The sequence below is a fragment of the Hippocampus bargibanti genome, linkage group LG07, assembly GCF_051943395.1.
Source record: "Hippocampus bargibanti isolate YZ-2025 linkage group LG07, ASM5194339v1, whole genome shotgun sequence".
In the NCBI taxonomy this organism is placed as follows: Eukaryota; Metazoa; Chordata; class Actinopteri; order Syngnathiformes; family Syngnathidae; genus Hippocampus; species Hippocampus bargibanti.
In genome coordinates this window covers 7,847,926-7,992,104 of record NC_142740.1, presented here as the reverse complement: position 1 = coordinate 7,992,104, position 144,179 = coordinate 7,847,926, and the positions used below count along the sequence as shown (strand labels likewise).

General features: G+C 45.9%; 2 protein-coding genes across 3 annotated transcripts; one reads left to right on the top strand and one right to left on the bottom strand.

Annotated features, from left to right (window-relative positions):
• The first annotated feature begins 66,934 nt into the window (after nucleotides 1-66,934).
• Nucleotides 66,935-131,925, top strand: meltf (melanotransferrin). 2 transcript variants are annotated; one of them, XM_089001173.1, is made up of 16 exons: nucleotides 66,935-67,040; nucleotides 71,144-71,298; nucleotides 71,784-71,883; nucleotides 75,561-75,722; nucleotides 76,002-76,158; nucleotides 85,213-85,280; nucleotides 85,385-85,569; nucleotides 106,586-106,748; nucleotides 122,762-122,907; nucleotides 123,005-123,101; nucleotides 123,170-123,364; nucleotides 123,495-123,648; nucleotides 123,991-124,058; nucleotides 124,140-124,327; nucleotides 128,453-128,645; nucleotides 128,744-131,925. In XM_089001173.1, exons 1-16 carry the CDS (start codon nucleotides 66,989-66,991, stop codon nucleotides 128,803-128,805), a joined length of 2,145 nt encoding a protein of 714 aa, XP_088857299.1. In that variant the 5' UTR covers nucleotides 66,935-66,988; the 3' UTR covers nucleotides 128,806-131,925. The 2 variants fall into 2 exon arrangements, with proteins under 2 accessions (XP_088857299.1, XP_088857298.1); XM_089001172.1 differs by having other exon boundaries at nucleotides 75,537-75,722.
• A 1,576-nt stretch (nucleotides 131,926-133,501) lies between these two features.
• Nucleotides 133,502-135,038, bottom strand: ncbp2as2 (NCBP2 antisense 2 (head to head)). The gene is made up of 2 exons (XM_089001174.1): nucleotides 134,887-135,038; nucleotides 133,502-134,780 (listed from the first exon to the last, which is right to left on the bottom strand). The coding sequence occupies exon 2, from the start codon at nucleotides 134,669-134,671 to the stop codon at nucleotides 134,366-134,368; it is 306 nt and encodes a 101-aa protein (XP_088857300.1). The 5' UTR covers nucleotides 134,672-134,780; nucleotides 134,887-135,038; the 3' UTR covers nucleotides 133,502-134,365.
• Between the last annotated feature and the right edge of the window lie 9,141 nt (nucleotides 135,039-144,179).

Below are 144,179 nucleotides of genomic sequence, written 5' to 3'. Positions count from 1 at the left end.
GACGTAGGTTATTGAAATCATTGGGGTCTGAACCAAGTTTTTTCAGGATTGGCGTTACAGCTGCGGTTTTGAGAGGGACAGGAACAATTCCAGTGGACAGTGAGGAGTGAATAATAGCTGAAATAAGAGGGAGGAGAGCGGGTAGACAAGATTTGATGAGGACAGTAGGGATGGGGTCAAGTTGACAGGTGGAATTCTTGGACTTGGTGATGAGGTCAGAAAGTAAGGAGGGATGAGGGAGTTCAAAAGACGACAGCAGTTGATAGGGAGTAGGGAGGTAGGGGAAGGGGGGATACAGAGGAGCCAAGGTGCTGGTGGATCTTGTTGATCTTTTCAGTGAAAAACAGAAGTAGTGCGTTGCAGGTGTCTGAGGAGTGAAAGTGTGGGGGAGAGAGATAGGGGGTTGAATGATTTTGTTGTATAGGGAAAACAGAGTCCGTGGATTCCCACTGTTAGCATCAATCAGTCCAGAATAGTATTCTGATTTTGCACGTGTGATAGAGTCCTTATAGTGGGTGAGGTGAGCTGTGTACATGTCCTGGTGGGTGGTGAGGCCGGTCTTTCTGTAGAGTCTTTCCAGCTGCCGAGTTTTCGCCTTGGTGGAGCGGAGTTGGGCGGTGAACCAAGGGGCGGATCGAGTGAATTGGACTGACCGGGATTTTACAGGAGCAAGGGTGTTGAGCATGTTTGCAAGGTCCGTGTTGTATTGGGAAACAAGTTCATCAGGGGGGGAGTTGTAGTCCGGATTGAGGTTGGCAGCCATTGCAGTGAGGGTGACAGTGTCAATGTGTTGGATGTTCCGATAAGTGATGATGCGCGGTGGCTTGGGGAGAGAGAGTGTGATGGGAACGTTAAATGAGACGAGGAAATGGTCCGTTACAGGCAGTTCGTTTGCTGTGCAGTTGGCGGGGGTAAAACCACAGCAGCATATTAAGTCCAGGGTATGCCCTTTTATATGCGTGGGGAAATCAGAGAATTGGTGGAAGCCAAAACTCTCCAATGAGGAAATAAAGTCTTTGGTGAGGGGATGGGTGGAATTGTCAATGTGTATGTTGAAGTCCCCAAGGATAATAATATTTGGTGACAGAGTGGAGAGGTGTGTGAGGACCGCTGAGAAGTCTTTTAAAAAGTCACAATGTGGTTTAGGGGGACGATATACAGTGGCTATAACTGTGGGAGATGGACCAGAAATTTGACACGCAAGGCATTCAAATGAGAGAGTTTCCGGGACTGGTACTTGAGTGACTTTCCAGATCTCGTGGTAAAATATTGCGAGACCGCCTCCACGGCCCGAGAGGCGGGGTTTTGAGAGGTAAACAAACCCAGGTGGCGTCGTGTCGTTCAACTCGGAAAAGTCCCCCGCCGTTTGCCAGGTCTCATTCAAGCAGAAGAAGTCCAGCTTACGGTCACTAAGGATGTCTTGGATAAGACAACCCTTACCCGTAAGCGAGCGGATGTTCAGGAGGCCGAAGGTGACGCTGGTGGTCTCATTTTGAGGGGCATTGGCCGACCTAGCCAGGCCGGCCAACACATGGTGTTGCACAGAGCGGCTGTAACCTCTGCGTGGCCGGCGGAAAGATGACCACAGAGAGGTGATATCCTTGGAGTCGTCGAGGTGAAAGTCTCGACGTGATCCGCGGTGGATATACCTCCGGGAAGGGCGGCGAGCGATTTCCGGGAATCGGAAAATCGCCTGTGGCACGCTCGTCCACCGGGAGCGGAGTTCAAGCAGCTCTGACGCCCAATACTGCAGCCGTCCAACGGGTCGTTGGAGGAGCGACATGATAGCAACCAGCAACGTCCAGAGACAGGCAGCGTCCAGGTTAGCCCTCAACAGCGGGTACAGGTGGGTGGAGATGGTACGTGTTCTCGTCCGTGTTCTCGTCCGTGTTCTCGTTCGTGGTCCGGATAGATGACCGGAATCACGAGACGATCCGACAGCCAAAGCGGATTGGAATTCGCCCATAAGTTCCACTGGTGACTGTCGAGTATTTCCAGTGGTTACAGGAATCGTAAAAACCAAAAAGAAGCCAAAATGTTTGCGGGCGAACAGCGGCCTTATGCACCTATGCACACAGTTTTGATAAAAATAAAATAAACACTGTACTTCAGTGTTTATAAAGTAAAGTGACTCTACATTATATACACCATCTAAACTGTAGAAAATTAATTCATATACTACTAAGTGTTTGAACATTTCTTAGCGATATGCAGAGGGACAGCAATGTGGTCTCACTGCAGAGCAAGCCAGCACAGTTAGCACAGTTAGCATAGTCATTGCGCAATCCATGGTGAGGCTCAGCCGGCTCCTGCCTCACCGCTCGTCTCAACTTAGTATTTGAACGGTAAATGTGAAAATTCTGCGATTTTGAAAAAAAAAATAAAAAATGGTAAAATTTAATGGAAAAGATCTTTAAAGTACAAATCACTAAATAAATATAACTGTTTAATTGAGTGGTCCTCTGCCTCCCCCAACCTGAGAGTAGGGACCTGTGTCTGGACATTAGGGATATATATATATATATATATATATATATATATATATATATATATATATATATATATATATATATATATATATATATATATATATATATATATATATATATATATATATATATATATATATATATATATATATATATATATATATATATATATATTGGGCCAATACTACCAGTAAGACTTGGACTCTTGGATAAGAAGTGAAACGTCCGACACCTTCAAAAAGTACAGATGACGGCTGAAGAAACCTTCTCATCGATGGACCACTCCTGTACAACTGAGAGCTTACACAGACGAACTGTTTAATTTATTTTTCCATTTGATATTACCATGATGACAGATGAGGCACGAAAGAGAAACATCAAACTCTTTAGCCTCACCTGCCTCCCCTGACTGCACGTCACTGGCTACAATCATTGTATTTGGCCTCTATCAAATGGCCTGTCTTGGAAGAGACTGTTATGAAGAAGATTTTGCTTCCGGAAAATAATCAAACAATACTACGGCACCTCAACAAATTTACATCCATAGCTGTTTTTGACTGTTTGTGTTGCAATTTCTTGATATTTGTCTGACATTTGTGCTATTTGTTTAGAAGATAATCCAAACAACTTTGCAAGTGCACAGACCTGCATGTTACTTAAAGGACAACCGACACCTCCGGACAAGTTCCGTCCATAATTTGTAAAATCACTTCAAATGAGTTCTACTGAGCGCATTTTAAAAAGATTCCACCGCATATAGCTTGCGCTGAATATTCATGAAGTCTTGTTTTGGAGTTGATGATGATGCCGTAAGTTAGGTCACATTCGGAACGCCCCTGACAGAGAAAGCGACACACTGCATTTTGGGTACTTATTTTTCATCTGAAAACGCCGTGTTGATCGCGAAATTAGAAGGAACACCACATAAATAACGCAATGGTGTGTCGCAGCCAATAGCGGTAACACGCATAAAGAAGGTGTAAGTTCACACAAATTCCCAGCGGACAAATCAGCCCATTTCCAACAGAATCAGAATCAGAATACCTTTATACCTTTATGCGCCATCTTGTGCATTTTCTGGGCGTTACATTGGAGTTCAGATCTTCATCGGTTTCAACACTTGCAGACGGTTCGAATTGATACGGAAGGACTTATTTAATTGTTTGCAAACATTTATGCTTTGCTCTTCAGAACTATTTGAATCATATTCATAACTGGATGAATAACAAGAAAGCATCTTCTCCGAATCTGAACTCTCTGAAGCCATTGTTTTGATTCTGGAGCAAGGCAGTTTGTGAAGGAGTATCCTAGCGTGATGTCACGAACACGGGGGCGGGACTTTCTGAATCTCCCCAGTTTCGAGCTCATTTTGTGGCAGTTTTGGGGCACTTCAAGTCATTTTTATTGGTGTTTTGAATGTGACTAAAAATATCAGCCAGCATGTTTTGGGTATTTCAGATGCTATAAAAGTTTTTTTTTCTGATGTCAGTGAGGAAAAAAAAATGGTGTCAGTTGTCCTTTAATGCTTTTGCTTTTTTCCTACTCCGTTTTTTCCAATAGGTGGACACCATTGCTGCAGATGAGAGTTTCTCCCAAGTAGATTTTGGCGGGAGGTTGATGAAGGTGAACACAGAAGTTCGAAGTTTTGGACCACTCTCCAAAGGAAAAGGCTTCCATTTGGCTTTCCAGGATCTTGGAGCCTGTATGTCACTCCTTGCCGTCAGAGTTTTCTACAAAAAAATGTCCAGGCATAGTTCAGAACCTTGCTTACTTCCCAGAGGTTTGGAATGTCCCAAGTTTTGGTAGCATAGTTTTGTGGACCGGACTTGTTAATTATTGATATGCACCTTTCCACAGACACTTACTGGAGCAGAATCCACATCACTTGTCATTGGCAGAGGATTTTGTATCTCCAATGCCGAGGAAAGAGATGTGCCCATAAAGCTTTACTGTAACGGTGATGGAGAGTGGATGGTACCCATTGGCAGTTGCAGCTGTAAGGCTGGCTATGAACCGGACGGTGACAACCTGTGCAGAGGTGAATCTTTGTTTTTCATTTTTTTGTAGCTCATGAAGTCCGAAATGTACTCATGAAAACAGAACAGGGAAAAAAAATGATTTGAAGCATGTACTTTAGATCACTGTGTCTTGGAGACTGAATTAAAGGACAACTGATGTCTCCGGACAAGTTGTGTCCATAATTTGTAAAATGCCTGCCATGCATGTTTTTGGAATGTGGGAGGAAACCGGAGGACCCGGGGAAAACCCACGAGGGTCCGGGGAGAACATGCAAACTCCACACAGGGCGGCCGGACCGGGACGCGAACCGGCGACCTCTGCACTGTGAAGCCGGTGTGCTAACCACTCGGCTACCGGGCCGCCCTGCTGATTTTTCTGCCCTAGGGCGGCCCGGTAGTCGAGTGGTTAGCACACTTGCTTCACAGTGCAGAGGTCGCCGGTTCGTGTCCCGGTCCGGCCTATCTGTGTGGAGCTTGCATGTTCTCCCCGGGCCCGCATGGGTTTTCTGGGTCCTCAGGTTTCCTCCCACACTCCAAAAACATGCATGGCAGGCAGATTGACGACTCTAAATTGTCCCTCGGACTCTAAATTGTCCCTTGTGTGCCGTGCGATTGGCAGGCAACCAATTCAGGGTGTCCCCCACCTCGTGCCCGAAGACAGCTGAGATAGGCGCTCTAGCACCCCCCGCGACCCTAATGAGGAATAAGTGGTACGGAAAATGGATGGATGTAATGCCTTGCTTAATTTACGGTAGATGTGCATGGCTAGATTTTGCTGCAGTTGTCTATTGTCATTGTGGTGCCCCTTTCATAAATCTCACGTACACTTTACAGTCACGGTTTAATGTAAATTTACGTTTTGTAGCGTCACATATGTTGTTAGCTTCTTTTGAATCTTTCTTCTGGGCTGAGGTTCTGTGCATCTATTTTGGAAAATTATATGCAATTGCACGACTTTATAACGCTTGCGAAAGTCCGGAAGAAAGAAGCAGGCTTCTGATTGGCTGCCGTGCCGAGTATGCAAATTTCACTGCAGGTAGCCTATGTCTGTGTGCTCGTCGACGGTACTCGTGTATTGTTTGCGCGTGAAGGCGAGGGCGTCAGTGAGGAGTTTGTTGAGCGCGCGGTCAGGACAGGATGATTTGGCGGAATTTAACACAAGGTAGGTATTATTGAGCTTGAATATTTCGTCGTGGAATAATATGTTTTGAATGTTGAAAGTGATTCAATTTTTCAACAAATGTTGATTTCTTTAACTTTGCCCCTTCAATGAAAACTTATTAAAAACAGACGCAATCTTGATGAATCACAGTGCATATGTTATTTTAATCTATTTCCATTTCCAAGTATCTGCGAAATAGTATGTAAACGCCATATTCCTTGAGACAAATTTATTAACTGATCAGGGATATTTTTCACATTTGAAAGACAGTTAATAAATTGGGTTCTTACTGTGCTATGAGGTTTGTACACACTACATTTAAAGGACAACCGGCACCATTTTTTGTTTTTGTTTCCCACTGACATTATAAAAACGTTTTATAGCATCTATAATACCCAAAACAGGCAGGCTGATATTTTTAGTTAAATGAAAAACACCAATAAAAATGACTTCAAAATGAATCCGGAAATGGCCAGTTTCAGAAGGTCCCACCCCCTTGTTCGTGACGTCACGCCAAGACGTCTTGCCTTGCTCGAGAATCAAAACAATGGCTTCAGATTCGGAGAAGATGTTTTCTTGTTACTCATCTAGTTATGAATATGATTGAAATAGTTCTGAAGAGGAAAGCATAAATGTTTGCAATTGATTCAAGGAGTCCTCCCATATCAATTCGAGCCGCCGATGACAGCAATGTAGCACCCAGAAAATGCAGAAGATTGCGCCCAAGCTCCGTTGGAAATGGGCTGCTTTGTCAGCTGGGAATTTGTGTCAGCGAATATCAAATTGTTGTCTTGGTGCAACACACAACGATTCACCATGACATTATTTATGTGTTTTCCTTCTAATTTCGCCATTAACACGGATCAACACGAAGTTTTCAGACCAAACAAAGTACCCAAAATGCATTGTGTGTCGCTTTCTCGGTCAGGGGCGGTCCAAACGTGACGTCACATGGGGATCGTCATCAACTCGAAAACAAGACTTCGTGAATATTCAGCGCAAGTCTTAGAACGTCAACTACAGCTATATGCTGTGGAATCTTTGTAAAATATGCTCAGTCAAAGTTATTTGAAGTGATTTTATTAATTATGGACATAACTTGTCCGGAGGCGTCGGTTGTCCTTTAATGCTTTAGGTTTAGTATTTCCGGCCCAAACACTACATTCAAATGCTCCTGGCCCGGCCCCTCTGTCAAATTTTAGAACCCAATGTGGCCCGCGAGTCAAAAAGTTTGCCCACCCCTGGTATAGAGTATAGACTATGTGGACTACCCTGTAAACAATTCTTTCCAATTTTCCATCTCTGATAATTTACAAAAACTTCGCTCAGGCATCAGACATTCATATGATAGCTTTACTTGTGTCACCAGTGCCCTTAGTTTCCTGATATAGGTATATTCCAAAATATTTTTTTCCAAGATGGCGCCTGACTAGGCAGCTGTCAGCAAGTGCTCTCATGAGCCTTGCTTTTTTGTTCTTTTTGTCTTGTTATTGTGTTTTCTTTTTTCATTTTATGTTGTTGTGCGTCGTGTGGAACGGATATGGATTGTTTTTCAGCATTTTTTGCCGCGACAATCATCAAGGAGAAGACTGTGCTGAGCGGTTGCGCCTTTCGGCTGCCATGTATATGCCGGTACTGTTTTTGAATGGGAGGAATGTCGGAGCCATTTGACTGTCATCGCTGGACAGCTCTCGGGCCAATGTGCTTTTTTGCGCCTGTAATGGGCAGCATCTTCACAGCCCCGCTTTGTTCAGCGGAAAGGTCGGTGCTGTTGGACAGTCTGCGGCTGGATGGATTCATGGCTTGAGAAGCCTGCGATAAGAAGAAAGGAGCGTCAGCGCTGAGCGCCGATGCGTATGTGGAACTGATGCGGCTTGGAATTGAAGCAGATTTATGTGGGACAGGAGATGTGAGACAATCTCTTTTCGTCAATGGATGCTTCAGCTTCGTGTTTGCTTTCAACATTTAGCTTGTAGTAGATGTGCAAATTCCACCATGACGTCCCTGATCCACTGCTGAAATGGATGTTTTGATCCTCTCCTCTTTCATCTCGAACTGCTTTATGTCATTACAGAGGGTACAGCAAGTCCTGAAAAATGAATGACTCTGTGTCTTTGTGTTGTCATACTATTATTATATTTTTTTGTTTTTCCCAAGATGGCGGCGCGTGAACACGCAGCGGCTCCCCTCTCCCGGCAAATTGGCGTTTTCATGTTATGATGTTTGTTAAAGTCATTATAAGTGCCTTGCATGCTGGGTCCGAGAGGACAGTAATTTCATCTGTGCTGTATGTCATGCATATTAGCATATTTGATAATAAAGCTGACTGACTTTGATAAAACAAAAGTAAGACAGAGACAAAACAAGCATTCAAAAAACCATCCACTCACACTCACAACGAGGGACAATGTAGAATCAGAGTCATATTTATTGCCAAGTATGTAGAACACACAAGGAATCTGTTTCCGACAGAACACGCTGCACCAGTATCATCATCAAAAAATTGCAAACAGGCACAATCCCGTTCTATTTGGGTTACTGTTTAAAGAGTTAATGGTTTGGGGGAAAAAGCTGTTTAAATGTCTGCTGGATTTGTTGCGCATGGATCGGTAGCGCCTGCCGGAGGAGAGTGGCTGGAAAAGGTGGTGGGCAGAGTTTGAAGCGTCCAGTCGGATTTTCCGCGCCCTTGTTTAGATTATTGCAGTGTGCAAGTCCTCGAGAGTGGGTAGGCCGGTGCCAATGATTTTTTTTCTGCCGTCCTAACTGTCCGTTGAAATCAGATTTTGTCATTTTTTGTCGCGGCCCCGAACCAAACGGTGATGGAAGAACACAGGATTGATTCGATGACAGCCGTGTAGAAATGTTGTAGCACCTCTTGTGGCAGGCCATCCTTCTTTAGCAGCTTCAGGAAGTACATCCTCTGTTGGGCCTTTATCAGTGAGTGTTCAATCAGCCTTTTTGGAATATGGGAGGAAACCGGAGGACCCAGAGAAAACCCATGTGGGGCCCGGGAGAAGATGCGAACTCCACACAGGGAGGCCGGACCGGACCTGCATTGTGAAGCCGACTACCGGGCCTCCCTTTATTTCAAAGATAACTTCTGTAATTATTTCTAATAAATAATATACACAATACTGTATTTGGTATTTAATCAGTCAAAGTCAAAAGTCAGCTTTATTGTCAAATATGCTAATATGTATGACATACAGCACACATGAAATTACTGTCCTCTCGGACCCAGCATGCAAGACACTTATTACTAATTACTTTAACAAACATAATAAACATGAAAAGGCCAATTTGCCGGGAGAGGGGAGCCGCTGCATGTCCAGGCGCCGCCATCTTGGGAAAAAAATAAAATAAAAAAATAACAAATATGACAACTCAAAGACACCCTTGCTGTACCCTCTTTGTGATGACACGAAGCAGTTCTAGTTGAAAGAGGAGAGGACAGTAATTTCATTTGTACGTCTACTACAAGCTAAATGTTGAAAGTAAACACGAAGCTGTAGCATCCATTGACGAAAAGACATTGTCTCACATCTCCTGTCCCACATAAATCCGCTTCAATTCCAAGCCGTGACAGTTCCACATACGCATCGGCGCTCTGCGCTGACGCTGCTTTCTTGTTATCGCGGGCTCCTCAAGCCATGCATCCATCCAACCGCAGACTGTCCAACAGCACTGACCTTTCCACTGAACAAAGCGGGGCTGTGAAGATGCTGCCCATTACAGGCGCAAAAAAGCACAATGGCCCCAGAGCTGTCCAACGATGGCAGTCAAATGGCTCCGACATTCCTCCCATTCAAAAACAGTACTGGCATATTCATGCTGCCGAAAGGCGCAACCGCTCAGCACAGTCTCCTCCTTGATGATTGTCATGGCCAAAAATGCTGAAAAACAATCTGTATCTGTATTAATAACACAAAACATGAAATGAAGAGTGACGTGAGACATTGTACATCAAAATATAGGTGTGTAAAGAAACTACATTAAATGTTGTATAATGTGATTACTAATTTCGATAAAAACATTGTGATTGTACACTTGTGAGACAATATGTATCAAGAAGAATTTTAAGGCTGGTACATAGACCAGAAAATGTGAGAATGTTCACAACCTCACACGCTGCAGTAATCATTTGTCATCATGCTGCACAATGCAATGTTTGCATTTGTAGGGGGTTAGAAACGATCTCTGTTATTGTATGTTAGTCGATCAGACTACCAAGTCAGGAGAGGGCGCTACGCGCCTGTGAATGGAACAGAGGAAGGCGATGTAGGCTCAGCTCACGCATGCACAGTTGTCATAAATGCCGTTGTGTGAAGCTGATTAACACGGTTGTCTCGTATCGTCGTTCACAGGTATTCAAAATAATAAGTGTTAGACATTCTCAAGATGTTAAAGTAATTGGGGACTTATTGGGCGGTGCTATATATGAAACCTTGTTTTGTGGCTTTGATGAATATTTTGCGGCTTTGATGAATTTGGGTTTTTTGGATGTCAATTGTAGTTCCCAGTACAACACACACGAGCGGGCAGACGCGCATAAGCATGTGCGAATGTGGAGGATATATACAATGTATAGATGTTGAATGTATAGATCTACACATGAATGTATTCTGATATTGAAATTGCTGAATTGATGTTTTGATGAGTAAATGGTCATAAATGCCGTTGTGTGAAGCTGATTAACACAGTTGTCTCGTGTCGTCTTTCCTCGTCGTTCACAGGTATTCAAAATAATAAGTGTTAGACATTCTCAAGATGTTAAAGTAATTGGGGACTTATTGGGCGATGCTATATATGATACCTTGTTTTGTGGCTTTGATGAATTTGGATTTTTGGATGTCAATTGTAGTTCCCAGTACAACACACACGAGCGGGCAGACGTGCATAAGCATGTGCGAATGTGGAAGATATATACAATGTATAGATGTTGAATGTATAGATCTACACATGAATGTATTCTGATATTGAAATTGCTGAATTGATGTTTTGATGAGTAAATGGTCATAAATGCCGTTGTGTGAAGCTGATTAACACGGTTGTCTTGTGTCGTCTTTCCTCGTCGTTCACAGTGCTACCTGCCTGTGACGCCTTTGGACCGACCCAGGTCATATATAGTGCACGAATGGAATAGACTGAAACTGGACAAGAGAATTTTATACAGACAGGCGGGGAAATGGAAACAGCTCGTTCTCCCTAGTAACCTGAAGTCGACGGTGCTTAAACACCTGCATGATGACATGGGTCATGTTGGAGCTGACAAGGTGATCAACCTTGCAAGGCAGAGGTTCTATTGGCCATTCATGCAGCACGAAATAGAAAAATACATAATTCGCCAGTGTTCCTGCATTAAACAGAAACGACCCACCATTCCGGAAAAAGCACCCATGAGCAACATCACTACTAGTGCCCCATTTGAGCTCATTTTTATTGATTATCTCCATCTGTAGCCAAGTAAAGGAGGCTATGAGTATATTCTTGTCATGGTAGACCACTTTACTCGTTTCGCACAAGCCTACCCGACTAAGAATATGTCAGGCAAGGTTGCTGCTGAGAAAATCTTTAGTGATTTTATTCCACGGTTCTCTTCTCCAGAGAGACTACATCATGATCAAGGTCGGGAGTTTGAAAACAGTCTATTCCAGCGGCTTCAACAGTTGTCTGGCATTGCGCATTCCCGAACCACCCCATATCATCCGCAGAGCAACCCTGTAGAACGTCGGAATAGAACATTGTTACAGATGCTACGCACTCTCCAAGAAGAAAGGAAAGCTGAGTGGAAAGACTATTTGCCTCATGTGGTTCATGCGTACAACTGTACAAGACATGAGTCCACTGGCTATTCACCGTTCTTCCTCCTCTATGGAAGGTCTCCCCGGTTGCCCATCGACTTAGTTTTTGGTCTGACAGCTGACAAAGAAGTAAAAAGCCGACAGGAATATGCACGTAAGTGGGCCTGTTGAATGCAAGATGCTTACAGAATTGCCTCCGAGAACAGTAAAAAGAGCTCTGAAAAAAGGAAGAAATACTATGACCGTGGTGTTAAAGGCATTGCACTCCAGCCAGGGGATCGTGTACTTGTCAGGAACCTATCTGAGAGGGGTGGACCTGGCAAGCTCCGGGCTTACTGGGAGGAAAAAGTCCACAGGGTCAGTGAAAGAGTGGGAGATGGACCAGTGTACAAGGTTCGGGCAGAAAACGGAGACAAAACTACCCGTGTGTTGCACCGTAATCTTCTAATGTCTGTCAATGATTTCCCAGTTGAAGAGCCAAATAAAAAGAAAAAACAGCTAGACAGACAGGCAAATAAACAGAAAAAACAGCTAGACAGACAGGCTTCTCGCAGGGAAGCAGTTGGGCAGGAGTCTGGATATTCAGATGAAGAGGAGGGATGTTCATACAATCTCCGACGGTTACCTGTGTATACAAGGAAGACAGGCAGTCATCAGGTGTCTCAACCTGAACCGCACAATTTAAGAGCTGTGGCATCAGAATTCCACCCCCAGACACAAACTACGGAACCAGAGGATTGGCAGCAGCTAGAGGAAGCGTTTCCATTGGTCGTACCAGCATCATTACCAACACCAACACCAGCTGACAGCCTGCCTGCTGAGGGAAGCCCGGAACAACTTGTAATGGATGATAATGAGGGTGATGCAGGAGCGCCGGCGGAGTTGGTGGAATCGGACACCGCGTCACAAAGTGGAATGGAATCGCTGCCACGAAGGGCTATTCGTACTCTAAGACCCAGAGAGATATTCACATATGAACACTTGGGTCATCCATCATACCAGGCCTGGAGACCTGGGGCAAATGTGTTGTATACTTGCATGCCTTACCCCACGACTCATTATCTAGTGCGACCTGAACACTATTGCTACCCTACCCCGACGGTATGGACTTGAATGCAGTTGCATTTGAATGTGATTGACACCACCCTACGGAGACCAGACAGATGACTGTGCTTCTACTGGTACTGGACTACTTGTTGGTATAGTCAAGATGTCAGGGGACATCTTTTAAAACAGGGGAGGGTGTAGGGGGTTAGAAACGACCTCTGTTATTGTATGTTAGTCGATTAGACTACCAAGTCAGGAGAGGGCGCTACGCGCCTGTGAATGGAACAGAGGAAGGCGATGTAGGCTCAGCTCACGCATGCGCAGTTGTCATAAATGCCGTTGTGTGAAGCTGATTAACACGGTTGTCTCGTGTCGTCTTTCCTCGTCGTTCACAGGTATTCAAAATAATAAGTGTTAGACATTCTCAATATGTTAAAGTAATTGGGGACTTATTGGGCGATGCTATATATGAAACCTTGTTTTGTGGCTTTGATTAATATTTTGTGGCTTTGATGAATTTGGATTTTTGGATGTCAATTGTAGTTCCCAGTACAAGACACACGAGCGGGCAGACGTGCATAAGGATGTGCGAATGTGGAGGATATATACAATGTATAGATGTTGAATGTATAGATCTACACATGAATGTATTCTGATATTGAAATTGCTGAATTGATGTTTTGATGAGTAAATGGTCATAAATGCCGTTGTGTGAAGCTGATTAACGACTGTGAACGACGAGGAAAGACGACACGAGACAACCGTTTGTCTCGTGTCGTCTTTCCTCGTCGTTCACAGTGCTACCTGCCTGTGACGCCTTTGGACCGACCCAGGTATCCCCTCAGCCTGAGGCTGGTTACACATTGCTTGCTACAAGCCACTAAGCCCCTTTCATAAGTCTCACGTACAGTTTACAGTAATGGTTTAATGTAAATTTACGTTTTGTAGCGTCACATATGTTGTTAGCTTCTTTTGAATCTTCTGGGCTGAGGTTGTGTGCATCTATTTTGGAAAATGATATGCAAATGCACGACCTTAGAACGCTTGCGAAAGTCCGGAAGAAAGAAGCAGGCTTCTTATTGGCTGCCGTGCCGAGTATGCAAATTTCAACTGCAGGTAGCCTATGTCTGTGTGCTCGGCGACGGTACACATGTATTGCTTGCGCGTGAAGGCGAGGGCGTCCGTGGAGTTAGTAGAGCGCGCGGTCAAGACAATCCATCCATGATTTTGCGGAATTTAACACAAGTAGGTACAGTAATGTCTCGTTATATCGATATTCAAGGCAGTCCGAAAAAATATCGATATAACCGGGACTATTGATATATCCGACCCTGTTTGCATGTAATTTTCTCCGTGCGTGCATAGAAATAGTATCGATATAACCGGGACTATCGATATATCCGATATCGATATAACGAGACTTTACTGTATTATTGATCTTGAATATTTCGTTGTGGAATAATTTGTTTAGAATGTTGAAAGTGATTCCATGTTTCAATAAATGTTGATTTCTTTAACTTTGCAGCTTCGATTGAAACCTATTAAAAACAGACGCAATCTTGATAAATCACAGTACATGTTATTTTAATCTATTTCCATTTCCACCTCCCAGTATCTGTGAAATAGTATGTAAATGCCATATATTGCATATTCATTGAGACAAATTTATTAACTGACCAGGGATATTTTTCACATTTGAAAGACAGTTAATAAATTGGGTTGTAGTGTTCTTACTGTGGGTTTGTACACACTACATTTAGAGAACAACCGGCACCATTTTTTTGTTTCCTACTGACATCAGAAAAACGTTTTATAGCATCTAAAATACCCAAAACACGCAGGCTGATATGTTTAGTCAAATGAAAGACACCAATAAAAATGACTTCAAAATGAATCCGGAAATGGCCATTCAGAAGGTCACACCCCCTTGTTCGTGACGTCACGCCAAGATGTCTTGCCTTGCTCGAGAATCAAAACAATGGCTTCAGATTCGGAGAAGATGCTTTCTTGTTACTCGTCCAGTTATGAATATGATTCATAACTGAAGAGGAAAGCATAAATGTTTGCAATAGATCCTCTTCAGTTTGCCTACCGGGCAAACAGGTCTGTGGAGGATGCAGTCAACATTGGACTGCATCACATCCTCGACCACCTTGACAACACAGGAACCTACGCAAGGATCCTGTTTGTGGACTACAGCTCTGCGTTCAATACCATCATCCCAGAACTCCTCATCCCCAAACTTCTCCAGCTTAGTGTGTCCCCCACGGTCTGCCAGTGGACCCTCAGCTTCCTGACAGGACGGACACAACAGGTTAGACTGGGAAATATATCATCCTCAACACGAACCACGAGCACTGGAGCCCCGCAGGGATGCGTCCTCTCTCCATTGCTCTTCTCTCTCTACACGAACGACTGCACCTCAACGCACCCAGCTGTCAAATTCATAAAGTTCGCAGGCGACACCACGGTCATCGGTCTCATCAAAGACGGCGACGAGTCTGCGTACCGACAACAAGTGGAGCAGCTAGAGCTCTGGTGCAGCCGTCACAACCTGGAGCTGAACACGCTCAAGACAGTTGAGATGATCGTGGACTTCAGGAAACATTCATCACCACAGCTACCCCTCACACTATCCAACTGCCTGGTGTCAACCGTTGAGACCTTCAAGTTCCTGGGAATCACAGTCTCCCAGGACATGAAGTGGGAGGTCAACACCAATTCTATCCTGAAAAAGGCCCAACAGAGAATGTACTTCCTGAGGCTGCTAAAGAAGCATGGCCTGCCCCAGGAGGTGCTGCAACATTTCTACACGGCTGTCATCGAATCCATCCTGTGTTCTTCCATCACCGTTTGGTTCGGGGCCGCCACAAAAATGGACAAAATCCGACTTCAACGGACAGTTAGGACGGCGGAAAAAATCATTGGCACCGCCCTACCCACTCTCGAGGACTTGCACACTGCAAGAATCCAAACTAGGGCGCGGAAAATCCTACTGGACCCTCCGCACCCTGCCCACCACCTTTTCCAGCTACTCCCCTCAGGCAGGCGCTACCGATCCATGCGCACCAAATCCAGCAGACATTTAAACAGCTTCTTCCCCCAAGCCATTAACTCTTTGAACTCTTTCAACAGTAGCCAAAATGGAACTGTATAGTGCCACTTAGCAGTTTTTGTTTTTTTGACAACGATACTAGTGCAGCGTGTTCTACCGGAAACAAATTCCTTGTGTGTTCTACATACTTGGCAATAAAGATGATTCTGATTCTGATTCTGATTCTGATTAAAGGAGTCCTCCCATATATATTCGATCCGTCAATGACAGCAATGTAGCACCCAGAAAATGCAGAAGATGGCGCCCAAGCTGCGTTGGAAATGGGCTGATTTGTCAGCTGGGAATTTGTGTCAGCGAATATCAAATACAGTAAAGTCTCGTTATTTCGATATTCAAGGGAGTCCGAAAAAATATCGATATAACCGGGACTATCGATATATCCGACCCTGTTTGCATGTAATTTTCTCCATGCGTGCATAGAAATAGTATCGATATAACCGGCACTATCGATATATCCGATATCGATATAACGAGACTTTACTGTAGTTGTCTTGGTGCAAAACGCAACGGTTCACCTTTGCGTTATGTGTTTTCCTTCTATCGTTGTACTAAATTCATCCTGTCTACTTGATAACTAATGTTAAGCAGATTCCTTACTTACAGACAGTGTATTGTAGGTGTTCAAATACCTGACATGTTTCGGCGACTACTTCCGCCTTCGTCAGAGTGTCACGGATGTTGCTGTGACGCGCCATTTTCAGCTGTCTGTAAGTAAGGAATCTGCTTAACATTAGTTATCAAGTAGACAGGATGAATTTAGTACAACGATTACGCGAAAGTTTTGGAGAGACATGTGTCAAGGAGTTTCGCCTCCTCGAAAAGCTGTCTAGGAAACGGGCTCGCTATCGAAACCACCTGAGATTCAACCTGCGCTGCCGGGACGAAGAAGTCGTTCCGGCCAGTCTGAGGATTAAAAACCCGATCCCAACCAGGAACGCGGAAAGAATCATCAAAAAGGTGCGGATGACTCTGATAAAAGAACGAATACAATGCACAGCAAACAAACTCAATAACATTAGCAGTGATCTACAGCGGCAAACGGAGCAATTCGAACTCCGGTTCCCCCTGGACAATTACACAAAAACAACGCTACACGGACAACTTCACAACATACACGAACAGGAATTCACCGCGACCAAAAAACGACACATCCGGAAATTAGACAAACTCATCACGCAAAAGAAAAAGGCCGAATCAAACACATTTCAGACAAACGACAAATGGATACATAACATGTCACGCCACAACCTCACACAAGCAGAACGCAGCATATTATCAAAAGGTCTCAACTACGCAGTCACCCCCAAAAAAATACCATACGACGATTTCATTCTCGCAACGGAATTAGCGTGTGAAAAAATACAGAACCCAGGACAAAAAGCAGCACTACGCAATGAAATAGCAGGCATTTTAAAAACGGCCAAACCACCACCCAGCAATATTACTAAAGAGGAAGCAAGAGCCATGATAACACTATCAAAAAACAAAGACATCACAATACTCCCCGCAGACAAAGGCAGAACAACAGTTATTATGGACACAGAAAAATACGAAAAACAGATGCAGCAGTTATTACAGGACGACGCCTATGAAATATTAAAGAAAGACCCAACAGAAGAAAAGAAAAACAAACTTAAAGCACTACTCAAACCCCTATTAAACGAAAATAAAATAAACAAAGAGTCGTACAACCACCTGGTACCTACAGCAAACATCATCCCCAGGATTTACGGCACGCCAAAAATACATAAACCCGATACACCCCTCCGCCCCATAGTAGACAGCATCGGATCAGTCACATACAACCTCTCTAAAGCACTATCGGAAATAATAAAACCGCTACTGGGACACACGGACCAACACTGCGAGAACTCAAAGCAACTCACCACAGAACTCGCCACCATAAAATTACAGAAAGACGAAATGTTCATATCACATGACGTCACCTCACTTTTCACAAAAACACCCACCAAAGCCACCATTCAGATAGTACAGGACAGACTCAAAACAGACAGGACACTCAAAAAACGCACAAATCTTACAGCACAAGACATAACCCAGCTACTTCAATTCATAGCCACATCCACATATTTCCAATACAGAAACACCATATACAGACAAAAAGAAGGGTTCGCCATGGGGGACCCACTCTCTGCCATCATGTGTGGATTCTTCATGGAGGACCTGGAACAGAAAGCACTTTCAACAGCCCCGGAAATATACAAACCAACACTATGGAAACGGTATGTGGACGACATCTTGGAAAAAATCAAAACAGGACATACGCAACAGCTTACGGAACACCTCAACTCCATAGACAACACAGGCAGTATCAAGTTCACCCATGAAGAAGAAACAAACCACTCCATCGCGTTCTTGGACTTGAACATACACCACACGGACAACGGGGACATCAAAATAAAAGTACACAGGAAACCTACACATACTGACCAATATCTCCTTTGGACATCTGAACACCCCACTATTCATAAGTTGTCAGTCGTCAGAACATTACATGAACGCACCACAATAATCACGGACCCGGAAGACAAAACACAGGAGGAAAAACATATACAACACGCACTGAAAAAATGCCAATATCCCCAGTGGGCAATAACTAAAGGGGCAGAGCAGGTTAAAAACAAAAACAACACAAGACAGGGAAGAAAGAAAAAGCAAACAAACAAACAAGAACACAGAGCAATGGTAACACTACCGTACATAAGAGGAATCACAGAACGCATACAAAGGGCACTGAGGAAACACAACATAAACACACCGGTCAAACCACACACAACTCTCCGTCAAATCTTGGTACACCCAAAGGACAAAATACTCCCGGAAAACAAATGTAACTCAATATATGAAATCCCATGCAAGTCATGCAATAAATCATACATCGGGGAGACAGGAAGGAGTTTCATTACAAGAAAAAAAGAGCACAAGAACGAGTGCGAGAAGGAGACGGCAACAATCCAAACAAGAGCAATAAAAGAACAAGCACAACAGGAGCACCATAAATCAGCCATCACGGACCACTGCAAAAGAGAGAACCACATCATGGACTGGGAGAAGGCCAGAGTCATCCGCACCGAAGACAACACACATCAGCGCTGGATCAGGGAGGCCATTGAAATCCAAAAGCGAGGACCAAGGACCATCAACAGGGATGAGGGAGCTTACATGCTCTCTACTACCTGGAGAAGCATCCTGGAGGGACGAGCGGACAGCGGGGGGCGTGGCTTGCCTGTCAGTTCTGACAGGTAGGTCACGCCCTCATAGCAACACCAGCTGAAAATGGCGCGTCACAGCAACATCCGTGACACTCTGACGAAGGTGGAAGTAGTCGCCGAAACATGTCAGGTATTTGAACACCTACAATACACTGTCTGTAAGTAAGGAATCTGCTTAACATTGTTTTCCTTCTAATTTCGCCATCAACACGGATCAACACGAAGTTTTCAGACCAAACAAAGTACCGCAAAATGCATTGTGTGTCGCTTTCTCGGTCAGGGGCGGTCCAAACGTGATGTCACATGGGGATCGTCATCAACTCGAAAACAAGACTTCATGAATATTCAGCGCGAGTCTTAAAACGTAAACTATAGCTATATGCTGTGGAATCTTTGTAAAATACGCTCAGTCGAAGTCATTTGAAGTGATTTTACAAATTATGGACATAACGACATCCGGAGGCGTCGGTTTTCCTTTAATGCTTTAGGTTTAGTATTTCCGGCCCAAACACTCCCTCCAAATGCTCCTCTCTCAAATTTTAGAACCCATTGCGGCCCGCAAGTCAAAAAGTTTGCCCACCCCTGGGTTATACCCTCGATCTCTTCTTTTTCTCTTATCCATTCACTTAGAGGTTCTATAAAAATGGCAAATAATAGTGGGGAAATGGGGCAGCCCCGTCGCATATGCCCATCTCCTGTGGTCTCCCCACCACATATGTCCCAGTCCCCCAACGCCTTGTTTATCATCTCAGGGGACTTCAATCACATTTCCCTGAAATTCTCCCTCCCAACATTCACACAGTATGTAACTTGTGCCACCAGAGACAATAACATATTGGACCTATTTTATTCAAACGCCAAGGATGCATACAAACCCTCCCCGCTCCCCCTCTCGGAAGAGCAGACCACAATATGGTTTATCTCCAGCCTGTGTACAAACCCCTTGTGCAGAGGCAACCAGCTGTGACCCGCACGATCAAAAGATGGTCCACAGAAGCTGAAGAAGCTCTGCGGGACTGTTTTGATTCAACCAGGTGGGAGCTCTTTACTGAGATTCATGGGGAAGACATTGACTCACTCACCAACACCATCACAGACTACATTAACTTTTGTGAACAAAACACCGTACCCACTAGGACTGTGCGGTGTTTTGCCAACAACAAACCATGGATTAATCCGGACATAAAAGTCCTCCTGAAGGAGAAGAAAAGGGCTTTTGTGTCGGGCAACAGAGAGGAACTGAAGGCCGTGCAGATCCAACTGAGGAGGAAGATCAGAGAGGGGAAGAAGGCCTACAGGATGAAAATGGAGGAGCAGCTGCAAGCCAGCAATGTCGCTGGTGTCTGGAAGGGCCTGAAAAACATCTCAGGCCACAAAAGCCCAGTGACATTGAACGAAAAAGACAAGGACTGGGCAGATGAACTCAACCGCTTTTTCAATCGGTTTGACAAGACGCCAGCCGCCCCCGGCCCACCGTCAACTTCACCTGTAGCTGCACCTGCACCAACTCTCACTGTGGCCTTACCCTCCCTGCCCCCTCTCACGACCAGCTTTCCACAACCAACATCTGCCCTCCCAACCGTTGCCACACCCTCAGCCGCCACTCTGCCTCCTGGTTCCTGCCTGTCTGTCACAACTGCGCAGGTGAGGAACCAACTGAGGAGGATGCAGGTGAGGAAGGCAGCAGGTCCGGATGACATCAGTTCCCGACTCCTCAAGACCTGCTCCGACCAGCTGTGTGACATTGTCCAGCACTTGTTCAACCTGAGCCTGAAGCTGGGCAGAGTTCCACAGCTGTGGAAAACGTCATGCCTGGTCCCAGTGCCCAAGATTGCCAACCCCAAAGAGCTCAACAGCTACAGACCGGTGGCGCTGACGTCTCACCTGATTAAGACGCTGGAGAGACTCGTCCTCGCCCACCTGCGACCGCTGGCAAGCTCATCGCTGGACCCGCTGCAGTTTGCCTACCAGCCCAGCATCGGTGTGGAGGATGCCATCATCTACCTCCTCCATACGGCGTTGCTGCACCTGGAGAATGCTGGGAGCACGGTGAGGATCACATTCTTCGATTTCTCCAGTGCCTTCAACACCATCCAGCCAAGACTACTGGGGGACAAGCTGCAGCATGCCGGAGTCGACCATCACCTCACATCCTGGATTACAGATTACCTCACAAACAGGCCACAGTACGTGAGGGTAAAGAACTGTGAGTCGGGCAGGCTTCTCTGCAGCACCGGAGCGCCGCAGGGAACAGTCCTGGCTCCATTCCTCTTCACCCTCTACACCTCGGACTTCAACTACAACACCCCAACCTGCCACCTTCAGAAGTTCTCTGACGACTCAGCTGTTGTCGGCCTCATTACAGAGGGAGACGATAGGGAGTACAGGGGACTGACAAAGGACTTTGTGGACTGGTGCCAGCAGAATCACCTTCAGATCAACACCGGCAAAACCAAGGAGCTGGTGGTGGATTTCTGCAGGAAACAATCGTCACCTGCACCATTGAACATCCAGGGTTCGGACATTGAGAGGGTGACCTCCTACAAGTACCTGGGTGTTACTCCCAACAATAAACTGGACTGGACAACAAACACGGATGCCCTAATCAAAAAGGGACAGAGTCGCCTCTTCCTCCTCAGGAAACTGAGGTCTTTTGGAGTTCAGGGGTCACTCCTAAAGACTTTCTATGACTCTGTGGTGGCATCAGCCATCCACTATGGCATTGTCTGCTAGTCAGGCAGCATCACCACCCGGGACAGAAAAAGACTGGAGCGCTTTGTCAAGCGGGCCAGTTCTGTCGTGGGCTGCTCGCTGGACTCTCTAGAGGAGGTGGGCAACAGACGGACGCTAGCTAAACTAAAAGCTATGACGGACAGCCCCTCCCACCCCCTCCTGCCCATCCTGACAGCTCTGGGTAGCTCCTTTAGCCAGAGACTATTACACCCGCGCTGCAAGAAGGAGAGGTACCGCCGCTCGTTCCTACCGACTGCTGTCAGGCTTCACAATTCCCAATGATCACATGTGAAAAAAAAACAAAAACTGGACACTTGTAAATATGGGTTGTTGCAATATATCTAAATGCATTTCTTGATTCTGCACTATGTACAGTCTTGTTTATAGAACGGTTTTTGCACATCTACATTTGCACAGTATACAGTTGACATTTTTATTTTGTTATGCTTAGAATATCTTGTTTTCTATCCTTTCACTCCCACCCCAACCCCATCCCTCTTCAATTGCTGCTGTGGACTGCAAATTTCCCCATTGCGGGACGAATAAAGGTATTCTGATTCTGATTCTGATTCTGATGATGCCCCAGGTGGTGCATAAACATTGATAAGAGTCACCACGGAGCCCTCAATTTTACCCACAACCATATTGTACCGCCCTTCCTTGTCTTTAATTTCTGTCTGCAACTCAAATATTACTTTTGTAGAAATAAAGCAGAAAACATTCTAGATCAGGGGTGGGCAAACTTTTTGACTCGCGGGCCGCATTGGGTTCTAAAATTTGACAGAGGGGCCGGGCCAGGAGCATTTGGAGGGAGTGTTTGGGCCGGAAATACTCTGAACAAGTTATGTCCATAATTTATAAAATCACTTCAAATGACTTCGACTGAGCGTATTTTACAAAGATGTGGAATCTTTGTAAAATACGCTCAGCATATAGCTATAGTTTACGTTTTAAGACTTGCGCTGAATATTCATGAAGTCTTGTTTTCGAGTTGATGACGATCCCATGTGACGTCACGTTTGGACCGCCCCTGACCGAGAAAGCGACACACAATGCATTTTGAGTACTTTGTTTGGTCTGAAAACTTCGTGTTGATCCGTGTTGATGGTGAAATTAGAAAGAAAACACATAAATAACGCGATGGTGAATCGTTGTGTTGCACCAAGACAACTATTTGATATTCGCTGACACAAATTCCCAGCTGACAAATCAGCCCATTTCCAACGGAGCTTGGGCGCAATCTTCTGCATTTTCTGGGTGCTACATTGCTGTCATTGACGGCTCGAATTGATATGGGAGGACTCCTTGAATCAATTGCAAACATTTATGCTTTCCTCTTTAGAACTATTTGAATCATATTCATAACTGGATGAGTAACAAGAAAACATCTTCTCCGAATCTGAAGCCATTGTTTTGATTCTCGATCAAAGGCAAGACGTCTTGGCGTGACGTCACGAACAGGGGGGTGGGACCTTCTGAAACTGACCATTTCCGGATTCATTTGAAGTCATTTTTATTTTTGTTTTTCATTTAACTAAAAATATCAGCCTGCCTGATTTGGGTATTTTAGATGCTATAAAACGTTTTTCTGATGTCAGTGGGAAACAAAAACAAAAAATGGTGCCGGTTGTCCTTTAAATGTAGTGTGTACAAACCTCATAGCACAGTAAGAACACTACAACCGAATTTATTAACTGTCTTTCAAATGTGAAAAATATCCCTGATCAGTTAATAAATTTGTCTCAAGGAATATGGCGTTTACATACTATTTCGCAGATACTTGGAGGAGGAAATGGAAATAGATTAAAATAACATGCACTGTGATTTATCAAGATTACGTCTGTTTTTAATAAGTTTCTATCGAAGGGGCAAAGTTAAAGAAATCAACATTTATTGAAAAATGGAATCACTTTCAAAATTCAAAACATATTATTACACAACGAAATTTCAAGCTCAATAATACCTACTTGTGTTAAATTCCGCCAAATCATCGATGGTTTGTCCTGACCGAGCGCTCAACAAACTCCTCACTGACGCCCTCGCCTACACGCACAAACAAAACACGTGTACCGTCGCCGACCTACCTGCAGTTGAAATTTGCATACTCGGCACGGCAGCCAATCAGAAGCCTGCTTCTTTCTTCCGGACTTTCGCAAGCGTTATAAAGTCGTGCAATTGCATGTCATTTTCCAAAATAGATGCACAGAACCTCAGACCAGAAGAAAGATTCAAAAGAAGCTAACAACATATGTGACGCTAAAAAAAACGTAAATTTACATTAAACCGTGACTGTAAAGTGTACGTGAGACTTATGAAAGGGGCTTAGTGGCTCGTAGGAAGGAATGCAAATGTTGTATTGTGCACCGCAATGACAATAGACTACTGCAGCAAAAGCTACAGCCTTGCACATTTACCGTAAATTAAGCAAGGTAGCATTTGTAGTAGGTGCATTCTTGTTTTAAAGAAAAAAACTTTATACTTTGTTACAATGTTTTTTTAATGTGATTAGTTGTGGCTTTGTGCTTCAAAAAATGGGACAGGCAACTTTTCAGTATCTGCCCTGTTGTTCGCTAACTTTTTGTCATGAGTTTTAGACACTGTTTGAACTATAATTTGGGCAAGTTCGGCGGGCCGGATTAAAAAGCCTAACGGGCCGTATGTGGCCCGCGGGCCGTAGTTTGCCCATGCCTGTTCTAGATCATTGTTACACAGCACTCAAAGGCGCATATACCGGTCTGTTGCGCATGCAGCATTGGGTCTTTCTGACCACTACTTAATCCACTTAATTCCCACATACAAACAGAAACTCAAATGTGTAAAACCGGTAGTCAAGACAGTTAAAACATGGACAGATGAAGCAAAGTTATCGCTACAAGAATGCTTAGACTGCACTGATTGGAGCGTCTTTGAAACTTCAACGGGCAAATTGGGTGATTACACAGACACTGTAACATCATACATCAGTTTCTGTGAGGACATGTGTATACCAACAAAGTCCTTCCGCTCATTCAACAACAACAAGCCATGGTTCACTCCCAAACTCAGGCAGCTTAGGAAAGAGAAAGAATCCGCATTTAAAAGCGGCAATCGAGCAGTTTACAAACTCGCCCGAAACAGGCTGACGAAGGAAATTAACATCGCAAAGAAAAGTTATGCGGAGAGGCTTAACAAACAGTTCTCCGCTAACGACTCTGCATCGGTGTGGAATGGCCTGAAAGCAATAACAAATTAGCGTTTACCATCCCTCCAAGCAGTGTACAACAATGGTATGGCTGATGACCTTAATACATACTTTTGCCGATTTGAAAAGGACACCCCCATTTCCCTGGTCTGCCCACCATTACCAGAAACTACCGTATCTCCGCCCTCTGCCCTACAGATCCACGAACTGGACGTTAGACGGCTCTTCAAGCAGCAGAAGATCAAGAAAGCTGCAGGACCTGACAGAGTGTCCCCCTCCTGCCTGAGAGTCTGCGCTGACCAGCTGGCTCCGGTCTTCACACAAATCTTCAACAGATCCCCGGAGCAGTGTGAAGTCCGAGCCTGCTTCAAACAGTCTACTATCATCCCAGTTCCAAAGAAACCAGCACCCTCGGGATTGAACAACTATAGACCTGTTGCTCTGACGTCTGTGGTCATGAAGTCCTTTGAACGCCTCGTGCTGAACCACCTAAAGAACATCACCGGACCTCTGCTAGATCCTCTTCAGTTTGCCTAACGGGCAAACAGGTCTGTGGAGGATGCAGTCAACATCGGACTGCACCAAATCCTCGACCACCTTGATAACACAGGAACCTACGCAAGGATCCTGTTTGTGGACTACAGCTCTGCGTTCAATACCATCATCCCAGAACTCCTCATCGCCAAACTTCTCCAGCTTGGTGTGTCCCCCACGATCTGCCAGTGGACCCTCAGCTTCCTGACAGGACGGACACAACAGGTCAGACTGGGAAATATATCATCCACAACACGAACCACGAGCACTGGAGCCCCGCAGGGATGCGTCCTCTCTCCATTGCTCTTCTCTCTCTACACGAACGACTGCACCTCAACGCACCCAGCTGTCAAATTCATAAAGTTCGCAGACGACACCACGGTCATCGGTCTCATCAAAGACGGCGACGAGTCTGCGTACCGACAACAAGTGGAGCAGCTGGAGCTCTGGTGCAGCCGTCACAACCTCGAGCTGAACACGCTGAAGACAGTTGAGATGATCGTGGACTTCAGGAAACATCCATCACCACAGCTACCCCTCACACTATCCAACTGCCTTGTGTCAACCGTTGAGACCTTCAAGTTCCTGGGAATCGCAGTCTCCCAGGACATGAAGTGGGAGGTCAACATCAACTCTATCCTGAAAAAGGCCCAATAGAGAATGTACTTCCTGAGGCTGCTAAAGAAGCATGGCCTGCCACAGGAGGTGCTGCAACATTTCTACACGGCTGTCATCGAATCCATCCTGTGTTCTTCCATCACCGTTTGGTTCGGGGCCGCCACAAAAATTGACAAAATCCGACTTCAACGGACAGTTAGGACGGCGGACAAAATCATTGGCACCGCCCTACCCACTCTCCAGGACTTGCACACTGCAAGAATCCAAACTAGGGCGCGGAAAATCCTACTGGACCCTCCGCACCCTGCCCACCACCTTTTCCAGCTACTCCCCTCAGGCAGGCGCTACCGATCCATGCGCACCAAATCCAGCAGACATTTAAACAGCTTCTTCCCCCAAGCCATTAACTCTTTGAACTCTTTCAACAGTAGCCAAAATGGAACTGTATAGTGCCACTTAGCAGTTTTTTGACGACAATACTAGTGCAGCGTGTTCTACCGGAAACAAATTCCTTGTGTGTTCTACATACTTGGCAATAAAGATGATTCTGATTCTGATAATGGTAGATATTCCTCTCCTGTGCCCCTTCGCATAGAAAGCAAAAAATACCTGTTTGAATCCCTGTCTTTTGAGCTTCAAATGTTTCAAGTCATTTAAGTGGGTTTCTTGTAAAAACATTATGTCTACTTTTTCTTTTGCCATTTTCCCAGAATTTTGTTTCTCTTGATTGGGTTTATGATACCTTTCACGTTGTATGAAGCGAACCTAAGTGGGGTTTTGTAACTCTCCATCACCTAATAGGAAACACTTATTGCTGAAGCAACCGCTTTTCCACTCTAACTTTAGTGTGTTAGCGAGAAAAACTACAATAATAAAACAAAATCTAAATAAAACAAACTTAACAGATTCAGCATATACCTCCAAATGAGGAATCTGCTATGGGGATTCATATATGACCCCAGCAGAGCCAGGATCTTCTGGTGGCTTGGAGGGAAAGCCTCCACTAACATTTCCTTATAGAGGGCGCTCCATTCGTTGACGCCCTTCCAAATACATTTGTCTCCAAGAGTCCAAACATCCTCGATCCACATAAGACATCCATGTATACATAGGTGTATGCACGAAGCAGGCATACATACTCATTGACTCATATGTTTTAAATTGTCGCAACCTAGTATCATTCCACGTGTAGCCACATACGTACACACACCTACATTCATACTCATGCATACACATACACAGTTCTATACTTCCAGGCACCCTCTCAAACTCATACAGTATATATCTACATAATCATACATACCCTCACATATAAACCTATCTATATACAGTAAAGTCTCGTTATATCGATATTCAAGGGAGTCCGAAAAAATATCGATATAACCGGGACTATCGATATAGCCGACCCTGTTTGCATGTAATTTTCTCTGTGCGTGCATAGAAATAGTATCGATATAACCGGGACTATCGATATATCTGATATCGATATAACGAGACTTTACTATATATATATATATATATATATATATATATATATATATAAACACGTTTCCTCTGCGTAGAATACCCTAATCTTTGCTGGGAAAGGAGTCTGGAATCGTATCCCTTTCTCTCGCAGCACCTTCCTAGCCTCTACGTATTCTCGTCGTTTCTTCAGGGTCTCTGGTGCATAGTCGTGGTCGGCCAAAACTCTCTTCTCTTTAAACAAAAAATCCTTTTGGTGCCAAATTTTACGCAGGATCTCCTCCTTAGTTTTGTTGCTGGCGAATTTTATGATTATTGACCTCGGCGGGGAGTCAGCGGGTGGTTTTCGGCCAAGTGCCCGATGCACCCGTTCAATCTTGAGATCGGTGTGAGGAGAAAGCTCAAGCTTTTCTCTCAAAAGGTAATCAACAAACTGCCATCGTTGTAAAGTTTGGTCTCAGCCCCCTCTTCGACACCATAAATTCTTATGTTGTCCCGTGTTGATCGTCCCTCTTGGTCAGTTATCTTATATTCCATTTTAGCCTGTAGCTTTAGCAGCTCCTTCGTCGCTTCTTCCAGTTCCAGCACTCTTTCCTCCGTCTCCGAGATCCTCATTTCGGTGACATCTATTCTGTTGTTTGCAGTCTTAATTTCGTCCTGGATTTCAGTGAGCGCATTGGCGTTTTCACGCCAGAACTCCATTAATTCTTGCAGGATCGTTGTTAAATTAGCTGCGGCTTCGTTCGGCCGGGGCTCACCACGTATGTGTCAGCCGTCGATGTCGCTCCCGGGGGGTTCCTCTCCATCGGATTGGATTGTTTCAATCCGCGGAGTTGACTTTTTAATTGCTTTGGGCATTTCTTTAATGCCTTAAAATACACTTTGCAGATTTGACAAAACATTAATAAAGTACGGTGTTACTCAAGTTGATCGAGGAGCTCTGCAGACGTGTTTCTTACTCCATGACCCGGAAGAATCAATCATAAATTTAACGTTCCTAAACCGAAAATTTCGTAAGGCAATGTGTCCGTAAACTGAGGCCCCACTGTATTCACTCTCTCTCCTGTGGACATCTCCAAACCATCTCAGTCTCGCCTCAGTCTGGCCAAAACCTCTAATATGAGTTGTCCCTCTGATCTGTTGTCCCTCTGTTATCCTACCCAGCCGGCTCACTCCCAAAGAAAACCTCAACATCTTCATTTCTGCTACCTCCAGCTCTACTTCCTGTCTTTTCTTCAGTGGCATTTTCTCCGATCCAAATATCATGGCTAGTCTCACCACCATTGTACACACCTTTCTTTTCATCCTAGCGGAAACTTTTCTATCACACATCACACCTGGCATTTTTCTCCAGCCGTTCCAGCCTGTCTGGACATGCTTCTTCACCTCTTTTCCACACTCTCCATTGCTCTGGAGTTGACCCCAAGTACTTAAAATCCTCCACCTCCACCCCTGGTAGAGGAGCCCTTCTACCTGTAACCTCACTCTTGTACTTGGGTGCCTCTCATTCACTCACATATATTTAATGTTGCTGCGACTGACCTTCATTCCTCTCCAGGGTGCCTTTCTAGTTTCTCCTCCACCTGTTCCCTTCTCTCGCTTGCACATGTTCTCCGTTCCATAATATATATATATATATATATATATTTTTTTTTTTTTATTAATTCAAACGGCATGCAAACATACAAAGCAACAGAACCAAACAAACAAACAAAACACAACAAAAGTAAACAAAACCATTAGTTTTGAATAGCTTGTGGAGCTTCTAAAAGTACATCTGAGGTGTGTGTGTCTCAGCAAATCTTTCTGCATACTTGATATTTTCCAAATAGTCGACAACATACATTAGGTGACATAATCGCGTATGAGACAGTACCTGATCGCACAGGAAATAGAAGTTCCTGACAGATAATCATTTTACAAGAAGAAAGAAGAGGAGAGAAGAACAAAATAGAAGAGAGAGAGAGCGGGGGAAGGGGGGTGCCAGGGGTTTTAACATTCCATCGAGTCTGCACAACATAGTGAAATTGACAAAAAAAAGAGAGGGGGGGGGACACCAGATGATTTCGGCAAGCACATCATCCTATGCCATATTTCATCAACAAATCATGTGTTTTGATAGCATTTGGGTCGGCAGATGGTTGAATTGTTTTCTGATATAGTTTCATTTCATTTTGAAATATTACAAATAGGGGTTTCCTCCCACAAAATTTAGATTTATGAATATGATGTTTGGCAAGAAAAACTAATAAATTAATAATAAAATATTTATCGTTGGTCTTGTTGTAATATCCAAACAGCATGTCTTTGTAATGAAATATGAACAGAGAAGTGACTTTACATTGAACGTATTTGACAAAGTGTTTCCAGAAGCGAGTAGTTTCGGGACAAGCCCAGAAGAGGTGAGTTGCAGTTTCAGGCTCAGCTTCACAAAATGTACATGATATATCCTGTAAGGACCGTATCTTATCTTAACAGGATAGCAACGGTGCAAAAGTTTGTATGTTATTTCTCTTTGTTTGTTTGTGATGAAAAATTTATATGGGAGGGTCCAAACCTTTTCCCATGGGATATTTGGGACATACGTTCTCCAGTGATGAACAACGTAGGGAACCGTCACAAAAGATTTTTGAAACAAATGTCGAATTGCACGGTTCCGATTTCGAGCAATTGATGAGAAACAGAGTTTCCCCAGGGCAGTTTCTGTCACTGGAATTGGCGGTGGTCTGTCGGGAGTAGCGGAGTGACCCTTGAACAGGCTTATGATACCACTTGGGATGGCATCCATAACGATGGCAAAGTCCTTAGGGGTCACAGGGATTTGATGCGTATTGAGAAACTCAGCATAGTTCATTAAAACATTGTTTGTGTCAAAAAGTTGCTTTACATAAATGATACCCCAGTCAATCCATCTCGACAAAATCAGTGATTTGTTTTTGTACAAAATATGACAGTTATTCCAGATCATACATGAATGCGGAGAGAAAGAATGGTTATACATTAGGCACCAGGCTAATAAAACTTGTTTATGAAATTTTGATAGGTTAACAGGCAATTTTTCAACCTTATAATTACATTTCAGCAAGAAAGACAGACCACCAAGTCGGGAAAACATGGATTTTGGAATGAAATTCCAGATTGCATCAGGGCTAAACAGATAATTACGCAGCCAGTTAATCTTAAACGTATAGTTTAGAGAAGTAAAGTCCAAAAAATCTAGGCCTCCCTCCTTTACCGTCCTAGATATGACTGAGTTTCTTATATAATGAGTTTTATTTTTCCATACAAAGTTATACATTATTTTGTCCATTGTCTTACATGTGCTTGGATCCACATTTAAAGCCATTGCAGGATATACAAACCGAGAGATTCCCTCACTTTTTGCTAGCAGTATTCTTCCGTTTAGTGATAGATCCCTTTGTAACCAGTGATTAAAGCGCTTCTTGGTTTTATCAATTATTGGATCGAGGTTCAAATGACAACGCTCTTCGTCGTCTTTGGCTATGACAACACCTAGGTACGTCACTTGATTTTTAACAGGTATGTTGTATAGCATAGATTCATTACATGATTTCACAGCTAACAACTCACATTTATTTATATTAAGCGAAAGACCTGACGCTTTGGAAAACTCTTTAACCAGAGATATGGCCCTTGGAATTTGCTCAGGATTTTTCAGGAAGAGTGTGGTGTCATCTGCCACCTGGCTAATCACAACCTGCCTGCCCGCTACTTCAATCCCTTGGACCTCGCTTTCAGTGACCAACAGTGATAAAATTTGTGCGGAAAGTAAGAATAAATAGGGAGAAATGGGACAACCTTGACGGATGCCACGGGAGACGTTGAAGCGAGGGGACGTACCATATTTAAGCAGTATTGAGGAGTTGCAGTTGGTGTACAGTGTCTTAACAGCCTGAGTAAAGTAGTTTCCAAAACCAAACTTATTAAGTGATTGAAAAATAAAACGGTGTTCCAAAGTGTCAAAGGCTTTGTAAAAATCGAGAAATAAAATAAAACTATTGTGGTTAATAAGTTCCTGATAATCAAGAATATCCAATACAAGACGAACATTATTGGCAATGTGTCTTTTACTCAAGAAGCCTGACTGTGTTTCACTAATTATATGCGGTAAGGATTTTCTAATTCGGTTTGCAAGAATGGAGGCCAAAATTTTATAGTCTGTATTTAATAGGCAGATAGGGCGCCAGTTTTCAAGAGATGATGTGTCTTTTTTTGGTTTTGGAATGAGAGATATAAGACCTTGAGAGAGTGAACAGGGGAGGGAGCCTTTTGAGATGCTTTCAGAAAAAACATTGAGCAGAAAAGGAGCCAAAGGTTCAGAGAAGGTTTTATACAATTCTGAAGTAAGCCCGTCGTTTCCAGGAGATTTATTCATCTTGAGCTGCTTAATTGCATCCTGCACTTCAATTAGATTAATTGGTTGATCACATCGTTTTTTTCTCATTAATGCTAATAGTTTTATTGGACGTAATGGACTCTAAAATTGACACTGGCTCTGCTTGCATATGGTTGGAAGTATATAGGTTACCATAGAATTTTGAGCAGAAAGAGGAGATTTTGTGGTAGTCTGAAACAATTTTGTTATCAATTTTTAATGTGTCAATGGTTTGCTTTTTAGATTTAGATTTTTCCAAGTTAAAAAAGTACGATGAGCATTTTTCCCCTTCTTCCAGCCAACGCCTCCTGGATCTGATGAATGCGCCCTCTGGTTTTCGTCTATATATATCATCAAGTTTATTTTGGTAGTCTGCTAACTTGGCGTGATCATCCTCAGATAGGGTTGCTGATTGACTGGAAAGAGACATTATTTGAGCACATAAATCATCCTCTTCCGCTCCTCTGTGTTTCGCTAAATTGCTGCTATATTTCCTCATATATTTACCAATTTCGTATTTTAGAAGTTCCCATTGGAGGCTGAAAGATTTTTGAAGAAGAGCTGTGTCCCAATGAGATTTTATTAACCTGTTTATATTTTCCTTTACTTCATCATGGGCTAACAAACTATTGTTCAGCTTCCAACATAAAGCCTTAGGAATATTCATAACTGGTGTCAAGGTTACCTTAAGTGTAATTATTTTATGATCAGACAGTGGTGCTGGGTGGTAGTCTACTTCAACGAGGTCCGCAGAGATTGTTTTAGATATCAACCAGTAATCCAGTCTAGACTGTTTTGAAAGGTCCTTAGAGTGCCAAGTATATGTTTTTAGAGAGGGAAACTTTTCTCTGAAAACATCATATAAGTTGTATTTCTCCGTGAAGGTGATGAGGTATAGATTAGAGACTGCTTGGCTTGGTGGTGGAAGTCGATCTAGTTTGTTATTCATAACTACATTAAAATCACCACCCAGAATTAAATAGGCAGTTGGATATTTGTTTAACCAGTACTCAACTTTTTTATCAATTTCTTCTAACAATAATATATTTTTAGGACGTGAATTGTACCCATATATATTAATCATGATAACATTTTTATCAGAGATTGCCAACATAAGTATGATATAGTGACCTTCTGGGTCACTGTCATGACCAATAATTTCCCCAGAGAAATGTTCTTTTAGAACTGTGACACCGGCTGCTTTTTCCGACCTGTGTGCTCCCCATAAATCTCTTCCCCATTGACTTTTCCAGAGACTGACGTCATTTGTTGTACTATGAGTTTATGAGAAAACAAGAAATCACACTTAAATTTTCTGAGAAACAAAAATACAGCTTTGCGTTTCAAGGAGTTCCTCAAACCCCTGGCATTTAAGGAGAGAAGGGAAAGGGACATAGGGATGAGAACAGTAGAAAATAGACAAGGAAAATAGAAGAAGTGAAAGATTAAGCTAGGAAAAGTAAAATATAAAAGAAATTACAATATTTTTTAACAAGAACTAAATATAGAAAACTCAAACAGCAATCCACGGGATCACTTCAAAAACAAAGTGCTCACACCAAAGATTTGGTGAAGCACAGTCTCTATTGAAAAAGAAATAGAGACTAAGGACTGCTGAATAACCAAAAGTAGTACATTTAAACATAATAAGCCCATAATGTATGATGTGTAACATAACGTGTAGAATATTAAATTTCTATTTCGAGAGCAACTGCTTTATTCATTATTTATTTATTATTCTTTTAATACTATTAGCTTAACAGCCTGGTAAATCAAAAATTATTTACAGGTATTGGAGAATACTTAGAGGTTAAGTCAGTCAGAACCTCCTAAATATCAGGGAGGGAAGATCTCAACCCCATCCACAAAGGCACGGCCTCCCACAAAATGGGCCTGCTTATGTTCCTTTCTGGCCTTGTCCACTTGGGGCCACAACAGACGCCTCCTCTCACGTACCTCTGGTGGGAAGTCAAGGGATAGCCGAAGACCTTTAGCCTGGAGGAAGGAGTTACCCGCTTTCGCTGCTGCCCAGATGGCTTCTTTGTGGATCCTGAAGGCAAACTGGATCATTATAGGGCGACTCCTGGAGCTGTCTGGGCGTCTCGGGCCGAGGCGATGGATGGTGTCCACCACACCAGGGATCTTGTCCTTGGCCTCAGGCAGCACACCCTGAAGCACTTGTATGGTCTCCTGGCGAATATTTTGCTGGTTGCTTTCTTCCAGTCCATGGAGGATAAGATTCCAACGTCGATGATAGGTCTCCCACTTGGAAATGCGGTTTATCATGTCTTTGTTTAAACTGTGTGGGTGAGACTCCAGTTTTCCCAATCTATCCTTTATTGCAACCGTCTCTGCGTGCATCTGGTCCAGAGAAACTTTCAAGCCATTTATTTGTTTTGTATTTTCTTTACTCTCTGTTTGTACTTTTGCAATAGTCACTGAGTTCATCTTAATCATAGCCTCTAGGGCATCAGCTCTTGTGTTCATTAGTTGCCGCAGAGACTCGAATTCAGCGAGCAGAATTGCCATGAGGTCTTGGGGAACTGGACCTCGGATATTGCGAGCTATTTTAGCTGCTGGTGAAGTAGGGGAGGAAACTGTCGTAGAGGTAGCCGCAGGAGAGAGTGGAAGCGGAGGGAACGAATCTCCCACCACATTCTCATTGGAAGCCGCAGTAGGTTCACCCCCCAGGTAATCGTGCATATTAGCAACAATCATGGCGTGACTTTCTTTTGGAGGACATACAGGAGGCAAAGAAACAGTATTGTCACTTTCACATCCTGTAGTAGCAGCATTAAGGGGTACAGGGCTGACGTTAGCTTTGGTGTTAGCATCGGTAGCCCTGCCTTTTCTCTTAGTCATTGTAGATTTTATCTGTTCACAGATCAAGCAGAGACGATTAAATGTTATCTTGCAGTTGCTCACATGTATTCAGGGCTCATTTGCTGTTCAGCAGTCCTAATGAAAGGAAGCACTCAAGAGTGCATGTCCTCCTCCGTCGCACGTTGCGCGCCGCACCCCTCCCGAAAGGTGCCTTCAAAGACACGATCTTGCTCTCCGTTCCATAATAATAACGGTGCGGTGATGTTCTGTGACATCATTGCTACTCCTTTATCATGGGGTGTAGCGGCAATTTGCATTCCTCTTGTTGATACTTCAGCAAGGCATGAAGATTTCTGACGTGTTCCATTCCTTTGCCATTAATGACAACAAAAACACAAGGCTGTCATTGTTGATCCAAAAAATGTTTGCTTTATTTTCTTGAACAAAAACCAACGCTCTTCAAAATGTGAAAGGTGTAGAGTTGAGATAAAAGTAAAAAAGTGAGTGAACACAACTTCGACACAGGCCTTTTATACTAACACAAAACACTATGTTCATAACATGATGTCAACGCGTGACATAACACGATCTGATCACGTTCATAAGATGTGGCTGATCACATGACTTAAGATAGTGACGACAAATGATCTGTCAGTTTGATCAAGTGACTTTAGACAATCTGATCAAGTGACTGCAGACGGCCTGATCAGGTGAATTCAGACGATCCCATCAGGTGAATTCAAATGATCCGATCAGGTTACTTACTGTCTTCCAAATGCTTGCTTAGGTCAACATGTCATGGCCTTTTTTTTTAAACAGGCTAAAGACAGGATGACTAATTGAGCTCACATACCTTAATATCGCTACTAAATTTACCTTAAAGTTCAACCGACATCTCCGGACAAGTTGTGTCCATAATTTGTAAAATTGCTTCAAATGACTTCTACTGAGCGTATTTTACAAAGATTCCACCGCATATAGCCAGATTTTACGTTTTAAGACTCGCGTTGAATATTCCGGAAGTCTTGTTTTTGATTTAAAACAGATGCTTTACTTACAGACAGCGTATTGAAGGCGGAAGTATACGCCGAAACATGTCAGGTATTTGAACACCTACAATACACTGTATACAAGTAAAGAATCTGTTTTAAATTAGATATCAAGTAGACAGGATGAACTTACTTCAACGAGTCTTGTTTTTGAGTTGTGACGAGTCCTCACCCTACGTCACTCAAGGAACGCTCCTGAGCGAGAAAGGACATACCTTGCATCACCTCAATGCATTTTGCGGTACTTTGTTTGGTCTGAAAACTTTGTGTTGATCCGTGTTGATGGCGAAATTAGAAGGAAAACACATAACGCAATGGTGAATGGTTGTGTGTTACACAGAGACAACTATTAGATATTCGCTGACAAAAATTCCAAAGTGAAGAATCAACCAATTTCCAACGGAGCTCTTGCGCCATCTTCTGCATTTTCTGTGACGCTACACATCAGCCCTGATCAATCAAAATGACCGGAAGACCTTCTTTAATTGATTGCAAACATTTATACTTTCCTCTACAGAACTATTTGAATCATATTCAGAACTGGATGTGTCACAAGAAAGCATATTCAAGACGTCTTGGCGTGATGTCACGAACTGGGGGCGGTACTTTCTGAAAATGCCCAATTTGCAGCTCAATTTTTTGCAGATTTTGGACACTTTAAGTCATTTTGATTGGTGTTTTGCATTTGAATAAAAATATCAGCCTGTGTGTTTGGGTCTTTTCGATGCTATAAAACGTTTTTCTGATGTCAGTTAGGAAACAAAAAAGGGATGTCGTTTGTCCTTTAAGTAAAACCGCAATAAAATAAAGCCTATTGCCCCTTTTCAAAATCTAGTTATACAATTGTGAACAATAACAAATATCTATTTTAACCAAAATTTCCTTATAGCTCTCACATGGCGAAATGCCCAGGTAGTCCACTCCCCAAACCAAAATAAAAAATGAACTGCCGTTCTTTTAAATTGAATTAGCTGTCGGATAGATGTGCAGATAGATGAACAAGCAGTAAAACTGGATGAGATATTTTCTTTTTCGAGTTCGAAAGGCCCCTCCATGAACCATGCGGTGGAGGGATTTGTGTGTCCCGATGATACTAGCAGCTATGTCTTCTAGGGCTTTATGCCCCTGGCAGGATCACCCATGGCAAATAGGTACTGGGTGAGGGACAGACATGTATGACTCAACAGACCCCTTATGATGAAAAACATTGATGGATCTGGTTTGCCCTTGCCTGTACGTAGGTCACCGGGGCCCCTCTCTGGAGCCAGGCCTGGAGATGGGGCTTGTTGGCGAGCGCCTGATGGCCTACACCCATGGGGCCCGGCCCGAAGAGGCAACATGGGTCACCCTTCTCAAGAGCTCACCACACACACACACACACACACACACGCACGCACGCACACGCACACACACACACACACACACACACACACACACACACACACACACACACACACACACACACACACACACACACACACACACACACACACACACTCCATCTCCATATTTTCACACCCACACATGTACCAATGCATAGTCTTAGACTGATCTGGGGATGGCGAACTCCCATTTTTTTAGGATGGAGTTTATGTTTTTTTCCAGCAGCCTGCTCCTTTCCAAAAGCTGACTTCATTTATGTTTAATGACATTTACAGTTTAAATCACTTGTAACATGTAGCATCATCTAATTTATTCTTGCTTGTTGTTTTTGTTGTTTCATATACAAATTACAGAAAACAAAGCGTAATGCATTCACCAACGATTTGTAAGGATATGACTGTCACTAAGGAGATGTATTTTGCACATCGTAGCTTTAAAGCAGTTTGTGTGGACAAATTGTTTCTTTTCCTATTGTGACTATCTTATTTAATGGCATCACTCCACTCTACAATTAAATAAGCTCTCTTTGACACTCTTTTCTCTGACATTCCTACATTTCCTCTCTTATCATACTACTCCCCTGCCAGACTGCCTCAAGTTTGAATATGAGCTAATGATTGATATATGTGACCTGGCCTGTTGGACTCAAAGCCCGATATACAAACGATTACTGCTTGGAAATGTAGCACACTTTGACACAGTATGATGATTAAATATGGACAGTATGATGATTAAATATAGTTTCACTGATTAAATATGGTTTAACTGACATTACATAGGTTACATACGTGACATATGTATTTACATACACATAGAAAGTGTCACACAAAAAAACGAAAAAATAAATAAATGTTGGGAGCAGATGTGTGTACGACAGATGAGCAGAAGCATATCCGAGCTGACTTTTGACTAGAATTGCAGTGATGTCCACCAGATTTCTATGGATTTTCTGCATTTCTTCCTAGTCGTTCTGCAGAATTTTATATGGACATCAGCATGCCAATATTAAACAACAGTTGATGCTGTTATGTTAAAACAATAAACCACCTGAAACAACATTCTCTGATTACCTTTTCAACTGTGGGCTACATGAGTTTGTGTTCCACTCGGCATGCATGCAGAGAATATCACGTTCGCACGAGGCAAAAGCAAACGACCTCGTCGGACAAAAAGGGACTGGATCCAAAGTACTCGGTGGAGACAGTTGATGATTCAAAAAAGATTTTACTGAGACACGTAGGGGAACACCAAACAGGACAGAGCAGTAAAAAAGAGCAGCCGGCCTGGCATATGGCTGTGGTGAGAAACTCACAACGGGAAATACACCGGCAACTACCGAGACAAACCGGGTGACTCTTATAGCCAGAAGACACATCAGTGAATAGGCAACAGGTGTGCGAGCCGGAGGGACAGGGGAGGGGACGGGCACGAAACTGTCGCCAATCCGAATGTGGCAGTGCCCCCCCCCCCCTCAACAGACGCCTCCTGGCGTGATGGGTCGAGGATCCAGGAACGGGGGACCCACTGACGTTCTTCCGGCCTGTAGCCCTCCCAGTTGACCAGATACTGCAAGCCCCTGCCCATGTGCCGTGAGTCCAATATCTCCCGCACAGTGTACACAGCGTCGCCGCCCACCTTAAGCGGAGAGGGGAGGAGGGGCGCCAGGGCTAGGGGGCTGGTTGCCATAGACTTGAGCAGGAAAGCATGGAACACCGGGTGGACCTTCATCGTGGGCGGCAGCCGGAGCCTGACCGGGACTGGCCTGAGGATGACCTCGATTGGGAAGGGACCCGCGAACCGCGGCCCCAATTTGGCCGACGTCCCGGCCAGCCGGAGATCCCTCATGGACAGCCACACAGCCACATGGGAATTGGTGATCATAGAGACCACCATTGTGCGTAAAAAAAGTAATAATACATCCAATGACTAAGAAAATAATTAAAAGCATGATCGCAACAGGTATGAACATTCTAATCAAGGCCGTATACCAAGGACCCCCAAAGAGCATGGCAAGGCTCCACGGATGATCAGGTCCTCGATCCTTGGCCATAGCATCTCTGAGATTCCTGATAACAGACAGAGCATAGCACAGGAGCCCCCTTGTGGGGCTGTCACAAGGTGTAAAACCATTCTATTTCGCAACACCATTTGCCTAATTGCTGCAATTTCGGTGTGCTGCATTTCATCAACTTTCAACTTGGCATTTACAAACATCTGAAGTCTCTAGTCAATAGTTTCAATTCGTAGCATGTTTCTATCCACTCCAAGTTGCGGAAAAAGAGCTAACATTATCTTACTGTTGGTGCTATGATATTTGAACGGATCTGGAACATCAGTGCCCCAGAAATAGTCATGGGGCTTAAACGATACTGTTCTCTTAACATGATGGTGTACTGGACGACTGGTGACGATTAAAGTATTGTGGGTCACCGTAACAGGTGCGCACAGACTAAAGGCTAGCGGGGGTATAAAATAATATACTTTCCAACCACATAACCACCAAAGATGTGACAATATAAGGAGTCCAAGATGGGGCCCGGGTAGGCAGCCGTCAGACAGTGCTCTCATGAGCCTTGCTTTTTTTGTTGTTTTCATCTGGTTTTTGTGTTTTCTATTGTCACTTTGTGTTGTGCGTTGTGTGGAATGGATACGGATTGTTTTTCAGCATTTTTGGCCACAACATTCATCAAGGAGGAGACTGTGCTGAGCAGTTGTGCCTTTTTGGCAGCATGAATATGCCAGTACTGTTTTTGAATGGGAGGAATGTCGATGCCATGTGACTATCATTGCTGGACAGCTCTGGGGCCGTTGTGCTTTTTTGCGCCTGTAATGGGCAGCATCTTCACAGCCCCGCTTTGCTCAGCGGAAAGGTCGGTGCTGTTGGACAGCCTGCGGCTGGATGGATTCATGGCTTGGGGAGCCCGCGATAAGAAGGGGCATCAGCGCGGAGCGCCGATTCGGATGTGGAACTGTCGCGGCTTGGAATTGAAGCGGATTTATGTGGGAGAGGAGATGTGAGACAATCTCTTTTTGTCAATGGATGCTACAGCTGCCTGTTTGCTTTCAACATTTAGCTTGTAGTTGACGTGCACATTCCACTATGATGTCCCTACTCCATTGGTGAAGAGACGCTTTGATCCTCTCCTCTTTCATCCGGAACTGCTTTGTGCAACAAAGAGGGTACAGAAAGTGCTTAAGAATGAATGACTCTCTGTGTCTTTGTGTTGTCATGTTGTTTGTTTGATTTTTTTTTCTTTTGACTTCAAGACGGCGCTGCAAGGGTGGCTGCCTTTCCAGCAGCTCCTGTATTAGTTTTTTTCTATTTTCATTCCTTTCATAACTTCGCTGCTGTGAAATGTAAATCTCCACTCCACTGCGAGACTAATAAAGGCAAATCCAAACCAATCCAATATAAACACCTATCCTCATCTATAAAACCCAAATTTTAACCTGTACTATACAAACTGTAATGCATAATTGGAATCGCAACCCGCGCTCGGTCATAACTTGGTTATCTGGTTCCAAAAGAGTGTCTAAGCCTGGAATTATATCTCCTTTCGAAGCATTACGAAGAACCAGAAAATGTTGATCAGGTCAATGCAAAGATATTAACAAGTATGCAGCTCTAGCCATTCTTTCTCCAAATATCTTCGAATGCACGCGTTGTTGTGCCACAGAATGAGGCATATAAGAACATACAAAACAATTATTTTTCTATTTTGCTTCGCAATGAGTGTAGCATAACGGTACCAAGTGTTTGATAAAAACGGATTCCAGTCATGTCTTTCTGCTGCTAACAGTTGATATAAGGTGTCTATGACACCATGGCTTTGGGCAGGCAGTGGTGTCAGCTGCCTCCACCCAGGCTGACAGTCTGATATGTGGTTTGTGGTGTCCAAGCGACATTACGACGGGTGATGCCAAAGATGACATGACGCATATAGTTACGGGGAAACCAATGTGATGTTCAGGAAGCCCTGGACAGACCCTCAAATCCGTGCTTCCTGCAACGTTGTGTATTATGGTAGCAAGCTGGATATCTGTCCTAGAGCCAGTTGGGGGATCCTTGAGCTTCTTCTTGAGCACAGCTGGCTCGATTCCGTTTTGTGTCGGGCTTTGTATGGACCACAATGGAAGCCCAGCCAGTGGTCCAAGTCTTCCCCAACTTTACACGAGCGTACCAAGCACCATGGAGATAATCACTTCCATTTTGTCGTGCTTTATTCACTAGGACGCCGAGGGGAAACTAAACTATTCCTGCAGCATGTAGAGGCAGGCATGCCACAGGATGGTCCATTTTGGGGCAGTTGTCTTATATATATAATTTTACCAAAAACAGACATTCTGGCCATGGTTTGCTTGTTGTTTCCATAGTTTTTTCTGAGTCTATTTTTGTACCATTAGTTTTTGTACCATTAGTTCTCTCAACAAACCTTTGTGGCTTTGTGGGTGATATGCAGAGTGATTCGTTAATGTAATAGTTAAAGGACACCCGACATCAGTTTTTTGTTTCCTAACTGACATGAGAAAAATGTTTGAAAGCATCTAAAATACCCAAAACACGCGGGCTGATATTTTTAGTAAAATGTAAAACACCAATAAAAATGACTTAAATTGTCCAAAATATGCAAAAAAATGAGCTGCGAATTGGGCATTTTCAAAATGTCCCGCCCCCAGTTCGTGACGTCACGCCAAGACGTCTTGCATTGCTCGAGAATCAAAACAATGTATTCAGATTCAGAGAATATGCTTTCTTGTTACTGTGATGTCACGAGAGGCTGTGTCCTGGAGGGCAAATACATCCCACTAAGATGGCTCCACCCAGAGAGAGTCTTGGCCCCACCTGGTGGAAGGCAGCAATTAAACCCACACACCTGCAGCTGATCAGGGCTTGATGAAAGCAGGGCTCTTAAGGCAGAGAGCCTCTGAGAGTGGAGCTTGGGGAAAGACAAGCTCGATTGCTGTGCTCTGTGGAGAAGTTGATTGCGCGTGGAACTCATTGCCAGTTGGGACCACACGACTGAACACTGGATTTGAACCTAGCTAAGGTGGCTAGGCTACATGACAGGACACCAAGAGGGGTGAGGCCTAGAGACTCTTGTAAAGAACTTTGTCTTCAGTTTTACCTCAGAAGAGACTTTATTTGGATTTAAGTAGCAGAAGAGACTTTATTTGGATTTAAGTATCAGAAGAGACTTTATTTTGATAAGTATTGGAAGAGACACTATTCAAACCTTTGTTGCTTGTGAATTCCCCTGGAACCCTTGATTAAAACCTTTTGTTTGTATCCAAACTTGTCGTCCATTGCACTTCTTGTCCCGTCCCGCTGAGAGCTAGCCTCTCATGATATCACATATGGTGGAGGATGCGGGCACTGGACAAGCGGTAGTAAGTGCATGGACATTGATGGTTTGTGTTATGTTTTTTTCTAAATTGAAAATATCCTCAATTACAAAAATGGAAGACATTTTGAAAACCCTGCTTGCAAGTCAGGAAGCCCAATATCAGACCAATTTGGCTCTCCTGGAGGAGCAAAGGAGAGCCAATGAACTGAAGGCAGAGGAATTGCTCTTGCAAAAACAAATGGCCGCCAAGAACATGCCCCGGGTGAAGGCGGGGGATTTTTTAGCCAAGATGGGGGGGGGGGACGGATGATGTTGAGGCGTACTTGCATACGTTTGAAGCAACCGCCACTCGAGAAAAGTGGCCCAAGCAGCAATGGGTGGGAGTGCTTGCACCCTTCCTGACAGGGGAATCGCTGAATGCTGTCCTGGACTTGACCGCAGACAGAGCAGAAGACTACGACTATTTAAAAGCTGAAATTCTCAGCAGACACAGGCTCACCAAGTTCGGACCTCTACCAAAAAGTGCTAGGGGACACCAGTATATTTTAGTAATGATGGATTATGCCACCCGGTTCCCAGAAGCTGTCCCCCTCAGAAAGGCTACCACAAAGCAGATCGCAAAGTAACTGTTTGCTCTCGCCAGCCGGGTAGGGATCCCAAAAGAGATACTGACCGACCAGGGAAGCCCCTTTATGTCCAAGGTCATGAAGGACCTGTGTGCCCTGCTCAAGGTCAAGCAGCTGAGAACCTCCATCTACCACCCACAGACAGATGGATTGGTAGAGCGATTCAACAAAACACTCAAGGCCATGATGAGGAAAGTTATCAAAGAAGATGGCCGAAACTGGGATCAACTACTCCCATACTTGCTGTTTGCCGTGAGGGAGGTACCAGAGTCTTCTACCGGTTTCTCACCCTTTGAGTTGTTGTACTCTTACAGGCCCCGGGGACTGCTGGATATCGCCAAAGAGGCTTGGGAAGAGCAGCCGTGCCGACAACGTACCCTCATCGAGCATGTGGGGGACATGCGGGAAAGGATGAAGGCCATTTATCCCATAGTGCGAGAACACATGGAAGCGGCCCAACAACAGCAGCAAGCCTCCTACAATAGACCTGCCCAGCCTCGAGAGTTCAAGCCAGGGGACCGAGTGCTGGTCTTGGTACCAACCGTGGAGTGCAAGTTCCTGGCATCCTGGCAGGGGCCCTTTGAGGTCATCGAACGCGTAGGGGAGGTAAACTACAAGGTGAGACAACCTGGTCAGAGGAAACCTGAGCCAATTCATCACGTTAACCTCCTAAAGAAATGGCATGCCAGAGAGGCGCTGTTTAGTTGCCTACACCCCAGCGAGGCGAAGAAACCGGCCAGAGAAGACGTCCAGACGGGTCCAAATTTGTCCCCACACCAACGCCAGATGACCCTCGAATTGGTTTAGCGTAACCAAGACGTCTTCTCCTCCATACCTGGACACACGGACGTGGTGCAACACGAGATACGCACCACACCTGGGAAAACGGTCCACCAACGTCCATACCGGGTGCCGGAGGCCCATAAGGCAGCTATTCAGGAGGAGATATGGAAGATGCTGGAACTTTGAATAATTGAGGAGTCCCAAAGTGCCTGGGCAAGTCCGATCGTGTTGGTTCCCAAGCCAGACGGGTCAATACGATTCTGCAATGACTATCGGAAGTTGAATGAGGTGTCTGAATTGGATGCGTACCCGATGCCTCGTGTTGATGATCTTATTGACTCCCTGGGACAGGCACGCTTCATCACCACTCTCGACCTCACAAAGGGTTATTGGCAGGTGCCCCTGACCCCGGCATCAAAGGAGAAGACAGCCTTCGCCACACCTGAGGGGCTCTACCAATACACCAGGCTCCCGTTTGGTCTCCATGGAGCACCCGCCACGTTTCAGCGCCTAATGGACCGGATTCTCACCCCCCACAAGAGGTATGCAGCAGCATACTTAGATGATGTCGTCATACAGAGTCCCGACTGGGAGAGTCACTTACCCAGAGTGCAAGCTGTGATTGACTCCCTCAGAAAAGCGGGTCTCACAGCAAACCCGAAAAAGTGCAGGTTGGCATTTGGCGACACCAACTACCTGGGCTACACTATAGGACGGGGGCTGGTGAAGCCTCAAGAAGCAAAACTACGGGCTATACAAGATTGGCCCCAACCCCTTACCAAGAAGCAGGTGAGGTCGTTCTTAGGCATGGCTGGCTACTATAGACGCTTTATCGCTGACTTTGCTACTACAGCAGCCCCCATGACAGAATTGACGACCAAAAAACACTCCCGATTGGTGAAATGGAGCCCAGAGGCCGAAATGGCCTTCGCCAATCTAAAACAGGCGCTATGTTCCAGTCCGATCCTGGTGGCACCAGACTTCAGCAAGGACTTCATGGTGCAAGCGGATGCATCGGAAGTTGGTTTGGGGCCTGTACTCTCGCAAGTACATGGAGGAGAGGAACATCCCATCCTGTACCTTAGCAGGAAGCTGTTGCCCAGGGAAAAGAATTATTCCACCGTGGAGAAGGTGTGCCTTGCCATTACCTGGGCGCTGGAGTCATTGCGCTTCTATCTCCTGGGAAGACGTTTCACAGTGGTCTCTGATCATGCTCCTCTCCAATGGATGGCCAGGAAATAGGAGACCAACAGCCGAGTAACCAGGTGGTTCTTGAGCCTGCAGGCCTTTAACTTCTCTGTTGTCCACAGGGCTGGCAAGCGCCAAGGCAATGCGGCCGAAGGGAGACCTTCCTGGCCAGTTTCGCATCCTTCACTCCGCCGAGGACGTCGGTCTCAAGGGGGGGGGGGTGTGATGTCACGAGAGGCTGTGTCCTGGAGGGCAAATACATCCCCCTAAGATGGCTCCACCCAGAGAGAGTCTTGGCCCCACCTGGTGGAAGGCAGCAATTTAACCCACACACATGCAGCTGATCAGGGCTTGATTGGAAAGCAGGGCTCTTAAGGCAGAGAGCCTCTGAGTGTGGAGCTTGGGGAAAGACAAGCTCGATTGCTGTGCTCTGTGGAGAAGTTGATTGATGCGTGGAACTCATTGCCAGTTGGGACCACACGACTGGACACTGGATTTGAACCTAGCTAAGGTGGATAGGCTACATGACGAGGACACCAAGAGGGGTGAGGCCTAGAGACTCTTGTAAAGAACTCCGTCTTCAGTTTTACCTCAGAAGAGACTTTATTTGGATTTAAGTAGCAGAAGAGACTTTATTTGGATTTAAGTATCAGAAGAGACTTTATTTTGATAAGTATTGGAAGAGACACTGTTCAAACCTTTGTTGCTTGTGAATTCCCCTGGAACCCTTGATTAAAACCTTTTGTTTGTATCCAAACCTGTCGTCCATTGCACTTCTTGTCCCGTCCCGCTGAGAGCTAGCCTCTCATGATATCACATTACGCATCCAGTTATGAATATTATTCAAATAGTTCTGAAGAGGAAAGTGTAAATGTTTGCCATCGATTAAAGAAGGTCTTCCGGTCATTTCAGTGATCAAGACTGATGTGTAGCGTCACAGAAAATGCAGAAGATGGCGACAGAGCTCCGTTGGAAATTGGTTGATTCTTGACCTTGGAATTTTTGTCAGCGAATATCTAATAGTTGTCTTGGTGCAACACACGATTCGCCATTGCGTTATTTATTTTTTCCTTCTAATTTCGCCATCAACATGGATCAACACGAAGTTTTCAGACCAAACAAAGTACCGCAAAATGCATTGAGGTGATGCAAGGTATTACCTTTCTCGCTCAGGGGCGTTCCTTCAGTGACGTAGGGCGAGGACTCGTCACCAATTCAAAAACAAGACTTCGGGAATATTCAGCGCTAGTCCTAAAAAGTTAAATATAGCTATATGCGGTGGAATCTTTGTAAAATACGCTCAGTAGAAGTCATTTAAAGCAATTTTACAAATTATGGACACAATTTGACGTTGGTTTAAGTGTTGGAAATTTGGGTTATTACATCATTAAAGAAATGTGGCCCATTATCACTCCAATTTACCCTCGGTATACCGTGTTCTGGAATAATATGTTTGCATAATGCTTTTGCCACTGTTATTGCATCTGCCTTTTTGGAGGGTACAATTTCTAACCATTTGGTAGCACTAAACAGTATTTAGAAAACCACTAGTGCTTAGTTCGATGAAATCCCTGTGGACCACTTCAAACGGATGTGAACCCTGTGGAAATGTTCCTCTTTTTGGTTGTATATTACCTTGTGGGTTGTGTTTACAGCATATTCAACAACTTCGACATTTTTTTTTTTTGCATATGACTTGAAACATTTGCTTGAATGGAATGTATTTCCTGCAATAAACACCATCCCTCCTGTTGATACATGTGACCTACAACTCAACCGAGCCACCATAGGGAACATGTTTCTCGGTAAACATGGCTCGTTGTCGATTTCATACAGCCCATCATCAAGCGTAGCACCATCGGCCAACAACACATATTTTTCGGATTTCGCGGCTAATTCTTGCATATCTTTTAAAACTTCTGGGACAACATTTCACGCGACTCTTGACTCATAAGATGGAAAGTGGTAAGAGCAGCCTTTTTGGCGGCTGCATATGCTCTAACGTTGCATAAGCTAATCCTGTCTTTAGCCTTCTTGTGGGCTACACAATCGCATACAGCCACGTTCTCTGGAAGGAGGATAGCTTTCAACAAACCTCTCAACAACTCACCATGTTCAACTGGTTTACCTGTCGATGTGGTCATTCCACTACGGTGCCACTTGGCGGCAAAGCAGTGAAGTGTCAACATACAGGTGGATGCTGTCAGGTAAGGGTGTGTTTTTCAAGTCCGGCGGTGGCTTGAGTTCTGGTTTATTCTGTCAATGCATGAATATGGTTCTCCGTCAACAGGTACGTACAAGTTTCGCCTGGTTAATGCTATTACATCTCTAAACTGTTATGTGTGGTTGTTCCACCAGGGTGGTCATGACAGACAAGTGTCGTGCTGGTGACAAGAAAGTCATTTTCGTCCTTATAATCAATAAGTCAACTGAATGTGGGACCATCAGTGTTGTGGAATAGAAAAGCACAAATTCAGCTGACAACTGAACAGCTAACACTGCAGCACACACCGCTCTAACACACGCTGGAAGGGCTGCAGCTACCGGATCAAGCCTTTTACAATAAAATGCAACTGGTCTCAGTTTTTGTCCATGTTTTTGTAGTAAGACGGAAGTCATGGATTTGTCTTTGCAGTCGACTGTTTGAACAATAGGCTTGTCAAAGTCAGGCAGGGCCAAAACACTTACAATATAATTCTGTTTTTGACTTTTAAAGTTTGGACAACAAAGTTTGGGAGAAATCATTTGCAACACATTGATCGTGTTGAATAATACTGTACAAAAATAGAGGTCAGAATGCATTTTTGGAGTAGGACATGTCCAAAGTACTCGGTGGCCCATCAGAATCATGAAACACTGGACATGATGTTATTCTGTCCGTTTGTGCCAATGGATGGTCCTCACATGAGATTTAGCCTTGATACCGGAAACAAATTCCTTGTGTGTTCTACATACTTGGCAATAAAGATGATTCTGATTCTGATTCCGATTCTGATGTTGAGAGTGGTGTGGGAGATGTGCCTCAGGGATGGGAAGGTTGTGAATTTGGGACACATTATCAGTAGTGCTCCAAAGAATCATTGGGTGTTTTGGCCTTTCATCACTAGACCCCCTCATCAATGGTGGCCAGCGACAGGTTGATCACGTGCGCGCTTGTTTCCCATGATCAATCAGATGTTGAGAAACTGGTAGGGGGGATGTCTTAGTTTGCTGATCTATGAGCCCAACGAGGGCCCTTCCTCTTCATCCAGATCCACTGGCTGCTTCTTTCTGCCACTTCTGAGAGTTATCTAACTGTGTGCCGTCTTTTCGCAGTCTGATGGTGGAGGAAGCCACAAACCCTCTGCATCCAACTTCCATGGGATAGACCTTGGCTTTCCATCCTCGCTGTTGCGCATCCACTGCTAGTTCTGTGTAGTGCAGCTTCTTGCGCTCATAGGCCTTTTCAAATGAGTTTTCCCACGGGACTGTGAGCTATGTTATGTAGACAGCCTTGAGTGAAGTGGACCAGAGCACCAAGTCTGGTCTTATGGTGGTGGCTGCAATCTCCGCTGGGAAAACCAATTGCTGGCCAATGTCAACCCGCCCTTGATAGCTGTCCAACCTCTCGTTTGGTAGGAGGATGATTGGGCTTTTTCTCTCGCTCTTGGATAAAAGTCACTGGAGCTGTGCTGGAAGTGGTGGCTCTCATGGGCAAGGAGTTGGTGGTATTTCTCTTGTTCTCAAGAACAACTGCCAAACCTTTCAGGACCTGTTTGTGCCTCCAGGTGTGAGGCTGGTCTTACAACCGGTCAGTATGTGTTTGAGAGTTCCTGGAGATGGACAGAGGTCACAGGTTGGATCTTCGCCATACCATTGATGGAGGTTTTTGGAGATGGGAGCACATCACTGATAGCTCTGATGATGAAGCTGATGTTACTTGCCTCCGTTTCCCAGAGATCCCTCCAGCTGCGCTTTCGCTTCTCCAGGCATTCCCATGTCATCCATTGTCCCTGCTTGTCAAGAGAGACAGCCTTCGCAGTTCTTTCAGCTTCCTCTTGGCGGCGCACCTCTTCCATCACCATTTTCCTTCTTTCCGATGTTGAGGCTTTAAGCCAAGATGGTTTGTTTGTAAGGCCAAAGCCCCCTCTTCCTAGCTGGACGTGTCCCACAATGTCGCTGTGCCTTAGGGCTGCTGTGGCCTGCTGCACTACGATGGGTGGCGTCCATTTCTGTCCCGTTGATAGGGGGGGGGGGGTACAGCTTGACTGATCTTCCGGTCTCTGGAGTCTGTAAAGGTCATTTGAAGTCTCACTTTAGAGCTCTCTTGTACTCTTCAGTGAGGCTTGTGATTGGAAGCTCAAGGACTCCTTTGCCATAGAGGCTGATGTTGGACAGACAGTGTGGAACACCAAGCCATCTTTTCACATATCTAGTGAAAGCTCGTTCCATCTTCTCCACAGTTGAGAGTGGGACCTCATAAACTGTGAGTGGGAAATCCAAAACTGCAGACACCAGAGCTTGAGCTTCCCTGACAGTGGAGTCTTGTTGATGATTTCCAGACTATTGGTGATGTCCTGCTTTAGTTGTTGCACTTGATCTGTGTCTCTTAGGCTTGCGTTGTGCCACCTGCCTAGGCTTTTGACTGGTTCCTCAGACACCAACGCAGAACTTCGGCTTGATTTTCATCCGGGCCCATTTGATGTTTTCCTGCAGTTTTCCAAATAGCCGCCTGGTGCAAGCTGCAGTAGTGGTCAAGGTCGTCATGTCATCCGTCTATGCCTGGATAGGTGAGAGGTGGATCCTATTCCTGGTTCGCTCACCCCCACCACCCACCTAGAGGCCCATCAAATTGTAAAAACTGCTCCATCTGACCTTCATTTCATCTATATACAGTATTTGGCGTCGTTTGGCTGAATGATTCTGTCACATCTCGTCGCCGTCCTGGGCGCACCCCGCCCCTCCTGTCACCTCCTCCGCTGCTCCCTGGAGACGGCCCCTCCCATCATCACGCACCTGGGTTCCCACAGCTGTTTGTCATTCCCTTGATTGTGCCTTCTGACTATATTTGCCGATCTCACAATACCGTCTCCGTCGGAGTATTCTGAAAGCCACCCTTGCCACTTCCGTGCCGTCATGTCTGCCGTCACCGATCTCTCTTACTTACCTCTTCCTGTTGTCATTGTTTCAGGCGTGTCTCAATAAAGACTTTTGTTCACGAGTATCTGTCTCGCCGTGTATTTTGCAGCAAGCGCGTGCGGCGCCTGGAGGAATCCCCCGAACCCATGCTGATAGGGGGAGGGAACGACCGCACTATCCCCGGGGCTCGTCGCACCGAAGGCCCCCAGCCTAAGACCTCAGGTCCACGCAAGTCCCCGTCGAAACAGCGACCACGGCGACCTCTGGAGGTCAAATCCACGACCCCCGTTACGCGGTTGGAGCTGGACAGCGAATTAATCGGCCCTTCCAGCTCCCAAACCGTGCTTGCCCTAGTGGACTCGGGGGCCGACGGGTGCATCATTGACCCCCAGCTGGCGGACTCGTTGGGCTGCCAGCTTCTTCCCCCTAAGGAGATCGTCGACCTGGACGGCAGACTGTTAGCCCAAGTCACCCACCTCACTGCCCCGCTGAAACTCCGGGTAGCGGGAAACCACGTTGAGCACCGCCAATTCCTAGTTATGCCCTCCCGGAATGCGCCGTTGGTATTGGGTCTCCCCTGGCTCAATACCCACGACCCGTCCATCTCCTGGGAGGGTCCCACCATTCAGGGCTGGAGCCCCTACTGCTACGCCAACTGCCTGCGGTCGGATACGGCAGGGCGAGACCCCTCCGCGGTGGCCCGCCCGAGGCCATCTACCTCAAGGGTGTGCCACAGTGCTACCACGACCTGCGGGAGGTGTTCAGCAACGACAACGCCCAATCCCTGCCGCTCCACCGACCGTATGACTGTGCTATTGACTTGCAGCCACGGGCTCCATTACCGGACTCCAGACTTTTCCACATCTCACAACCAGAACGGGAAGCCCTGAGCACTTACATAGACTCCTCCCTTGCGGCGGGACTCATCCGGCCGTCACGGTCTCCGCTGGGCGCAGGGTTCTTCTTTATTGACAAGAAGGACCCTGCGTCCGTGTGTCGGCTACCGGAGTCTGAACGACATCACCATCCGTAACAAATACCCCCTCCCCCTCATGGACTCAGCCTTCACGCCCCTTCAATCAGCAACCATTTTTTCCAAATAAGACCTCCGCAGTGCGTACCATTTGGTCCGCATCCGGGAGGGGGGTGAATGGAAAACTGCATTTAAAACACCGTTAGGACATTTTGAGTATCTGGTGATGCCGTTCGGACTCACGAACGCGCCCGCCGTTTTCCAAAATTTGATAAATGATGTGCTCAGGGACTTCCTCAACGTTTTTGTTTTTGTGTATTTAGATGACATTCTCATTTTCTCTCATTCTGCAGAAGAACACCGGCAACACGTCCGACGGGTCCTGGCGCAGCTCCTGCAAAACCAGCTCGACGTGAAGGCAGAGAAGTGCGAGTTCCATGTCCGCTCTCTGTCCTTCCTAGGGTTCATCGTGGAGCAGGGGCAGCTCAGGGCTGACCCCACTAAAACTGAAGCAGTGGTGGAAAGGCCGATCCCGAAGACGCGTAAACAGCTCCAGCGGTTTTTGGGGTTTGCCAACTTCTACCGCCGCTTCATTCGCGGGTATAGTAAGAAGGCACTCCCCCTCACTAACCTCACGTCCACCAAGATTCCCTTGAGGTGGACGCCAGACGCTGAGGGGGCATTCAACCGCCTCCGTCGAGCCTTCACCAATCCCCCCGTTCTGCGTCATCCCGACCCGGACCTCCCGTTCACGGTCGAGGTTGACGCATCTGAGTCCGAGTAGGGGCCGTCCTGTCCCAGCGCTCTCCCACTGACCAGAAGCTACGCCCATGCGCTTTCTTCTCCCGCCGGCTCAGCACCGCCAAGGCCAACTATGGTCGGCAACCGGGAACTGCTGGCGGATGTCCTGGCCCTGCAGGAATGGAGACACTGGCTTGAGGGAGCGAAACACCTCTTCACCGTCTACACGGACCATAAAAACGTGGCGGCCATCCGGTCTGCCAAGAGACTAAACTCACGACAGTCCGGATGGTCACTCTTCCTCACCCGTTTTTAACTTTTCTCTCACCCACTGCCCAGGGTCACAGAACACCAAGCCCGATGCCCTATCCCGTATCCATGAGCCGGCAGAAAGGGAGGAGACCACCACAAACATCCTGCCGGCCCAGCGCATCCTGGGTGCCCTGAGGTGGGAGGTTGAGAGGAAAGTTCAGCAAGCCCAGGGGACGACCCCCATCCCCAGGGGCTGTCCAAAGGGTCGCCTGTTCGCCCCCCCCCCCCTCTTCGCACGGAGGTGCTCATCTGGGGGCACACCTCCAAGATAGCCTGTCACCCGGGGTAAACAGGACAATCCAACTCATCGCCCAACGGTTCTGGTGGCTGGGGTTCAGGAGGGACATCACTCTCTTCGTGAAGGCCTGCCCGACCTGCGCCCATGGGAAAGCCTCCCACCAGCCGCCGGCAGGACTCCTCCAGCCTCTACCGGTGCCGTCCAGGCCCTGGTTCCACATCTCCGTCGACTTCGTGACAGGCCTCCCCCCTCCCGTGGCAAGATGGTCATCCTCACCGTAGTGGACCGATTCTCCAAGTCGGCCCACTTCGTCCCGTTAACCAGGTTGCCGTCCGCCATCAAGACGGCTCAACTCCTGGTTACCCACGTCGTCCGTCTCCACGGGATTCCGACGAACATCGTGTCGGACCGGGGACCGCAGTTTGTGTCCAAGGTATGGAAACGTTTCTGTCGGTCCCTAGGGGCGTTGGCGAGCCTGTCGTCTGGATACCATCCCCAGACCAACGAACAGACGGAGAGGAAGAACCAGGACCTGGAGGCGGCCCTCCTGTGCGTGTGCCTCCACAACCCGGCGTCGTGGGCCCTACACCTACCCTGGGTGGAGTACGCTCACAACTCCCTGGTCTCCGCAGCCACAGGTCGGTCCCCATTCATGTCCACCTGTGGCTATCAGCCGCCCTTGTTTCCCACCCAGGAGGGCCAGGTGGAGGTCCCGTCTATTGAACACCACCACAGACAGGCCCACCGAGTCTGGAAGGAGACCAGGGACGCCCTGCCACGCACCGCATCCCGGAACCAGCGGGTAGCGGACCGTCATCGGCGACAGGCACCCAGCTACCAGGTCGGGCAGGAAGTGTGGCTGTCCACGAGGGACCTTCGGCTGGCAGGGTCTTTAGCCAAGCTGGGCCCATGCTTCACGGGTCCCTTCCCCATCGAGGCCATCCTCAGCCCGGTCTCAGTGAGGCTCCGGCTGCCACCCACCATGAGGATCCACCCCGTATTCCACGTTTCCCTCCTCAAGCCAGTGGAAACCAGCTTCTTAGCCACCCACGTCCCCCCCCCCCCCCCCGGATGTTGGCCGACGGACCGGTCTACACCGTGCGGGAGATACTGGACTCCAGGCGCATGGGCAGAGGAGTGCAGTACCTGGTCGACTGGGAGGGCTATGGACCGGAGGAACGACAGTGGGTCCCACGTGCCTGGATCCTCGACCCGTCTCTCATCCGGGCGTTCCATGCGGCTCACCCTTCCAAACCTGGTGGGCCGCCAAGAGGCGTCCGTTGAGGGGGGGGCACTGTCACATCTCGTCGCCGTCCTGGCCGCGCCCCGCCCCTCCTGTCACCCCCTCCGCTGCTCCCTGGTGACGGCCCCTCCCATCATCACGCACCAGGGTTCCCACAGCTGTTTGTCATTCCCTTGATTGTGCCTTCTGACTATATTTGCCGATCGCACAATACCGTCTCCGTCGGAGTATTCTGAAAGCCACCCTTACCACTTCCGTGCCGTCAGGTCTGCCGTCACCGATCTCTCTCACTTACCTCTTCCTGCTGTCATTGTTTCATGCGTGTCTCAGTAAATACTTTTGTTCACGAGTATCTGTCTCGCCGTGTATTTTGGATCCAACCTCCCCGCTTTCCTTTCGTCACTCGAGCCCTGCCCTCAAGCCTCAAGTGACGTGACAGATTCTTTGCAATTTATCCATCACTTTTAATAAGACATAAAATATTTTTACATCCCTGACAAGCTGGATACGGATCTTGTACAGAATGTAAATAAAAATCAGCTTTAACAATTTTCTTACATGCTTAACTTCTCTGAAAAGGGTATGCGCCAAGGATCATCACAGCCCAATTCTGTTCCTTAACCGCATCAGAATTAATGAAGGCTCGTCTTGCTTTGAACTCACTCTAGGTCCGGGAGTTGGGAGACATCAGTTTATGGCAGACATAAGAAAACTACAGGCAACATAGCCCGTTAGGCTTTTTAATCCGGCCCTCCGAATTTATCCAAATTATAGTAAAAACAGTGTATGAAAGTTATGACAAAAAGTTAGCAGACAACAGGGCAGACAACTCTGAAAAGCTGACTGCCCCATTTTTCACAACTTGAAACACAACAAAGCAAGTTATCGCAAAAAAAAAACATTGTCGTAGAATGTAATGTTTATTTTTTAAATTAAGGCTGTACCTACTACAAATGCTACTTTGCTGAATTTACAGTAAATATCCATGGCTGTCATTTGTCGTCATGGTACACAATCCAATGTTTGCATTCACTGCAACAAGCCACTAAACGCTTTTCATAACTCTCTAGTACACTTTACAGTCAGGGTTTAATGTAAATTTACGTTTTGTAGCCTCACAAACTTTGTTAGCTTTTTTTGAATCTTTCTTTTGGGCTTCTGTGCATCTATTGTGGAAAATGATATGCAAATGCACGACCTTGTAACGCTTGGGAAAGTCCAGAAGAAAGAAGCAGGCTTCTGATTGGCTGCCGTGCCGAGTATGCAAATTTCAACTGCAGGTAGCCTATGTCTGTGTGCTGAGAAACGATACACGTGTACTCTTTGCGCGTGAGGGCGAGGGCGTCCGTGGCGAGTTTGTAGAGCGCGCGGTGAGGACAATACGTACATCCATCCGACAGTACATCCGACTTACATCCGATTTACAACCGGCGCGACTTACGACAACCCATATGTACGACCACCAGACCCTATTTTTTGTATTTTAATTCTTCGCCTGGCACAATGTGGTGTAGTAAACACAAAAGTTAATTTTGGGTTGCTATTGACTGCACATCTGTGAAAATATTCCATTCTTCCCATGTTTGCTGATGCAAGAAAATCACGGTCGATATAAACATAACAGGCGCGTGTTTCTACGTCGTCACACAGGACACCACACACCGTGCGAGCAGCCCGGTGGCCTGCCAGCCAGCATATCACTCTCGCACAGCAGTGTGATGGCACCGGAGGGGGGGGGGGGGGGGGATGTCCACCGGCCTAGGCGAGAGCTGAGGCGGGTTGGCGTCGACGGTGAGTGTCCCCCGGCATCGCGCCGGCAAGAATGCGGCGGTAAAAGACGGAGGCGAGAACGCGGCAGCGAGAACGCTGCGGCGAGAATGCGACGGCGAGAGCGCTGCCGCGAGAACACTGCGGCAGATCTACTGCCGGCGCAATGCCACCGACGCGTTCTAAGTCGGATGTTACCTGTATACATACAGTATAGGTAATGCTATAACTGTTAATGCTAACGTTAGCACGTTTTTAGCCTGAGCCCGCATGAACCTAATTTGAATATCTACAAGACCTTTCCGTTACCTAACATCGTCAATACATCTCATCAAAAGTTAAAAGCAAATTACATTTTGCGGTACTTTTTTTGGTATGAAAACGTCGTGTTTATCCGTGTTGAGGGTGAAATTAGAAGGAAAACACATCAATAACACGATGGTGAATTGTTGTGTGTTGCACCAAGACTACTATTGATATTCGTTGACACAAATTCCCAGCAGACAAATCAGCACATTTCCAACGGAACTTTGGCGCCATCATTTGCATTTTCTGGGACACTACATTACTTTCATTGACAGCTCGAATTAATATGGGAGGACTCCTTTAATTGATATCAAACATTTATGCTTTCCTCTTCAGAACTATTTGAATCATATTCATAACTGGATGAGTAACAAGAAAGCAGGGGGGGGGGCTATGGTTAGCGTGATGGTACTGGAGGTGTTGTTTTCAACTCTAACTGCCGGTGGTCTCCCCATCAGGAAGTCCAGCAGCCAGTTGCACAGGGAGGTGTTGATCCCCAGTTTGCTCTGTTTGTCGGTGAGCTGTTGGGGGATGATGGTGTAGAATGCTGAGCTGAAATCGATGAACAGCATTCTGAGTCTTGCTCTTTAGGTGAGTGAGGGCTGTGTCCCGAAAGTTCCGACTCGCCCGGAAACGATGGTGGAGACGGCAACCGTTGCCTCTCCAGCATATGATGGGTGGCGGCCTGAGGGGAACGGGACTCAGCCTGGGGTGGACGAAGACGCGGCATGGCTCGTCGTGGACGAAGACGCGGCACGGCTCGTCGTGGCCGTGAGTGCGCTCCCTCTCGCATGTTCACGCGACGACGCATGGCGCGGCGTGGACGTTGCACTGCCAGGCGCAGAGTGGCACCCCGGACGGCCGTATGGGAACAGATCTCGGCCGGACGCCGACGTCGGCGTGAACTGCCCGGCACCGGGGAAACGAGACCAGTCCTGAGCCGCTCCGGCATCCAGCGGTGAATGGGGTCTCAGACTGACGTTGACGCGGACGTTGCACGGCTCGTAGTGGATGCGATTCAATTCAACATGCACGACGACAGCGTGGCTGGACGTGGGCGTGCACTGCCAGACACCCAGCGTCACCCTGCACGGCCACCTGGAAGGAGGTCTCGGCCAGACGTTGACGTGGACGTTACGGCTCGACGAGTGACGCAATTCAAACTCAATGAGGCATGGGCTAACGTGAAAGTAGCATTGCCAGGCACAGGGTGGAAATGAGACGGGTCCGTTGTACCTGCGGGATCCGATGCTTGATCAGGTCATTCTGTCACGATGGCGGATGCGGATCCCAAAAAGCAGCAGGAGGGAGCAGGAGGTTGTTTGACAAATTGTCTTAAAATAAAGGTCAGCAGGAACAAAATGTAAAACATCATAATCATCTGAACAGAAAAAAGTATCAAAAGAAAACCAAGTGTAAAAGTCTGCCAAGGTTAAACAAACACATGCACAGCATACAATGCATGTAATTGCAGACAAAGCATGCAACAAACAATGACCCGACACCGGATGGTAGTGCTGGGAGTCCTTTTAAGTGTCACTAATTGTAACGACCAGCACCTGTGAGGCAGTGTCACGGTTTGCGAGGTGGTGATGGCGGGTGCGGATCCCAAGAAGCAGGCAGGAGTGAGTAGGAGGTTGTTTGACAAATTGTATTAAATTAAAGGTCAGCAGGAACAAAATGTGAAACATCAGAATGGAAAAAATACAAAGTAGCAAAAGAAGACCAAAAGTAAAAGTCCGCCAAGGTTAAACAAACACATGCACAGCATGCAGCCAACAAGCAGCAAACAATGAACCGACCCCGGATGGTCGTGCCGGGTGTCCTTTTAAGTGACAGTGATTATAACGACCAGCACCTGCGATGCTGATGGCAGGGCTGACGTCGCTACCCGTTGGTCGCCAATCTGATCGGGACGACCAGCACCTGTGCAGGTGCAGGCGGGGCCGACAGCGTCCCCCGTTGGTCGCCAACCAGATCATGACAGTACCCCCCCCCTTCAAGGGGCTGCTTCCAGAAGTCCCAACAGTCTCCCAAAAGGTCCACTCGCCAGGGAACGGTCGGTGGAGAGGGCAACCGTTGCCTCTCCAGCATACGACGGGCGGCGGCCTGATGGGAACGGGACTCGGCCTGGGGTGGACGAAGACAAGGCACGGATCGTCGTGGGCGTGAGTGCGATCCCTCTCGCACGTTCACGCGACGGTGCATGGCTCAACGTGGACGTCGAACTGCCAGGCGCAGAATGGCACCCCGTACGGCTGTATGGGACCAGGTCTCGGCCGGACACCGACGTGGGCGTGAACTGCCCGGCACCGGGGGAACGAGACCAGTCCAGAGCCGCTCCGGGATCCAGCGGTGAGTGGGGTCTCGGACTGACGTTGACGCGGACGTTGCACGGCTCGTCGTGGATGAGACTCAATTCGTCATGCACGACGACAGCGTGGCTGGACGTGGGCGTGCACTGCCAGTCACCCAGTGTCACCCTGGACGGCCACCTGGAAGGAGGTCTCGGCCGGACGTTTACGTGGACGTTGCGGCTCGTCGAGTGACGCAATTCAAACTCGCTAACGTGGACGTAGCATTGCCAGGCACAGGACGGAATGAACCGGTCAACCATCGGGTCCCGCAGGTACATCGGACCCATCTCATTTCCACCCTGTGCCTGGCAATGCCACGTCCACGTTAGCGCAAGCCTCGTCGAGTTGTTCAACACCAATTTCCACCATGGGGAAATGTAAGAATTGTTATATCGGAACGAAGTGGAGGACAACAAGAAGCAAATCTTTCATCGTGAAAGAGTTCGACGTGCCGCAGAATACTTAAGAATCAACGTAAGTAATGTAAACGTTGCAGTTTTTGTTTTCCATACATGTATTTAAGTGTGTTCTATTCAGATATCTTTATCGCTTGCAATAATCATTGTTTTTCATACAGTATGTACATGCTGGTGTTCGTGGTTTCTCTCGTGTGTATAGAGCAATGTTGAGTGCTACTCACAGTCACTAGAGCAAGAGTGTGTTATGAAAATAATAAATGAAGTTTTTATTTAATGCATAAGTTTATTTTTCACTTCGCTACAGTACAAAAGCATGCTAGATACGCAATCCATAAACTCAAGGAGAAAATTACATGCCATATCAAAGATCCTCCATTTATTGCCGGCTTTTAATGAAGTTTGGCGCAGGATCGGATATATCGATAGTCCGGTTATATCGATATGTTTTTCCGACTCCCGAGAATATAGATATAACGAGACTTTACTGTATATGTATGCATTTCAAGTCTGAACATTGTTTTTCAAAACTGGATTTAAAAAATATCTGCAAGTCTTTGGTTTAACACAATCAAATGTATGAAAGTGGTCACAATGTAAATAGCTCACTGCACCCATTTTTTTCAAATGAAATGGAGATGAGGCCTGTGTCTGAGATTAATGATCTGCATGATTTGTCTGCAAAACTGAGGTATAACCGAGGAATTGATTGTGCAAACCATGTCGCAGTCAAATGGTTTGTGCTAAATGGTAATAAGTACATAAGCGATAAATACATGATCATTACTAATATATTAAATGGTGAGGTGCCAGATTTTGGACTGATTAAGAACACATATCTTGTCAGTTCTCTGCTGTATTGTTTTGAATATCAAACATTGGAAACTATGACAAAGAGTTCATGGCATACAAAGTTGAAGTCCCACACCTTGCTCAGGCCACCGAGCAAGTGGATGTAGAAAAACTAGTTGATTTCACCTTATACTACACATTCTGGAACAAAGGCCAAACTTACATACTTGTCAAATATTATCTTGATATGTCATTGCATTTTACAGATGTTCCAATAACGTATGAGTTTGTTCTGTAATACAAGTTATGAGAGGTAACTTGGCATGTGTGCCATTATGTGGTATAATATCTGAATAAGTTGTATACAATATGCACAAAACGTGCATACTGTATTAAATACCCCATTTTGTTGAGGACAGTGTAATTAATCTTACTGTGATTGCTGTAGTTTGCAATAAAACAGTGAACTCAATTGCGTCATCATGTTCTTAATATTAGAGGATGCGAGAGATAGGGTGCTTAAAATGAGAAATATCATTGACCCAGCACCGTTATACACCTCATTATTGATCAAATACCTGTATACCTGTGTTGATTCTGGTTTTAGGCATTGAATTACTTAAAACAAGTAGAATTATGTTCATAACTAGCTCAAATATTTTGGTGAGATTATTGAGAATACATTTTCATGAAATAAGCCATAGATTCTTACAGATGTAATGCCAAATTAATTATGTAGATTTCTCCACTGCGAGACTAATAAAGGCAAATCCAATCCAAATAAGAAACATTGCCTTGTCAAACAAAGTATTTACAAGTATTTATTGCAGTGATTTAAAAAATGTTATTTTATTAAGATTAGATTTTTTTGGAGTGCATTTCCGACCTTTCTTAATGATGTACATTTTTTCTTGAAACGTCCGTCTTGAAATGGCTTTAACAGTAAATCTGCAGCTAAATCCATTACTTCTCCTCCTATAGCTATTGTGTACAAAATACAAAACCGACACGACAATGTACCTTCATAAGCATTCGCTGGACAGCTCTGGGGCCATTGTGCTTTTTTGCGCCTGTAATGGGCAGCATCTTCACAGCCCCGCTTTGTTCAGCGGAATGGTCGGTGCTGTTGGACAGTCTGCGGCTGGATGGGTGCATGGCTTGAGGAGCCCGCGATGAGAAGGAAGGAGCTTCAGCGAAGAGCGCCAATGCGTGTGTAGATCTGTCGCGGCTTGGAATTGAACTGGATTTATGTGGGACAGGAGATGTGAGACAATCTCCTTACGTCAATGGATCCCTTGCACGCTGGGTCCGAGAGGACAGTAATTTCATCTGTGCCATATGGCATGCATATTAGCATATTTGACAATAAAGCGGACTGACTTTTTTTTTACAGCTGTGTGTTTGCTTTCAACATTTAGCTTGTAGTAGACGTGCACATTCCACCATGACGTCTCTGATTCACTGCTGAAAAAGACGCTTTGATACTCTCCTCTTTCTCCTCTAGTGCTGAAGTGCTGAAGAATGGATGACTCTGTGTCTTTGTGTTGTCATATTATTTTTTTTTTCCAATATGGCGGCGCGTGAACACACAGCGGCTCCTCTCTCTCCCGGCAAATTGGCGTTTTCGTGTTTATTATGTCTGTCAAAGTCATTATAAGTGCCTTGCACGCTGGGTCCGAGAGGACAGTAATTTCATCAGTGCTGTATGTCATGCATATTAGCATATTTGACAATAAAGCTGACTTTGACTTCAGATACAGTGTGCTAGCCAGTATGTTCTTGTCATTGCGGCTATTGGAAGTGGAGGGGTTCGTATTTTTGTGTGTGTGGAATGCTCTATTTAAAGGATTGCCGAGGGAGAAGAGATGGACTTCATTTCAATACAGTTTTTTCTTCTTTTTTTTTTTCATCTCGTTTCATGAACTCCAAACACACCCTCTTCCAGTGACGCGACATCACATCATGCCCTCCTTCAAACAATCACACAAACAAGCCAAAACCATCATAAAATGAATATAACTCCGACTACTCCAACAATTTAACAAAAGCTTACATTTTCCACCCTCCCACCAGAGAAATGTCCTCATTTCTTTTTGTTCATTTAACCTTCCAAGTCAAGAAATGAACAACATTGCATGGTCCCTGTTCTGTGGTCGCTTCAGTGATCCACTGTGGAATTTTCTGCTGGTCCAGCAGTATCACTACCTGGGACAAAAAAACTGGAGTGTATGGTCTAGAGCAGGGGTCGGGAACCTTTTTGACTAAGAGAGCCATAAAAGTAAAATATTTAGAAATGTTTTTCAGCGAGAGCCACACGCACGCGCGCACGCGCATACAAATGCTCGCGTGCGCTCGCACACACGCGGACACTTTTCAACAAAATATCAGAATTCATTATTTAAAATAACTGTGATAGTACTCACCGTTAACATGAATGGTTTTCCGTTCCTTGTGTTTGGTAAAATTCCAGGAAAACGATCGGAATGAAATTCAATTTGCCGGTCCAGAGGCGAAGTTACTGCTAGCTAGCCTGCACACGGCTCATAAACTTCCACACTTGCTATCTGCAATATACTTCTCGCAGAAGTATGTTGATGCTAACGTTAACATGGGGCTTGTTAAAATGTCACTGACATTCGACTGTTTCATCGATGGTATTGTTTCATTGCAAATTAGAATCCGAACATTTTCTCTCCTCTAATGCTCCGGTGCATTCACGCTAAAGTGCACTAGTTGGGCTCATTTAAAGGGGCGTTTTGTTTCAATTTGACGGCCTCTATCATCCAATCAAAATGGCGCTTTCGGCCATTCTAGGTCAGTGTCATCCAATCAAAATTGCGCTTTCCGCCAACTGCAGCCCCAACGGGAAATGAACGGCGAAAAAAACGACAATATGTATTTAGTTTTATCGGCGAGCCATATGCAATCATCAAAAGAGCCATATATGGTTCGCGAACCATAGGTTCCCGACCCCTGACTCAGACAGTAATGCTTTCAGTGACTGGTTTGTGTTGGAGTCAAATAGGTTTCATCTATCTCATCTGGAGGAGCAGTCACCCCGGAAACATGTGAAGCAGCACAGCATGACTCTTTTAAAGCTACAGTGTCCAAAGATTAGGTTGAATAAAACTCACCAATGTGACCGACGTGCAGTCAGAGGTCTTTTTCTGTTGTGTTTAGAACACGAACGACATGAATTTACTTTTGTACTTTGCTGAGAGTATGGGCCACGACAATATCAGATGAAGGGTTGGGCATCAGGACTCCAACATCGTAGGTGGGTACTGGAGATGCGGCTGTCGGACCCGCAACAGATGCTGTTTCACTCAGAGCCGGAATGCAGACAGGTGTCATCACAGAGACGTTGCAGCAGGCCGCTACATTGTGGTCCTTTGGGAATCAAGAGAAATTTATGTCCCAGAGTATCAACTGGCCTTTGCTGACATCGAGGTGCTGGTGCAGGAAGTCCATCCTTAGATCACAGAATGATGAGCTCCTCTGATTACCTGGAAGTCGTGCTGCAACAGTTCTCTTCCTAAGCGGATATCTAGTGACAGAGTCCCCAAAGTGTCCAAGCATTGACCATTGGCAGAGTGGGCCAAAATGAAGGATATCTTCATAGGGCGCTTCTTCAGTGCTGGATGTGATGCTCTGAAATCTTCACTGAAGATGGAAACCGTGGACCCGGTGTCGAGGATGGCAGATACTTTAATGTCATTCACAATGGAAAGGATGTTGGGGGTCAATATTCTTCATATTGTCGTGATTATCAGGCTCCAAGTTGTTGGTTAGGGCCATTATTTCACGAGCTGAGGTCTGCGCTTCAAATCAGCTAGTGGGTGTTTCCCTGTTGCGTTGATCGGGAAGTGCCGGATTGCACTCACCTCTCAGGAGACTGGAAGTGAATATTGTGTCTTGCCGGTAGGTCGTTCACCCTTTCTCTCGGTGAAGGTGAATTGTATTGTTTTCTGTGCGGACGATCGGTCCGGGACTCCTAGTCATGGGACTAGGAGACTCCCCTTACGGTGTAAGCCCCTTACGGGAGTCCCCTTACGGTGTATTCTGTATATCTGGAGGATGATTGGATTGGATTGGATTGGATTTGCCTTTATTAGTCTCGCAGTGGAGAAATTTACATTCCACAGCAGCAAAGTTATGAAAGAAATGAAAGTAGAAAAGCAAAACACAGGAGCTGCTGGAAAGGCAGCCACTCTCGCGGTCAAAAGAACAAAAAAACTAAATAACAAATAACATGACAACACAAAGACACAAACAGACATTCATTCTTAAGCACTTTCTGTATCCTCTTTGTTACATAAAGCAGTTCCAGATGAAAGAGGAGAGGATCAAAGCGTCCCTTCACCAGTGGATCAGGGACATCATGGTGGAATGTGCACGTTGACTACAAGCTAAATGTTGAAAGCAAACACGCAGCTGTAGCATCCATTGTCGAGAAGAGATTGTCTCACATCTCCTGCCCCACATAAATCAGCTTCAATTCCATCCTGCGACAGTTCCATATACGCATCGGCGCTCTGCGCTGACACCCCTTCCTTCTTATCGCGGGCTCCTCAAGCCATGTATCCATCCAGCCGCAGACTGTCCAACAGCACCGACCTTCCACTGAACAAAGCGGGGCTGTGAAGATGCTGCCCATTACAGGCGCAAAAAAACACAATGGCCCCAGAGCTGTCCAGCGATGACAGTCGAATGGCACAGACATTCCTCCCTTTCAAAAACAGTACTGGCATATTCATGCTGCTGAAAAGGCGCAACCGCTCAGTACAGTCTCCTCCTTGATGAATGTCGTGGTCAAAAATGCTGAAAAACAATCAGTATCCGTTCCACACGACGCACAACAACACAAAGTGACAAAAGAAAACACAAAAACAAGACAAAAAAAGCAAGGCTGCCTACTCGGGTGTCTGAGATTGAATTCCGGACTTCTATCAGAGAATATGTTAGGTGAGTAGTGGTTCTGGACTGGTGTTGACCATGACGGTCAGATGGAGAATGGCGGCGTGCACCACAAAGGGGGTCACCAGATGTGGGAGAGAGAATGGCCCAGTGGTCAAAGCGCTGGCTGTGATGGGTGAACGTATCCTGTAGTTGCTGGTCACTCTCTCGGTTACTCACTGTAAGTGTCAGTCCAATTGCTTTCAGATTTGTGTCCGAAGCAGCATCAGAACATGTCATTACCACATGGTACAAAGTTTGCAAAAGTGGGTTTGAAGAATGTAGGTTTATTGCTACACGTGCTCTTTCACAGCGTCTAGCAATAACGAGGGCTTCATCAAGGTCTCCTGCTCCAATCTCATTGATCTTCACTTGCAAGGCAGAGTCCAAGCCAGCCACGAAGCGACAAAACCGCTGTCCTTCCTGTGCTGCATGGCCATAATAAGGGAAGGCTTTGATAATGAGGCGGGTGATGTCGGCACTGTACACTTCTAAACTTTCACCAGGCTTGCGGGGACGAGCATTAATATGCGTTTGGAAAAATGGCTTGAATTGGGTAGGACCAAGAACATCATCTTTTTGACAGCCTTGTAGTTTCCCTGGGGGAGAAAGGCTATCCCAGTAAAAAAATGCAGCCTCAGCTAACCTCATTGGTAAAATTGAAGCCAACACAGACGACAGTTCAGTGGTTGGTTTGTTATACATGGCTTGCATTGACACTTAAAAACGTCAAGACTAGTTAGTAAACAACACGGTCCATCTCCTTTAAAAACCTGTGGTAAATCAATATTGAGGCGTCCTAGTTGATTAACATTTTCAGTGGAATGAGCCATTTCAAAGGATTGATTAATGGAAGTCTCAGTATTGGACATGGTGCACTCAAATGATGGTCGTAATATTGTCCAAAAAGAAGTTTGGGAAAAATTCAAACTGCAGGAAATCTCAAAATCTCATCCAATTTAACAACTAGCAGCTGCTATACAGTAGAGCGCAAGAATCCACGTTGTTAGCAAAGTGACAATTATCAAGGAAAAAAAATCATTTCATAAAAATTGTCAAGAAGCTCCACAAAACATACCAGCACATCTGCCACTAATTGTAACTTGAGGGGTTATTTTTGTTGTTGTTTGTGAATGGCTTTCAAGGATTGCCGAGGAACAAGAGATGGACTTCGTTTCAATGCAGCTTTTAATTTTTATTCTTCCTGCCCTCCTCGATCTAATCAGACAAACAAGCCAAAACTATCATAAACTTAATACAACTCCGACAACCCCAACAATTTTGCAAATGCTTACACGATGATTGACTGGTGACTCAGCAATCATAGTTTGCAAAAACTATTACGTTACCCAGGCCTGCGAGCAGGTCCTGCTCGCCACCAACTCGAAATCTGATTGGTTAAAGCAATCGACATTAATTGAAGCAATAGTGTCATTGATACAATATTTAATGCGACAGAGCCCGCAGAACTGATTGTGAAGGCGTTCAGGTAGATTTCTGACCCAGGTAACAAATGATGTCTGAAATGTGATTGGTTAAATGGTTAAAACCTAAACACACATATGGAAGCAGCACAACAGGGAAAAAGCAATGAAAGGAAGTAGAGAGACCGTTTGGAATTATTTAATAAGAATTTATGAACAAAATATATTTAATCCGTCTTTGATTCAGATATTTTTAGACCAGCAGAGAAGGCCGTGCAGGCCCTGACGGCCTGCCACTGAAGGGAGGAAATCGGAGTACCAGGAGAAAAGTCAAGCAGGCACGCTGAAAAGAAGCAAACTCCACACAGGGAGGCTGGAGCCAGCATGTAACCCACAAACTGCATTTGTGGTGTCGATGCAGTAACAACTGCACTACCGGGATGCCCTTGTGAAGGTTAAAATATTTTTAAAAATAAATCTGCAAACTTGTTGCATTTAAGCTGTTATGACATACACTGAGCAGTGTGAGACATTCAGACATAGTGTGAGTGCACTAGCATTTTTAAATTTCATTCTTCTGCTAAATTTTCATCATAACTGAGTGAATCTGATGAGAATATGAAGGTACTTCACATTATTTCATAGTCTTATAAGTTTAAAAGAATTCAAGTGTTTCACTTTAACTGCTATGGTGTTGTGAGACAAAAAAAAACTAGTGAAAGCAATGTCCACGGTATTGATGCATTTTTTGCTGCATTTTCCCGTGCAGAGAGTGAGTCACTTATCCCTTTCCAGCAGGAACAGTCTTATACGTGTGTATGCGCCGCATGTTGACCTGAGTCAGAGGTGAGGACTGTAAAAGACTTCTCTGTTCACACTGCTCTGGAGCTTGGCTCTGTTGACACATTTCTTGCTGTTTTGAGCCTTTTGATTTCTCGTTCAGGCACATTGCAGGCAGGAAAATGAGTATTGATCATTAGGAGTTTTTATTCGGGCAACTTTCTATATTTCACTGGGATTGGAATTGAACATCCATCCCTCCCATCCATTTATTGTACCGCTTCTCTTCAATGGGTTGCAGGTAGGCTGGAAACTTTTCAAAGCTGAGGTCAAAAGGTGAGTTTTGTTACAAGATCTTTGCGATGTTTGACCCCGTGTGTAGTCAGCTTAAGACAGCAGGAATGAACCAGACCGAGTGAGATTTGCTGCCACTTAACACAGTAAAGTTGTGCAACATAATTGCTGAACATAGGCTCAGAACTTTGACCCGGTTTATAGTTACAGTATAAAACCAAGATAAAACTTTCATTTGGACTGAAGAGTCAGCAGAGAGGAGAAACGGAAGAAGAAGGTAATCATGGCCACATGGAGCACGACAGCGGGAGCCCTCCTGTTAATTCTTCATGCTGGTAAGAGAAATGTTTAGGTGCACTATAGATATATTCATGATGTAATTAAAATGTACGCATGCATAGTCATTACTTGATGGACAATAGCGTACTTTGGCAAAGCTAGACATTTATTCGTGTAGTGGCCAAAGGGTCTGCGCACACACCCACATACACACACCGTATTGTATCGTCATACTGGGAATCCTTCATTTATGAATGAAGACATTTTATGTTTGTATGTTGTGTTAACAAATCCATCAATCTTCTCCTTCTTTAAGCCAAACATGATGTTTTGAAAAAAACACAAGTTTTGAAATACAGTAAAGTCTCGTTATATCGATATTGGATATATCGATAGTCCCGGTCATATCGATACTATTTCTATGCACGCACGGAGAAAATTACATGCAAACAGGGTCGGATATATCGATAGTCCCGGTTATATCGATATTTTTTCGGACTCCCTTGAATATCGATATAACGAGACTTTACTGTATAATGAAAAATTATTTCACCTGAAGTACAAATGCGTTTATATTCATTTGAAAGTTAAGTTAAGCTTTATTGTAAAAAATGCTCAATGTCAACATACAGCGCATATTTTTTTCACACGTTCCTCTCTCAACCCCAATGGAAATATGCGGTGCATAGAAAATGATATATAGTAAACTATAGGCAAGCAAGTGTGATTGTTGTGGCTTAAAGCTGAGATAGTGAACATTTTAAATGCTATCGATGAAAAGGTTTCTTCAGCCGTCATCTGTACTTCTTTGACGGTGTCGGACGATTCACTTCTCATCCGAGAGGCTTCGACAGCTAACTAAAATTTTGCTGGTAGCTCTGGCCCATAACTATACCCCGACTGTCCAGAGGTGGCGGTGCCAGACCTCTGATAGGTCCCGGCTCTAAGGTTGGGGGGAGCAGAGGACTATTTCCTGAGGGTACACTGATTACTTCTATTGTCCTGGCTGATTATGGTCTATGTACTGCAGATTGAAGCCAACTAGTATTATCCCTGCAATGTTGATAAAGATTTTTTGAGAAGTTGTTTAGTCTCCCCAATGTATTGCTCTTTACAATCTTCATTTTTATAATGTATTGAATAAACTACATTACTATGTTTTTGCTCCGACCACCACAGGCACGACTGTCACCTTTACCTTCCAGGCTCTCTCCAGCTCCTCTCTGAGCCCTTGGTATTTCTCGATTTTCTCATGTTCCTTCTTTCTGATGTTCCCATCACTCGGGACCGCTACATCCACGACAACGGCTTTCCTTTCCCCTTTATCTATGACCACGATATCTGGTTGGTTGGCCATTACCATCTTGTCAGTCTGTATCTGGAAGTCCCACAGGATTTTTGCTCGGTCATTCTCCACCACCTTGGGGGGTGTTTCCCATTTTGACCTTGGGGTTTCCAGTCCATACTCCGCACAGATGTTTCGGTAGACTATGCCAGCCACCTGGTTATGGCGCTCCATGTAGGCTTTCCCTGCCAGCATCTTACACCCTGCAGTTATGCGTTGGATTGTCTCAGGTGCCTCTTTGCACAACCTACACCTTGGGTCTTGTCTGGTGTGGTATACCCCTGCCTCTATGGCTCTGGTGTTCAGGGCCTGCTCCTGGGCAGCCAGGATGAGTGCCTCTGTGCTGTCCTTTAGGCCAGCCCTCTCTAGCCACTGATAAGACTTCTTGAGATCAGCCACTTCTGCTATGGTTCGGTGGTACATCCCGTGTAGGGGCTTTTCCTCCCATGATTGTCCCTCTTCCATCACCTCATCCTCTGTTCCCCATTGTCTGAGACATTCTCTGAGTACATCATCCGTTGAAGCCTTCTCTTTGATGTATTCATGGAGCTTGGATGTTTCATCCTGGACAGTGGCTCTCACACTCACTAGTCCCCGGCCTCCTTCCTTACGGCTTGTGTACAGTCTCAGGGTGCTAGACTTGGGATGGAACCCACCGTGCATGGTGAGGAGTTTTCGGGTCTTAACATCCGTGGTCTGAATCTCTTCCTTTGGCCACCTTATTATTCCTGCAGGGTATCTGATCACTGGCAGCGCATAGCTGTTTAATGCCCGGGTCTTGTTCTTGCCATTGAGCTGGCTTCTGAGGACTTGCCTCACTCACTGGAGGTATTTGGTCGGAGCTGCTTTCCTTGTTGCTAGTTCGAGGTTGCCATTGGCCTGTGGTATACCGAGGTACTTGTAGCTGTTTTCAATGTCTGCTATTGTTCCTTCAGGGAGTGAGACCCCTTCAGTGTGGACTACCTTGCCCCTCTTAGTCACCATCCGACTACATTTCTCCAGTCCGAATGACATTCCGATATCACTGCTGTAGATCCCGGTTGTGTGGATCAGGGAGTCTATGTCCCTTTCGCTCTTAGCATACAGCTTTATGTCATCCATGTAGAGGAGGTGACTGATCGTAGCTCCATTTCTGAGGCGGTATCCATAGCCTGTCTTGGCGATTATCTGGCTGAGGGGGTTCAGTCCTATGCAGAACAGCAGTGGGGAGAGTGCATCACCTTGATATATGCCACATTTGATGGACACTTGCGTTAGTGGCTTGCCATTGGCTTCAAGTGTGGTTTTCCACACACACACACACACACACACACACACACATATATATATATATATATATATATATATATATATATATATATATATATATATATATATATATATATATATATATATATATATATATATATATATATAAATGTCGATATAACCGTACTGTCGATATGTCCGTCCTGCGCCGAACTGCATTAACAAAAGCCGCCAAAAGCCGCCAAAAGAGGGGTCCAAGCGCCATATATATATATGTATATATATGAGATGTGATTGCGAAATGTCTGACACGATGAGAAGCGAAATGTCCGACACCTTCAAAGAAGAACAGATGACGGCTGAAAAAACGATTGACCACTCCTGTATGACTGAGAGCTTACATGTATGTTTAAATTTAAAAGTTGAGGGAGTTAATTGTTCATGGGCAATAAACAGACATCTGGTGCTGAGGGAGGGGCAAGAGGCAGGCAGAACAGGGAAGAAGTTGTGTCTCCTGCCCACCTGCTGGAAGAAACTGTTCTTGTGCCAGCTGGTTCTCACATAGAAATATCACAGTGTAACAGCAACAGGTCAAAGAGGCTGTGAGATGAGTGGCTCGAGTCACCTGCTATCTGAGAGTCTTTAATGTACTACAGTAAAGTCTCGTTATATCGATATCGGATATATCGATAGTCCCGGTTATATCGATACTATTTCTATGCATGCACGGAGAAAATTACATGCAAACAGGGTTGGATATATCGATAGTCCCGGTTATATCGATATTTTTTCGGACTCCCTTGAATATCGATATAACGAGACTTTACTGTAGTTTGTACTTGTTGAGAAACTGTTTATAGAGCATCCAAGTTATCTGCTTTTTTTATTTGTTTGTTTCTTTTGTCTCCAAGTTTTTTTATGTGTGTTTAGCTAGCAGCCAATGATTAGCCAATTTATTCTCAAGTTATGTGTAACAAAACACTGTGGAAGACAGAAATTCACAAATGTCACACTACAAGACTGCAGACAAATGCACATAAAAACACATTTATGTTGTTGAGGTAATTCTGTTTAAAGATGTTCGTATAGCGAATTACCCCAACATATGTCATTCAACTAGGCTTTCTTTGATAACTTTCCTTATTAAATAGTCATACATCCCAGGAAAAGTGAATCTTCAGCATCCTAAAACAACAATAGTTACAAAAACACTACAGAACTCAAATGACAAAATTGTTTTGCTTGCTGTGAAATGCGAGAGATCGTAAAATACATTCAGGTGTTTTATTCTTTTGAGAAACCACTCATCAAATATATATTTACAGGTTGGTGTGCTCACAATTTTAGACTTCCATGTTGTTTCGCTTTCCTATTGTAAATAATTCAGAATTTCTATGCAACTAATGATGTTAAAGACTGAATAGTGGTAGTGTCATTTGATTACAAAAATGTTCTTCGTTTTCACTATAAAGATCACTTCTTATGATTTATTTTTAATGAAGCAAAGGAAATGATTCATGAGATTTAGTACACGTGAGTAAAACAGATGTATCTTTGTCTGCTCAGTGTGTGGTCAGACCAGCATCAGGTGGTGCACCATCTCGGACGCAGAGCAGAGAAAATGTGAGGCCATGTCCCAGGCTTTTGCCCAAGTCTCCATCCGGCCATCGCTCAGCTGCATTCGTGGAACCACAGTGGAGAACTGTGTAGAAAAGCTCCAGGTTGGAACCTGATTTATCGTCATATGCAAAGTTTTTAATACCCCACTTTTAAGCAATAACCGTCCTAAATTTATCTCTGATTTGGTTTTTGTATATCGCTTGCTATATCGCTGTTAAATAAATCCTTTTGGGGTTTGTGCCACAAAACATGTCAATAAATTTGGTAGTGTTTCAAAAGGGGGAAAAAATGAATGAAACCATTCATGCAAAAATACAAACTTCCATGAGGATTTTTTTTCTCCAGTGTAGGCAAGGAAAAAATAATGGCAATGGATGGCAACGCGCATAAGGGTCCATTTTTGTAGTTTTACGATCATTACCATCATTCAATGTAAAGAAAACAACATTCGAAGTGCTGTCACTCTCGTCATCACGTTCCCTGAAAAAGCTTGTTTTTCAACAACATACTTCAACCTCTATTGATTCGCTTGGTCTAGCTGTGTTGTGTTTGTCCTTGTATGTTTATTTGATGGTTTCTTCTGTAGAAAAAAGAAGCGGATGCTTTGTCCATGTTCGCCTCTGAAATCTACAACCTGGACAAGAGTGCCTCATTCAAGATAGCTGCAAGTGAATCAAAGGCTGATCGTAAGATTGTTTCTCTCCAGTGTTTGCTCCCTTCATGCGGTTGAATTGCTTCGTATCACAAGATCAAAGGGTAAAATAAGTCCCATTAAGTGCTGTCTTTATCTGTTGTGTACACTAGAATACATAATCTGTGTATTTTTTGTGCAGTTACATACAGTTCTCCTGTGAAACATTTTTTTACATGCAATACTTTGTTTTTCTTTTTAACCCCCCCCCCCCCATCCCTTTTCAATTTTCCTGCTGCCGATTGCAAATTTCTCCATTGTGGGGCTATTAAAGAGGCTTTCTTATTCTTCTTATTTCGTTTAATGTATGTTAAAAAAAACTGGTTCAACAAATGGTGACCAACCTCCATCCTTGAGTTATTAGATCACTTTCTTTACATTGATGGTGGCATATTTATCAATCATGTGTTAACCTTTGATTTGAAAAGGGGGAAATGGAACGCCAAGAGTATAGGACTGAGAGTAGGGACTTTAAATGTAGGAACGACAGGTAAAGGTAGAGAGTTGGTTGACATGATGAAGAAGAGGAAGGTAGACATATTGTGTGTCCAGGAGACAAGGTGGAAAGTGAGCAAGTTTAGAAGCTTAGGGTCAGGGTTCGAGTTGTTCTATATTGGTGTTGACAGAAAGAGAAATGGAGTTGGGGTTATCTTGAAAGAGGAGTTTGTTAGGAATGTCCTCGAAGTAAAACGAGTGTCAGAGAGAATGATGAGTCTGAAGCTAGGAATTGAAGTTGTGATGTTAAATGTGTTAGTGGGTATGCCCCACGAGTAGGATGTGAGTTGGAGGAGAAGGAGACATTTTGGTTTAGACTTAGATGAAGTCATACAAACATCCCTAAAAGTGAGAGTGTTGTTGGAGTTTAATTCCTGTTTCTCTTCTGGTTCGGAGTTCAACAGAATTTTATGATGAAATACAAGTGGGGACGATAGATGGTGAACAGAAAAGACTACTTTATTCTAGTAGAACAAAATGGAGAACATCTCTCGTCGGAGCGGGAAGCCAAGAGAACAAAACCCGCCTCCTCAAACTAGTTTAAACACCCAGCAGTTGATGACATCGTCTCAACTGAGCCTATCAGCAACGGACAAGTGTTGGGAGAACATTAGACTGAATGTTGATACTTGTTACACTCTGCATATGCAACGAGTTAACTAATAAGCTACATACATCCATATAGACTAAACTAAACATGCAAATAACATAGTATGTACTAAACTAAACACGATGTTTACGGATGTGTATAAATACACTCTATCAGTGTAATTGGTGGAGACTTCAATGGACATGTTGGCTCAGGAAACAAAGATAATGAGGAGGTAATGGGCAGGTTTGGACTTCACATGAGGAACACTGAAGGACAGGTGATGGTTGACTTTGGGAAGAGGATGGAAATGGCTATTGTGAATACTTTTTTTCAGAAGAGACAGGAACATAGGGTGAACTATAAGAGTGGAGGAAGGAGTACACGGGCCGACTATATTTTGTATAGACGGTGCCATTTGGAGTGACTGCATAGTAGTAGTTGGTGAGAGTGTAGCCAGATAGCATAGGTTGGTGGTGAGTATGATGACTCAGTTGGTGAGGAATATGAAAAAAACAAAAGCAGAGCTGAGGACAAAATGGAAGAAGTTGAAAAAGGAAGAGTGCTGCATGACTTTTAGGTAGCAGTGGAGAATAGTACTGGGTCGGCTGGCAAACTACAGTCTTGGTTTAATGCCAAGAAGAGTACAACAGATGCAAACACTTTAAAGATGTTGATAGAGAAGTACAGAGAAGGTCACAGGGAACTGCATTGCATTTATAGATCGAAAGAACACGTATGAAAAGGTGCCCAGAGAAGAACTGTGGTAGTGCATTAGGAAATCTGGAGTGACAGAGACGTATGTCAGAGCAGGACATCTATGATGACTGTAAGAAGAGAAGTCCAAGATGGCGCCCGAGTAGGCAGCCGTCAGCAAGTGCTCTCATGAGCCTTGCTTTTTTGTTGTTTTTGTCTTGTTTTGTGTTTTCTTTTGTCACTTTGTGTTGTTGGGCGTCATGTGGAATGGATACGGATTGTTTTTCAGCATTTTTGACCATGACATTCATCAAGGAGGAGACTGTGTTGAGCGGTTGCGCCTTTTCGGCAGCATGAATATGCCAGTACTGTTTTTGAATGGGAGGAATGTCGGTGCCATTCGACTGCCATCGCTGGACACCAAAGGAGCCATTGTGCTTTTTTGCGCCTGTAATGGGCAGCATCTTCACAGCCCCGCTTTGTTCAGCGGAAAGGTCAGTGCTGTTGGACAGTCTGCATGGATGCATGGCTTGAGGAGCCCACGATAAGAAGAAAGCAGCGTCAGCGCAGAGCGCCGATGCGTATGTGGAACTGTTGCGGCTTGGAATTGAAGCAGATTTATGTGGGACAGGAGATGTGAGACAATCTCTTTTCGTCAATGGATGCTACAGCTCCGTGTTTGCTTTCAACATTTAGCTTGTAGTCGACGCGCACGTTCCACCATGATGTCCCTGATCCACTGGTGGAAAAACGCTTTGATCCTCTCCTCTTTCCTCTAGAACTGCTTCATGTCATCACAGAGGGTACAGCAAGTCCTGAAGAATGAATGACTCTCTGTGTTGTCATGTTGTCTTTGTGTTGTCATATTATTTGTTATTTAGTTTTTTGTTGTTGTTCTTTTGACTTCAAGACGGTGCCGCGAGAGTGGCTGCCTTTCCAGCAGCTCATGTATTTCTTTTTTCTACTTTCATTCCTTTCATCACTTTGCTGCTGTGAAATGTAAATTTCTCCACTGCGAGACAAATAAAGGCAAATCCAATCCAAGACAGTTCTGGTCGGTGTGACAGACGAATTCAAGGTCGAGGTGGGATTTCACCAGGGGTCAGCTCTGATCCCCTTCTTATTTGCTATGGTGATGGACAGGCTGACAGACGATGTTACACAGGATTCTCCTTGGACAAGGATGTTTGCAGATGACATTGTGATCTGTAGCGAGAACAGAGAACAGGTGGAGGAGAAATCAAGAGGTGGAGTTTTGCCCTGGGAAGGAGAGGAATGAAGGTCAGTCACAGCAAGGCGGAATATATGTGTGTGAATGAGAGCGACCCTAGTGCAAGAGTGAGGTTACAGTGAGAAGAAATTAAAAAGGTGGAGGATTTTAAGTACTTGGGGTCAACTGATCAGAGCAATTGAGAGTCTAGAAAAGTGGTGAAGAAGCGTGTCAAGACAGGCTGGAATGGCTGCAGAAAAATGCTAGGTATGACGTGTGATAGAAGTGTTAACTTGGATGAAAGGAAAGGTGTATAAACAGCCATTATGTTTGGACTGGAGGCAGTACCACTGAAGCAAAGCCAGAAAGCAAAGCAGAGGTATCAGAGATAAAGATGTGGTTTTCCTTGGGAGTGACCAGGTTGTCTTGAATCAGGAATGAGAATATCTGAGAGACAACTCATATTAGAGGTTTTAGAAAGAAAGTCAGAGATTCCAGACTGAGATGTTTAGGACATGTCTGGAGGAGAGAGAGTGAATATATTGGGAGAAGGATGCTGAGCCTTGAACTAACCTGGCAGGAGACCGAAAGGAAGGCCAAAGAGAAGGTTTATTTATTTACTTTCCTGAAGCTCACTGTTAAGACTTTGTCACTTCAGGTACCGGTGCCGCTTACTTTGCAGTCGCCGTTGTGAAAAAGGTAAATTCCAGCATCAACATCAAAAACCTGGCCGGGAAAAAGAGCTGCCACACGGGGAAGGGCAGAACAGCCGGATGGAAGATGCCCATCGGACATTTCATAGACCAAGGCTACATGTCAGTCATGGGCTGTGACTTCTCAACGGGTATGATCCTCGCATTGTCGAAAGCCTTCAGAACCATGCTTTATATTGTGTGTGTGTGTGTGTGTGTGTGTGTGTGTGTGTGTGTGTGTGTGTGTGTGTGTGTGTGTGTGTGTGCGCGTGTGTGTGTGGATGTGTTCGTGTGCGTTTGTGTGTGTGTGTGTGTGTGTGTGTGTGTGTGTGTGTGTGTGTGTTTGTGCGTGCATGCGTGTGTGTTCATATTTGTGTGTGCGTGAGTGTGTGTTTCACCACATACATTTGTGCGTGTGTGAGCATGATCAGGTGTGGCACAGTTTTTTAACAGCAGTTGTGTTCCGGGAGCGAATGAGGTTGGTGATCCTGCATCTTTGTGCAAGCTGTGTGCCGGCAATGAGAATGGACAACACAAATGTGAGGCAACCAACAATGAACGATATTACAGCTATGAAGGAGCTTTCAGGTAACATACTGAATGAACCTCTGCAACATTAAATGGTGTTATAAAGTAATGCTAAGAATTAATTTGAAGATATGTGAGGAATCAGAAAATAGCCCAAGTTGACAAACTCTAGCAATGCAGTCCAAACTCTTAGTTTCAATGGACCAGAACGTTAATTATACTTGCTGCACCCTGTCAAAGGACTCCAAAGTGGACTACATGTGACGACGCTCGAGTTAAAAGGCAGGACTCGAGCGACGGGGTTTGGCGAAAGGGTAGGACCTGAAATACACGACGTGACAGGGTTTGAAGGAGCAAGAGTCTTTACTGAGACACGTATGGAAAATAACAAACAGCGGATGGTGAAGGAAGATAACCAAACCATAGCAGACCTGACAGCGCGGTGGTGGTGAAGGCAACATCCAAAATACTCAGACGGAGACGGTCGTGAGCGATCGGCAGATATCGACAGAAGGCACAATCAGTAAATGACAATCAGCTGTGGGAACCCAGGTGAGTGATGATGGGAGGGGCCGTCTCCCGGGAGTGGCGGAGGAGGTGACAGGAGGGGCGGGGCGCACCCAGGATGGCAACGAGATGTGACAGTGCCCCCCCCCTCAATGGACGCCTCTTGGTGGCTCACCAGGTTTGGATGGGTGAGCCGCATGGAACGCCCGGGTGAGAGACGGGTCGAGGATCCAGGAACGTGGGATCCATTGACGTTACTCCGGTCCATAGCCTTCCCAGTCGACCAGGTACTGCACTCCTCTGCCATGCGCCTGGAGTACAGTATCTCCCGCACGGTGTAGACCGGTCTGTCGTCCAACATCCGGGGGGGACATGGGGGGGGGGCGGGCGTGGGGGCTAAGGAGCTGGTTTCCACTGGCTTGAGGAGGGAAATCGAGACCGGGCCTCACCGAGACCGGGCTGAGGATGGCCTCGATGGGGAAGGGACCCGTGAAGCGTGGGCCCAGTTTGGCTGAGGACCCTGCTAGCCGAAGGTCCTTCGTGGACAGCCAAACCTCCTGCCAGTCCTGGTAGCTGGGTGCTTGTCGCCGATGACGGTCCGCCACCCGCTGGTTCCGGGATGCGGTGCATGACAGGGCGTCCCTGGTCTCCTTCCAGACTCTGTGGGCCCGTCTGAGGTGATGATCGATAGACGGGACCTCCACCTGGCCCTCCTGTGTGGGAAACAAGGGCGGCTGATAGCCACAGGCGGACATGAATGGGGACCGACCTGTGGCTGCGGAGACCAGGGAGTTGTGGGCGTACTCCAACCAGGGCAGGTGTAGGGCCCACGACGCCGGGTTGTGGAGGCACACGCACCGGAGGGCCGCCTCCAGGTCCTGGTTCTTCCTCTCCGTCTGTCCGTTGGTCTGGGGGTGGTATCCAGATGACAGGCTCGCAGACACCCCTAGGGACCGACGGAAACGCTTCCATACCTTGGACACGAACTGCGGTCCCCGGTCCGACACGATGTTCGTCGGAATCCCGTGGAGACGAACGACGTGGTTAACCAGGAGTTGGGCCGTCTCGGTGGCGGACGGCAACCTGGTTAATGGGACGAAGTGGACCGACTTGGAGAATCGGTCCACTACGGTGAGGACGACCGTCTTGCCACGGGAGGGGGGGAGGCCTGTCACGAAGTCGACGGAGATGTGGGACCAGGGTCTGGACGGAACCGGTAGGGGCTGGAGGAGTCCTGCCGTGGGCTGGTGGGAGGCTTTCCCACGGGCGCAGGTCAGGCAGGCCTTCGCGAAGATGGTGATGTCCCTCCTGAACCCCGGCCACCAGAACCGTTGGGCGATGAGTTGGATCGTCCTGTTGACCCCCGGGTGACAGGCTATCTTGGAGGTGTGCCGGCAGATGAGCACCTCCGTGCGTAGAGGGGGGGGGGGGGCGAACAGGCGATCCTTGGGACAGCCCCTGGGGATGGGGGTAGTTCCCTGGCTTGCTGAACTTTTCTCTCAACCTCCCACCTCAGGGCGCCCAGGATGCGCTGGACCGGCAGGATGTTGGCGTTGGTCTCCTCCCTTTCTGCCGGCTCGTGGATGCGGGATAGGGCATCGTGCTTGGTGTTCTGTGACCCTGGGCAGTAGGTGAGAGAAAAGTCGATACGGGTGAGGAAGAGTGACCATCGGGCCTGTCGTGAGTTAAGTCTCTTGGCAGACCGGATGGCCGCCAGGTTTTTGTGATCCGTGTAGACGGTGAAGGGGTGTTTAGCTCCCTCAAGCCAGTGTCTCCATTTCTGCAGGGCCAGGACGACCGCCAACAGTTCCCGGTTGCCGACGTCATAATTGGCTAGAGCCGGTGAGAGAAAAAGGGGCATGGGCGTAGCTTCTGGTCAGTGGGAGAGCGCTGGGACAGAACGGCCCCTACTCCGGACTCGGATGCGTCAACCTCGACCGAAAACGGGAGGTCCGGGTCGGGATGACGCAGGACAGGGGGGTTGGTGAAGGCAAGACGGAGGCGGTTGAATGCCCCCTCAGCGTCGGGCGTCCACCTAAAGCGGATCTTGGTGGACGTGAGGTTAGTGAGGGGGAGTGCCTTCTGACTATATCCGCGAATGAAGCGGCGGTAGAAGTTGGCAAACCCCAAAAACCGCTGGAGCTGCTTGCGCGTCTTTGGGATCGGCCATTCCACCAGCGCTTTAGTTTTGGCGGGGTCGGCCCTGAGCTGCCCCTGCTCCACGACGAACCCTAGAAAAGACAGAGAGCGGACATGGAACTCGCACTTCTCTGCCTTCACGTAGAGCCGGTTTTACAGGAGCCGCGCCAGGACCCGTCGGACGTGTTGCTGGTGGTCCTCTGCAGAACGAGAAAAAATGAGAATGTCATCCAAGTAAACGAAAACAAAAACATTGAGGAAGTCCCTGAGCACATCATTGATCAGATTCTGGAAGACGGTGGGCGCGTTCGTGAGCCCGAACGGCATCACCAGGTACTCAAAGTGCCCTAAAGGTGTCTTGAATGCTGTTTTCCATTCATCCCCCTCACGGATACGGACCAAATGGTAAGCGCTACGAGATCTAATTTTGAAAAAATGGTGGCTGACTGAAGGGGCGCGAAGGCTGAATCCATGAGGGGGAGAGGGTATTTGTTACGGATGGCGATGTCGTGCAGACCCCGGTAGTCAACACATGGGCGCAGGGACCCGTCCTTCTTATCAATAAAGAAAAACCCTGCACCCAGCGGAGAACGTGACGGGCGAATGAGTCCCGCCGCTAGGGAGGAGTCTATGTAAGTGGTCAGGGCTTCCCGTTCTGGTTATGAAATGTGGAAAAGTCTGGAGTCCGGTAATGAAGCCGGTAAAGCATACGGTCGGTGGGGCGGCAGGGATTGGGCGTTGTCTTTGCTGAACACCTCCCGCAGGTCGTGGGAGCACTGTGGCACGCCCTTGAGGCAGATGGCCTCGGGCGGGCCACCGCGGGAGGGGTTTCGCCCTGCCGTTGCCGACCGCAGGCAGTTGCCGACCACAGGAAATGGACGGGTCATGGGCATTGAGCCAGGGGAGACCCAATACCAACGGCGCGTTCCGGGGGGGCATAATAAAAAATTGGCGGTGCTCCACGTGGTTGCCCGCCACTCGGAGCTTAAGCGGGGCCGTGAGGTGGGTGACCTGGGCTAACAGTCGGTCGTCCAGGTCGACGATCTCCTTAGGGGGAAGGAGATTGATGAGTTGGCAGCCCAACAAGTTGGCCATCTGGGGGTCAATGATACACCCGTGGGCCCCCGAGTCAACTAGCGCCCGCACGGTTTGGGAGCTGGAGGGGCCAAATAGTTCGCTTTCCAGCTCCAACCGCATGACAGGTGTTGTGGACTTGGCCTGCAATGGTCGCCGTTTCGATGGGAACTTACATGGGCCTTAGGTCCTTGGCTGAGGGCCTCGGGTGCGACGAGCCCCTGGGTTGGCGCGGTCGTCCCCCCCCCCCTATCACCATAGGTTCGGGGAATCCCTCCTGGCACCGCACGCGCTCGCTGCCGGGTGTGGTCGACCAAGGTCGGCTTCGGGGTTCCTCGGGCCGTCGGTCGCTCAGCTCCTTTCGCCGCTCCCGGAGACGGTGATCCAAGCCGATGACTATCTCGACGAGGTCGTCGAAGGTGGTGCCAGCATCGCGGGTAGCCAACTCGTCCTTTAGATCGGAGTTCAAGCCGCGACGAAACACCCCCCTCAACGCTCGGTCGCCGTAGCCGCTGCCAGCGGCCTGGATCCGGAAAGCGACTGAGTATTCTGCGGCCGAACGGGCCCCTTGGACGCAGTAGAGGATTCTCTCTTCAGCTTCGACCTCCGTCACCGGATGGTGAAACACCCGGCGTATCTCGGCCACGAAGTCCTGACACGAGGCGCACAGCTCCGGTCGGGACTCCCGTACGGCCAGCACCCAGGTCTCGGCTTCTCCCGTGAGCAGGCTGGTGATGAAGGCTACCTTAGCCTCACCGCTAACGTAGGCGTATGGTTGTTGGTCAAACACGAGCGCACACTGCATGAGGAATTGAGCGCAGCGCCCGGTTTCACCTGCGTAGCGTGAGGGGTGGGGTAGCGGTAGATCGCGCGTGCCCACGGGCGGGGAGGAAGGGGCTGTGAGGGTGGCGATGCATGTCTCCATCTCCTTAAGGCGTTGAGCCAGCGAGGAAGTAATATGGCGAACTTCCTCGATCGCCTGGGCCAGCTGGCTCGAACGCTCCGCCTCTTGGACAAGGGCGGCGAAGTACCTGTCATCGCCGGCGGGGTCCATGGGTGATCGGAGTATTGTGTGACAACGCTCGAGTTAAGAGGCAGGACTCGAGCGACGCGGTTTGGCGAAAGGGTAGGACCCGAAATACACGACGTGACAGGGTTTGAAGGAGCAAGAGTCTTTACTGAGACACGTATAGAAAGTAACAAACAGGGGATGGTGAAGGAAGATAACCAAACAATAGCAGACCTGACAGCGCGGTAGTGGTGAAGGCAACATCCAAAATACTCCGACGGAGACGGTCGTGAGCGATCGGCAGATATAGACAGAAGGCACAATCAGTAAATGACATCAGCTGTGGGAACCCAGGTGAGTGATGATGGGAGGCGCCGTCTCCTCCCGGGAGTGGCGGAGGAGCGGACAGGATGGGCGGGGCGCGCCCAGGATGGCAACGAGATGTGACACTACAATATTTTCTGAATTGACAGCGGTGCGAAGTTTTTTTTCACATAACTTCAGAATCAAGTATTCATATTTAATACAGTATATCCTATTCTTGAGAAGTCTACTACTGCTGTTTCAACCGTTCGCTATATTTAAAGAACAAAACACAAAAAAAACATAGGAGACAAAACAAAAAAACAAATCTAATAAACCAAGCAACTTGGATGTCCTATAACCAGTTTCTCATCCAGTAACTAGTTTCTCAATGGGAAGGACAATACAGACTCTTGTATATATACATTGTTCTAATTGTTATATTTGGCTGACGCGACCAAGAAGTAATGTAGATAGCAAAATAGCTAGCAAGATAACTGGATAACTACATGAATAAAACATTTTTCTAGAACATTTCTCCTTCAGTAGAGTATTTCCCAAACTTTATTGAGCTATCGATGAAAAGGTTTCTTCAGCAGTCATCTGTACTTCTTTGAAGGTGTCGGACGTTTCGCTTCTTATCCAAGATGCTTCCTCAGCGAACTAAAGTCTTTTGCTGGTAGTTTTGGCCCTATATATATCCCTACTGTCCAGACGTGGCGGTGCCGGACCCTGCAATCATTGGTCCCTGCTCTCAAGTTGATGGGAGCAGAGGACTACTCCCAACGACTCCACCGATTACTTCTATTATACTGACTGATTACTTCTATTGTCCTGTCTGAGTATGAGGTCTACGACTGGCCTGATTCCCCCATTTGCTCTGGTCTCACCTCATCAGCATAACTAATGATGACGAAAGTGTCGTCCACATAGCTAAACCAGTGCAGAGACTTTGTCCCTGGGAAGGATGTGAGGGCCTGTTTCTCCAACGCTTCCATGCACAGATTAGCCACTATGGGTGAAACTAGTGAGCCCATAGCACAACCATGAATTTGTTTGTGAAATGTTTCCCAAAATTGAAAATACGTAGTATTAAGGCAAATTTGCAATTGGCAGATGTGGTCCGGTTTAAGTTTGGTTCTTACATGCAGAGAAGAGTCAGCCAATCGTCTCGTCCTCACCACTGAGACTGTTGCTGGGGTTGGGACAGATGCAAAGAGAGAGTTGAGGTGATCTGTGAGGGATTGAATTTCTTGTTTTTGAATTATGACGAAAGTGGCGTCCACATATCGTCCACATATCTAAACCAGTGCGTCAACTCGGTAGACATGAACATTAAATTTACTTGTGAGGACATTAAAGAGAACCAACTAGCCTTTTTGGATTGTAAAATAATTATAAAAGAGGACAGTGCGCTAAAAACAGGAGTCTTTAGGAAGGCCACGCACACTGACCAATACTTACTTTTCGATTCTAACCATCCTCCACAACACAAAGTAGGAGTTATCAGAACCCTCTAGCATTGGGCTAAACTAATACCAACAAGCGTAGAAGGTAGAGAAAAGCAGTCAAAACATATCAGGAGCGCACTCACAAACTGTGGTTACCCTCAGTGGTCTTTTAACAAATGTCAAAATGAATGAATAGGGAATGAAACCAAAAATTATCAAGATACAAAAAGGAGAGGAGTAGCAGTACCTTACATTGCAGGAGTTTCTGAAAAACTACAAAGAGACCTTTGGCAACACAAAATTCCTACTATTTCAAACCGACAAAAACGTTCAGGCAAAAATTAGTGCATCCAAATGAAAAACAAAGTAATGTAGTTTATTCAATACATTGTAAAAATGAAAATTGTAAAGAGCATTACATTGGGGAGACTAAACAAATTCTCAAAAAAAGACTATCAACATCGCGAGGATAATACGAGTGGGTCCCAATCAGCAGTACATATGCACCTAAAAGCTAGCAACCACTCATTTGACGACAATGAGGTTAAAATCTTAGCGAAAGAAAATAGATGGGTTGAAAGGAGAGTAAAAGAAGCTCATTTTCATAAAACAGCAAAACCCTACACTAAACCACCATGATGGGGTGAGGGTCAATTTGGATCGTTTGTACAACAGACTGCTTAGGCAACATAGGCTTAGTTATGCAGTTATGCTGATGAGGTGACATCAGAGCAAATGGGGCAATCAGGCCAGCCGTAGACCTCTTACTCAGGCAGGACAATAGAAGTAATCAGTCAGGACAATAGGAGTAATCAGTGGAGCCGTAAGGAGTAGTCCTCTCCTCCCCCCAGCCGGAGAGCAGGGACCAATCATAGCAGGGTACGGCACTGCCACATCTAGACAGTAGGGATATATATATACAGTAAAGTCTCGTTATATGGATATCGGATATATCGATAGTCCCGGTTATATCGATACTATTTCTATGCACGCACGGAGAAAATTACATGCAAACAGGGTCGGATATATCGATAGTCCCGGTTATATCGATATTTTTCGGACTCCCTTGAATATCGATATAACGAGACTTTACTGTATATATATATATATATACATTATATACATTACAGGCGCAAAAAAAGCACAATGGCCCCTTTGGTGTCCAGCGATGGCAGTCGAATGGCTCCGATATATATATATATATATATATATATATAGGGCCTAAACTATCAGCAAAAGACTTTAGTTCGCTGAGGAAGCATTTGGATAAGAAGCGAAACGTCCGACACCTTCAAAGAAGTACAGATGACGGCTGAAGAATTTTTTTCATCGATGGAACACTCCCGTACGACTGAGAGCTTACAGACGTATTTATTGAGCTATTTGAAAACTTTTACATCACAGCTGTCACATCCGCACTTTGTACTTTTTCATGTCATTCACCTTCTTCTCATTGCATTCTCAACAACGGCACAATCGGGAAGCTCACTACCTGTTGGTCACAAACAGAAACATGACAGAAATTCACAGTATCTGCCTGTCTCAGCACAATGGGGGACAGGGCTTTCATCTGCTCTGCCCCGAAACTCCGGAACTCACTTCCTCCCAACATTCGTAACATCGATTCTTTTCCCACCTTCAAATGCCATCTCAAAACCCACCTATTGAGAATTGTATTTTACGTGTAGCTCTTCCTCTTGTTTGTATTTATAAGTGTATTTTATTTATTGTATTCTATTTGTGATTGTATTTAATTTATTATAGTACCTATGCTTGTCTGTGACTGTAAAGTGTCCTTGAGAGCTTTGAAAGGCGCTTAAAATGAAATGTATTATTATTATTATTATTATCATCTGTGATAACGGTACCGTGGCAACTTTAGTATTTCAATGTTTCAATATTCTGGATAGGGTTCTGTCACTTCTGTCCATTGGTGTGATTGTAAAACAGTGGTGTTTTTTGTGATGGGCCTCATTTTAGTTTGCGTTTCCCAAGTAGAGCTTTTATGACTAAAATAAAATAAAAATAAAAAAAAAACATGATTTATTTCACTAATTCACTACCAAATATGTGTACACTCCAGTGCCAGGGTTTTAGTCATTTTCACTCAGTGTAAAAAAAAAAAAAACATTAGACTCTCTTCTTTCATCAGAAAAAAAGACTTAATTCATAAGTGATATGGGTCTGGAGGTATCTGAGATTGGTGTGGGGCTGTACAAATAGCAAATACTGCCCCCTCGTGGGAGGGAAAAATATTGTCAGAGGTCTGACTGGAGCTTGATCCGCATCCCCCTGCAAGGAAAATCAAAACCTGAACAAATTTGGGAATGGCGCTCCACGTCATACTTTTAAATTCCCGAATAAATTCGGGAATGGCAGTAATGAGTTAACTAGTCTTTATGTTAATGTAATGGGGGGTTGGTTACAAGAAAAACCTGACAGTATAGCTTATTTGTTCCATGTGAATTTTTAAAATGTTGGTTGAGATTTGTTTGATCATCATGGTAGTTGACGTGTTTGATTTGTTTTTGCTGGCCACATACAGTCATGTGGCGGGCCAGATGTGGCCTTTGACACCTGTTATGTGATTGTTCATAAATGAATGACTCCCATTTTAATCGGCTTGATTAGGTGTCTGGCTGAAGGCGCAGGAGATGTAGCTTTTATCAAACACACAACAGTTGAAGACAATACAGATGGTAAGGATTGAGTTCATTTCCTCAGGGGGTATATTATGCAGACAGCGTACCGGAAGACACCATGAGTTGCTTGATCTGTAACCGCTGGTTTGTTTTTCCTCCAGGTCACGGCCCTGAATGGGCACATAAATACAAGTCAGCAGACTATGAGCTTTTGTGTCGTGATGGAGGAAGACTTCCTATCAATCAGTGGAAGACTTGCAATCTCGTCCGCATCCCATTCCGTGGCATTGTGGTTGGCAATCACATCAATCCCTCTGTGGTGTTCAACATGCTTTCTCAGGGACTGGTAAGTCCAAACACATCATTCCATTATGGTAGCAACATTCTGAAAGTGCTGAGTCAACACAGCCTGGACTGAATCGACACTATTGTCACATGATCGTCATCAAGCCGTCCACGGGGCTTGGTTGCTCTGTGAGCTTGACTCATGCGTCGACGCATTGGAGTTGCTGGACCCCATACTATTGGATAGTTTTCTTTGTGAATATAAATAACCAACTGTTACGTTTCCGTGACAAAACCAGCTTTCCAACTCATTACAATAGCAGACGAAATGTCTGTTCTCGCTGGACGAGATCAAGGAGATTGGCATCCACCTCGTGGAAAGCAGAGGTAAAGCAGAGTAAACAAAAAATTTAGGAACTCAAAAACTCAATTTATGTCTGAGCAAATCTTATATTCCTGAATAATTTAAAATTTTTGAGCATTTGTTGATAGGAAATAAACATGTTATCAGTGTCTGAAATAACGCCTGCCCGGACGCCCGGGGCATGCAACTTTTTCGCGTACAATTTACAAAATGTCTCCGCCCGGGTGGCCGACAACATTTTTGAAAAAAACAAAATATTTTATTTTTTCAAATCAAACGTTTGCTTTTTTTAGTAAAGCAAACGGTTGAACGAAGATTTTGAAATTGGAATAAATTATTTCAAAATCTTTGTTTGGTTTGGAAATTTGGGAATTTCGGTTTGTGTGGCAATTTGCATACTTGACACAGCAGCCAATCAGAAGCCTGCTTCCTGCTTCCGGACTTTCCCGAGCGTTACAAGACCGTGCACAGAACCTCAGCCCCAGAAGAAAGATTCAAAAGAAGGTAACAAAATTTATGTGGCTACAAAACGTAAACGTACATTATCCCGTGACTGTAAAGTGTCCTTGAGAGTTTTGAAAGGCGCTTAGCAAGTACATGTATTATTATTAATTATTATTATTATTATTATTATTATTATTATTATTATTATTATTATTATTATTATTGTTATTATTATTATTGGTGGAAAGAGCAGTTCACATGGCTTGTAGCAGACGTCGCAACATAAATATTGCATTGTGCAACATGCCGAACAGTGTATGGACAAACGACAACTGGAGCAAAATCATCAGCAAGGGATATTAACGATAAATTAAGCAAAGGAGAATTTGAGGTAGGTACATCCTTAATAAAAAAAAAATCCTTAATACTTTGCAACAATGTTTTTTGCGATTTGTCGTCTTATTGTGCTTCAAGTTGTGAAAAATGAGGCAGGCTCTTTTCAGAGTTGTCTGCCCTGGTGTCCGGTAACTTTTTGTCATGAGTTTCAGACACTGATATAATCAATGTATATTACTGTTGTTTTTTTGTTATAATATGCAATTGAATAAAAAACATTTCAGAATTTGAAATTTGGGTCTCTCTTAATGCATAAAGGCCCTGTGGCGTCACATGTGTACACTGTGTACGCTGACGTGTGTACGACTTTGAAGTGCGCCTTTGATGTCTTTCAAGTCAGCCTGACGTATTCCTGCGCAGTCAAAGGGTATATAAGAAGCGTGGGACAGAGAGATCGGGGGAATTACGGGGCAGAATCACACGGACTCTGACTCACACGCACGCAACTCGCAGAGACTAACAATTTACAAATAAAGAGAAGCATCAAACTCTTTATTGGCGAGCCAGCCAGGAGGACTTTTTTTCTCCTCCTCAGCCCAATCAACTCTCTGAATGGAGCTGAGGAAGAGACCTGGCTGGCTCAACAATAAAGAGTTTGATGGTTCTCTTTAATTGTAAGTAGGTTCGTTGTCAGTTCTCCGAGGCAAGTGACACACTGATGTAATGTGACCCAGAGCTTGATTGTGGCGTGGAGTCGAGCAAGGCGTGCTGTGAACTCCGTCCGACGCAGTGCGGGGCTCTGCGAGTCGGTGCGTGCGTCTGAGTCAGAGTCCGTGTGATTCTGCTCCCGTGATTCCCCCGATCTCTCTGTCCCGATGCTACTTTTATACCCATTTTCATGTGTGGGAAATGCGCCAGGCTGAGGCGCGCTGAAAGACATCAAAGGGCATGAAAGACATCAAAGGGTTGAACAGCGAACTTCAAAGGCGTACATACATCTGCGCCGGGGTGTGCACATGTGACGCCACAGGGCTTCCCTCCTTGTTCCAAATTCGGTGAAAGCAATGAAGGAAAAATCAAGAAAAATGAAAGTCGTTCAGCTAAACGGAAAGGCCAGGCACAATGACGGTCGATCACCGGGCACGGCTGGCGTCGGTGGGGAGGTGGTGATAGAGATTAGAGCATAAGAAGTTTTCATATTTAAAAGTTTCATGCTGTTGTATCCTTCTGACTCAATACACAAGTGTGGCACGGGCAATCGTGTCAGTCGGGTCAACGGACACAGCAATGTAAACGGCCAGCCTCACAGGGGTCATTTACGACCTGGGGAAGTCTTTTATCACAGGGGTAATTTAGGACTTCAAACTCCTTTTCACACAGAGGTTTTTAGCCAGGATACAAACTGATAAGTATGGGAAATACAATGTTTTATTGCTCAGAACGCCCAGAGGCTTGGTATGCTAATCAAGAAAACTATTTTTTACTAATGTATCACTTTAATTTGTATGTATTCTTAATAAATAGCTTGGCAGAGGGGCGCAGAATTCAGACGTATGTCATTGACGACGGCGTCTCCTGCCGGCAGTGGGGACGATCTTTCTGGTTCCGAGTCTCTGTCCACGGTATCTGACTGTCATATCTCTGACATTTTGGGGGCTCGTCCGGGATATCGTCCACTACCAATTTCAGTGTGAGAAAAATGTGTGTGTTCCGGTTCCACAATACCAATAAATGAGCTTTCTGACAGCTCCACGCGGCTGCCACATCCTCCACACACACCAATGGAAATTAGAATAGGGATCAATCTCGTTTTCAAATGTGTCTAAGGCATTGTGAAGTGGGGTGATTATCATTAGGTCGGTCAGGTCATGCGGAGGAAATCAAGGGATCAAAGCCAGTAACTGCTTCAGGAGTGGTTGCAGAGGAGTTGCATTGTGAGAGATTGTTCATTCAGAGTCCATTTCTGCAGCAAATCATGCTTCACCTTTCTCAGGTTCAGTTCTGTGATTCCAGCAGCGCGCTTTCCAGTTGAGTTTCCATCCCAGAGAGCAGATGGGACGTCTCTTGGCTTTGTGGAGCCTGATCGCTGAACGGGTGGTTGCAAATGTGTTTCAGCTTTCTCAAGTTCATTTCTGTGAGGCCAGCAGCAAGCATTTTCAGTTGAGTCTCTATCCCAGGGAGCAGGTGGGATGTCTTGGCTTTGTGGCTTGACAGTGCTGTGGACATCGTGGAGCTTGTCTGAACGGGTGGATGCAAGTGGCTGTGCATTCAGAGTCCTTTTCTTTTACATCACCACAATTTGAACAGCCGGCTTGATTCCAGAGATTTCCTCGGACGCGCCCTCTGGCACTCATCCTACCGCCCCACAGCCATGCCAACTTGGTCCGGCCTTTGCAGCCGGCCGGCCATAATGTTGAAGTGGAGCTAGAGGGATGGGCCAGCTGTGCTGGAACTTGGACACATTAATTTACATTTGGTCAGATTTTTCTGTTTGTTTGTTAGTTTTTCTTAATTAGAGGAGCATAGCTTCCCGCAAATTCCCCGAATGTGTGCGGTGCAATTAAAGGCGTTCCTATCTTGTCTTCTCAAAAATGTGACAAGTCGATTTGTAGCCTGGACATTCCGACAGTCACCTTCTGGGCCTTGATACGGGATCACTGCACATAAAATAAAATACAAAAATGAATTTGCCAGGTAGCGCCATCTGAGGTGGAGGAGAGATAGAATTGAGTTTGCATTTTTCAAACATCACTTTGTACTTTACAGATCAAATATGGTGTCCACACATAAACAATTGACGTAATTTCAATAATTTCAATCATTGAATCAAGTTTATAAAGGCTGAATCTGATCCCACAGTCGCATAGCAGTTATCAGTTCGAAAATAGAATTGGTATCATTGCGTCTGTGTAAGCTCTCAGTCGTACAGGAGTGGTCCATCGATGAGAAGGTTTCTTCAGCCGTCATCTGTACAAAAGTGAAGGTTTCGGACGTTTCGCCTCCTATCCAAGAGACTTCGTCAGCGAACTAAAGTCTGACTGGTCGTATCGGCCCCATTTATATATCCCTAATGTCCAGACCTAGTGGCGCCGGACACAGCTATGATAGGTCCCTACTCTCAGGTTGGGGGGGGGGGGGGGCGCGGGACCCCCCCTGTGGCCCCACTGATTGTTCCTACATTCCTGACTAACGATTGGCCTATTACCCCCACTCCCCCCGGTATCACCTCATCAGCATAACGACCCTCATCAGCATTGCGAAAGTTGCCTAACCTGTTTTGCCTGAGCAGGCTATTGTATGAACGATCCAAATTGAACCTCACACCACCCGACCGGTTTAATGAAGGATTTTGTTGTTTTATAAGAATCGCCTCTTTTACCCCCCTTTCAAACCATCTATGTTCTTTCGCTAAGATTTTAACCTCATTGTCGTCAAATGAGTGGTTAGTAGCTTTTAGGTGCAAATGTACTGCCGATTGAGGCCCACTAGTATTATCCCTGCGATGTTGATAAAGTCTTTTTTTGAGAATTTGTTGAGTCTCCCCAATGTACTGCTCTTTACAATTTTCATTCTTACAATGTATGGAATAAACTACATTACTTTGTTTTTCATTTGGTAGCCTATCTTTTGGATGCACTAATTTTTGCCTTAACGTGTTTATCGGTTTGAAATAAGTAGGAATTTTATGTTGCCAAAGGACTCTTTGTAATTTTTCAGAAACTCCTGCAATGTACGGTACTGCTACTCCTCTCCTTTTAGAATCTTGAGAATTATTGGTTTCGTTCGCTATTCTTTCTTTTTGACATTTGTTGAATGACCACTGAGGGTACCCACAGTTAGTGAGTGCTCTCCTGATATGTTTTGACTCCTTTTCTCTACCTTCAGTGCTAGTTGGTATTAGTTTAGCCCTATGCTGGAGGGTTCTGATAACTCCTAGTTTATGTTGTAAAGGGTGGTTAGAGTAAAAAAGTAAGTATTGGTCAGTGTGCGTAGCCTTCCTAAAGACTTCTGTTTTTAGCGCTCTGTCCTCTTTTATAATTACTTTACAATCCAAGAAGGCTAGTTGGTTCTCTTGAATGTCCTCACGAGTAAATTTAATGTTGAAGTCTACAGAGTTGAGATGATCTGTGAAGGATTGAATTTCTTGTTTCTTAATTATGACAAAAGTATCGTCCACATATCTAAACCAGTGTCGAGGTTTTGTCCCTGGGAAGGATGTGAGGGCCTGTTTCTCCATCTCTTCCATGTAAAGATTAGCCACTATGGGTGAAACTGGTGAGCCCATAGCACAACCATGGATTTGTTTATAAAATTTTTCCCGAAATTGAAAATACGTAGTATTAAGGCAGATTTCTAATAATTGGCAGATGTGATCCGGTTTCAGTTTGGTTCTTTCATGCAGAGAAACATCCGCCAGCAGCCTCGTCCTCACCACTGAGACTGCTGCTGGGGTTGGGACAGATGTAAAGAGAGAAGTCACATCGTATGATGCCAAAGTTTCCTCAGGTTCCAATATGAGGTCTTTGATCCTCTCTACAAACCCTGTGGTGTTCTCTACGTGGTATTCTGTGTTACCAACCAACGGAGCTAAAATAGTTTTTAAATATTTGGCTACATTGTATGTAGAGGAGTCAATGCTACAAACAATGGGTCGGAGGGGGAACCCTTCTTTATGTATTTTTGGCAGGCCATAGATACATGGCGTGGCCTCTCCCGGGTATAATCTAAAATACATCTGTTTATCTATATGTTTTCCTTTCTCTAGCTTTTGGAGACAGTCAATCATTTCTTTCTTGTATCTATTGGAAGGGTCCCTTTTTAGTTGCTCATACGTGTTAGAATCACTGATTAACCTATTTATTTTGTCTTCATAATCCAATGTGTTGAGCAGCACTGTGCATCTGCCCTTGTCTGCTGGCAAAATAGTAATATTTTTGTCTTTTTGTAGAGTAGTTAACGCCTTTCTCTCTTCTAATGTTATGTTGGACGGAGGAAGTTTGGCACTACTGAGAAGAGCTGATATTTTAATGCGTAGATCATCTGCCTCTGCATACGAAAGTTTGTTATTTTTAATAGCCGATTCAGTAGCTGTGATATAATCTATTGTAGGTATAGTTTTAGGAGTCACTGAGAAATTTAAACCTTTGGTAAGTACTGCCTTTTCTGTCTCTGAGAGATCTCTGTCTGACAAATTTTTGATCCAATTCTCCCTTGCAAACTGTTCATACCTAATTTTACGCGTGTTTACCAGTAGCTGAGATTGTTTCAGTAAAAGTAATTTTTGAAATTTACCCTTTTGTCTCTCTTTGGTTTTGCTGTGGTGCCTCATATAACCGGATTTAGTAAATTCACACACTTCCTGATAGATTTTGTGGGTAAGATTAGTTTGTAATCGCTGATAATAAGTTTCTATTTCTGACTGTTTGTTTTTTATCTCTATGTTAAGTCTCCTAATTCGCAAATTTAGAAATTAATTGGTATCATTATTAATTCTTTCTTACTTTTTCTTTTTATCAATCGCCGAGCCAGTTCCATCTGTTTCAGTACGAAGGATTATGCTGTTACCATGTTTATATTATATTAATTCACTCAAATTAATTAAGCTTTAATTTTTCATTCATCAGTGTTCTTGCTCAGTCAGATGGTTTCAAACTAGTATACTGCATGGGAATGCCCACTGTTTGTTTCACTTTCACCCCACAATGGGAAGTCTTGTACAGTCTCGACAGTTGCATCGTAAATTTTGAACAGAGTCACAGGCCGCCCTGATAAGAATCAAAAGTTCCGTCCTGCCGAGTTAGTGTTTGGTCAGTTCCTTTTGATGTCGTATAGCGAATTACCCCAACACCTTTCATCTGTGCTGCCCAGCATTTGGTTATGTTGTCATATCACACTTCCTTTGTTTCTGCCAGCCTGCTCCTTTCAGATCTCCCGGCACCTGAAACACATGTCTACAACCAACCTCTTTGTTCTGTTATCTATCTAATTACAAGCAAAGCAATACTTACACAAACTAAACTTACTATGTTTATATTGAGCAATGTTTAATGTGGCTAAATAAATGTATTTCCTTCACTGCCAACAGGTTTAACCCATCTCATCTCATTTTCCGTACCGTTTATTCCTCATTAGGGTCGCGGGGGTTGCTGGAGCCTATCTCAGCTGTCTTCGGGCACGAGGCGGGGGACACCCTGAATTGGTTGCCAGCCAATCGCAGGGCACACAAAGACATACAACAGTCACGCTCACACTCACACCTAGAAATAATTTGGAGTGGTCAATCTGCCTGCCATGCATGTTTTTGGAGTGTGGGAGGAAACCGGAGGACCCGGAGAAAACCCACGCAGGTCCGGGGAGAACATGCAAACTCCACACAGGGAGGCCGGACCGGGACACGAAGCGGTGACCTCTGCACTGTAAAGCCGGTGTGCTAACCACTCGACGACTGGGCCACCCAGGTTTAACCCATCAGCTCCTTATTTCTAATCTAATTCCGTTCAGTCTAGGATGTATCCAGTTATTATATGTCGTTGACACAGCTCACCTTTTATTTCCAGAACCATCAGTAATCACCACTCGAGAACAACTGCTAGCTCGCAACTGCATCAAAACAAAACGTATGCGGAAAAGTGGTCAACACCGCTTCTCTCTATCCCCTGTGACTGAAAGGGAAAAAATTGCAACAAGTTAACTCAAACCTCAAAACATCATTATTTTTACACTTCCACTTTACCAAAGCATCCCATCCTCACATTTTGTCCCACTGCGGCAATGATGAATTATAGACCTTTTCTTTTTTGCTATATATATTGCCCAAGTGAGGCAGTCAAAAATCAACAGTACACAAAAACATATAACATGCCTTCCCGCATACACGAAAAGAATTTCTAATTTTTCATCGTATTGTTTACTTCATTTTAGAGCATATTTTCTCGAACCATCATAATCCTTCTCCATGTATCAATATCAATCACAATTCCACACAACACGCATTCCAATAGAATGCCATCCATCCATATGATGTTTTGTCTCTCCTTACCCGATATAAAATGTAAAATTCTAACTCACGTTACCCTCTGAAGTCTAAAAACCGATACTTTGGGACTTTTTTTGGGCCCAACTCCCATTTTTACCTGTGCGAAAATGCGGCCCGCGTCCATTTCAAAATAATATTGGCAGTTTTCTTGCCTTCAGGCCCTACAACCATACGGCCATAATATGCTAAATTTGCCTTTTGCCAATCTTTATAATTTAATAACGTTTTAGTTCAGCTAGCATATCTTTCAGAATAAAGTTATTCTCTTTTTATCGGCACAATTATATCGCATTATCGATTCGGTGTTTGCCATCGACTAGCATTAATTTATCAGCCTTATTTCGGCACCTCAGATCGAAGGCAGTTTGATTTCGAATGTCCGAGTAGGACTGACCACATTCCAGCACTTCGTCTGTCCAAAGCAGAAACAAGTGTGTTGTCAACTTTTTATACGTTCGGGGCGCCCCTAAACTGCCTGAGATCTGCGGACCGAAACACGCATCGGGCTAACTTTTTTCCCTTTTTTCATGTCTGGTCTTCCATCTATTTTTTTCTGCGTCGTAAATATTTACTTGAACAAACAGTGTCGATCCTTCAACGTCTATATCAACCAATCGTTTTTTTCCTAACAAATTCTTCTTCATCGAGGCAGACTGGCAACTGATATGATTTAACCCCTTGCCAAAAACGGGAAGACTTCCGCGTAGCAATGTTCTCTCTAAACTGCGCGCGTGCGCAATTGCGCACATCTTGCACATAACTCAGCACACAAGAACATCTATGCAGCGCACATTTTGCAATGTAACTCAATGAGTTACAGGTATCCAGCCAATAATGCCGAACAATTTACGTACGTGACGCAGCCAATCGGAGCAGAACGGTGCGAATGTGCCCTGCCCATATGCGCCGTGATACTGGCGTGAAACTGTAGTGTAGCCACACCGTACTCATTAGTGATGGGAATTTCAGAGAGCCGGTTCTTTTGGCTCGGCTCTTTTGCCCCCCAAATGGCTCCTCAGTTAGGAATCGGCTCTGTTTGTTCACCTCAGAGATCCTCTAAGAACCGGCTCGCTCGCGAACGACACATCACTAGTACACCTCTGATGTTGCTCACCGTGGTCCTCAGTGTGCTCAGGGAGCTTGCGTGTCTGCTCAGACACATGAAAAATTAGAGGGAACATTGCCGCGTAGCCATGTTCGTGCCTCGACTTCTCTGTAATTTACAGGAAATCGCAATCTCGTTCCGGTGTGTTTTTTTTTTTAAACAAAATATTTAGGTGCCGGCGGCAAATTAAATTTTCATTAATACCGAAGCAGAGCGAATTATTAGCGTTCAATTTTCGCGACGTCCCCCTTCTCTCGCTCTTTTTTTATTGCTTCTATGAATTTGGTCCAGTTCTTAAATGCATAGGGCGGACTCTATTACTGGGACAGCAATTGAAATTTACATTTGTGGTTTCTCCTCCTTAAACCCCCGATCTGTTATGTCTCTTGAGGCTTGGGGGACAGGACTCAAGTCACGAGGGAAAGCGGGGAGTTCGGATCCAAAGTACACGGCGAGACAGATGCTCGTGAGCCAAGAGAAGTCTTGACTGAGACACAAATGCCAAAACAACACAACGGAAGATGAATGAGGACAAAAGAATAATGCAGACCTGACGGAGGGTAGTCGCAAGGGTAGCTTTCTGAATACTCCGACGGAGACGGTAATGTGTGATCGGCTAATATAGTCAGAAGGCAGTCAGGGCGTCCCTGGTCTCCCTCCAGACTCGGTGGGCCCGTCTGAGGTGATGTTCAATAGACGGGACCTCCACCTGGCCCTCCTGGGTGGGAAACAGGGGCGGCTGATAGGCGGACATGAATGGGGACCGACCTGTGGCTGCGGAGACCAGGGAGTTGTGGGCGTACTCCACCCAGGGTAGGTGAAGGGCCCATGACGCCGGGTTGTGGAGGCAGACGCACCGGAGGGCCGCCTCCATGTCCTGGTTCTTCCTCTCCGTCTGTCCGTTGGTCTGGGGATGGTATCCAGACGACAGGCTCGACGACGCCCCTAGGGACCGACAGAAACGTTTCCATAACTTGGACACGAACTGTGGTCCCCGGTCCGACACGATGTCCGTCGGAATCCTGTGGAGACGGACGACGTGGTTAACCAGGAGTTGGGCCGTCTCAACAGCGGACGGCATCCTGGTTAACGAGACGAAGTGGGCCGACTTGGAGAATCGGTCGACTATGATGAGGACGACCGTCTTGCCACGGGAGGGGGGGGAGGCTTGTAACGAAGTCGACGGAGATGTGAGACCAGGGTCTGGACGGTACCGGTAGCGGTTGGAGGAGTCCCGCCGGGGGCTGGTGAGAGGCTTTCCCACGGGCACAGGTCGGGCAGGCCTTCACGAATAGGGTGATGTCCCTCCTGAACCCCGGCCCCCAGAACCTTTGGGCGATGAGTTGGATCGTCCTGTTGACCCCCGGGCGACAGGCTATCTTGGAGGTGTGCCCCCAGATGAGCACCTCTGTGCGTAGGGGGGGGGGGGCGAACGGGCGATCCGTAGGGTAACCCCTGGGGATGGGAGTCTTCCCCTGGGCTTGCTGGACTTTCCTCTATACCTCCCACCTCAGGGTGCCCATGATGCGCTGGACCGGCAGGATGTTAGCGGTGGTCTCCTCCCTCTCTGCCAGCTCATGGATGCGGGATAGGGCATCAGGCTTGGTGTTCTGGGACCCTGGGCAGTAGGTGAGAGAAAAGTTAAAGCGGGTGAGGAAAAGTGACCATCGGGCCCGTTGTGAGTTTAGTCTCTTGGCAGACCGGATGGCCGCCAGATTCTTATGGTCCGTGTAGACGATGAAGGGGTGTTTCGCTCCCTCAAGCCAGTGTCTCCATTCCTGCAGAGCCAGGACGACCGCCAACAGTTCCCGGTTGCCGACATCGTAGTTAGCGTCAGCTGGGCTAAGCCGGCGGGAGAAGAAGGCGCATGGGCGTAGCTTCTGATCGGTGGGAGAGCGCTGGGACAGGACGGCCCCTACTCCGGACTCGGATGCTTCAACCTCGACCGAAAACGGGAGGTCTGGGTCGGGATGACGCAGGACGGGGGGATTGGTGAATGCTAGACGGAGGCGGTTGAATGCCCCCTCAGCATCGGGCGTCCACCTAAAAGGAATCTTGGTGGAAGTGAGGTTAGTGAGGGGGAGTGCCTTCTGACTATACCCCCGAATGAAGCGGCGGTAGAAGTTAACAAACCCCAGAAACCGCTGGAGCTGTTTTCGCGTCTTCGAGGTCGGCCATTCTACCACCGCTTTGGTCTTCGCGGGGTCGGCCCTGAGCTGCCCCTGCTCCACAACGAACCTTAGAAAGGACAGAGAGCGGACATGGAACTCGCACTTCTCTGCCTTCACGTAGAGCCGGTTTTGCAGGAGCCGCGCCAGGACCCGTCGGACGTGTTGCCGGTGTTCTTCTGCAGAATGAGAGAAAATGAGAATGTCATCTAAATACACAAAAACAAAAACATTGAGGAAGTTCCTGAGTACATCATTTATCAAATTTTGGAAAACGGCGGGGGCGTTCGTGAGTCCAAACGGCATCACCAGATACTCGAAATGCCCTAAAGGTAATGTTAAGCAGATTCCTTACTTACAGACAGTGTATTGTCGGTGTTCAAATACCTGACATGTTTCGGCGACTACAATACAATACACTGTCTGTAAGTAAGGAATCTGCTTAACATTAGTTATCAAGTAGACAGGATGAATTTAGTACAACGATGCCCTAAAGGTGTTTTAAATGCTGTCTTCCATTCATCCCCCTCTCGGATGCGGACCAAATGGTAGGCACTGCGGAGGTCTAATTTAGAAAAAATGGTAGCTGACTGAAGGGGCGTGAATGCTGAGTCCATGAGGGGGAAGGGGTATTTATTGCGGATGGTGATGTCGTTCAGACTCCGGTAGTCGACACACGGGCGCAGGGTGCCGTCCTTCTTGTCGATAAAGAAGAACCCCGTGCCCAACGGAGACCGCGATGGCCGAATGAGTCCAGCCGCAAGGGAGGAGTCTATATATGTGCTCAGGGCTTCTCGTTCGGGTTGGGATATATGAAAAAGTCTGGAGTCCAGTAGGGGATCCCCTGGCTGCAGTTCTATCGCACAGTCATACGGTCGGTGGGGTGGCAGGGATTGGGCGTTGTCCTTGCTGAACACCTCCCGCAGGTCGTGGTAGCACGATGGCACCCCCTTGAGGCAGATGGACTCGGGCGGGCCACCGCGGGAGGGGTCTCGCCCTGCCGTTGCTGACCGTAGGCAGTTGGCGTGGCAGTAGGGGCTCCAGCCCTGAATGGTGGGACCCTCCTAGGAAATAGACGGGTCATGGGTATAGAGCCAGGAAAGACCCAATACCAACGGCGCGTTCCGGGAGGGCATAACAAAAAATTGGTGGTGCTCTACGTGGTTCCCCGCTACCCAGAGTTTAAGCGGGGCAGTGATCTGCGTGACGCGGGCTAACAGTCTACCGTCTAGGTCTACGATCTCCTTGGGGGTAAGGAGGTCGAAAAGCTGACAGCCCAGCGAGTCCGCTAGCTAGGGATCGATGATGCACCCGTCAGCCCCCGAATCCACTAGTGCCCGCACGGTTTGGGACCTGGAAGGGCCAAATAATTCACTTTCCAGCTCCAATCGCGTCACGGGGGTAGGGGGTTTGGCCTCCAGTGGTCGCCGTGGTCGCCTTTTCGACGGGGACTTACAGGTGCCGGAGGTCTTTGGTTGGGGGCCTTGGGTGCGGCGAGCCCCGGGGTTGATGCGGTCGCTCCCCCCGCCGATCGGCATGGGTTCGGGGGAACCCTCCAGACGTCGCACGCGCTCACTGCCGGGGTTAGTTGTCCTCGACCGGCTACGTGGCGCGCCGGACCGCTGGCCGCTCAGTTCCCTCTGTCGCTCCCGGAGCCGGTGATCCAGCCCGATGACGATGTCGATCAGTTGCCAGTTCGTCTTTGATCTCGGTGTTCAGGCCGCGACGAAACACCCCCATCAACGCTCGGTCGCCGTAGCCGCTGCCAGCGGCCAGAATCCGGAAGGCGACAGAGTACTCCGCGGCTGAGCGAGGACCTTGGACACAGTCGAGAAGTCTTCCCTCCACCTCGACCTCCGTGACCGGATGATGGAAGACCCGGTGCATCTCGGCCACAAAGTCCTGGTATGAGGTGCAAAGCTCCGGTCGGGACTCCCGGACGGCCAGCACCCATGTCTCGGCGTCTCCTGTGAGCAGGCTAGTGATGAAGGCTACCTTAGCCTCGTCGCTGACGTAGGCGTGCGGCTGTTGATCAAACACGAGCTTGCATTGCATTAAGAATTGCGCGCAGCGCTCGGTTTCTCCTGCGTAGCGCGAGGGGTTAGGTAGCTGAAGCGTGCGCCCACCCACGGGCGGGGAGATCTGGGTTGTGAGGGCTGCCAGTTGTGTCTCGACCGTCTCGAAGCGTCGAGCCAGCGAAGTTGTGACTTGGCGGAGTTCCGCGATGGCTTGCGCCATCTGGCTCGAACGCTCCGCTTGCATGGCGAGGGCGGCGAGGTATCTGTCTTCGCCGGCGGGATCCATAGCTAGTCGGAGTATTATGTTATGTCTCTTGAGGCTTGGGGGACAGGACTCAAGTGACGAGGGAAAGCGGGGAGTTCGCATCCAAAGTACACGGCGAGACAGATACTCGTGAGCCAAGAGAAGTCTTTACTGAGACACAAATGCCAAAACAACACAACGGAAGATGAATGAAGACAAAAGAATAATGCAGACCTGACGGAGGGTAGTCGCGAGGGTAGCTTTCTGAATACTCCGACGGAGACGGTAATGTGTGATCGGCTAATATAGTCAGAAGGCACAATCAAGGGAATGACAAACAGCTGTGGGAACCCAGGGGCGTGATGATGGGAGGGGCCGTCTCCAGGGAGCAGCGGAGGAGGTGAGAGGAGGGGCGGGGCGCGCCCAGGACGGCGACGAGATGTGACATGATCGGGTAAGGAGAACTTGCATATTGCATCCACAAAAGTCTGCTGTTTGAATCCCACTGTATATTATATGAATTACGACACGTTATCGCAATTCCAATGACACTCAGATGCGCTCACGGCCGAAACAGCCCGCGCGCGACAGACACAGTCAAGCTCGCAAGCTTTACTCACAGACCCGCATGCTCACACATTGACTCACACAGGCACACAGGCAGAGACACAGTCAAGCTCGCAAGCTTTACTCACAGAACCGCATGCTCACACATTGACTCACACATTCACAGACACACGGACACACAGACACAAGGATGATCAGACCTTGTGTCCCCAAAAACTAAGGTCAGTTCAGCACTCTCACTACAACAGAAACTAGCTTAATTTTTAGTTTTATTCTTCCAGTCCTTCAAAGGGCTGTACTATCCAATCTTCCAAACCCAAACAAATAGGCTTGTACCATCCAAAATCTTCCAAGACCCAGACAAATAGGCTTGTACTATCGTTTATCAGACTGACCTCCTCCAATTTTTGGAGACGATCCTTTCAGTCCCAAGCCTGCCCAGATTCGTTGGGATGGCGTTGGCGTCTCACCTGGCGAGCAGGCCTGGCTTCTGGCCCCAAGAAAAGGAGGTCCTCTCTAAATCTTGATGGCTTCGCCGGTGCACTAGTTCTTCACAGTCGCCGGAGACCGCTCACCGCAGGAGACGCGTTGCCATCCCGGACGAGCCTCCAAAATTTCAGAGAATTCAGACTTATGTCATTGATGACTGCGTCTCCTGCCGGCAGTGGGGACGATCTTTCTGGTTCCGAGTCTCTGTCCACGGTGTCTGACTGTCATATCTCTGACAGGTGGCCGAGGAAGTTTTGGTGGTGGCTGAAGGTGTTACGGGAGCACGGCAATGAGTCCTGGTTTGAGTCGATGGATGGAAACTTACCTCGCAGCCGTCGAGTCTAATCCGGAAGGTCTTCTCAACACGGAGCCGTCCGGCTGGGGTTGGTCAAGTCGGTGAATCGATGAGGGAGCGTGAGGATGAAGGAGCGTCGGATTGGTCGTGCTGCCGGGCACAGACAGGCCGGTCATCGGCGACGGTGGAGTTGATCGCGCTGCCATGGCGCTCTGCAGGAGACTGAGGAAGAACGCTGACGTCAGTGACCATGAAGCGTCTTCCCGATATCCGATCGTGGACATAAAAGATGCAACTAGTTGCAGATTCGCCAGGCGACTTGGAAGATGTTGGCCATCGGGGGTAAGGCAGGTTTAACGGTGGGGGGCAGGGCACCCACGGCTTGAGGGGTCTTGCTGTGAAGATGCCGGGTTCACGGGCGGCTGGGGGTCTTGCTGTGAAGATGCAGTGTGTGAAAGTCTGTTTTAGATTGACGAAGGCCATTTCGGCCTCTGGGCTCCATTTCACCAATCGGGAGTGTTTTTTGGTCGTCAATTCTGTCATGGGGGCTGCTTTAGTTGCAAAGTCAGCGATAAAGCATCTATAGTAGCCAGCCATGCCTAAGAACGACCTCACCTGCTTCTTGGTAAGGGGTTGGGGCCAATCTTGTATAGCCCGGAGTTTTGCTTCTTGAGGCTTCACCAGCCCCCGTCCTATAGTGTAGCCCAGGTAGTTGGTCTCGCCAAATGCCAACCTGCACTTTTTCGGGTTTTCTGTGAGACCTGCTTTTCTGAGGGAGTCAATCACAGCTTGCACTCTGGGTAAGTGACTCTCCCAGTCAGGACTCCGTATGACAACATCATCCAAGTATGCTGCCGCGTACCTCTTGTGGGGGGTGAGAATCCGATCCATTAGGCGCTGAAACGTGGCGGGTGCTCCATGGAGACCAAACGGGAGCCTGGTGTACTGGTAGAGTCCCTCAGGTGTGGCGAAGGCTGTCTTCTCCTTTGATGCTGGGGTCAGGGGCACCTGCCAATAACCCTTTGTGAGGTCGAGAGTGGTGATGAAGTGTGCCTGTCTCAGGGAGTCAATAAGATCATCAACACGAGGCATCGGATACGCATCAAATTCAGACACCTCATTCAACTTCCGATAGTCATTGCAGAATCATATTGACCCGTCTGGCTTGGGAACCAACACGATCGGACTTGCCCAGGCACTTTGGGACTCCTCAATTACTCCAAGTTCTAGCATCTTCCTTATCTCCTCCTGAATTGCGACCTTACGGGCCTCCGGCACACGGTATGGACGCTGGTGTACTGTTTTTCCAGGTATGGTGCGTATCTCATGTTGCACCACCTCTGTGTGCCCAGGTATGGAGGAGACGACGTCTTGGTTACGCTTGACCAATTCGAGCATCAGCTGGCGTTGGTGTGGGGAGAAACTTGGACCCATCTGGAGATCTTCTCTTGCCGGTTCCTTAGCTTCGCTGGGGGGAGACAACTGAACAGCGCCTCTCTGGCATGCCATTTCTTTAGGAGGTTAACGTGATAAATCTGCTCAGGTTTCCTCTTACCAGGTTGCCTCACCTTGTCGTTTACCTCCCCCATGCGTTCGATGACCTCAAAGGGCCCCTGCCAGGATGCCAGGAATTTGCACTCCACAGTTGGCACCAAGACCAGCACTCCCCTGGCACTCCCCTGGCTTGAACTCTCGAGGCTGGGCAGGTCTATTGTAGGAGGCTTGTTGCTGTCGTTGGGCCGCTTCCATGTGCTCTTGCACGATAGGATAAATGGCCTTCATCCTTTCCCTCATGTCCCCCACATGCTCGATGAGGGTACGTTATCGGCACGGCTGCTCTTCCCACGCCTCTTTGGCGATATCCAGCAGTCCCCGGGGTCTGTAAAAGTACAACAGCTCAAAGGGTGAAAAACCAGTAGAAGACTGTGGTACCTCCCTCACGGCAAACAGCAAGTACGGCAGCAGTTGATCCCAGTTTCGGCCATCTTCTTTGATCACTTTCCTCATCATGGCCTTGAGGGTCTTGTTTAACCGTTCTACCAACCCATCCGTCTGTGGGTGGTAGATGCTTGACCTTGAGCTGCTTGACCTTGAGCAGGGCACATAGGTCCTTCATGACCTTGGACATAAAGGGGCTTCCTTGGTCTGTCAGTATATCCTTTGGGATTCCCACCCGGCTGGTGAGAGCAAATAGTTCCTTTGCAATCTGCCTAGTGGTAGCCTTTCTGAGGGGAACAGCCTCTGGAAACCGAGTGGCATAATCAACCATAACTAAAATATATTGGGGTCCCCTAGCACTTTTTGGTAGACGTCCAACTATATCCAGCCCAAGCCTCTGAAAAGGGGTCTCAATGATGGGTAAGGGAATGAGCGGGTTTCTGTATGTGGGCTTTGGCGCCACCTGTTGGCACTCCGGGCAAGAACAACAATAGTTCTCTACACCCTTGTGCACCCCTGGCCAGAAGAACCGTTGTAAGATTATCTCTTTCGTCTTTTCCACCCCTAGGTGTCCCCCTAGCAGGTGTGTGTGTGCCAAGTCCAAGAGTATGTGGGACTCGTCCTCTCCCCCAGTACTACACCCTCTAAAACCTGCACATTTTTCATGGCGTTGGCAAGGGTAGGATCCTGTAACTGGGCTGTACCATACCGGCCTGTTAGAGGAGGCAGCTTCTGGGTCCCTGGGTTGTCATCACCACTGGAAGCCGGGAGATTTTCTGAGACTGGAGTCTCCTCGGCTGTCTCTGGGCCAGACTCCGTCTCCGATGGTGAATTTGCTGTTCCTAGGAGAGCACAGGCTGGGGAGAGTGAATCAGGGGGGTAGGCTTGAGCATTCACGACACGCATCTTACCCCCCTTCCGAGGTAGTCGCACCAGTCTTTCCTGTGTTTCTCTCCACAGTGGGTGAAAGGCAGGGCAGTCGCGTCCAATCAGGAGGGGGACAGGGAGAGAGTCAACCACGCCAGCTACTATGCGGATGATTCCCTTGTTTGTGGTCATGGTGAATTCGGTGGTGTGGTACTCTCTGGTGTCTCCGTGGACACAGGAGACTGGAAGGGTTTTCTCTGGAGACAACCTGGTTGGAACCACCAGCATTTGCCGCACCAAGGTGACCAGGCTTCCGGAGTCCAGCAGGGCTTCAACATCCTGTTGATTCACTGTCACTGGACAGGTGGGGGGTCTTGTTAGTGAGCTGTCACTACCCCCCAGGAGGGAGGCATAGTGAGCAGGGTGGGCACTGGAAGAGTCAGCGGTCGGCATGGACTTTTCCGTAGGTTTTCCACACTGCCGCGAGATGTGTCCCGTCTCTCCGCATCTGTAGCATCGTCTGGGCCCAGTGCCCCTGGGTATCTGCCACTGCCTGGGTGGGCTTCTGGTGCCGCCTGGAGCTATCTTGGCTGTGTTGGGGAGCTTGGGCGCCTTCGTGCGGGCCATTCCAGTCCTGGGTGGAAATGTGTTGCCAGTTTCCTTCCTGGTTGTTCGCAGCATCTCCGTTGTGGCCTGGTACTGTTCCACTGCTGCCACTTTTTGACAGGCAGTAGTCAGCAACTGCTGGTTGATGATCTTTTTTGCCTCATAGGGCAGGGCTCGTAAGTAGCGATCCACGACAATGGCCTCGACCACCTCAGCTGCCGTGCTCCTTTCCGGTTCCAGCCACTTCCGGGCGATGCGGGCCAATTCGTGCATCTGTGCCCGTGGAGGTTGGTCTGGCTGGAACGTCCAGGTGTGGAAGCGTTGTGCCATTCCGAATTTGGTGAGCCCATGTCTGCTGAGAATTTCAGCTTTTAGATAATCATAGTCTTCTGCTCTGTCTGCGGTCAAGTCCAGGACAGCATTCAGTGATTCCCCTGTCAGGAAGGGTGCAAGCAATCCCACCCACTGCTGCTTTGGCCACCTTTCTCGAGTGGCTGTTGCTTCAAATGTATGCAGGTACACCTCAATATCATCCGTCGCCCCCATCTTGGCTAAAAAATCACCCGCCTTCACCCGGGGAATGTTCTTGGCAGCCATTTGTTTTTGCAAGAGCAATTCCTCTGCCTTCAGTTCATTTGCTCTCTTTTGCTCCTCTAGGAGAGCCAAATTGGCCTGATATTGGGCTTCCTGACTTGCAAGCAGGGTTTTCAAAATGTCTTCCATTTTTGTAATTGAGGATATTTTCAATTTAGAAAAAACATAACACAAACCATCTATGTCCATGCACTTATTAACGCTTGTCCAGTGCCCGCATCCTCCACCATATGTGATATATGAGAGGCTAGCTCTCAGCGGGACAGGACAAGGAGCGCAATGGGCGACAGGTTTGAATACAAACAAAGGTTTTAATAAAGGGTTTCAGGGGGAATTCACAAGCAACAAAGGTTTGAATAGAGGCTCTTCCAATTCTTAAATCAAGATAAAGTCCCTTCTGAGGTGAAACTGAAGACAGAGTTCTTTTCCATGTGGTTCTAGGCCTCACCCCTCTTGATGTCCTTCTCAGGTAGCCTAGCCAGCTTTAGCAAGAGTCCAAATCCAGTGTCTGTCGTATGGTCGCAACTGGCGATGAGTTTCATGCAGCAATCAGTTTCTCCACAGAGCACAGCAATCGAGCTTGTCTTCCCCGGCCTCCACACTCAGAGGCTCTCTGCCTTAAGAGCCTTGCTTGCCAATCAAGCCGTGATCAGTCGCAGGTGTGTGTGGTTTGAATTGCTGCCTTCCACCAGATGGGGCCAAGACTCTCTCTGGGTGGAGCCATCTTAGGAGGATGTATTTGCCCTCCAGGACACAGCCTCTTGTGACATCACAGTATATCCTATCAAACGTGATGCAGATGTCAGAGACAAATATAAAGCACGATTTGTAGCAAAGGGCAAGAGCCAGGTGAAAAACATAGACTATGGAGAGACGTTTTCACCAACAGCCAATCAAACAGGTATAAGAGTGGTGCTTCAAAAAGCAGCTCTGGACAATGGAGAAAAGGATGATGGTCTAGTTTACAAACTAGAAAAATCACTTTAAGGTTTCAAACAATCTGGCCGAATCGGGAACAAGGTTTTACATGATTATTTAACTCACAGGTGTCAAAGTCAAGGCCCGCTGGCCAAATCCGCCCCGCCACATCATTTTTATGGCCCGCAAAAGCAAATCAAACTTGTTAAATTCTATGATGATTGCTAAAATCTGAGCCAAAATTTCATATTTTTGGATGTCAACCACAATAAAAGTCATTATTCTTGACTTCAGATTTGAAAACGAGTTATTCATTAATTTGCTGTGTGCTCTATATGTAATATTTGAAGGGATTTAAACATTCTAATGGGTTCCCCAAATTCATAACGGCCCTCGAGAGGAAACCATAACTACAATGTGGCCCACGGCAAAAAATGACTTTGACACCCCTGATTTAACTGATAATGAGTACAAACAAAACCGAGCCGATTATTGTATGTATGCCAAAGAGTCAAGAAGTGACAAGGTGATCAAAATTATATGGGACGGTGATTTCATTATTGATGACTACCAATACACAAAAACAATTGTTTTTATACCCATTGTTTTTGGAGGTTGAAATGACAGAGATGACAGAGTTCACATTGTTCTATTTATCTTGGTTTACATTACAGCAAACTGAGTATAAGTGGGGGTGTTAAGAAAATTATATTGTATCCTCATTTTGTGTAATGGTGTAATATTGCGGATCTGGCAACCCAGCCACTACGCGACTTAACGTGATTTGACAGCAATAAAAGCCAGTGTATGTCTATGTGTGAGTGACTTCTCTCGTACGACGATGAGCGCAGCGGCTCCGGCAATGTGCTCCGGCAAATAAATATCCTACTTGTACGATCTAAACAAGAGGACCTTCTCGACTCTTTATTCTCCCAAATGCATCACGAAAGCGCTGAAGATCTCAACACCTTCGCGGCCCACTTTGCTTTCATGTTTATTGCTGAAGCATGGTAATTTGTCATACTATGCAATACAATACATGCGTTTACACTGATACAATAATCTTCATTTGGTCTTTCCATCTGCAGGAATCTGGATTCAACATGTTTGCCTCCAAGCCTTATGGTGAAGGAACAGTGCTCTTTTCAGAGTCCTCTACCATGTTTCAGAACTCCAAGTATAACGACCCTAAGAAATGGATGGGTCAGCTCTATCATAATGCCATGAGTGCCATGGACTGCAAACTTCCAGGTACCTATTGATTTTACATACTGTATATATATATATATATATATATATATATATAAACAGCTATGCCAGGTGTGGGCAAACTTTTTGACTCGCAGGCCGCAATGGGTTCTAAAATTTTACAGAGGGCCAGGAGCATTTGGAGGCAGTGTATGGGCCGGAAATACTAAACCTAAAGCATTAAAGGACAACCGACGCCTCCGGATGTCGTTGTGTCCATAATTTGTAAAATCACTTCAAATGACTTCGACTGAGCGTATTTTACAAATATTCCACAGCATATAGTGCAAGTTTACGTTTTAAGACTCGCGCTGAATCTTCATGAAGTCTTGTTTTCGAGTTGATGACGATGCCCATGTGACATCACGTTTGGACCGCCCCTGACCGAGAAAGCGATACACAATGCATTTTGCGGTAGTTTGTTTGGTCTTAAAACTTCGTGTTGATCCGTGTTGATGGCGAAATTAGAAGGAAAACACATAAATAACGGGATGGTGAATCGTTGTGTGTTGCACCAAGACAACTAGAGTAAAGTCTCGTTATATCGATATCGGATATATCGATAGTCCCGGTTATATCAATACTATTTCTATGCACGCACTGAGAAAATTACATGCAAACAGGGTCGATCGATATTTTTTCGGACTCCCTTGAATATCGATATAACGAGACTTTACTGTATTTGATATTCACTGACACAAATTCCCAGCTGACAAATCAGCCCATTTCCAACGGAGCTTGGGCGCCATCTTCTGCATTTTCTGGGTGCTACATTGCTGTCATTGACGGCTCGAATTGAAATGGGAGGACTCCTTGAATCAATTGCAAACATTTATGCTTTCCTCTTCAGGACTATTTGAATCATATTCATAACTGGATGAGTAACAAGAAAGCATCTTCTCTGAATCTAAAGCCATTGTTTTGATTCTGGAGCAAGGCATGACGTCTTGGCGTGACGTCACGAACAAGGGGGTGGGACCTTCTGAAGCTGGCCATTACCGGATTCATTTTTAAGTCATTTTTATTGGTGTCTTTCATTTGACTAAAAATTTCAGCCTGCGTGTTTTGGGTATTTTAGATGCTATAAAACGTTTTTCTGATGTCAGTAGGAAACAAACAAAATGGTGCCGGTTGTCCTTTAAATGTAGTGTGTACAAACCTCATAGCACAGTAAGAACACTACAACCCAATTTATTAACTGTCTTTCAAATGTGAGAAATATCCCTGATCAGTTAATAAAATTTGGCTAAAGGAATATGCAAGATATGGCGTTTACATACTATTTCGCAGATACTGGGAGGAGGAAATGGAAATAGATTAAAATAACATATGCACTGTGATTCATCAAGATTGCATGTTTTTAATAAGTTTCAATAGAAGGTGCAAAGTTAAAGAAATCAACATTTATTATAAAATGGAATCACTTTCAACATTCAAAACATTATTCCACAACGAAATATTCAAGATCAATAATACCTACTTGTGTTAAATTCCGCTAAATCATGGATGGATTGTCTTGACCGCGCGCTCTACTAACTCCACGGACGCCCTCGACTTCACGCGCAAACAGCACGCGTGTACCGTCGCCATGCACACAGACATAGGCGACCTGCAGTTGAAATTTGCATACTCTGCACGGCAGCCAACCAGAAGCCTGCTTCTTTCTTCCGGACTTTCGCAAGCGTTGTAAAGTCGTACATTTGCATATCATTTTCCAAAGTAGATGCACAGAGCCTCAGCCCAGAAGACAGATTCAAAAGAAGCTAACAACATATGTGACGCTACAAAACGTAAATTTACATTAAACCGTGACAGTAGAGTGTACGTGAGACTTATTAAATGGTGGTTTGTAGCAAGCCAACGTAATCCCGGACATTACAAATGACTACTGCAGCAAAATCTACAGCCACTGATGTATACCGTAAATTAAGCAAGGTGTCATTTGTGATAGGTACATCCGTAATTAAAAACAACTTTGTGCTGACAATGTTATTTTTTAATGTGATTAGTCATCTTGTGTTTTAAGTTGTGAAAAATGGGGCAGGCAGGTTTTCAGAGTTATCTGCCCTGTTGTCCGCTAACTTTTTGTCATGAGTTTCAGACACTGTTTTTACTATAATTTGGACAAGTTCGGCGGGCCGGGTTAAAAAGCCTAATGTGTTAAAAAGCCTGTATGTGGCCCGCGGGCCGTAGTTTGCCAATGTCTGAGCTATGCCCTGCCTGTGATCAGATATCCCGCAGGAATAGTAAAGTGGCCAAAGGAAGAGATTCAGACCACGTATGTTAAGACCTGAAAACTCCTCACCATGCATGGAGGGTTCTATCCCAAGTCCATCACCCTGAGACTGTACACAAGCCGTAAGGAAGGAAATCGGGGACGAGCCACACACACACACACACACACACACACACACACACACACACACACACACACACACACACACACACACACACACACGCGCACACACACACGCGCACACACACACACACACACACACACACACACACACACACACACACACACACACACACACACACACATATATATATGGCATACACATGATGGCTGGATAGCTCAGTTGATAAGTCATTGGTTGGGCATACGGAAGACGAGGGTCTACTGTGGGTCCTTGGGCAAGACCCTTCACGCTAATGCCTACCTCATACAATGATGAGAGACAATGTATCGAATGAGATGCCGGCTCAGACGTCGCCCGGCCAAACAAGGTGTGCGTCAGGTGCTGGGGCAGAGCACCTTCATGAAAAATGGGAGAATGGAGAAAGAGAAAAAAGTGGAGATGGTCGAGATGCGATAACATGGCTCTATTGGAATGCTACATGCGGAGAATGAGGGCTGAATGGTTACCTCGAAACCCACAGTCACGGTTGACCACGAAACAACTCTAGCTCAGTGTTCCAATATCAACAAACGGCAATTGCTGCCACAACTTGAGATTGATGAGGAACAACACAAATTCCGTGGTGAAGGGCCCGAGGCTGCCACATCAGAGGAAAAGGTTACACCAGAGAGTGGGAGGCAAGCCCCAACGAATGATGAGATTGGGAAGACAGCCCCAATGAACGAAATGCTGAGCGAAGCAGCAACTGACCTGAGAGATAAGATCATGGCAAGAATGAAAACTGGGCAACCAATAAACCAATTACAACGGCTATGTGAAGTACCACCTGAAAGTCTCATGTAAACTGAATGCAGCACTGAGAGTGATCCCGTCCGGAACTATCACGGAAACCAATGAGCTGATATACGCTCCAGCATCAGTGATCCTAGAGATGCTTGGCTACAAGAGCAAAGAGAAAAGACGGTTGGAGGCTAAGATCAAAGCGGCTTGGACCCGGAGAGGTGTGAATAAAAGGCAAATACCCAAGCTCATGTCAGTCACCATTTCGGGTAAGATAAGCGGACACATGGATCAATACATGAGCAAAGCACAGAAAGGCATTGGTAGAGATACGAGAGGTGCCAAACATCAGCTGCCGGTTGATAGAACAGTCGCACAAGACTGCAGGTCCCGACATACAAACCTGTGCAAAGCCTGGATTAATTACAAGAAAGCATATGACTCGATGCCACACACACGGATCACTGAATGCTGGAGTTGTATAAGGTCAACAGGACCCTAGAGACTTCGTTGCAAACTTGATGAGGATGTGGAAAACCACACTTGAAGCCAATGGCAAGCCACTAACGCAAGTGTCCATCAAATGTGGCATATACCAAGGTGATGCACTCTACCCAGTGCTATTCTGCATAGGACTGAACCCCCTCAGCCAAATAATTGCCAAGAAAGGCTATGGATACCGCCACAGAAATGGAGCTACAATCAGTCACCTCCTCGACATGGATGACATAAAGCTGTATGCTAAGAGCGAATGGACTCCTTGATCCACACAACTACAATCTACAGCAGTGACATCGGGATGTCATTCGGGCTGGAGAAATGTAGTCGGATGGTGACTAAGAGTGGCAAGGTAGTCCACACTGAAGGGGTCTCACTCCCTGAAGGAACAATAGCAGACATTGAAAACAGCTACAAGTACCTTGGTATACTCCAGGCCAATGGCAACCTTGAACTAGCAACAAGGAAAGCGGCTACAACCAAATACCTCCAGCGGGTGAGGCAAGTCCTAAGAAGCCAGCTCAATGGCAAGAACAAGACCAGGGAAATAAACAGCTATGCCCTGCCAGTGATCAGATACCCTGCAGGAATAATAAGGTGGCAAAAGGAAGAGATGAAGACCACTGATGTTAAGACCCGAAAACTCCTCACCATGCATGGAGGGTTCCATTCCAAGTCCAGCATCGTGAGGAAGGAAGGAGGCCGGGGACTGGTGAGTGTGAGAGCCACTGTCCAGGATGAAACATCCAAGCAGAATACATCACAGAGAAAGCTCCAACGGATGATGTACTCAGAAAATGTCTCAGACAATGGGGAACAGAGGATGAGGTGCTGGAAGAGGGACAATCATGAGAGGAAAAGCCCCTACACGGGATGTACCACCGAACCATAACTGAAGTGGCTGGTGTCACGAAGTCCTACCAGTGGCTCGAGAGGGCTGGCCTAAAGGACAGCACAGAGACACTCATCCTGGCTGCTCAAGGGCAGGCCCTGAACACCAGAACCATAGAGGCACGGATATACCACACCAGGCAAGACTCAAGGTGTAGGTTGTGCAAGGAAGCACCTGAGAAAATCCATCACATAACTGCAGGGTGTAAGATGCTGGCAGGGAAAGCCTCCAGGGAGTGCCATAACCAGGTGGCTGGGATAGTCTACCGAAACATCTGCGCGGAGTATGGACTGGAAACCCCAAGGTCAAAATGGGAAACACCTCCCAAGGTAGGTAGAATGACCGAGCAAAGATCCTGTGGGACTTCCAGATACAGACTGACAAGATGGTAATGGGCAACCAACCAGATATCGTTCTCATACATAAAGGGCAAAGGAAAGCCGTTGTCGTGGATGTAGCGGACCCGAGTGATGGAAATATCAGAAAGAAGGACCATGAGAAAATCGAGAAATACCAAGGGCTCAGAGACGAGATGGAGAGAGAGCCTGGAAGGTAAAGGTGACAGTCGTGCCTGTGGTGGTCGGAGCACTCGGGGCGGTGACCCCCAAACCCGACGAGTGGTTGCAACAGATCCCGGGAACAACATCGGATATCACGGTCCAGAAAAGCGCAGTGCTGGGAACAGCACGGATACTGCGCAGAACCCTCCAGCTTCCTGGCCTCTGGTAGAGGACCTGAGCTAAAAAGGGGGACAAACACCACCCATGGGGGGTGAGACGAGGATTTAAAAAAAATGTATGTATTCGGACCGAGCACCGAAGATATAGAAAGTCCAGGGGAATACAAATACAAGTTGACAGCATCCTGTTTTAGCATCCTGATGAAGGAATTGACAGCATTGGAAGCGGGGAGGCGTGGCCTCACCCCGAGTGCCAATCTGAACGTGACAATATTGAAGTAGGATGTTTATTTGTCGGAGCAGCATTGCACAAAATGACGATACAAAATAACTGTTTCTGAACAAACCCGTATGACATTTCTCACCAGCATGACAGCATCTCACTCACACAGCAATCGAGGGAGTGGGGGTGTCTACCGAGGCGTTGGTGGGTGTCAGCGCTCGAGCGGGTGGGATCGCCGCAACGCCGCGGTCACTGCCGCCGCCTCTTTGAGAAACACATAGCCCCAATGAATGACAGCTCGCATGCGTGGGAAGCCGTGCGTATTTGGGTCAGCAAAAAGTGTTTGCGCCAACACCGCAATAAAGATCAATAATACGAAATATAAAATGATCAAAATGAGACTAAAAATTACAAGATTTATAAATGAACTGTCAACATTTTGGTATGTAATAGGATTCAATAGAAAACGTTGCTTAAAAAGTACAGATTGACATCACATACTATCCTGTTGTATAAATCTCGTGTCAGCCTTTTTTAATGCATTTCAATTCACGAGCGGTTGACTAACGACCGTTTTCTCGGAATGGATCCGATCGTAACTCGGATGTTACCTGCATATGGGCATGGACATGTACACAGCTCACCTCACCCATTACAAGGACTCAATATCACGCGCAAAATCGCAATATTACTCTGGACTCATTGACTCTAATCCTGGAAACACACGGGTCCTCCTCTCCATCTCCTCTCTATCACAAAATCATACAACGTCCTATCTCTCTCCCCTCACACTTGTATTCCTCTGATACCTGCAATGCTCTGTTTCTGTTTTTTAGCGAAAAGATCAACAAAATCCATCAGCACCTCGGGTCCCCCCCACCCCCCGCTCTCCCGGCCTTTCTACTCATTCCCAACTACTTTCCACTTTTGAACTCCCCCATCCCTCTATAATTTCAGACATTATCACCAAATCCAAGAATTCCTCCTGTCAACTCGACCCCCTCTCTACTATTCTTATCAAGTCCTGCTTACCCTCTCGTCTCCTAATTATTTCAACCATTATTCACTCCTCATTATCAACTGGAATTGTTCCTATCCCACTCAAAACCGCAGCTGTTACTCCAATCCTGAAAACACCCAATTTTCCTTACATCCAATTTCCCACCTTCCATTCATTGCCAAAATCCTTGAAAATACAGTCGCGTCCCAGCTTCACTCTCACCTCACTCACAATAACCTTTACGAACAATTCCAGTCTGGTTTCCGCCCCCTCCACAGTACTGATAAAAATCACAACTGATCTTTTCATGGCAGCCGATGCCGGTTCAATCTCCATCTCATCCTTCTCGACCTGACCGCAGCTTTTGATTTCCCACAGGCATTACGCACACCCCACTTCGCTGGTTTCACTCCTATCTCTCTGATCGCTCACAATGTATCCAAATCAACTCGTTCACCTCACGGTCCTCTCCTATGTCCTCTGGTGTGCCTCAAGGGTCTGTCCTGGGGCCCCTTCTCTTTATTATCTACCTACTTCCTCTTGGCAATATTTTCCGTAAGTTTGGCATTCCCTTTCACTGCTTCGCAGATGACTCCCAACTCTACCTCTCCAGCAAACCCGATGTATTTCTTCCACCTTCATCCCTCTCACTTTGCCTCACTTTGCCTCTCAGAAATTAAATCCTGGCCATAACTTTCTCAAGATTAACGGTGAAAAAACTGAACTTCTCCTTGTCGGTACCAAATCCACCCTACACAAAACACCATTGGCAGTTCAACCGTGTCCCCCTCCCTTCAGGTCAAGAGTCTGGGTGTCATCCTCAATAGCTCACTATCTTTTCACTCCCATATAAATAACACAACTTGCTCTGCTTATTTCCAGTTCCGTAATATTAACCGTCTCCGTCCCTTGCTCACCCCTCACTCTGCTGCTATCCTTATCCACAGTCTCGTCACCTCCCGCATCGATTATTGTAACTCACTTCTCTTCGGTGTCAATCAGAAATTTCTCCATAAACTCCAACTCGTCCAAAATTCTTCAGCCCGGATCATCACTAGAACCCCCTCCTTTCACCACATCACCCCTGTCCTCCAGCTCCACTGGCTCCCTGTTAAACATCAAATCGAATTCAAAATACTTCTGTTTACATTCAAAGCCATCCATAACCTTGCCCCTCCCTATCTTTCTGACCTGCTTCAAATCTCCGTTCCCTCTCGGTCCCTCAGATCCTCATCCTCCCTTCAACACTATGTGCCCTCTGCTCGTCTCACCACGATGGGATGCAGAGCTTTCAGCCACTCGCCTCCCAAACTCTGGAATTCACTTCCACCCAACATCCGTAATACTGACTCCGTCCCTATTTTCAAGTCCCACCTCAAAACCCATCTGTTTAAAATTGCTTTCAATGTCTAGTTCAATCTGCTATTTTATTATTTATCATTTTACCTATGGTTTTATCGTTATGTGTGTTTTTATTGTAAAGTGACCTTGGGTGTTTTGAAAGGTGCTTGAAATTAAATATTATTATTATTATTATTATTATTATTATTATTATTATTATTATTATTATTATTATTATACAGTGACGTGCGGTGAGGTTCATGGCTGGTGAGCCACTGACGTCATCACAGCCAGATTTACAACCATGAACTCTACAGAGTAGTTTATTCACCATTTGATTGCCAACAGTTAACATGTTAGAATGTCATGTCAACATTCTTTATATATACAAACTGTGACATAGAAAAAAGAATTAAAAAAAACGTTATCGTGTTACCTTTACTCATAAATGAAGTCGATGTGCCGCTCTTTCTGAAGAATGGCATTGATAACTTCTTTGTAGAGGCCTTCCTTTTCTTTCTTCAGTTTTCAAAGTCTCTGTCTCAATGGAGATCACTGCCAGTGAAGAAAGATGTCTCCAAATGGCTCGCTAGTCCTGTTCCGACTATGTTTTCAGTCTTTTCAGTGCTGAGAATGACCACTTCACTGATGCTGTCGTAGCTGGAACAGTGAGCACGAGTTGGAGAAACTTTGTCGCCGCCGGAATAGTTTCAATGAGATCCTACTGGGCCAAAAAGCTGAGAAGCTGTCCAGGAGATTTACATCCATCCCTCACCGTCTGTGAGCTATGCAGTGCGGTGTTTGTCTTCCATTAATTCCCCTCTGACCCAGTGTTCGTAGCATTGACTCCTCTACATACAATGAAGCCAAATATTTAAAAACTATCTTAGCTCCGTTGGTTGGTAACACAGAATATCACATAGAGAACACCACAGGGTTTGTAGAGAGGATCAGAGACCTCATATTGGAACCTGCGGAAACATTGGCACGGTGTGACTTCTCTCTTTACATCTGTCACAACAACAGCAGCAGTCTCAGTGGTGAGGCCGAGACTGCTGGCGGACGTTTCTCTGCATGAAAGAACCAAACTTAAACCGGACCACATCTGCCAATTATTGAAAATCTGCTTTAATACTACGTATTTTCAATTTAGGATTTTTTTTTTTACAAACAATGGTTTACAAAATTTACAAAATTCATGGTTGTGCTATGGCTCACCAGTTTCACTCATAGTGGCTAATCCAGACATGGGAAAACTACTGCCCGTTAGGCTTTTTAACCCGGCCCGCCGAACTTGTCCAAATTATAGTAAAAACAGTGTCTGAAACTTATGACAAAAAGTTAGCGGACAACAGAGCGGATAACTCTGAAAACCTGCCTGCCCCATTTTTCACAACTGGAAACACAACAAGACGACTAATCATATTAAAAAAATAACATTGTCAGTATAAAGTTTTTTTTTTTAATTACAGATGTACCTATCACAAACGATACCTTGCTTAATTTACGGTGTAAGTCCATGGCTGTAAATTTTGCTGCAGTCGTCATTTGTAATGATGGTGCTCAATGTAACGTTTGCATGGCCTGCTACAAACCACTAAGTCCCTTTCATAAGTCTCACATACACTCTACAGCAGGGGTCGGGACCCTTTTTGACTAAGAGAGCCATAAAAGTAAAATACAGTAAAGTCTCGTTATATCGATATGCAAGGGAGTCCGAAAAAATATCGATATAACCGGGACTATCGATATATCCGACCCTGTTTGCATGTAATTTTCTCCGTGCGTGCATAGAAATAGTATCGATATAACCGGGACTATCGATATATCCGATATCGATATAACGAGACTTTACTGTATTTAGAAATGTTTTTCAGCGAGAGCCACACGCACGCGCGCGCGCACATACAAACGCTCGCGTGCGCGCGCGCACACACACGTGCACGCGCGGCCACTTTTAAACAAAATATCAGAATGTATTATTTAAAATAAATTTGTAATAGTACTCACCGTTAACATGGATGGTTTTCCGTTCCTTGTGTTTGGTAAAAATCCAGGAAAACGATCGGAATGAAATTCAATTTGCCGGTCCAGAGGCGAAGTTACTGCGAGCTAGCCTGCACACGGCTCATAAGCTTCCACGCTTGCTATCTGCAATCTACTTCTCGAAGAAGTATGTCGATGCTAACGTTAACATGGGTTTTGTTAAAATGTCACTGACATTCGACTGTTTCATCGATGGTATTGTTTCATTGCAAATTAGAATCAGAACATTTTCTCTCCTCTAATGCTCCGGTGCATTCGCGCTGAAGTGCACAAGTTGGGCTCATTTAAAGGGGCGTTTACCTATTTCAACATGACGGCCACTATCATACAATCAACATGGCGCTTTCGGCCATTCTAGGTCAGTGTCATCCAATCAAAATTGCGCTTTCCGTCAACTGCAGCCCAAACGGGATATGAATGACGAAAAAAACGACAATATGTATTATAATATGTAATATTTATCGGCGAGCCATATGCAATCATCAAAAGAGCCATATATGGCTCGCGAGCCATAGGTTCCCGACCTCTGCTCTACAGTCAATGTTTAATGTAAATTTACGTTTTGTAGCATCACATATGTTGTTAGCTTCTTTTGAATCTGTCTTCTGGGCTGAGGCTTCTGTACATCTACTTTGGAAAATGATATGCAAATGCAGACTTTATAACGCTTGCGAAAGTCCGGAAGAAAGAAGCAGGCTTCTCATTGGCTGCCGTGCCGAGTATGCAAATTTCAAATGCAGGTAGCCAATGTCTGTGTGCTTGGCGACGGTACACGTGTGCTGTTTGCGCGTGAAGTCTAGGGCATCCTTGGAGTTAGTAGAGCGCGCGGTCAAGACAATCCATCCATGATTTTGCGGAATTTAACACAAGTAGGTGTTATTGGTCTTGAAAATTTCGTTGTGGAATAATATGCTTTGAATTTTGAAAGTGATTCCATTTTTTCAATAAATGTTGATTTCTTTAACTTTGCACCTTCGATTGAAACTTATTAAAAACAGACGCAATCTTGATAAATCACAGTGCATATGTTATTTTAATCTATTTCCATTTCCTCCTCCCAGTATCTGCGAAATAGTATGTAAACGCCATATCTTGCATATTCCTTGAGCATAATTTATTAACTGATCAGGGATATTTTTCACATTTGAAAGACAGTTAATAAATTGGGTTCTAGTGTTCTTACTGTGCTATGAGGTTTGTACACACTACATTTAAAGGACAACCGGCACCATTTTGTTTGTTTCCTACTGACATCAGAAAAACGTTTTATAGCATCTCAAACACCCAAAACATGCAGGCTGATATTTTTAGTCAAATGAAAGACACCAATAAAAATGACTTCAAAATGATTACGGTAATGGCCAGTTTCAGAAGGTCCCACCCCCTTGTTCGTGACGTCACGCCAAGACGTCTTGCCTTGCTCCAGAATCAAAACAATGGCTTCAGATTCGGAGAAGATGCTTTCTTGTTACTCATCCTATGAATATGATTCAAATAGTCCTGAAGAGGAAAGCATAAATGTTTGCAATTGATTAAAGGAGTCCTCCCATTTCAATTCGAGCCGTCAATGACAGCAATGTAGCACCCAGAAAATGCAGAAGATGGTGCCCAAGCTCCGTTGGAAATGAGTTGAATTATCAGCTAGGAATTTGTGTCAGCGAATATCAAATAGTTGTTTTGGTGCAACACAACGATTCACCATCCCGTTATTTATGTGTTTTCCTTCTAATTTCGCCATCAACACGGATCAACACAAAGTTTTAAGACCAAACAAACTACCGCAAAATGCATTGTGTATCGCTTTCTCGGTCAGGGGCGGTCCAAACGTGACGTCACATCGGCATCGTCATCAACTCGAAAACAAGACTTCATGAAGATTCAGCACGAGTCTTAAAACGTAAACTTGCACTATATGCTGTGGAATCTTTGTAAAATACGCTCAGTCGAAGTCATTTGAAGTGATTTTACAAATTATGGACAGAACGACATCCGAAGGAGTTGGTTGTCCTTTAATGCTTTAGGTTTAGTATTTCTGCCCCATACACTGCCTCCAAATGCTCCTGGCCCGGCCCCTCTGTCAAATTTTAAAACCTATTGCGGCCCGCGAGTCAAAAAGTTTGCCCACCCCTGGGCTAATCTGTACATGGAAGAGATAGAGAAATAAGCCCTCACATCCTTCCCAGGGACAAAACCTAGACACTGGTTTAGATATGTGGACGATACTTTTGTCATAATTAAAAAACAAGAAATTCAATCCTTCACAGATCACCTCAACTCAGTAGACATCAACATTAAATTTACTCGTGAGGACATTAAAGAGAACCAACTAGCCTTTTTGGGTTGTAAAGTAATTATAAAAGAGGACAGAGCGCTAAAATCAGAAGTCTTTAGGAAGGGTACGCACACTGACCAATACTTATTACATATGCACCTAAAAGCTAGCAACCACTCATTTGACATCAATGAGGTTAAAATCTTAGCGAAAGAAAATAGATGGGTTGAAAGGAGAGTAAAAGAAGCTATTTTCATAAAACAGCAAAACCCTACACTAAACCACCATGATGGGGTGAGGTTCAATTTGGATCGTTTGTACAAGAGTCTGCTTAGGCAACATAGGCTTAGTTATGCTGATGAGGTGACACCAGGGCAAATGGGGCAATCAGGCCAGTCGTAGACCTCATACTCAGGCAGGACAATAGAAGTAATCAGTCAGGACAATATGAATAATCAGTGGAGCCGTAAGGAGTAGTCCTCTGCTAGCCCCAGCCTGGGAGCAGGGACAAATCATAATAGGGTACGGCACTGCCACGTCTGGACAGTAGGGATATATATATAAGGCCTAAACTACCAGCAAAAGACTTTAGTTCGCTGAGGAATCATTTTGGATAAGAAGCGAAACGTCCGACACCTTCAAAGAAGTACAGATGACGGCTGAAGAAATTTTTTCATCGATTGAACACTCCTGTACGACTGAGAGTTTACACAGACGTATTTATTGAGCTATTTGAAAACTTTTACATCACGGCTGTCACATCCGCACTTTGTACTTTTTCATGTCCTTCACCTTCTTCTCATCGCATTCTCAACAACGAGACACTCTAAAGTAGACATGGGCAGACTGCTTTACATTGGGGCAGTACATTGGGGAGACTAAACAAATTCTCAAAAAAAGACTATCAACATTGCAGGGATAATACTCGTGGGCCTCAATCGGCAGTACATATGGACCTAAAAGCTAGCAACAACTCATTTGACAACAATGAGGTTAAAATCTTAGCGAAAGAACATAGATGGTTTGGAAGGGGAGTAAAAGAAGCAATTTTCATAAAACAACTAAATCCTTCATTAAACCGGTTTGGTGGGGTGAGGTTCAATTTGGATCGTTCATACAATAGCCTGCTTAAGCAACATAGAATTAGTAATACTGATGAGGTGATACCGGTCGAAATGGGGCAATCAGGCCAGTCCTTAGTTAGAACGACAGGAACTATCAGTGGAGCAGCTGCAGGGAATAGTCCTCTGCTCCCCCCAACCAGAGAGTAGGGACCTATCATAGCAGAGTCCGGCAACGCCATGTCTGGATAGTCGGGATATATTTCGGGCCTAAACTACCAGTAAGACTTTAGTTTGCTGACGAAGTTTCTTGGATAAGAAGCGAAACGTCCGACACCTTCAAAGAAGTGCAGATGACGGCTGAAGAAAACTTTTCATCGATCTTCCTTTAATTGTTATCTCCTGCTTCGATTGAGAGTCCAGTTTAGAAATTTCTTTCAATTTAGATATGTAATCTTCCATTCTGAAAATAAGGCCAAGCAACACGAAAAAATGACTGGATAGTTGCACTTAACTTGCTAACTGTTTACTGTAGCTTGCTCTCACTAAATCTCCTGCAGCCGAGGAGTCGCAAGAAGATTCTCTAGAATCACCAGCGCCCCCTGTCATGAGGCAAGAGAACTGTGTACCTCACCTATGCACACAGTTTCGATAAAAATAAAACAAAATAAACACTGTAGTACAGTTTTTATAATGTACAATGAGTATACATTATATACACCAGCTAAACTGGAGAAATTGAGTTCATATACTAAAAGTGTTTGAACACTTTAATAGCGATATGCAGATGGACATCAATGCAGTCTCACTGCAGCGCAAGCCAGCACAGTTAGCATAGTCATTGCGCAATCCATGGTGAGGCTCAGCCAGCTGCTGCCTCACCACTCGTCTCTACTTAGTATTTGAACAGTAAATGTGAAAATTCAGCGATTTTGAAAAAAAATCGAAAAATGGTGAAGTTAAAGGGAAAGGAACTTTAAAGTACACATCACTAAATAAATATAATTGTTTAATTTATTTTTTTCATTTGATATTTTCATGATGACAGGTGAGGCATGGCCTCACCTGCCTCCCCTGACTGCACGTCACTCATATATGTCACGGTTTGCGAGGTGGTGATGGCCAAAAGCAGGCAGGAGGGAGCAGGAGGGAGCAGGAGTTTGTTTGACAAATTGCATTAAAATAAAGGTCAGCAGGAACAAAATGTAAAACATCAAAATGATCTGAACAGAAAAAAGTATCAAAAGAAAACCAAGTGTAAAAGTCCGCCAAGGTTAAACAAACACATGCACAGCATACAATTGCAGACAAAGCATGCAACAAACACTGAAACGACCCCGGATGGTCGTGCCGGGAGTCCTTTTAAGTGTCACTGATTAAAAAGACCAGCACTTTCGAGGCTGCAGGCAGGGCTGACGTCGCTACCCGTTGGTCGCCAATCCGAACGTGGCAGTCCGCCACTGATCGGGACGACCAGCACCTGATATATATATATATATATATATATATATATATATATATATATATATATATATATATATATATATATATATATATATATATATATTGTGATATCATGAGAGGCTAGCTGTCAGCGGGACAGGACAAGAAGTGCAATGGACGACAGGTTTGGATACAAACAAAAGGTTTTAATCAAGGGTTCCAGGGGGAATTCACAAGCAACAAAGGTTTGAATAGTGTCTCTTCCAATACTTATCAAAAATAAAGTCTCTTCTGATACTTAAATCCAAATAAAGTCTCTTCTGATACTTAAATCCAAATAAAGTATCTTCTGAGGTAAAACTGAAGACGGAGTTCTTTTCCAAGAGTCTCTAGGCCTCACCCCTCTTGACGTCCTCCTCATGTACCTAGCCACCTTAGCTAGGTTCAAATCCAGTGTCCAGTCGTGTGGTCCCAACTGGCGATGAGTTCCACGCAGCAATCAACTTCTTCACAGAGCACAGCAATCGAGCTTGTCTTTCCCCAAGCTCCACACTCAGAGGCTCTCTGCCTTAAGAGCCTCGCTTGCCAATCAAGCCCTGATCAGCTGCAGGTGTGTGGTTTTAATTGCTGCCTTCCACCAGATGGGGCCAAGACTCTCTCTGGGTGGAGCCATCTTAGGGGGATGTATTTGCCCTCCAGGACACAGCCTCTCGTGACAACACAATATATATATATATATATATATATATATATATATATATATATATATATATATATATATATATATATATATATATATAGGTAGGCCAGCTAAGCGAGGCAGAGGGAAGAATGAAAGCTAGGCAACCTGGAAACCGGTTACAATGGCGATGTGAAGTACCACCTGAAAGTCTCATGGAAACTGTAAATGCAGCACTGAGCGCGATCCCTACTGTAACGATCATGGAAACCAACGAGCTGATATACGCTTCAGCATCAATGATCCGAGAGATGCTTGGCTATAAGGGCAACCGTGTGAGGCATGAGATCCGTTACCCACCATGGAAAAGACGGATGGAGGCTAAGATCAGATCGAAAAGATGTGAGTAAATTGACAGAGGCACAGATAGGTGTGAATAAAAGCCAATAACAGCAGTGCACAATGGCTGGTGACTCTGGCAGAGGATTACTGCAAAAACAGCTTTGGCAAGGCAAACAATTCACTGGCAACCAAGTGTGAAAATGACAGTCCTTAAACACCGCGTGAATAATTAGAAGATTGGCAGCAGGTGTTTTACATGCAGGGAAGCGAAAGCCCGTCACCTGCTGCCGAATCTGAACTATGAAAACTGTATTGTCCACGTCTTCATAAACAAATAAATGTATACATAAAAAGGTTCCATAAGATGTACCTACCTACCTGTTTCTCTATGAATCACTAGAAAGCCCTTTTCGGTGGTGTGTGGTGTCATCAAGCGAGCAGCAGAAATGTGCTGTGATGGGCTCGGCCTTTAAAAATAAAGGCCTTATTCCGACTGTCAACTGTATCTATGGCAACTCTGTGACAGACTGCATGGAGAAAATAAAGGTAAGGTATTGAAATAAGCAACAATGTCATATTAAAGTGGACTTCCAAATATCTAAATTTAAATCACAAACATGTACCTGTCTCATTTCCGTATTAGAACAAGGAGGCTGATGCCATCACTCTGGATGGCGGTTATATCTATACAGCTGGCAAGGACTATGGCTTGGTACCCGCGACTGGAGAAAGCTACACAGGTACAAAGAAGACAGAGTGAGGACATCACCAAGCTACCATAGAATAACCATATTTTTCATTCTCCCAGTGGATCAGGATGGCTCCAATTATTATGCTGTTGCGGTGGTGAAAAAGAGCAGCTACGGCATCAGGAGTCTTGATGATCTGAAAGGCCTTCAGTCCTGTCACACGGGTTTGGGGCGCACAGCTGGTTGGAATGTTCCTGTATCAACACTGATCGAGAAAGGCCTGATCACCCCTCAACATTGTCAGATAGCCCAAGGTCAGTGCCCGCAAATGAATTCAGAGCTGGTGTACTTCATGAAACAGCTCATTTTGCACAAATTTTCTCTGACCACCTAAAAAAAGTCTCTGAATATTGTTCTTATTCTCCCCCCTTCCATGGTACATAGCGATGGGAGGGTTTTTTAAGCAGAGTTGTGTCCCAGGTGCTAATCAGCCTGGTTTCCCTCGCAACCTCTGTGGCTTGTGTACGGGGGACAGCTTGGGGCAGAACAAATGTGAGAAAGGAAAGGACTTGTATGATGGATACGTCGGTGCCTTCAGGTGAAAAAAATGCAGTCTTCTTGATCGATACATTTAATTTCCCTATGAATGATGGTTCTACACGGTGATGTTTTGTGTTCAGCACGTCTGCATCTGCTTTTAATGTCCGCTCATTTCCGCCTGAATGCATTTTTCACCATGTTTCCATGCTTGTGTGAGTTTTCTCAGGGTATTACATCCTTCACCACTTACGCAAAACGTTAATGTTACGTTTAGTGACAAATCTAAATTTCCCATATGTGTGATGAACCCCAAATGAGAATGAGGCATAGAACGAATTTTGGATCTTAAGCATAAAAAGCCTAATTTTGAAAATAATAATAATTAATTTGTTCCATTCAGGTGTCTGGCAACAGGTGGTGGAGATGTGGCTTTCATAAAGCATTCAACTGTACTCCAAAATACTGATGGTGAATAAAGGCAGAATCATTATCACACAAATGTTGCATTTTAAATGAATACTCAAATTCAGCTTTTGTATGGTTATCCAGGGAACTCTGATGAAATTTGGGCCAAAGATCTTCTGTCAAAAGATTTCCAGCTGCTCTGCCTGCATAGCACCAAAGCCGAGGTCACCCAGTATAAATACTGTCATCTGGCGCGTGTTCCCTCCCATGCCGTTATGGTGCGGCCTGACACCAACATCCACGCAATCTATGGACTCTTGGACAATGCACAGGTACTAGAGAATAAATAAAAATATAAATTTAAAAATGTAAAAATAAAAATGTAAAAATATTTCATGTTTTCAAGGGAGTCTTCTTCTTTTCCTTTCGGCTTTTCCATTCAAGGGCCACAGCGAATCAGTGTCCTCCAGTGTCCTTTTGTGCATCCTCTTCTCTCACACCAGCTACCTTAATGTCCTCTTTGACAACATCCATAAACTGGTGCACTTCATGAAACAGCTCATTTTGCACAAATTTTCTCTGGCCACCTGAAAAAAGTCTCAGAATATTGTTCTTATTCTCCCCCCTTCCATGATACATAGCGGTGGGAGGGTTTTTTAAGCAGAGTTTTTGGTCTTCCTCTAGGTCTCCTGCCTGGCAGTTCAAGGCTCAGCATCCTTCTCCCGATATAGTCCAAACCATCTCAGTCTGGCCTCTCTGACTTTCTCTCCAAAGCCTCTAATATGAGTTGTCCCTCTGATATATTCTTTCCTGATCCTATCCAAACCTTATGAGGAGAGACAGCTGGAGGTAGCAGAGATGACTCTGCTACCTCCAGCTTTGCTTCCTGTTTTATCTTCAGTGGCACTGTCTTCAGTTCAAACATCATGGCAGGTCTCACCACCGTTTTATACACCTTTCATTTCATCCTAGCTGAAACCCTTCTATCACACATCACACCTGACATTTTTCTCCAGCTGTTCCAGCCTGCCTGGACAATCTTCTTCCGCACTCTCCATTGCTGTGGACAGTTAACCCCAAGTACTTAAAATCCTCCAACTTATTTATCTCTTCCCCCTGTAGCATCACTCTTGTACTTGGATCCCACTCATTCACACACATGTATTCCGTCTTGCTGCGACTGATCTTCATTCCTCTTCTTTCCAGGGAATACCTCCACCTCTGTAGTTTCTCCCCCACTTGTTCCCTGCTCTCCAAGGAGGTTCTTGTATAACATTGTCTGTCATCCTGTCCATCACCATAGCGAATAAGAAGGGGCTCAGAGCTGAACCCTGGTGGAGTCTCACCTCCACCTTGAACTCATCCGTCACACTGACAGCATACCTTAGAACTGTCTTACAGCTGATGAACTTTCTATAACAAAACATTTCCTCATCACATTTAATGTTTCCATCACACTCTCCATCACTGTTGTGTCGGAGGAACGAGAGGAGACTACTACTGCTACATTTACCTCATATTATCAAATATCGCAATATCAAAGACATTAATCCTGACTCCCTCTCTGCAATGTTTGCTACATTAACTCTGGAGTCAAATTCCTCTCTGGATGAACTGGTTTCTCGTAACAACTCAGACTTCACCGACATGCTTAATATTCTCGCTCCTGTCAAATCTCGGTCTGTATTACAACTCTCATCTCTTTTCCATTAAATTGAAATCTTGGCAGCTTGAATGACTCCACTGGAAAACCGGTTTGACTGCCCACAAAAACATGTATACAGCTCAACTTCCCCACTAAAAAGACTCTAGTCCTAGAAGTCCAAGATGGTGCCTGAGTAGGCAGCCGTCAGCAAGTGCTCTCATGAACCTTGCTTTTTTGTTGTTGTTATTTGTCTTGTTTGTGTTTTCTTTTGTCACTTTGTGTTATTGTGCATTGTGTGGAACGGACACGGATTGTTTTTCAGCATTTTTGGCCACAGCATTCATCAAGGAGGAGACTGTGCTGAGTTGTTGTGCCTTTTCGGCAGCATGAATATGCCATGAATGTTTTTGAATTGGAACAACGTTGGTGAATTTGACTGTCATCGCTAGACAGATGTGGGGCGAGGAGCCCCACAAGCATGGCTTGAGGAGCCCGTGGTAAGAAGAAAGGAGCGTCAGCGCAGAGCGCCAATATGTATGTGGAACTGTCGCGGCTTGGAATTGAAGCAGATTAAGTGGGACAAGAGATGTGAGACAATTTCTTGTCGTCAATGGATGCTACAGCTTTGTGTTTGCTTTCAACATTTAGCTTGTAGTAGACATGCAAATTCCACCATGACGTCCCTGATCCACTGGTGAAAAAGAGGCTTTGATCCTCTCCTCTAATACTGGTAATACTCGGGCTCTAGTTTCTGCTTAAACAGATTAATTCAACCCCCCCCCCCCACCCACTTCTATTCCTCGGACACCTGCAACTAGCTTTTGTTTTTTCATGAAAAATTTATAAGAATCCATCAACACTTACGCCACAGTACAGAATCAGCTCTCTTGAAAATAACAAACAACCATCTCAAGGCAGCAGATGCTGGTTTACTCTCCGTCCTCATCCTCCTTGACCTCACAGCAGCTTTCGACACAATTTGTCACCCCATCCTACTTAATAGACTTTCGTCCATATGTATCACCCAGACAACCCTTCGCTGGTTCCATTCTTATCTCTCTGGCCGCTCTCAGTTCATCCATATCATCTGGTGTGCCCCAAGGCTATGTCCTGGGACCCCTCCTCTTCTTCACCTACCTTCTTCCCCCTGGCAATATTTTCCAAAAATTTGGTATACACTTTCATTGCTTTGCAGATGACACCCAGCAAACCCAACGCCTTTCTTCCACATTCATCCCTTTCACTCTGCCTCTCAGAAATTAAATATTGGTATACCTACAAACATCTTCAAACTCAACAGTGAAAAAAATTGAACTTCTTCTCTTCTGTACCAAATCCATCTTACTCAAAGCCAACGGTTTCTCCCTCACTATTGACAATTCAACCGTGTCCCCCTCCCTACTGTCACATCAGCTCGAGGAGTGGCGACAGAACTCGATGGACAACGAAAAAAAAGAGAAGGGGTTGGATCCGAAATACACGATGGAGACAATAAGTTCAAGGAAGGTCTTTTTACTGAGACACGCAGGGCAAAACAGGGAGTAAGACAACCGAATGGACGAACGGGACCAACCTGCGTACTGCTGGGAGATAGGGTAACAACAGAGAATACACCGGCGCGGACCAAGCGGGAACAGGTGGTTTTTATAGCCAGAAGGCACAATCAAGGAAATGAGCAACAGATGAATGAGTCCGGAGAGCAGGGAGGGGAGGGGCGCGCTCCTGGCGCTAAGGAGGATGTGACACCTACAAGTCAAGAGCCTGGTTGTCATACTCGATAGCTCATTATCTTTCCACTCCCATATAAATAACATAACCTCCGCTTCCTTTCACACATGCAATATCAATCGTATCCACCCGTCTCTCACCCATCACTCCACTGCTATTCTTGTCCACAGTCTTGTGGCCTCCCACATTGATTATTGCAATTCACTTCTCCTTGGTGTCCCTCACAGATTTCTGCACAAACTAGAACTAGTCCAGAATTCTTGATCATCACCAGAACCCCGTCTTGAACCCTTCACCACATCACCCTCTCCTTCAATGGCTCCCGGTCAAACTGAGAATTTACTTCAAAATATATTTTTATACATTGAAAAGGGTTATTCATCTTGTTGGAGGCACCGAACCCCACCAGTTTCATATACTAATTCATCAAACCCTTTTTTCAATGTGCCCACCAGCTGCAGACTACACAGATGGGTGGACCTCTGCGGCGGAGACCGACTCACCGAACCCCTAGGGTTCAATCGAACCCAGTTTCAGAACCACTGATTTAAAGCTATCCATAAACTTGCCCTACCATACGTATCTGACCTTTAAATTTATGTTCCTTCTCCTTCCCTCAAATCCTTAACCTCCTTCCACCTCTGTGTGCCCCTTGCCCGTCCGTCTCAGCACGATGGGGTAGAGGGCTTTCAGTCGCTCTGCCCCCAAACTCTGGAACTCTCTTCCTCCCATCATCTATAATATTGATTCTCTTCCCACCTTCAAATCCCATCTCAAACCCCACCTATTTAAAATCACATTCTCTGTATAGTTTTATCTCTTGTTCTTATGTATAATTTTATCTGTAGTTTTATTTGTCCCTGTTTTGTGATTGTAAAGTGCTCTTGAGAGCTTTAAAAAGCACTTGTAAATAAAATGTATTACGTATTATTATTATTATTATTATTATTATTAGTAGTAGTAGTAGTAGTAGTAGTAGTGGTAGTAGTAGTAGTAAGAGTAGTATTTTTTTTTTAATTTGTTTGTTTGGGATTTGTATTAGTCTGTTTATATATTTATTAATTTTGTTCTTTTATTTTTACAGGCATATTTTGGCTACAACACAAGCACAGGGTTCCGGATGTTTGACTCACAGGCGTACCACGGCACAGATCTTATCTTCAAAGACTCCACCGTACGCCTTGTGGGGGTAGGTGACAGAAAGACCTACTTGGAGTGGTTGGGCCAAAACTACTTGGACTCACTTATCAACATGGAATGTAATGCATCATGTGCAGGTAACCACATTGCTTCCAAAGATAATATTTCATTCTGACGTCTTAGAACAGCATCATTACGAGTGTAATTTTCGTGTGACATGTCATGTGTCTTGTAGGGTGTTCTTCGCTGTGGTTGGTCACTGCAGTGCTGCTCTGTTATGTGTTCACAGCCATCTGAAAGTCAGCGCACGCATCTTCTTCTCCCGCTCCTTTCCCTCACCCTGTTCTCTTGGAAAAAGTAGTTCTTCCATCACATAGTGTTGGTTTAAAAAATAAACTCTCCTCCTCTCACCTATTCAAATGCATGAAAATAATTCTTGGTAGTCTTTGATTGCGCCTGCCAGTTTTTTTTTTCTCCTATAATAGATTCAGGGACAGTTTCAAATTATCCATCGCACTAGCTTAAAGAAGATGTTAGTCTTCACTTAAATTACTGACAACCGTACGCCTTGTGGGGGTAGGTGACAGAAAGTCCGAAACCGACCCACCACGTCGGGATGTGGCAAGAAAACTCCAGCGAAACCAAATTAATTTTACGCCTTGTGGATTGTTTCTTTTGTGGTTCTCTATCTGTACCTCCTCATCTTCATGGACTTTTTTTCTGTACATTTGTGTATTTTCTTAAGCCCAGCGATTTCTTTAAATGATGTTCAGATGCCATATCAGTGTATATGTACTGACTCATACTGTCGAAAATTAGTGCATGTCTTCTTCTGAACAGAGATTTTATTTCAATACGAAATTATGAAATGTAACTAATATTTAGTTGCCAGTCCAGTGAGTCTGCACGGGTATTAAGCATATTTGCCAGCTGTGTTGTGTCTCGTGTTATAATACATTCTTGGAGCATCAAAAGGCATTTGTGTGTCATGTTTTTTGTATCATATCACATACCGGTACATATTTGAATGATGCAGCCAGAGTGAACTTTGTTCAACTGCAGAGCTGTGCAAGATTCAGTGTAATAAAGATTAAAGAGAAAGACTGGATGATATCTACTGTAAAAAAGATTAAAACACATAATGATAGAAGGTACAAACAAATTTTCCATCTTTTTGTTGCCACTCCCAGGATGAGTCTACAGGACAGGTGGTGCTTGTCTGCGTCACGCCCAAACAAAGCAAAAGACGTCTGCTTGGTTTGGAGCAAATAATCAGAATCAGAATCAGAATCATCTTTATTGCCAAGTATGTAGAACACACAAGGAATTGCAATGTTAACTGAATCCCAATCATAGCAGATGAAGCAAGCAAATATACAAACGTGTTTATTTACAGAACAAAAACATGCTTTGTCAAAGATCGAAACAAAAGCATTGGTAAAATAAGGAAATACAAACCACACATTACCCAAAAGCACTTGCAAAAGAGGAAAGGAGAAACATAAACATGGAACTACTAAACAAAATGAGAAGTATATTCACATATACACCGAAAAATTAACAAAACAAGAAGCATAATCACGAGAACCAAGAAATAACTATGATGATATGGAGACTTCTGATGTACAACACAGGGGCAAGAGCACCTGCAAACATCTGCCCAGAGGACAGTCCTTAAATAACCAGTGAAGTAATATACAGATTGGAAACAGGTGCGCAACAGTAGTTGATACACACAGGACTGACTTTCGGGTGGCACGTGGAGTGACGAAATGACGCAAGAGGAAGGAACTGAGGGTGGAAATTAGCATTTAGGATGGAATGGCTACACCACATCTAATGGAGGAATGAAAAATCTAAAGTTAAATTAATTCAATTCCATGACAATTAGTTGGCTGGCTATCTGTTAGCTATCTATTAGCTAGCTGGGTAAGTTTATTTATTTGAGTTATTCCGGGTTGAGTGAACACAGGCGCATGTGGCTGCCGCTGCTCACCCACAGAAAAACTGATCCAGTGACATAAAGTGACCATGAGAGTTTTGAAAGGCGCTTACAAATGAAATGTATTATTATTGAGTTGATAAATGCCTGAATAATTGGCATGAATATTTGCGATTCTAAAAATTAAAACCAGTGCAATATCCTGCCCAAAAATATAATCATATTGATAATTTGACCTTGCTATTTCAAGCTTTTGAGGTCACAAACCAAGTTCGAATCTTCACTTGAAAAAATATAACGCTAGTATTCTATTGCTAGCGATGGTAACCTGAAGCATCATGAAGCAATGAGGCTTTCCATCCAATTGGGTCGCTCTTGGGCCAAAGCATCATGAGGCTTCTTTGTTCTATTGCGCCATCATGTGGAAAATAAAATGTCATGATAGTGATTAAAATGACACCATGGATGTGATGGGGTCACAATGAAAGGGACTTGTGATGTGATTGAATGTGCCTGTGTTACTTGAAAAAATGATTGTTCGATTTTAGACATTGACAAATAAACATTGATCAAGACACACTTCATTCATTTTTGTTGAGGAAAGGTGTTCTGTTAGAACAAATTTTACACTTCACATTTTGAAATATCAAAAAGTAGAAGACATTAAATTGAGGGGTACACTGGGCTGTCACAATAGTTTACAGCAGGGGTCTCAAACTCAATTTACCCAGGGGCCGCTGGAGGCAGAGACTGGGTGAGGCTGGGCCGCATCATGATTTCCACAAGAAAAGCACAGATAAAACATTCCAATGTTCTCAAAATCTTTATTTTTAAAACACAAAAAATGAATTCAATGAATAAATGGAAAAATGAAAAAAATTAACCAGTAATAAATAAATTAAATAATTATAATGATCATAAGGCTGATACAGACGACTGAGAAAACCACAGGCAAACTAATTATTTTAATAGTTTCAAATGTCTGTATTAACAGTTCTTTAACCTTTAGCTTTCTTAACATAAATAAACTATTGAACATGAACTGTCCTAAACATGGCTTTTCTTGACTACTTGTTCAGCTTCACACACAAGTTTCATTCGTATCAATCATGCGGGCCGCACATTAATCTTTCATATCAAGGCGGGCCGCAAAATACTCTTTCAGGTGCTGCAGTTGGCCCGCGAGTTTGAGTCACCTGGTTTACAGTATGTATTCACATCGGTTATTAGTACCTTTTTAGTAAAGATCTGCTCAAAATGATCCCAGACAGGGGTCGTTCTCTTCTTTTTTGTTGTGGATGATGCGTTCAATGAAATTAATGCGATTGATTTGAGGTTTGAAGACGTGAGTTGGGTGGGCCAGTGTCACCTGTCGGCTAATTGTTCTTTCGGTGCCACATTTTATCTCGAATCACCTGCGATACTATGGATTGGTGATAACGTATGAAGCAATCTTGCGAAGCCTCGGACATAACGCACATTTAGAGGTTTCAGGTGTGGCCATAAGCATAATGAAGACATACCTTGAAGTGCACCTCGCAGATTTTTTTTTTCAGTTTATTCAGCACACGCATCAGCGCCTTGGCACAGTAGGGCGCATCACCTACGCTAACCACTTGGTTACCTATTTCCACAGGTGCTGTTGAAGGAAACATTTATTTCCAGTCCTTTTTCCAACAACTCATCTCACCTTTGACTAAGTGAATTTATATTGAAAATGGATGGCCACATACAGTGGCTTGAAAAAGTATTCATACCCCATGAACTTTCTCACATTTTGTCACATTCTGATCACAAACATAAATATATATTTTATTGGCTTTTTATGTGAAAGAACAACACAAAGTGGTTCACAATTGTTAAGTATGAGGAAAATTATACATGACTGTGAATTTTTTTTGATAAAAAATCTGAAAAATGTGGAGCGCAAAAATATTCAGCCCCCTCTTCTCTGAGTGCAACAAGTTGCCTTCAGAGGTTGCCTGATGATTGCTGAATGATCTGCTGTTGACCTAAGATCAAATGGAGCCCACCATTGTGTAATCTAACTTTAGTATAAATACAGCTGTTCTGTGATGGCCTCAGAGGTTTGCTCGCACACTGGTCAGTGAATAGCATCAGGAAGTTCAAGAAACACACCAAACAGGTCAGGGATGAAGTTGTGAAAAAGTTCAAAGCAGGGTTAGGTTGCAAAGTGGAACTTTTTGGCCTAAATGCAAAATGTGGCGAAAAACTAACACTGCACATCACTCTCAAAACACCATCCCTACTGTCAAACAAGAAATGGAAAGAGTATGGCACAACTGCAAACCAAACTTACATGCCGAACAAGGAGAGCACTAATCAGAGATGCAGCAAAAAGGCCCACGGTAACTCTGGGGGAGCTGCAGAGATCCACAGCCAGGTGAGGGAGTCTGTCTATAGGACAACAAATCTGCACAAATCTGGCCTTTATAGAAGAGTGGCAAGAACAAAGCCATTATTGAAAGAAAGCCATAAGAACCACTGTGGGGGACACACAGCAAACATTCAGAAGAATGTGCTCTGGTCAGATGAGACCAAAGTGGAACTTTTTGGTCTAAATGCAAGATGTTATTTGTGGAAACCTAACACTGCACATCACTCTCAACACACCATCAAATATAGGACAATCTTGGAAGAAAACCTGCTGGAATCTGCAAAAGACTTGAGAATGGGGCGGAGGTTCACTTTCCATCAGGACAACAGCGCTAAACATAAAGCCAGAGCTAAAATGGAATGGTTTAAAACAAAACATATTCTTGTGTTAGAATGCCCCAGTCAAAGTCCTGACCGAAATCCAATCGAAAATATGTGGCAAGATCTAAAAACTGCTGGTCACAAATTCTCCATCTGATCTTGTTGAGCTCAAGCTGTTCTGCAAAAAAAAGAATGGGCAAAAATACCACTAATACACTGTAATTGAAGCAAGAGGTGCTTCCACAAAGTATTGACACAGGGGGGCTGAATACTTTTACACACCACATTTTTTCTGTTTTTTATTTTTATTTTTTTTTTTATGATTTATTAAAAAAAAAAAAAAAAAGTCATGTATAAATTTCCTTCTACTACTTCACAATTGTGAACTGCTTTGTGTTGGTCTTTCACACAAAATGGCAATAAAATATATTTATGTTTCTGGTCAGAATGTGACAAAATGTGGGAAAGTTCAAGGGGTATAAATACTTTTTCAAGCCACTGTATCAACTTCAATTATTTTAATTTTTCCTCATCACAACATAGTCTTCATCTTCTTTTCCTTTCGACTTTTCCCTTCAGTGGTCGCCACAGCGAATCAGTGTCCTCCATCTTCAGAGGTTTGAGGTCTTTGTTTTGACCATGCTTTTACGTCGGATGCCCTTCCTGACACAACCCTATGTATTTATCCGGGCTTGGGACCGGCACAATAACACACTGGCTTGTGTCCCCTTGTAGCTACAGAACAAGCAACCATATGAGCTTAATAAAGATGATGATGCTTGATAAAACAACATCCATCCATCCATTTCCTGACACTTATTCGGTTCGCGGGGGCAGCAGCTATAACAACATAGTTTTCCTCTACTGTGTATTATAATGCTACTCATTTAAAACAATGGCCTAATTAATGTTCATGCCACAATGGTTTGACTGAAAGAAAAAGTCCCTTCGTTTTGCTGGCGGCCACACCTGTATCAGATGTTCCTCGCATCCACGCACGCATCTGGATCGTGAAGCTGGTGACGTCGGGAAGGTGTTCAAGTGCATGAAAATGCTCCGGGTGGGGTTCAATCAGTTTTGACAGAACTTTTACGGCACGTCAGGTGGAAGCCACACTTGGATAAATTGTCAGGTGTGTTGACACAAAGTGACTGTTTAAAAGATTTCCAGTTGATATCAGTCATTCAGGTTGGGGGCTTATTTTTTAATTTGTCGGGATCTATCTTTCCATTCATCCTTGACTTCATTGACGAACGTCTCTCCAACTCTCTTGAGTCGTCTGCCGACTTCCTCCACGCCATCGGGCACTCGATTTGTCTCTTCTCGGACCTGCTGTAGCGTCTGGGACCGCAAAACCCGTTGCGAAGCGTCCCGGCCGACTACCTCCGCCTTGGTGATGGCATAGGCTGTAATCTGAGCTGCCCTGCGTACGAGACGAGACTCCGCTAGCTTCTCCACGACGTGGAGGTTGTTGAGCAGCGACAGCAATATTCGAGAAAGCATTTTTTCGGGTCACCTGCGCGACGCTCCAGGGAGCTGGTCGATAGCTTAGTTTAGTTTATGTTAGGAACAGGGGAAATGAAGCTCGACAATTCCCCGGGACAGTTTACCCCTGAAATAAAAACAATGATATATGTTAGTTGGAGACCTGAATCAATTAGTGGACGAGTATCGAGTTGTTGTTGTTTTAATCGGTGGTTTCAATTAATATGACTTACAAGAATTGTAACGTGTAGGTCACCCCTGAAGCAAGTCGTGATCAAGAGTCAACCATGACCACGGTGAGGCTTCCGGTTCTCCTTCTTCTTTTTCGTATTATCAGTGGTTGACAGTGACCAAGTTGACATTATCGCCACCTATGGATCAACAATGATTACCGTGTTTGCTTACAATAATAGTGATAGTGTAGCCGTTGAGGAAGGAGCACACAAGATTGGACGAAGACATGTGTCAGTGGATCTGAGCCAAACAGAAAATGCAGTGAATTACATATATATATGTATATGTGATATGAACCCGCCCCTCCCGTGCACCTGCTGTGTGAGATGCTTGGTCCTAGTGCCCGCTAAACAGCCCCCCGAGAACACCCAGAAGGAAAGTCAAGGTGAAAACTTTGCTGGGGGTTTGACCAGCCTGCCACAACGACTACGCAGTCCATCGTTCGGTGGTGCAGGTGACATCATTCGGGCAGGTGACCCGGGTGAGACCTGAGTGGGGAAATGACACTCAACCCTGACATGCCGCGGTGAGGCTGGTGGTTTCGGAGGGCGTCCGCGACGTGGAACCTGGGCCGGCGAAATGTCCTCGCCCGCAACTAAATGAGCCGGTTTGAGCCTGTCGACTCAAATGCCCTCCCTTCGCCCACCCATATCGAGCACAAAACTCTCTTCCCGGTGTTCCAGCACTCTAAACGGGCCATCGTACGGCGGCTGGAGGGGAGAGCGGTGGGCATCGTGACGCACAAAGACAAACCGGGCTGAGCTAAGAGCAGACGGAACAAATACTTTGGGGACACAGTTGTGAAATGGTGATGGAATCAGGGGCTCTCCTGGTAAAAATGGGAAAGAAGGTGCACCCGAAACTTCAGGCAGAAATTCACCAGGGGCACGGAGTGGCTGGCCGATCACTAACTTTGCCGAAGACGCGGTCTGGTCTTCTTTAGGGGCCGAACGTAACCCGAGCAGGACCCACGGAAGTCGGTCGACCCAGTTACCGTCCGATAGCGCGGCCCGTAGAGCCGCTTTAAGTGACCGGTGGAAACGTTCACACATCCCGTTAGCCTGCGGGTGGTAGGCCATAGTGCGGGGTACCTGCACACACAAGGACTGCACCATGGCCGACCAGAGCTCGGACACAAACTGGGGGCCTCTGTCCCAAGTGATGTCGGATGGCGTGCCGAAACGCACGACCCAGGACGACAGAAATACGCGTGCTATATCTGCCGAGGTCGTGGAGGACAGGGGGACCGGTTCCCTCACCACCTAGTGGTCCGATCGACCATAGGGAGGAGAGTAACCCTGCGAAGGAGGGAGGGGCCCGACCAGATCCACATGGACGTGGTCAAAACTCTTGGCCGGAATTGGAAAAGCTGACATGCCACGGATGCATCTGCCCACTATCTGACGTCCCTTCGTAACCCAGGCCAGAAAATCTTGACCCCAAGTAGTTAGACTGACGTCCGGACGACAGGGTGTGAGAGGAATTGAATTAAATCAAAAATTAGCCAACACCACTATTGCGGAACCACGGGACGAGTGCGACCCGTAGACACATCGCACAGGAGAGCGGGACCCCCTTCATACAATGCCACCTCCTCAAGCTTCAGGGCCGTGCCTGCTGCCTTGAGTTCGTGGATGTACGGATCCTCATATTGGGCGGTGGTCATCTCTGAAAAATCCACCCGAGCTGGATTGGACATACTATCGCACGTGACAAGCAATCGGCCACAGGGTTACATTTGCTGGCCAAATGCAAATGTCTGTTGTGAATTCGTAAATCGCCGCTAAATGCCGTTGCTGCCGGGCCGACCACGGTTCGGTCACCTTTGACATGGCGAATGTTAGGGGTTTATGATCTACGTAGGCGGTGAACCGGCGCCCCTCGAGGAGGAAATGAAAATGACGCGTCACAAGATAGAGTGCTAACAACTCACAGTCGAAAACACTATACTTGCGTTCGTTATCCTGCAGCTTCCGACTGAAAAATGCAAGGGGCTGCCATTCGTTCTCCACAAGCTCCTCAACCACCGCCACTACGGCAACATCAGACGTATCAGTCGTCAAGGCCACCTGTGCGGTTGAGATCGGGTGGAGAAATGCGGTGCCCCAAGAAATCGATCTCGGGCAAACAAAATTGGCACTTCACAGGGTTAACGATAAGGCGGTGCGAATCAAGACGCTTGAAAACTATATTTAAGTGCGACAGGTGTTCCTCTGGTGATGGGCTGGCCACAAGAATGTCGTTGAGGTAGACGAACACAAAATCGAGGCTTAGTCCATCAGTCTTCGAAAGGTCTGCGCCGCCCCCTTCAGCCCAAAAGGCATGCGGAGGAATTCAAAGAGACCAAAAAGGGTTATTACTCCAGTTTTTGGCACATCCTCTGCCCGTACCGGCACCTGGTGATAACCGCGAACTAGATCTACTTTAGAAAAGATCAAGGCGCCGGCCAAACGTGCGAAAAAGTCTTGGATGTGCGCAATGGGGTAACGGTCATGCGTGGTTATATTATTAAGCCGAAGAAAATCACTGCACGGCCGCCAGGAACCGTCACTTTTGGGCACCATGTGTAATGGTGAGGCCCACGGGCTGTTGGAATGCCTCACGATGGCTAAGCGCTGCATCGTCGTGAACTCCCCTTTCGCCATTGTCAATTTTGCCGCGTCGAGGCGACAAGCGCGGGCAAAAACTGCCGGGCCAACCGTGGGAATGAAATGCTCTTCCCCGTGTATTGTATTTGTCGGCATTAGAAAAGGCGGGTGTGGTTAATGATGGATAATCGGTCAGCAGGCGTTCATAAACGTTGCCTGACGTTAAATAATTTGCATGCGTTAACGCTCCGAGCCCTCCAGCCTCACACGGAAAAGTGGCAAAATTGATGGTCAATCAAACGACGGTTAGCAATGTTCACAAGCAGGCCATGAACGTACACAAAATCCGCGTCGATTATCGGAACTGCAATCGAGGCTACGATAAAGTCCTACTTGAATTTCCGTTCATGGAAACACACAGTCACCGATCTGGAGCCAAAGTTGGCGATGGGCGAGCCGTTAGCTACGCGCAGGGGAGGCCTGCATCCACCTGCCGTCTTGTCCACGACTGTGGGCGTCAGCAGGCTTACTTGTGCCCCGCTGTCCACAAGAAAACGTCTGCCTGACGAGGAGTCGGTGATGAAAAGCAGCTCGCTTTCGTTGCGGGCGGCCACGGCTGCTACTGGGTGCCGGCGTTGGGAGTTTCCCGGAGCCTCGTGGCAGCAGGGGGGGACGCAGCGTCGAGCCTTGGCGCCAACCCGCTGATGGAAGAAACTGGTGGTCTTCCCTCACCGCTTTTCCGACGGGTTCGGCCGTCACGCTTTGCACGGCGAACCGCCGTGTTGCCAGAAGCACTCGATCCGCTTCTTCAGCCAAACTTTGATAGTCGCCGGTGGCTAAGCACATCGAGTTAGCTAGCACGGCGCGCGCTGAGGCTGGTAGCTGAGGGAGGAATAGATGAGGGAAAAGAAATCCGACCTCATCCGAACTCAAGAGCGACAGCATATTGTCCATGAGATCTACTGCTGTTCCGTCGCCGAGTCCGGAAAGGGAAAGAAGTCGCCTCTTTGTCTGCTCTCTTGGAGTCCGATAACGTGAACCTTCTGATCAGCAGGTGTTTGAGCGCGTCGTACTTCCTGCATCGTGGAGGTGCACGCAAGAGAGGCAGCACGCGACGAATAGTCTGCTCGTTGAGAGACGCCACGACCAGGTAATATTTCGGCTCATCCGTCGTGATGCCTCGTAGGTGGAAAAGTGGTTCCACATGCTGGAACCACTAAGCCGGATCGCTGTGCCAGAACTCGGCCAGTCTCGTGGCTGAGGCAGCGTCTGCGAGTTGGAGCGTTGGTCGTGACGACATGGAAGATGCCTCATCGTCGGTTGACAGAAACATTTTCAACGTCGGGGTCACTAGTGTAGAAGGAAGGAGCACACGAGATTGGACGAAGACATGTGTTTATTCCAACGGCTAACAAGTGGATCTGAGCCAAACAGAAAATGCAGTGAAATATATGTGATATGAACCCGCCCCGTCCCGTGCACCTGCTTGGTGAGAGGATTGGTCCTAGTGCCCACCACAATAGCTACTTCTACCAATAAATGCGAAATGCTCCCAGTTTGATCGACATTTGAAATAAACCAGGTAAAATAACTATATATAATATTTGGTTTATCTTTGTGATGTCACAGATCATTTGAAATAATCAATTTTCCGTGCCGTTTATGTCACGTGCGAATTCACAGCTGGGGGCGGGGCTGCTCCAATTCTCTAATCAGGGACATGGGGCATTTATACAGGTCGCGGTCACCTCGCCAGTGATTGACTTATCTCACATCTCTACCGTACCTGGACTCTTCCTTCGGTGTGCAAGTGTACCTGGTCTGAGGTGTTCTCCCCCGCGTCCCATAATATGTATGTCATATTCCGGGATTGCATAATTTTGCACCCCCGTGTGCCATTTGCTTTTTGGCGTAGTAGGCAGGTCGGATCCTCTGGGCTCCATTTCACCAACCTGTGTTTTTTGGTCGTCAATTCTGTCATGGGGGCTGATATAGTAGCAAAGTCGGGCAAATAAAGTGTCTATAGTAGCCAGCCAGGCCTAAGAATGACCTCACCTGCTTCTCGGAAAGGGGCTGGGGTCAATCTTGTATAGCCCGTAGTTTTGCTTCTTGAGGCTTCACCAGCCCCGTCCTATAGTGTAGCCCAGGTAGTTGGTCTCGCCAAATGCCAACCTGCACTTTTTCGGGTTTGCTGTGAGAACTGCTTTTCTGAGGGAGTCAATCACAGCTTGCATTCGGGGTAAGTGATTCTCCCAGTCGGGACTCTGTATGACAACATCATCCAAGTATGCTACTGCGTACCTCTTGTGGGGGGAATCCGATCCATTAGGCGCTGAAACGTGGCGGGTGCTCCATGGAGACCAAACGGGAGCCTGGTGTAATGGTAGAGTCCCTCTGGTGTGACGATGGCTGTCTTCTCCTTTGATGCCGTGGTCAGGGGCACCTGCCAATAACCCTTTGTGAGGTCGAGAGTGGTTATGAAGCGTGCCTGTCCCAGGGAGTCAATGAGATCATCAACACGAGGATATGCATCAAATTCAGACACCTCAATCAACTTCCGATAGTCATTGCAGAATCGTGTTGACCCGTCTGGCTTGGGAACCAACATGATCGGACTTGCCCAGGCACTTTGGGTCCCCTCAATTACTCTGAGTTCCAGCATCTTCCTTATCTCCTCCTGAATAGCTACCTTACAGGCCTCCGGCACATGGTATGGACGCTGGTGTACTGATTTTCCAGGTATGGTGCGTATCTCATGTTGCATCACCTTTGTGTGCCCAGGTATGGAGGAGAAGACGTCTTGGTTACGCTCGACCAATTCGAGCGTCAGCTGGCGTTGGTGTGGGGACAAATTTGGACCCATCTGGACATCTTCTCTTGCCGGTTCCTTAGCTTCGCTGACGGGGGGAGACAACTGAACAGCGCCTCTCTGGCATGCCATTTCTTTAGGAGGTTAACGTGATAAATCTGCTCAGGTTTCCTCTTACCAGGTTGCCTCACCTTGTCGTTTACCTCCCCCATGCGTTCGATGACCTCAAAGGGCCCCTGCCAGGATGCCAGGAATTTGCACTCCACAGTTGGCACCAAGACCAGCACTCCCCTGGCACTCCCCTGGCTTGAACTCTCGAGGCTGGGCAGGTCTATTGTAGGAGGCTTGTTGCTGTCGTTGGGCCGCTTCCATGTGCTCTTGCACGATAGGATAAATGGCCTTCATTCTTTCTCTCATGTCTCCCACATGCTCGATGAGGGTACGCTGTCGGCACGGCTGCTCTTCCCAAGTCTCTTTGGTGATATCCAGCAGTCCCCGGGGTCTGTAAGAGTACAACAGCTCAAAGGGTGAAAAACCAGTAGAGGACTGTGGTACTTCCCTCACAGCAAACAACAACTACGGCAGCAGTTGATCCCAGTTTCGGTCATCTTCTTTATTCACTTTTCTTATCATGGCCTTGAGTGTCTTGTTGAACCGTTCTACCAACCCATCCGTCTGTGGGTGGTAGATGGAAGTTGCTTGACCTTGAGCAGGGCACATAGGCCCTTCATGACCTTGGACATAAAGGGGCTTCATTGGTCTGTCACTATCTCGTTTGGGATTCCCACCCTGCTGGTGAGAGCAAACAGTTCCATTGCAATCTGCCTAGTGGTCGCCTTCCTGAGGGGAACAGCCTCTGGAAACCGAGTGGCATAATCAACCATAACTAAAATATACTGGTGTCCCCTAGCGCTTTTTTTGTAGAGGTCCAACTATATCCAGCCCAAGCCTCTGAAAAGGGGTCTCAATGATGGGTAAGGGAATGATTCAGCGGGTTTCTGTATGTGGGCTTTGGCGCCACCTGTTGGCACTCGGGGCAAGAATGACAATAGTTCTCCACATCCTTCTGCACCCCTGGCCAGAAGAACCGTTGCAACATTCTCTCTTTTGTCTTTTCTACCCATAGGTGTCCCCCGAGCAGGTGTGTGTGTACCAAGTCCAGTACTGTAGCTCGGTGTGGCTGTGGCACGAGAAGTTGTTCACGTACTTCATCATTTTGCTTCGTTACCTGATATATTAGCCCCCTGTCAACAGCAAAATGGGGGTATGTCGGAGTTGTCCTTTCCCCCAGTACTACACACTCTAAAACCTGCACATTTTTCATGGCGTTGGCAAGGGTAGGATCCTGTAACTGGGCTGTACCATACCGGCCTATTAGATGAGGCAGCTTCTGGGTCCCTGGATTCTCAGCACCACTGGAAGCCGAGAGATTTTGTAGGGCTGGAGTCTCCTCGGTTGTCTCTGGGCCAGACTCCGTCTCTGGGCCAGACTCCGTCTCCTGTGGTGCATCCTGAAGAGAGCACAGGCTGGGGAGGCTTGATTATTCACTACACGCGTCTTACATCTCCCCCTTCCGAGGTAGGGTCTTTCCTGTGTTTCTCTCCACAGTGGGTGAAAGGCCGGGCAGTCGGGTCCAATCAGGAGGGGGACAGGGAAAGTGCCGACCACGCCAGCTACCATGCGGATGATTCCCTTGGTTGTGGTCATGATGAGTCCGGTGGTGTGGTACTCTCTGGTGTCTCCGCGGACACAGGAGACTGGAAGGGTTTTCTCTGGAGACAACCTGGTTGGATCCACCAGCGTTTGACGCACCAAGGTGACCAGGCTTCCAGAGTCCAGCAGGCCTTCAACATCCTGTTGATTCACTGTCACTGGACAGGTGGTGGGTCTTGTAAGTGAGCTGTCACTCCCCCCCAGGAGGGAGGCATAATGAGCAGGGTGGGCACTGTAAGCGTCAGCGGTTGACATGGACTTTTCCGTTGGTTTTCCACACTGCCATGAGATGTGTCCCGTCTCTCCACATCTGTAGCATTGTCTGGGCTCAGTGCCCCTGGGTATCCGACACTGCCTGGGTGGGCTTCTGATGCCGCCTGGAGCCATATTGGCTGTGTTGGGAAGCTTGGGCACCTTTGTGCGGGCCATTCCAGTCCTGGGTGGGGATGTGTTGCCGCTTTCCTTCCTGGTCGTTCGCAGCATCTCCGCTGTGGCCTGGTACTGCTCCACTGCTGCCACTGCTTGACAGGCAGTAGTCAGCGACTGCTGACTGATGATCTTTTTTGCTTCATAGGGCAGGGCCCTTAAGTAGCGATCCACGACAATGGCCTCGACCACCTCAGCTGCCGGAGCACAGGAGCTGAGGTGGTCGCTGCTGTGCTCCTTTCCGGTTCCAGCCACTTCCGGGCGATGCGGGCCAATTCGCGCATTTGTGCCTGTGGAGGCTGGTCTAGCTGGAATGTCCAGGTGTGGAAGCGCTGTGCCATCCCGAACTTGGTGAGCCCATGTCTGCTGAGAATTTCAGCTTTTAGATAATCGTAGTCTTCTGCTCTGTCTGCGGTCGTCCAGGACAGCATTCAGTGATTCCCCTGTCAGGAAGGGTGCTAGCAATCCCACCCATTGCTGCTTGGGCCACCTTTCTCTCGTGGCTGTTGCTTCAAATGTATGCAGGTACGCCTCAATATCATCCGTCACCCCCATCTTGGCTAAAAAAAATCACCTGCCTTCACCCGGGGCATATTCTTGGCGGCCATTTGTTTTTGCAAAAGCAATTCCTCTGCCTTCAGTTCATATGCTTTCTTTTGCTCCTCTAGGAGACCCAAATTGGCCTGATAATGGGCTTCCTGACTTGCGAGAAGGGTTTTCAAGATATCTTCCATTTTTTTTTAATTGAAGATATTTTCTATTTTGAAAAAAAACAAAACACAAACCATCTATGTCCATGCACTTATTAACTCTTCTCCAGTGCCCACATTCTCCACCATATGTAATGTCATGAGAGGCTAGCTCTCAGCAGGTCTGGACAAGGAGCGCAATGGGTGACAGGTTCGAAAGCAAACAAAGGTTTTAATAAAGGGTTTCAGGGGGAATTCACAAGCAACAAAGGCAAGAATAGCGTATCATCCAATACTTCAAATCATAACAAAGTCTCTTCTGAGGTGAAGCTGAAGATGGAGTTCTTTTCCATGTTTTACGAGGCCTCACCACACTTGATGTCCTTTTCAGGTAGCCTAGCCACCTTTAGCAAGGGTCCAAATCCAGTGCTCTGTCGTATGGTCCCAACTGGTGATAAATTCCATGCAGCGATCAGTTTCTCCACAGAGCATAGCAATGGAGCTTGTCTCCCCCGGCTTCCACACTCAGGCTCTCTGCCTTAAAAGCTTTGCTTGCCAATCAAGCCGTGATCAGCCACAGGTGTGGGGTTTGAATTGCTGCCTTCCACCACATGGGGCCAAAACTCTCTCTGGGTGAAGCCATATTGGGGGAATGTATTTGCCCTCCATCACCCAGCCTCTCGTGACATCACAACATACAGACAGAAACTCAAATGTGTAAAACCGGTCGTCAAGACTGTGAAGAAATGGATAGATGAAGCAAATTTAGCCCTACAACAGGGGTCGGGAACCATATATGGCTCTTTTGATGATTGCATGTGGCTCGCCGATAAATATTACATATTATAATACATATTGTCGTTTTTTTCGCCGTTCATTTCCCGTTGGGGCTGCAGTTGGCGGAAAGCGCAATTTTGATTGGATGACACTGACCGAGAATGGCCGAAAGCGCCCTGTTGATTGGATGATAGTGGCCGTCATGTTGAAACAGGTAAACGCCCCTTTAAATGAGCCCAACTTGTGCACTTCAGCGTGAATGCAACGGAGCATGAGAGGAGAGAAAATGT

Bases quoted from the DNA above. Each gene is read 5' to 3' on its own strand.
- meltf (XM_089001172.1), top strand. From the start codon at position 66,989: ATGGCCACATGGAGCACGACAGCGGGAGCCCTCCTGTTAATTCTTCAT. The intron at 122,908-123,004 runs GTAAGGTATTGA...TTTCCGTATTAG, and splicing joins ACTGCATGGAGAAAATAAAG to AACAAGGAGGCTGATGCCAT. The intron at 123,102-123,169 runs GTACAAAGAAGA...TCATTCTCCCAG, and splicing joins GACTGGAGAAAGCTACACAG to TGGATCAGGATGGCTCCAAT.
- ncbp2as2 (XM_089001174.1), bottom strand. From the start codon at position 134,671: ATGCTTTCTCGAATATTGCTGTCGCTGCTCAACAACCTCCACGTCGTG.